This window comes from Trichosurus vulpecula, chromosome 1 (assembly GCF_011100635.1).
Source record: "Trichosurus vulpecula isolate mTriVul1 chromosome 1, mTriVul1.pri, whole genome shotgun sequence".
NCBI lineage: Eukaryota > Metazoa > Chordata > Mammalia > Diprotodontia > Phalangeridae > Trichosurus > Trichosurus vulpecula.
Genome location: NC_050573.1, coordinates 534,091,716 through 534,222,790, shown reverse-complemented (window position 1 = coordinate 534,222,790; position 131,075 = coordinate 534,091,716). Strand labels below are relative to the sequence as shown.

The 131,075-nt window shown below is 37.9% G+C and overlaps 2 protein-coding genes across 13 annotated transcripts; both read left to right on the top strand.

The window, feature by feature from the left end:
- Positions 1-28,282: 28,282 nt before the first annotated feature.
- SUN1 (Sad1 and UNC84 domain containing 1) lies at positions 28,283-93,857 on the top strand. 12 transcript variants are annotated; one of them, XM_036741346.1, is made up of 22 exons: positions 28,292-28,351; positions 48,709-48,805; positions 53,151-53,336; positions 54,827-55,020; positions 58,907-58,933; positions 59,035-59,220; positions 63,227-63,424; positions 63,990-64,073; positions 64,387-64,497; positions 65,897-65,995; positions 66,524-66,617; positions 68,263-68,321; positions 68,457-68,602; positions 69,549-69,635; positions 74,675-74,718; positions 75,577-75,712; positions 82,899-83,150; positions 83,757-83,841; positions 87,109-87,224; positions 89,089-89,256; positions 90,753-90,845; positions 92,107-93,857. In XM_036741346.1, the coding sequence occupies exons 2-22, from the start codon at positions 48,729-48,731 to the stop codon at positions 92,215-92,217; spliced, it is 2,553 nt and encodes an 850-aa protein (XP_036597241.1). In that variant the 5' UTR covers positions 28,292-28,351; positions 48,709-48,728; the 3' UTR covers positions 92,218-93,857. The 12 variants fall into 12 exon arrangements, with proteins under 12 accessions (XP_036597246.1, XP_036597241.1, XP_036597237.1 ...); XM_036741342.1 differs by having other exon boundaries at positions 28,295-28,351; positions 82,899-83,162; XM_036741343.1 differs by lacking the exon at positions 28,292-28,351 and adding an exon at positions 39,534-39,554 and having other exon boundaries at positions 82,899-83,162.
- Positions 93,858-96,039: 2,182 nt separating this feature from the next.
- GET4 (guided entry of tail-anchored proteins factor 4) lies at positions 96,040-118,309 on the top strand. Its single transcript, XM_036741339.1, has 9 exons — positions 96,040-96,509; positions 107,522-107,600; positions 108,453-108,534; positions 109,526-109,675; positions 112,601-112,739; positions 114,432-114,572; positions 114,657-114,732; positions 115,011-115,083; positions 115,572-118,309. Exons 1-9 carry the CDS (start codon positions 96,352-96,354, stop codon positions 115,658-115,660), a joined length of 987 nt encoding a protein of 328 aa, XP_036597234.1. The 5' UTR covers positions 96,040-96,351; the 3' UTR covers positions 115,661-118,309.
- The last annotated feature ends 12,766 nt before the right edge of the window (positions 118,310-131,075 follow it).

The window sequence follows — 131,075 nt, the reverse complement described above, 5'->3', positions numbered from 1 at the left end:
TCACACTCATCCACTGCTCAAATGGATCCATGATCCCAATGATTTGGGAGTTCCCCCCAAGAGCCACAACTTATCCATGCCTACCTGTCCAGTGTGTTCCTAATCCATGTTCTCCCCAAAGAAAACAGGAGGGGAAGGGATGATGGGGGAGAAGGTTTACTTGCTGTGTGCTAGGTAGGCTAAGTACCTATCTAGTGTGACCCCAACCCACATTTTCTCAAAAGAACATGGGGGGTGGGGAAGGGTGCTAAGGATGTTGGGAGGCGAGATTTACTTACTATGTGCCAGGCACTGGGCTAAGTGCTCGCCTATCCAGTGTGACCCTAATCCATGTTCTCCCCAAAGAACATGGTGGGGGGGGCAGTGCGGTGATGGTGAAGATGATGGGAGGGGAGTGTCCTGGAGGCTTTCCTTGCTTTCTCCCAACGTCGCAAAGGTTCCAGCCCTCTGATTGCCCCCCTGTCATCTCCTACTTTTGCCATGAAACCTGTCCATCTTCTCTCCTTTTTATACAATTTCTTAATGACACTCACCCTCCCCTAGTCTTTGGAGTTCATTATATATTGTAGCCTTCTCACATGCACTAGATGTTTCAAACACACAGTCCCCTCCAACACAGAATCAGATTTAAATGAAATATTATTAAGGGTGAAATAGTACTGATTGGGAAATATTTAACAAAATAAAGAAAAGTATAATAGAACATAGATACTGTTAATATGTGATTTTCTAAGTCAACCCATGGCTCACAAAGATCCTTCTGTTTCTATTTGAGTTTGACAGTACTCGTCTAAATCCGTTGATTCCTCATCCTCACATTACACTCACTTCTCAACCTCTTGTAATCAAGCTTTCAACCCTACAGCTCAACAAACTGCTCTCCCCAATGGATATTTGGGGGATATGTTCAACAAGCAGTGATAATCTGATAAATTATCCTTGCAGGACAGGTAGGTGGCACAGTGGATAGAGCCCTGGGCTGAGAGTCAGGAAGACCTGAGTTCAAGTTTGGCCTCAATCACTTACTAGATGTATGACCCTGGGCAAGTCACTTAACAGCTGTCTACCTCAGTTTCCTCACCTGTAAAATGAAGATGATAATAGCATCTCCCTCCCGGGATTGTAAGGATCAAATCAAATGAGATAATATTGTTAAACACTTAGCACAATGCCTGGCACAAAGTAGGTGCATAATAAATGCTTGCTCCCTTGCCTCTCCTATAGCAAGCTACCCTTCTAAAGAACCAAGTTATGTAGCCCTTTGATGGAGACTCTCACATGAGATAATGGGCCTTAGATTTCTCGGTTTTTAGCCCATTGCCACCACTTCCAGGATAAGCTAGGAAATTCATTCCCGGACATGACCCAGAGTGTTGTCATCAACTGTCTTTACAAGCAAGCACATATTCACGAGGCTCAAAGAATGAATAGGATTATTTACAGGTCAATGAAATTCATATAAGGAATCAAAGGACGTAATGACACCTGTTTATGAGTAAGTCTTTTTGAGAGGCCTCTGTTGTCTCAGTCACAGTCACTGCCCTGAGTAAGGTTTCCAGTGGATACTCCTTCTAGCGCAGAGGTTCTTAACCTAATTGTCCTAAGATCCCTTAGGTCTATGGACAGATTTCATTTTTGAAAAATATTTTGATCAGTTGTTTGCCTTCTCAGGGAGGAAGTAGGGAAAGGAGGGAAGGAGAGAATTTGGAATTAAAAATTAAAAAAATTAATGTTAAAAATTGTTTTCACATGTATTTGGAAAAAATAAAATATTTAAAAATATTTTGATAACTATTTCAATATAATTGGTTTTCTTTGTGATTCTATATATTTTATTTAATGCATTTTAAAATACTTATAACCCACAGTTCCCAGTTGCCAGTTCATCCACAGTGCAGGAATCATGAGCTGAGCCAGTCAGAGGGGAAGGACTTCCTTCCCCTGTTCTCCCTTTTATTCCGGCTTCAAGAAATCAGCTTGGGGATGTTTGTTCTGTTCTTATTGTTTGTCCTCCTCGGTATCAAATGCCAGAGGTGACCCCCATAGCAGTGGAAATTCAAGCCATGGCAACCTTGGAGCCAGGATTGTACCCAGGATGGTGTGGCTAGCCAGCCAGGCCTGAAGCCTTGAGCAGCCAGGGTGCCTGGGACTTGATCTCAAGAAGTATATGAACCTGGAGCCGAGATCTTCACCCTCTGGAGCAAGCAAGAAAGAGCAGCAGGAAAAAACACTAGCTAAAAGAACAGAAGGAAAAAGCGTGGCTAAAAGAAAGTGACCAGTCTTGCCGGTTTTAAAGATGCATGGAGCCAATAAAAAGAGGCTGCCCCTAGCCCCACAGGAGGGGATGAAGAGGCCTTAGTGTTATACAGTCTGGACACAGGCAGCCGATCAAAGGCAGTTTCCTGCACCTTTGTGGTGGGGGGTGTTGATTTGGGCATGCTCTAGTGCCCTCTCACAGGCCCTTCCATGTTAGGCAAACTGCGCCAGACCAGACAAGCCCTCATTGTCGTTCAGTCCTGTCCAACTCTTCATGACCCCATTTGGGGTTTTCTTGGCAAAGATACTAGAGTGGTTTGTCATTACCTTCTCCAACTCATTTTACAGATGAGGAAACTGAGGCAAGTAGGGTTAAGTGACTTTCCCAGGGTCACACAGCTAGAAATATCTGATTCGAACCAGACTTGAATTCAAGTCTTTCTGACGCAAGGCCCAGTGCTCTATCCACTGCACCACCTACCTGCCCTATTAATAATGTGTAATTGATGCAGCTAGGTGGCCCAGTGAGTAGAGAGCACCAGCCCTGGAGTTAGGAGGACCTCAGTTCAAATCCGGCCTTAGACACTTGACACACTTACCAGCTGTGTGACCTTGGGCAAGTCACTTAACCCCAATTGCCTTGCCCCGCCCCTCCTAAAAAATAAAAAAAAATAATGTGTAACCAACCCCTGGTTATACATTATTCTGAGAGGGGATCCACAGGCTTCACGGGATTACCAAAAGGGTCCATGCTTTAAGGGCTATGAACCTACTGTGCTTCCTAAGTACCATCATGAATGCTCATGAATGCTCCTCAGTGCTCCATGAGTCCTTTAAGCAACTTCATTCTATCTCCCTGTAGTTCTCCATAGCTCCCAGTCAATAGACCAGTGCCTCTTCCATCGTCCTTTTCTCTCATTATGACTGCAACTCACCACAGCTCCCAGCAGATGATGTCTGATCTTCCCTTTCTTTTTTGTTTGGGTTTTGTTTTATTTGTTTGTTTGTGTTTTTGGAGGAGGGAAGACAGGGCAATTGGGGTTAAGTGACTTGCCCAAGGTCACACAGCTACTCTACTCACTGCGCCACCTAGCTGTTCCCTGCTCTTCCCTTTCTCAAGGAGCTGGATCTCCATTCCAACACCGGTTTTGATCATGGTGACTCCACAGTCTTATGTCCTTTCCCCTCTAGCACCCACATAGAGTCTTCTCCATTTATGCCAGCCCTTCCTATAGGTCTAAGTGTTCAGCACAACTTTCAGTCCTCTCACCCTTCTCTCCTCTCCTTTTGGTTTCTTTGTCTCCACCTAATTTCAATTAATTTCACCTAGGTGGTTCAGTGGATGGAGTGCTGGGCCTGGAGTCAGGATAGACCTGAGTTCAAATTTGACCTCACATACTTACCAGCTGTGTGACTCTGGGCAAGTCATTTAACCTTGTTTATCTCAGTTTCTTGAAAAAGTTGTTGTAAAGTAAAAGATTTTAAATAATTTGAAAAACAAAATAAAAATTGCAGCATAATGCTTTATTATGTGGATACTTAGTCAATATAATTTGAGGCCTTTAAATGTCAAAGATGGTAGACCTGGAATCAAGAAGATCTGAGTTCAAATCCAGCCTCAGGCACTAACAAGCTGTGTGACCCTGTGTTGCTGTTGTTCATCCTTCATTCTTGAAGAGGACCAATGACATCAGGAGGGGAATGTCTAACTTGAAAGTAAATTGGATTTAAGTGAGGCAGGGCTATGCAAAGACACCAACCTCATTCTCTCCTCCAGAGTCATCAGAGTCTAGTGGTGGGGCAAAAGTCAAAACCACTGGAGACGGCCCAGAGTGTGATCCTAAGCAAGTTCCTGAACCACCACCTGCCTCAGTTTCCTTATCTGCAAAGTGGGGGCAATAACAGCACCTACCTACCATTATGAGAATAAAATGAGATGCTATTTGCAAAGCACTCGGCCAAGTTTAAGGGGGAGGCTGGGTGATGCAGTGGATAGAGCACAGGTCCTGAGGTCGGGAAGACCCATCTTCCTGAGTTCAAATTTGGCCTTAGATATTTACTTGCTCTGTGACCCTGGGCAAGTCACTCAACCCTGTTTACCTCAGTTTCTCATCTGTAAAATAAGCAGGAGAAGGAAATGGCAGACCCGTCCAGTATCTTTGCCAGGAAAATCCCAAACAGGGTCATAGAGAGTCAGATACAACTGAAACAACTGAAGAGCAGCAACAAACGTCAAAGCTTAAAGCTCTTATTTAATGATGGAACGAAGATGGATGCCTGCAGGTCAGAGGAAAAGTCCCAAGCTTGCCTTTACCAGGAAGATGAATGGGTTACACAGATGCTGTAATATCAGAAAAGCTAGTCTCTCTCTCATCCTAAGTGAGGCCGTAAGGGGGCAGGGGATGAGGCAGCCCCAAACTACCTCAGCAGCTTTGCTGTCACCATCACAAGTGTGCCGGCAGCAGAGAGGATGCCAAGATGCTAAGACAAAGGCTTCAGCAGAGCTATTCAGAAGCCACAGAGAACAGATGCAGAGTAGATGGAACTATTCCTGCTTCTGAGAACAGAATTGGCAATGCCCTCCTTTTCCAGTCCCTTGAATCACCCTGACTCCCATACTCTTCTGGGAGAATATAGAGCCTGGATCCCAAATCCTTGTTTCCTAGGAGTTGATTTTGTTTTCTGTTTTGCTATTTGCTTAAAAGAAATCATTTTCAAAAAAGAAAGAAATTTTCACTGGATAAAGTAGTAATTAATTGTATTACTGATTTGCGTATATCCTTGTGGGTACATTCAGCATAGGTGGTAAAGAATTTAGAGGAGAGAAGAGATTTTCATAACTGCTAGGTCTTCCCAGTAGGAGGTTTGAATTGAACAAAAGAATTACTCATTCATGTTTTTATAGCCTCCCCAAAGCAGGGAACAAGGAGAGCTGAATTCTCCTAGGCAAAGGAGTCAACAGTTCTGGTGGGGGAAGGTTTGTAAGTGAGATGGAGTTAAGCCTTTCCAGATGCAGTTGACATCAGTCACTTCCTATTCCTATCCTTGGGGTGTCGTTTTTCTAGCTTATTCATTTTTCAGTCATGTCTGACTCCTTGTGACCCCTTTTGGGGTTTTCTTGGCAGAGAGATATTGGAATGGTTTGCCATTTCCTTCTCCGGGTTATTTTGCAGATGAAGACATTGAGGCAAACAAGGTTAAGTGACTTGCTCAGGGTCACATGGCCCGTAAGTGTCTGAGGCCAGATCTGAACTCAGGAAGATGAGTCTTCCTCACTCTAGGCCAGGCACTATATAGCCACGCTCTAGCCACTGCAACACTTAGCTGCCCTCATTGTTGGGGTAGTGGGAGAGGTTAGTGGCAGAACCTCAGTTCTGCCTTAAGGGAAGAACTAGGAAAACATGGTGTCATCCAGGGAGCTGGTCAGCTAAGACAGAATAATTAGGTCATCATTCAATCACCAGCACTCCTTCCCTCTTCTCTCTTGAATCTGACACCCAAATGTATTAATTATTTAAAAAATGGAATCCTCCCTTTTTGTATCGAGACTCTTTTATGATGTAAAAATAACACTTAAAATCATGTACCAAATACACCACTTGGTTTGTTCTGCCTTAAGATACAAGCTCAGGCTGGAAAAGGTTAATTTTCCTTTGAAATACTTGATGACAAAGAAAAATGCAGAAGGATTCAGGTGGAAACTGCAGCTACAATCTACCAGAAATTAAAACATTACCCTATATAATTTACTTGATGACTTGTCAACTTCGCGTTTTTCCTATTAATAAAGTGAGGCCTTGGAGTCCTTATTTGCATTAGTTTCATAGTCCTTTCAGAAAGTACCTTTCCAGCAGCAGGTCATATTAAGATGGTGATCTCATTTACAAGAGTAGCATCAAAAACCCACCTCTCCGTTAGTTCTCCTTTCCTTTTGCCACAGTCTTAACGTATAGGTGGGGATCATTATTAATAATTACTCAGAATCCTTTAGAAATGGGGTTTTTGAGGTACTTTTCATATTTTATTATTTAATATTTTAGTTTTCAACATTGATTTCCACAAGATTTTGAGTTACAAATTTTCTCCCCATTTCTACCCTCCCCCCAACTCCAAGATGGCATATATTCTGATTTTCCCATTCCCCAGGCAGCCCTCCCCTCTGTCACCCCACTCCCCACCCCATTCCCTTTCCCCTTACTTTCTTGTAGGGCAAGATAAATTTCTACACCCCCTTGCCTGTGTATCTTATTTCCTAGTTGCATGCAAAAACTTTTTTTTTTTGTTTCTGAACATCTGTTTTTAAAACTTTGAGTTCCAAATTCTCTCCCCTCTTCCCTTCCCACCCACCCTCCCTAAGAAGTCAAGCAATTCAACACAGGCACACATGTATCACTATGCAAAACACTTCTACAATAATCATGTTGTGAAAGAATTCTCTCCATCCTATCCTGTCCCCCTTTATTCAATTTTCTCCCTTGACCCTGACCCTTTTCAAAAGTGTTTGCTTTTGATTACCTCCTCCCCCATCTGCCCTCCCTTCTATCATCCACCCTTTTTTATCCCCTTCCCCCTACTTTCCTGTGGGGTAAGATACCCAATTGAGTGTGTATGTTATTCCCTCCTCCAATGAAATCCAATGAGAGCAAGATTCATTCATTCCACCTCACCTGCCCCCTCTTCCATTCCAAGAGAACTGCTTTTTCTTGCTACTTTTATGTGAGATAATTTACCCCATTCTATCTCTCCCTTTCTCCCTCTCTCAATATATTCCTCTCTCATCCCTTAATTTGATTTTATTTTTTTAGATATCATCCCTTCATATTCAACTCATCCTGTGCCCTCTGTCTATATATATGTATATTCCCTTCAACTACTCTAATACTGAGAAAGGTCTCATGAATTACACACATCATCTTTCCATCTAGGAATGTAAACATAACAGTTCAACTTTAGTAAGTCCCTTATGAATTCTCTTTCTTGTTTACCTTTTCATGCTTCTCTTGATTCTTGTATTTGAAAGTCAAATTTTCTATTCAGCTCTGGTCTTTTCATTAAGAAAGCTTGAAAGTCCTCTAGTTTATTGAAAATCCATATTTTGCCTTGGAGCATTATACTCAGTTTTGCTGGGTAGGTGATTTTTGGTTTTAATCCTAACTCCTTTGACCTCTGGAATATCATATTCTAAGCCCTTCAATCCCTTAATAGAGAAGCTGCTAGATCTTGTATTATCCTCATTGTGTTTCCACAATACTCAAATTGTTTCTTTCTGGCTGCTTGCAGTATTTTCTCCTTGACCTGGGAACTCTGGAATTTGGCAACAATATTCCTGGGAGTTTTCCTTTGGGGATCTATTTGAAGAGGCGATCGGTGGATTCTTTCAATTTCTATTTTGCCCTGTGGCTCTAGAATATCAGGGCAGTTTTCCTTGATAATTTCTTGAAAGTTGATGTCAAGGCTCTTTTTTTGATCATGGCTTTCAGGTAGTCCAATAATTTTTAAATTATCTCTCCTGGATCTATTTTCCAGGTCAATGGTTTTTCCAGTGAGATATTTCACATTGTTTTCCATTTTTTCATTCCTTTGGTTCTGTTTTTATAATTTCTTGATTTCTCATAAAGTCACTAGCTTCCACTTGCTCCAATCTAATTTTTAAGGTGGTATTTTCTTGAGTGGTCTTTTAGACCTCCTTTTCCATTTGGTTAATTCTGCCTTTCAAGGCATTCTTCTCCTCATTGGCTTTTTGGAGCTTCTTTGACATTTGGGTTAGTCTATTTTTTGAGGTGTTATTTTCTTCAGTATTTTTTTGGGTCTCCTTTAGCAAGTCATTGACTTGTTTTTCATGGTTTTCTTGCCTCACTCTCACTTCTCTTCCCAATTTTTCCTCTACTTCTCTTACTTGCTTTTCCAAATTCTTTTTGAGCTCTTCCATGGCCTGAGACCAATTCATATTTTTCTTGGAGGCTTTTGATGTGGGCTCTTTGACTTTGTTGACTTCTTCTGGCTGTATGTTTTGATCTTCTTTGTCACCAAAAAAAGACTCTATAGTCTGAGTCTGCATCTGAGTCTGAATCTGAGTCCTTTTTTACTGCCTGTTCATGTTCCCAGCCAACTACTTGACCCATGAGCTTTTTGTCAGGGTATGACTGCTTGTAGAGTAGAGAGTACTTTGTCCCAAGCTTTAGGGGCTACACTGCAGTTTTCAGAGCTACTTTTACTCCACCGTCACCACAAGCTCTGCCACAGCAGCACTCCTGCTCCCCCAAGAACTGCCAACAAGGACCACAACCCAGATCCAAGCAGGGCAAAGCAAGGCTGCCTCTGCGCCAGCAAAGTGCTCCCTGCACTCCTGCTCTGATCCACAGCTTGATTCCTCCCATCGCGTGATCCAGGGACTGAGGAAGCAGCTGATTCTGGAGCTCTGGAAGCAGTTGCAGGAACTTCCTGCTACTGCTGCTGCCACCGCCACCACCACACCACCCCAGAGCTGGGGCTGGACCAATATCACTCCAATCTAGCAGTTTTCCCACTAATCTGCTCTGTGGTCTTTGGCATTTGTGGCTTGAGAAGTCTGGTAACTGCCACAGCTCAATGATTCATGGCCCTCAGGCCTGCTCAACTGGACTCCGTCTGGTTGGTCCTGGCACAGCCCATGCTGGGCTGTGCTCTCCTTCCAGCACCATGCGATAGACCCTTCCCAGCGACCATCCAGGCTGTCCTGGGCTGGATCCCTGCTTCCCTCTGCTATTTCGTGGGCTCCACAGCTCTAGAATTTGTTCTGAGCCATTTTTTACAGGTGTTGGAGGGATTTGGGGGAGAGCTTAAGCAAGTGCCTGCTTTCCAGCAGCCATCTTGACTCTGCCCCTAGAACCAGGGTTCTTAACCTGGGGTCTGTAAAACTTTAATACTATTTTGATGACTATTTCAGTATAATTGGTTTCCTTTGCAATCTAATAAATTTTATTTTCTGCCTTTAATGCATTTAAGACATTACCCTGAGAATGGGTCAGCAGACTTCACCAGACTGCCAAAGGGGTCCATGACACAAAAAAGATTAAGAATCCTTGATCTAATATGGTATCTGTGATGACTAACTTTGATAGACTTGGCTCTTCTCAGCAAAGCAAGGTTCTAAGACAACTCAGAAAGACTCATTTTGGAAAAAGTGATTCACATCCAGAGAAAGAATTAAGGAGTCGGAATGCAGATTGAAGCAAACTAATTTTTTGTTTTTGTTTTTGTTTCTTCTTTTTCATGGTTCATTCCATTGGTTATAGTTCTTCTTTACAATTTAACTGTTGTGAAAATATGTTTAGTATGAAGGTATGTGCCGAACCTATATTGGATTGTATGCCCTTTTGGGTGGGAAGGAAGGAGGAGAGGGAGGGGGAGAAAATTTGAAACTCAAAAACTTGAGGAACTGAATGTTGTAAACTTAAACTAAAAATTAATTAATTATTTATTTGAAAAAAAAAAAAAAGAATCCTTGGTGTAGGGGCAGCTAGGCGGTACAGTGGATAGAGCACTGACCCTGGAGTAAGAAGGACCTGAGTGCAAGTGTGGCCTCACATATTTACTAGCTGTGTCACCCTGGACAAGTCACTTAACCCCGATTGCCTAAAAAAAAAACAAAGAATCTTTGTTTTAGTATTTCAAGGTTTACAAAGCCTGAAAACAGCCCTGTGAGGTAGGTGGTAAAGGCATTATTCCTGCTTTATTGATGAGGAAACTGAGGCTCCATATTAAGTGAAGTTCACATTTGTGAATGCCAGAGCCAGGGTCCAAAATTCAGATGTCTGTTGACTTTCTTTCCACTAATACAACAACTTACTTACCTTTTAAAATTTTTTTTTTTACTTTTCCCCCAATTACATTTTTTTTTAACAATTACAATCTTTAACATACATTTTTTTTTTAAGTTTTGAGTTCTAAATTCTGTCCCTCCCTCCCTGAGGTGGTATGAAATCTGATACAGGGGCACACTCATGGAAGGAGCGTTGAGATTCTAGGTAAGCCGTCTCTGCCCCCCAGCTTTGCTAACCCAGACCAGTTGGTTCTTCTCTGGAACTTCTTGGTCCTGATTGGAAGAATTTTACAGCCATTCTTTTCACCCATGCAGAAAAACTAGAAGAAGTTTAACTCAGTGAGGAAGAATACTTACAGACTACCTCTCAGCCATTGTTAACTATACTGGACTCTGTTCAACAGAGATATATTTTTCAATACAATCAAAAAATCCCACTTAAAGAACAAAGAATAATAATTTTAAAAAGAATCATTTATCCAGCCTCAGACACTTATTAGCTGTGTGACCCTGAGCAAATCACTTAACCACTGTTTGCCTCAGTTTCCTTTTCTGTAAAACAAAAATAATAATGATAGCCACTTCACAGCATTGTTGTAAGGATCAAATGAAATAATTATAAAGGGCTTAGCACAGTGTCTGGCATAAAGTAAGTGCTGTATAAATGTTAGCGATTATTATTCTATTATTTTAAAGTTTAGAAAGTATTTTTTTCCACTATAACCCAAAGTGAAATATGGCTTTGGCCCCTTTTCCAAGCACTCTGGCTTCCTGACCCAAAGGTGATCAGTTTTTCTCTTTGGCTGATGCCTGGCTTAAACTTCTGACACTCCAGGGAACTCTCCTTTAAAAAGCTTAGGTTTCCCTAAATGTGGGCAGCAGGATCCCTGTCTCCCACATAGACATTCAATGTACGGCATAGCTATCAGATGTGGGAGAGCATTTATTTCATCAGCCACAGAAAATGCATAAGCTGCAAAGGATTCACTAGGAGAATCATAGAACACTCAAGAAGCCTATTGGACTCATTAGACAGATCCCTCCTCCAGGAAGTTAGACACTTTTCGGGGTTGCTGAACCAACATTTCCCATTCACCTTCTACCTGCACTGTCCAAGTAACTGGAAGTAATATTCCAGAGGGTCAGCCCCTTATGCCGCAGGATCTCCACTGAAGATCCTTCCTTCCTTCTCTAAGGATAACAGCTAGCATTTAAGGTTTGCAAAATGCTTTTCATATATTATCTCACTTGATAGATGCACCATTAAGGAAATCTACCTGTGGGAGTCTAGTGCCTGACTCTTCATCTACAGATTACTCATGAGTTAACTACCAAGGCTAGAGACATCCATTTTAAGGATCACTAGTCTCTGATCCAAGCTCAGAACAGGCAACATTGGCAGAGGATGGCAGCCAGATCCAGGAACTTTTCTCTCAGACATGCCTAAACAAGGGCAGGCTCACCATGGGCTTCTCTTGCAGGTCACTATTTTCTTTTTCTGGAATATTGTAGGGAATAAACTCTCTTTCCTCTCCGTTTCTTCCTTATTATGCTCTGGTTTGGAAGACCAAGAGAAATAGCATGAGGAAAAAAAAAACGTTGAGTCACAGAGGTGGCAAAGGGGATAGAGTCCTAGACTTGGAGTAGGAACATCTGAGTTGAAATCCTACCTATTTAATAGCTATGTGACTCCGACAAGTTAATTAATCTCTCAGCCTCAGTTTCCTCATCCATGAAATGAAAGGTATGGGACTCAATGTCCTCTATGATCCCTTCCAACTTTAAATCTTTGATTTTCTAGGATTCTAGATCACAACTCATTTTATTACCACCAAGTATTTATTACCTCTAGCGCTCTACACCCAAGCCCCTTAACCACTCTGAGCCCTCCATGGCTTCAAGGGTAAAATGAGGGAATGAGTTTGCTGATGATTTTAATAAGTTTTCCCCTCCTCCCAGTCAACTTGATGAGATTACAAGGTGCCAGTTTTGCCCTAGGCTTCTGAAGGGCACCTCCCTGATTGAGCTTAAGAGATTGGGCTTGACCCCTGATGATTGAGACTCCAGAGTTTGGACTCTGGTTAAAGGAGCTGTCTCCTACCTCCACCCTTATTTAACCCATGATCTCTATCAGAGTTAGGATTTAAGCTCAAACATCCTGAATCCAAGTACAGCTATCCTTCCACATCTTGGAGGTTAGGGGTGTGTTGTCCCCATAATAGGAAAATCTGTGTAAAAATTTTTGGCCCTCCCTTCATATCAGAGAAGAAGTTTGAATTATGATGGTACTAAGTACCATTAAGATGGTACTAAAAGATAAAATACGTTTATAGTGATATTACATAATACCATACATATATTTCATACATTTTATGCATTTCTGAGTTTCTAAACTTTTTCTGTGTTTTCTGTTAGTCTTCACATGTCTGTGGCTTCCAAAAAACTCCCCCAAAATTCCCATTTAATTTCTTATGCAAACCTACAATATGTTACAACTGTGAGGGGGAAAGTCAAGATGTTGAAGGGATAACTGTACAACACTTCCAAGATCTCAAAGGTCATCTCATCCAACCCCTTCTTTACATTTGTTCCAATACACCACTCTGCCCCAGGAAATATTGATTTGATTCTTCAGTTGTTTTATTCATTACATATTTAGGAGGACTAGCACCTCTCGTGTGAAGGCTGCTGAGCCATTTTTAGGGCTGCTCACCACATTGGTCTTCGTTTGATTCACTCAACTCTCACTTGTAGCTCCAAGAAACTGTACATGTGCAGTGGCCACATTTTGATAAGCCATCTTGGCAGACAGGCTAAACCAGGTTGTAGGTAACCAAACAGGCATCAAACCCATCAGTGAGTTAGGGGGATGTGCACCCTAAGCAAGTGAAGACTTCCCTTGGTGGAATGGGTGGATGAGAACAATTTGTTTCAATGGCCATGAGGGCAGCTGATGCAAGCACTACAGAGTGCTTAGAACTTGGCTAACCAACATGGTTAGATAACATGGAAGATGCCAAGGTCATCTATTACATCGTGAGCTATCACCAGTCACCCTGATTTTTGTCTGGCCTTTGGACTTCGATGACTCAGAAAGAGAGTGAGACTGATGACTTTGTGCAACTCTGCCTCATTTAAATCCAGTTCACACATGAGTTAAGACATCACCCCATGACGCCGTTGGTCCTCCTCTAAAACAAAGGACAAACACCAGCTTTACTCAATGTTCTCTTTAAGATGATTTAGGCACATTATTAAGTTTGATTTTTGTTGTTTGATTGGGGGGTAGAGGAGGTGGTTAGACTCAATCTATTAACTTTAATGGGATTTAAATTACTTTTAAAATCTTGAATCATAGCTGTTGTTACAGCACGTCCTATCATTTTTAGAGAAAGATGTCTTTTTAAAGATTACTAAGGCAGCTCTGCAGATTAAGTACAGTGGCTTTGTTGTGAGTTCTCTAACCTCAAATTATCTTGGATTTACTTATCTGTGTAAACCTTGTGGTCCCAACAACCCTACTCTGAGCCCTTAATACAATATAAGCTCCTATGAAGGAGAGACTGCTTATTATTTTGTCTTTCTATCCCTAACATCTAGTACAATGACCTGTACCTGCCATAATACATGCTTATTAAGTTTATTTACTTATCCAGCAGGCGGGATAAGATAAGAAAGGAGAGAGATATATCTCTTCTGGTTCAGCTCTTCTTCCTAGTGCCTGTCACAAAAGGAACAGCAAAGTGGATTTGTAAGGCCAAAGCCTGAATTCTCTTAATTTCTAGAACTCTATCATAGGAAATCATATACCAGGAAGTGTCATATGCAGGTTCAGAGAAGAATAGAAAATACCTTGTTTTATTTATTATTATTTATTTTTATTATTTTACTGTTATTATTATTTACTGTTATTATTATTATTATATATATAATATATATATATTATTATTATTATATAAAAGTTATTTACTGTTTATTATTATATTTATAAAGCACTCTCTTCTTTGATACTCAAAGTGTTTTGCACTTAATTAATTCATCCTTCCAACATTTCTGTGATCTGTGGAGCATCCACTGGCATCACTGCCATTCAACCTATAATGAAATGGAGGAAGAGACCATTTAAATGACATGCCCAGGTCACATAGCAACTTGACAGAAGCTGGGGAATGGAGAACCAGAGTAATAACCATATAAAAAACTGCTTGGAATCATTAATAATGTAGTTAGGAGTGTACCCCATGGAGCATACATGGGGAACCTGTAAGGGTCATCCCATGAAGTATTCATCACAGACTCTCTGACATCTTTCAAGGACATGTGGAGGTTAGTGCTAAAAGGGTTGAGTTCTGAAATGATTAAGTAACCCTCTTATAAGAAGGATGGGAAAAGCCACTGACCCAGTGAACCTTAAAAATGGAGTGACTGCCCGTCTCTCTCATCCTTTCATTTTCCAGGTAGCACTGTGTGACTCTGGAATTCCCTATGAGAGCCGGAGGGAGAGTAGCATTATGACTGCTCCCTAATGACAATGGGAGCAGCTTCTCAACTAGGTAAGATAAGCCTGGGGATTGGGGGTCCTGACTACCTTTTCTGCTTTGTGTTTTCTTCCCTGAGAATAGACAACCAAACTGCACCAACAGGAGGGATATGACAAGCCTTGGGATAACTTTGTGAGATTGAAAGGACTGGAGATCCCAGGGCCTTTAACAGAAGTTAATTGGTGGCAGAGGTAGTTTCTTCATAGCAGAAGATGACTGGAGAAAGAGCTCAACTCTTGAGTAGTTTAACAAAACACATGCCTGTAGGGGACTGTCTGGACGGTTCAGAGCCAAGGAGAAATGTCAAATGCCTATGCATCAGTCCTTGGACTGAAGTTTGTCTCAGCCTCCCGGGAGAATATAACTGTGTTTGTTAGGTGGTACTGCTGCTTCTTTGAGGTTTTTTTTAACCCTGACATGGATTTGTGAGTCTTCTGTGTTTTTAGCACTTCTTTTGTGTTGTGGAAATAAATTGCTGTCCTATGTCTGATCTAAACTGTACATTGAATGCCTTTCTACTCTCTGTTTTTGGGGAGACCCTGGACATGAACCAAAATCTAAGCTTTAAACACTTTTCCCCAAGGTTCTGGGGTGGGAATATAAAGAGTTAGAGTAGGAGAATGGAGAGCCTGCCCTCTCTCTTTCGAAGCCAGGATCTTCTAGGACTGAAGTTTGTCCAGTCTGGGTCCCGAGCTGAGAGAGATCTCTGAGAGAATGAGCAGCTCCTGGGTTCAGTAACAGTTATTATTATTATAAGAAGAGAAATGCAAATTAAAAGAATTCTAAGGTTTCACCTCATTTCCAGCAAATGGGCAAAGATGGTGTGAAGGGAGCTTCATATTAATCGATATGATATGTGTAATGAATATATTAATAATTTAGATTTCTTAAGAGCTGCCTCTCTGGCTCAGGAGTCAGACTTACAGTGTGCAGCTTGAAATAATCAATCAACCCCTTGACAACAATCTCACAATCACTGCATTCTTGTGCCTGTGTACCTTAAGTGAAGCGAATCAAAGATTGTGGAACCTGTTCCCATCACAGAGCTTTGGTCCTGTGATTCACAACTCCCAAGGACCTGAAACCACGCTGTTCCCACAGGACTTCAGAACACCTGTACCCTGGTGACTGTAGGACTTGCGGGCTTGCTGTGGGAAATCACTCAGGCCCTGGGAAAGAACTGTTTGTGATCCACCTTTCCCCTCCCTTCCCATTGTGATTTATGTATATAATCTCAGTTTACACTTCAGCAAGGAGAGTTCCTGATTTACAGATCTGTTCCTCATAATGAAACTAATTAATTAAACTGCTACCTGATTACCGGCACTTTGTCTCAGGACTGCTGTTTCATTATTCTCAGGTTAGAGACTGGCTCAGTAAAAAATCCTGTTAATAATGATAAAAGCTGGAAAAAGTCAATGTTGGAGGGGCTGTGGGAAGACAGACACACTAATAAATTCTCAGTAGAGCTACGTGTGAATTGTTCCATCCATTCTGGAAAGTGCTTTGGAATTATGCTTAAATAGAGCAACTCAAAATGACCATACCCTTTGACCCAAAGATCACATTGCCAGGTATGTACCCCAAGGAGGTTAAAGAGAGAAAGTCCCAATACTAAAATATTCATAGCTATACTTTTTTGACATAGGAAAGAGCAGGAAACAAAGCAAATGCCCATTGATTGGAGAATGGATAAAGAAATTGTGGGTTTCACAGATGTAATGGAACATTATTGTGCTGTAAGAAACACAGAAAAACATAGGAAGACATATGAACTGAGGCACAGTAAGCTCAGAAAAACAATATGTGTGATAATAACAGTGGTGTAAACAGAGAGAACAAAAAAGTCAATGTGGTCATTGGTTTTAATGAACTTTTTCCTTTAAAATCTCTGTTTTAATACCACTTACCTCCTGACAGAGAGGTTTTTTGTTGTGGTTCAGTTACTTTTCACTGACTCTTTGTGACCCCATTTGAGGTTTTCTTGGCAAACATACTGGAGTGGTTTATTTCCTATTCCAACTCATTTTATAGATGAGGAAACTGAGGCAAACAGATTAAGTGACTTGCCCAGGGTCACACAGCTAGGAAGTGTCTGAGGCTGGATTTGAACTCAGGTCTTCCTGACTCCAGGCCAGTCCCTCTATCCACTGTGCCCCCTAGCTGCCCTAAGAAAGAGAGGTGATGAATTTAAAATGTGGAAAGAAACAAATTTTGGGGATGTGGCTAATGTGAGAATTTGCTCCATGGAGGGAAGTGGCAGGGACAGATCAAAAATTTTAAAAGAAACACTTATTTGAAAAATGAAAATAAACTATTTTTAAAATCTCTGTCATAAAGGATTACTGACCGGGAAGTGGAGAGAGGGAGGAATATATTTGGAAAGGAAGGTGGTAGGAAAATGAAAGATGTCAATAAAAATAAGACTTTTTTTCAAAGGAAGCTAAGAATGGAATTCTAGTTAGTAGATGCTCAGATCCCTCTCCTCTTTACTGTGGGGAGCTCTGCCTTTTAGGTCAAGCTGGGCAGAATAAAGAAGAAAGAATATTTACCTCCTTCCAGGAGGTACTACTGTTTTCTTAGTCCACTCTTAACATTGGATAGCAGATTCCCTTTCTCAGTTGTAAACAGCTACCTGACTCCTGAGCAAGGAGTAGTAAGCCTAGCTAAGAAACAGAATACTCCATTCTTTGCGTATCAAGATTAGGAAAGCTGGATCAGGACCAGAAGGCTGAGGACTCTATAGTTTCAGGTTAACAAAAATGAACTGGACTCTGTTTGACTTAGGCCTAGAAACCACCTTTTCTCAATGAAACAATTTTGCAGTTCTAAATGATGAAAGCTCATTTAGTGCCTTATTCTGGCTCTGCTTTCTACCATATGAAATCGTGGTGTTTTGCTGCCAACTGTAGTAAATTGTGGTCAGTTGAGGATGTTTTTAAAAGGACGTCTGTGGTTTTGTGCAGAGTGAATGCTTCCTGAGAAATGCTTGGACAGCTGACACACCAAGGCAGCCAGTGGGAAGAGTCAGAAACACTTTTGGCCAAAACTTGCCAAGATTTTTTCTCAAGTTTTCCAAAATCTCAGACAGCACCAAAACGATTTACTTTATATATTTTTACATTTTTTAATTCTGACAAATGCCAAATGATATGAGCATTTCCATACGCAAAGCAGAACAGAAAATGAGGATTGTACATGAAACTGCAGATTACTACCACATGCGGCTCATGTAACTTTTTTTTTTCAAATATTTATTAAATGCCTACTATAGTATACCAGTTGGGCAGCTAGGTGGTGCAGTGGATAGAGTGCTGGGTCTGGAGTCAGAAAGATTCATCTTGCTGAATTCAAATCTGGCCTCAGACACCTATTACTAGCTGACTCTGGGCAAGTTACTTCATCCTGATTGCCTCAGTTTCCTCTTCTGTAAAATGAGCCGGAGAAGGAAATGGCAAACCACCCAGTATCTTTGCCAAGAAAACCCCAAATGGGGTCACAAAGAGTTGGACATAGCTGAAACCACTGAAAAACAACAACTCATACCAGTTATTGAAGATATGAAAACCAAACCAAAATGAAACAAAAACAAGAACCAACAGTTCTTCCCTTCAAGGGGTTTATGGTCTACTAGAAACTAGAAACTGTGGTTTATTAGAAAGAACATTGGATTTGGAGTCTGAGGATCTGGCCTCAGATGTAGGTTCTGCCACTTATTAATTACATTGTTTTGGAAAAAGTCACATTTTCTGGGCTTCAGGTCATATATATATAATATATAAAATGAGGAAGGTAGGACTAGACATCTCTAAACATCTCTCTCAGTTCTAAAATTTAGTATGCTATGGAAGCATAAAGGAACTTAATCACCAATGTCTCTTTCAGCTTTAAAATTTAGAATGCTGTGAAAGCATAAAGGAACTAAAATGATGTGGGTTGGGATTTTTTGGGGTAATATTTCAACATGTAACTTTCAAAGCTGTCTTGCCTATTTATATCCCCCTCTTGCCTTCCCTCTATTCTCCTCTATGCATTTTAAAAAATACTTCAACGACCCTTTCTTTCCTTTCATTCCTTCTTCCTCCCTCTCTTCTCTCTCTCTTTTTCTCCTTCCTTCCTTTCTTCCTTCCTTCCTTCCTTCCTTCTTTCCTTCCTCTCTTTTTCTCTCTCTTTTTCTTTCTTTCAAACCTTATATCTGTCCTACTTCTCTATCTCAACCCCCTTTGCCAATAAATTTTTTTTTATAAACAACAAAAAAAAATCAAACCTTTGCCACAAATATGCATGGTTAAGTAACACAAATTCCCACCCTGACAATGTTTAGAAACATATGCCAAATCTTGAGTCTATCACCTCTCTAACAGAAGTGTGTGTGTGGGGGGGGAGGCAATGCTTAAGTATCAGTCCTCTGGAATCTTGGTTGCTCCTTGCATTGATTAATTTCTTGAATTTTTCAAAATTGCAAAATGATTTACTTTCATTGCCACACCATTCCACCCTGAATTGTATTTCAGGAAATAGTAATTCAGTAAGATACAAAGTATTTAGGCCGACTCTATAACTATTATAGGAGATATAGCAGGAAGTGCACTGACTCTGGAATCAATAGTTCTAGGTACACCTTTGATGCACCCTACCTCTCTGACCTTAGGAAAGTGACTTAGTCACCCTGAGCTTCAGTTTCCTCTTCTGTCACATTAAAGGCTAGGCTCAATGGCCTTCAGGGTCCCTTCTAGGTCTAGATCTGTGAACCCGAATGGTCACTGCAGCCCAAGAGCACATGGTTTTATATCAGTTGTTTACCATATCAGAAAGCAGCAGTCATGACAGCAAATGACATGCCTAGCAAGGAGTTAACTGGATATTATAGTAAGCAAAGTATGTAATTATAGCCTTTCTAAGCACGTAATGATGCGCCCAAACATTGATGCAAAATCTGACAGCTGATATGTAGGAGATCTAAATGAAATATATTCTATAGGACAATGTTTTAAATGGTGTACTCCAGAGGTGTCAAACATAGGGCCAGTCCCCAGTGAGCAGAACAAGATTAAAATGCAATTGGGAAATATTTAACGAAACAAACAAAATTTAAGAAAGCATAGATAATATTAATATGTGGCTGTCTAAGTCATTATGAGGCCAGTAGGGATCCTTATGTATAGTTTAGTGACCTTTTTTCTATTTGAGTTTGATATCACTGGTGTCAAACTACTACTGGAGTAATCTAAAGTTGAAGAGAGTAGGTATGTTGTAGGTATGTTATTTAATACATCCTATTTAATTTCTTTCACTAAGAATCTCTAGTGGTTGAAATGGACATATAACAGTATATTTGTATTGATATTATTAATAACAAGAAGAATAAAATAAGTCCCAAAGTTCCAATGATCTATTCTGTCCTTATGTTGCCAATGCAATATCCACAGCAGCTGCTATGAACATGCAGGCATATTCCTAGGTTTGAATCTCAAGACATAACAGACTGTCTTCATTGAAGACAAAAACAAAACGTTTATTCAGACACCAGAAAGCCAAATCCATCATAGTAATAAAGAAGTCTATACACATTACCAATGCAGGGGGCACTGCCAGCCCCAAGGCTTCCCTCCTCCAAGCTTCCCCACAAACTCCCTTAAGCAAAATCTCTCACTCACTCTAGCTGCTCTGCCTGCTCTCTGTCTCCCAGCTCCAATTCTCTCACTTCCTGCTCCACCCGTTCAGCAAGTTCCTCCCAACAAAGGTTCCATGTGACTCTGGCTCCTGTGGCTCAGGCTCCCACGTGCCTCAGGGGCTCCAAGCAGGTCTCTATCCTGCTCAAACTTGTCCTGCGCTGAAGAGATCTACCTATCTGTGGCCTACCCAAAGGTCTAACTAAATTCTTACAAGAAACCTTTCCCATCTGTCTTAATTCTAGTGCCTTCTATGTGTTGATTATTTCCTCTTTATCCTGTACATAGCTTGTTTGTACACATTTGCTTGCATTTGCCTCCCTTATTAGATTGTGAGTTCCTTTGTATTCCTAACACTTGGCATAGTACCTGGCACATAGTAGGAGACTGACTGATTAATCTAGCTCTCAATCCCAATGCATTAAGTCTTGAGTAAGTGTACTCCTCTGTAAAATGAGCTAGAGAAGGACATGGTAAACCATTGTAGTATCTTTACTAAGAAAATCCCAAAATGGGGTCACAAAGAGGGGAACACAACTGTACTGATTGAACAACAAAAACAATCTGCTTCTCAGAAAATTGGGAGAAAATCTTTACAACCAGTATCTCTGATAAAGACCTCATCTCTAAAATATACAGGGAACTGAGCCAAATTCATAGGAATACAAGTCATTCCCCAATTGAGAAATGGTCAAAGGATATGAACAGGCAGTTTTCAGAGGAAGAAATTAAAGATATCTATAGGCATGTGAAAAAATGCTCTAAATCACTACTGATTAGAGAAATACAAATCAAAACAACTCTTAGGTACCACATCTCTCCTGTCAGATTGGGTAACATGACAAAACAGGAAAATGATAAATGCTGGAGAGATTGTGGGGAAATTGGAACATTGCCACATTATTGGTGGAATTGTAAAATGATCCAGCCATTCTGGAGAGCAATTTGGAACTATGCCCAAAGGGCTATAAAAATGTTCATACCCTTTGACCCAGCAATACCACTTCTAAGGGCTGTATCCCAAAGAGATCACACAAGTGGGAAAGGGACCCGCATATACAAAAATATTTATAGCAGCTCTTTTTGTAGTAGCTAAGAATTGGAAATCAAGGGGATGCCCATCAATAGGAGAATGGCTGAAAAAGTTGTGGTATATGAATGTAATGGAATACTATTGTGCTGTAAGAAATGGGGAAGATACGGACTTCATAATAACCTGGAAAAACCTACGTGATATAATGCTGAGTGAGTGGAGCAGAGCCAGGAGAACATTATACACAACCACAGATATATTGATTCTGTGATGACTAACCTTGATAGACTTTGCTCTTCTCAGCAATACAAGGTTCAATGACAACTCCAAAGGACTCATGACGGAGAGAGCTAGCTACATCCAGAGAAAGAACTGTGGAGATGGAATGCAGATTGAGACAAACTGTTTGCTCTTTTTTTCTTTGTCTTTTTTTTCTCTTTTGTTTTTTTTTTGTTTTGTTTTGTTTCTTCTTTCTCATGATTCATTCCATTGGTCATAATTCTTCTTTACAACTTGACTATTGTGTAAATAAGTTTAATGTGAAGTTATATGTAGAAGACATATCGGATTCCATGCCGTTGGGGGGAGGAGGGGGGATGGGGGGGGAAGAAAATCTGGAAGTCAAAACCATGCGGAACTGAGTGTTGTAAACGAAAGATAAAAAATCTTAATTTAATAAAAAAAATTAAAAAACAAAAACAAAACAATCTGCTTCTGTTAAAGGAGGCAGAATAGTTTGAGTCAAGAAGAGACCATTGTAATTAATAGATTAGGGGTGGAAGTGAGTCTAATCTAGTTAAAACTCTCACAGAACACCCACAGCATCTAGTTCTGCCCTCTGGGTCTAAGCAGAACAAGTCTAATCCCTTTTCCAAGTGACAACCATTAAAATATTTTAAAATAGCTAGTTTGGTCTGCGACACCTTCCCTGGCCCAGCACACGCGCACACGCGCGCCTGCGCACACGTCTAGGCAATGATATCTTAATTGATAAATCTGTTGCCTTTTTTCCACCCCATTCTTCCTGACCTCTCTGCACATTTTGACACTATCCTTCCGGATACTCTTTCCCCTGACACTGATTGTTTTTGGCTCTCCTTGTAAGTGTCTGAGATCAGGTCATGCCCACTATCCCTGCTTATCACTGAAGGCTCTAACCTGGGTCCTCTTCTCTTTTTCCTCTTTTCCATGTCACTTAGTCATCTCAACAGATCCACATATCCAGCTGTCTCCAGAGCTCTAGTCATGTAAAACTGCCTTTTGAACATCTTGAAATGAATATTACTTAGGGATCACAAACTTTAAAAAGTCTAAAACAGTGCTCATTAACTTGCCCCCAAAGTCTCCTGCCTTCCAAAGTCCCTTATTACTGTTGACAGCACTACCATCTTCCTAGTCACCCAGGTTTGCGACTTGTGTCATGCTTGACTCTTCACCAGCACTAACCCTACATGTCCAACCTGTTGTCAAATCTTATTGCTATCTTCACAGCATCCCCTTCTCTTCACCATTCTCATTAACTCTCACCTAGACTGTGGCAATAACCTTCTAATTGTTCTCCCCATTTCAAATCTCTCCCCATTCGATTCATCCTCCACTCAGCTGCTGGAATGATTTTCCTACTAAAGCAGAGGTCTGATGTCACTCCTATCCCGCACTTAATGATCTCCAATAGTTCCAATTACCTTCAAGATCAAGGGCATGTAAAGCCCTTCACAACCTAGACAAATCCTACTTTTCCAGTCTTCTTACAATTTACTCTTGCCCTCTTCCCACCCTCCCACCTCCCCCCCAACCTGGCCACCAATACAATCTATCTAGACTTACCTCCTTGTTACTTGAACAAGACACTCTTGACTGGGTATTTTCCCTGGTTGTCCCCCATGCCTGAAAAGTTCTTCCTCTTGACCTCTGCCTCCTCGTTTCCTATGCCTTGGATGGTGAGCCTTTAGCCCTCAGGGTCCTGAACAGGTATATGTATTGGAAGGTTAGCAGTTAACTTTTGGGGGCACACTCTGGGCAAGCCATTGAAATAGCCCACTGCCCAGGTTTTGATAACCCAGGTGTTGGTGTTTCTCTAGTAACTATGTATTGCTATGGATAGACTGGTTTGAGTTATTTGCTCTGTTTATAATGTATGCTTGTAATTTGTTTATATTTGCCCTGAAGTTCAAGGGGCTGATCTTTTCCCCCTGAACTAAGTGAATGGTATAATTAAACTGAGATTGTTAACCCCTTCAAGTTGCTTTCCTTAGAAAAGCAGATCAAAGAACCTTTGTTAGCAGCCCTTCTTTGTGCTGGTGTTATTGGTCTTACACAGCCACAGTAGCTGCTAGCAACATTGTTGTTACAACTTTCCTCCAAGATTACTTTCTTTTGAGCAGTATATAGCAGGTAGGTGTCCCAGTGGATAGAGCACTGGGTCTGGGATCAGGAAGACTCAACTTTCTGAGTTCAAATTTGGCCTCAGACATTTACTAACTGTGTGATTCTGAGCAAGTTACTTAACCTTGTTTTCCTCAGTTTCCTCATCTGTTAAAATGACAAACTACTCCAGTGTCTTTGCCAAGAAAACCCCAGATGGGATTACAGAGAGTCAGACACACTGTAAAACAACACTTAGTATATGTTGTCTAAGGTACATAGTTATTTGCATGCTGTCTCCAGTAGAATGTGAGCTCCTTGAGGGCAAAGATTATGTTTTTGTCTTTTCTTTGTAAATATTCTCAGGTTTAGCACAATACCTGGTACCTAATGAACACTTAATAAGAGAGCTTAGAAGGATCATGAAGATCCATTCCACTCTCCTTGGATTTTAATCAATCATGAAGTCCTTATAAAGCACTTACAATGTTAAATGCTTATTAAGGTTACTGTGTAACTCCTGGCACTAGGGAGAGAGAGAGGGGGGGGGGAGAGAGAGAGAGAGAGAGAGAGAGAGAGAGAGAGAGAGAGAGAGAGAGAGAGAGACAGAGAGACAGAGAGAGAGAGAGAGAGACAGAGACAGAGAGAAAGAGAGAAAGAAAGAGAGAGAGACTGTCTCTGCCACTGCTTTTAAGGACTTTTTTTCCCCTATCAATCTATGAAAGTTTATTAAGGGCTTACTATGTGCCAGACACTGTGTTGGAGAAATATTAAAAAAAGGCAAAAGACAATTCTGTCCCCAAGGAGCTCACAAACAAATGGGAGAAACAACATACAAACAAATATACAGGCTAAATGGGAAATAATTAACTGAAGGAAGATACTAGAATTAAGAGAAGTTGAGGAAGGCTTCCAGTAAAAGCTGGAATTTTAGTTGGGACTTAAAGAAAGCTATGGAGATTAGTGGTCAGAGCAGAGGAGGGAGAGTGTTTCAGGAATTTGAGATAGCCAGAGAAAATCCTCAGAACAGAGAGATGGAGTGTCTTGTACAGTTGAAAAGTATGTTGCAGGAAATAAGGTAGAAGATTGGAAAGGTAGGTCGGGGCTGTGTAATGAAGGGCTTTGAATGCCAAGCAGAGCTTTCCATATTTGATCCTGGAGTCAATAGGGAGCAACTGGAGTTTGAGTAGGGATATTTGTGCTTTAGGAAAATCATCTTAGTGGCTGAATGGATTGGAGTGGGGAGAGACTTGAGGCAAGCATACCCACCAGCTGGCTATTGCAATAGTTCAGGTATGAGGTGATGAGGTGTAGTCACTACTGTAAAATACAGGCTATATATAAAAATATTTTACAAGGGAAGAAATTGAGGCCCGGATTGTACCAGTGAATTAGTAAATGCATATATTAACTACTTCATCTTGTTTGAGCTCCCCAATTATCCAGATAACCAACAGGACTTATGAGGACTGGCTGTATTAAATAGGATACAGAGTGGCTTGACATACCAACAATTTTTTGCTGTGACCTAGAGTCAGCTGGAAGTGCAGAAAATCAGCAACTCCACAGCCAATTTACCTCACCTGCCTTGAAGCAGACCCTGAGCCATTTGATGGTTTAGGGACCTTCTCAAAACACCCTTATTTTCGGAGACTCCCCTAACTGTTGTTTATGGGGCTCTCAGACACATCTTGTTTTATGGTTTTTGGAGGCACACCTTTATCTTATTGTTTATGCTCAAACTTTGAACTGTCAGGATTACTTATCCCAAGAATTTTACTTCCCTGCTTAATAAAAAATCTTCTTTAATTTCATAGGCATCGTCTTCCTCTGGTTTTCTTCCCTTTAGGGAAAAAGGGATTTGGATCTAAAGTACTGGCCTCTTTGTCCTCTGGGTATCTTCCCTCTTTGGGGGAAAGGGGGACCCAAATTCCCAGAGAGTGTCTGCCTTGGTTTATAAGACAAAGGAAGTCACTTCCCTGAGGTCACATCCCTGTCTTGGAGCTGTAAACAACACAATAGTGGAACATAGTATAAAGTCACAAGGATTAAATGCAGAGTCAAGCATAGGTTAATTACAATTAATTACACTTCTCAGTTCAGTTAGTCCTGAGGAAGGAACCACATCAAAACACTACTGTATCTCTTCCACATCTGGCGGTTAGGAGTACAGTCCCTCTCCCTTTCCCCCCCCATCTGGAAAATCTGCTCAAAATTTTTGGGCCCTCCCACCATACCAGAGAAATCTGACTTTTTTTTAATCTCTTATGGGGTGTTTACAATTCCTTATGTAAAATTTGGTTGACATTATATAATACTATACACATATTTTATGCATTTCTGAGGTCCTAAACTTTTTCTGTATCATGCACTGGCCTTCAAGTCTGTGGCTCCCAAAAAATTCCCATGTAATTTCTTATGCTGGCATGAGGTATATTGAAACCGAGATGGAGAAGGGATTAATGTGGAAGGAATAATTGTACTCAGTGATACTTAGAACCTCCCTCCCTACCAAACCTCCATAGCTCCCAAAGCTCTTTATAGATATAATCACATTTGATTCTCACAGCAATCCCCTGAAGGAGGTGATATTATCGTTGTTCTCATCTTATTCATTCAATAAACATTTATTAAGCACCTATTTGCCAGGCACTGTGCTAAACATCAAAAAGAGATAAAAGACGTCTCCTGCCCTTAAGGCATTTACAATCAAATGGGGAGACAATATGCAAAGAAATATATGCAAAGCAAACTATATATAGGATAAATAGGAAATTTTTTTTCCCAATTTTTAAATATTTTTATTTCAAGTTTTGAGTTCCAAATTCTATCCCTCCCTTCCTCTTTCCCCTCCCTCTTACTTGAGATGGCAAGCAATCAGATATAGGCTATGAATGTGCAGCTATGTAAAATATTTCCATATTAGTCATTTTGTGCAAGAAGACTCAAAAGAAAAAAATGAAAGAAAGTGGAAATAGCATGCTTCATTCTGTATTCAATATCAGTTCTTTCTCTGGAGGTAGATAGTATGCTTCCTCATTAGTCCTCTGGGATTGTTTAAATTGTATTATTGAGAATAGCTATCATATATAAAATACATATATATAAATAGTCAGTCACAGTTCTTCATTGAACAATATTGCTGGTTCTGTTCACTTCACTGTGCATCAGTTCATGTAAGTCTTTCCAGGTTTTTCTAAACTTATTCTAAACTTATTCATTTCTTATAACACAATAATATTCCGTTGCAATCACATATCACATCTTGCTTAGCCATTCCTCAATTGATGGGCATCTCTTTGATCTCCAGTTCTTAGCCACCACAAAAAGAGCTGCTATAAACATTTTTTTTTTGGACAAATAGATCCTTTCTTTTTTTTTTTTGGATGTCTTTGGGATATAAACCTAGCAGTGGTATTGCTGGATCAGAGGGTATGCACAATTTTACAGCCCACTAAGCATAGTTCCAAATTGCTCTCCAGAAAGCACTCCAGAATCCACCAAGAGTGCATTAGCGTCAGTTTTCCCACATCCCCTCCAAATCCATCATTTTCATTTTTTGTCATATGAGCCACTCTGGTAGGTGTGAGATGGTCCCTCAGCGTTGCTTTAATTTGCGCTTCTCTGAACAACAGTGATTTAGAACATTTTATCAAATGACTAAGGGTAGCTTTGATTTCTTTGTCTGAAAACTGCCTGTTCATATCCTTTGACCATTGATCAATTGGGAAATTACTTGTATTTTTTATAAATTTGACTCAGTTCTCTATATATTTGAGAAATGAGGCCTATATCAGACATACTTGTTGCAAAATTCGTCCCTCCCCCCAGTTTTCAGCTTTCCTTATAATTTTGGTTGCATTGGTTTTGTTTGTGCAAAAACTTTTTAATTTTATATAATCAAAATGATCTATTTTGCATTTTGTAATGCTCTCTTTATCTTTTTTGGTCCTAAATTCTTTCCTTACCCATAAATCTGACAGAAACTATTTCATGCTCTGTCGATTCGCTTTATGGTATCACCCTTTTTGTAAATCACGTACCCATTCTGACCTTATCTTGGTATACGGTATGAGATGTTGGTCTTAAATAGGAAAAAATTAACAGGAAAGACACTGGAATTAAGAGGGGCTGGGAAGACTTCCTGCTGGAGGTGGAATTTTAGTTAGGATTTAGAAGGACAGGGAAAACGAGGGGGGCTGAGAGGAGGAGGATGCAAACTCCAGTCTTTGCCAGCCTCCGAGACCAGGACTCTAACCAGAGCACCAACCACCGAGCAGCCCCTGGGTTTGGGGCTGAAAGATCTCCCGGGACATGCTGCGGCAGCTTGTCTCCTGATTGGCCCCACCCAGGCCCCGCCCCCTCAGGTACGGCGACTTTAAATTGGCCAGGAGCGGTCCAGGTAGGATGCGCGGGGAATGGTCGCCGAGCCGGTTTCCCCAGAGCTACTCTCCCGCACCGCCCCCAAGCTTCGGGAGTGGCCTGAGCCCGGGGCTCGGCTTTCGGTCTCTTTGGGGTGAACTCGACCCGGCTGGGGGTGGGGGACGAAAGGAAGAGAAGGTGTCTGAGAGCGAGGAGGGGGCGGGGAGTGTAGGTGACGTTGCTAGGGGCGCGTGCTGGGCGTGACGGCATCTGCACGAGCCTCGGGGAGGCACAGACCGGGGCGGCGGCCGCGCGAGAGCAGGTGAGCGCTGGAGCGGGAGCGCGGGAGCGCCGGTCCCATCTCCCTTGGCTCCCCCCAGCCCTTCCGCCGCCGGTCCCCCTTGGGCAGGGAAGAGGCTGGGGCTTCACCGGGGCCCACTGCTTTCCTCGGATCCTGCCGGGAAGGGCGAGGCCCGGCGGCGGGCTCTTCCCCGGCTCCTCGGTCCCTCCCACGGCGGGGTGGGAAGCAGGTTTTTCCCCTCCCCCCTTATCCCGGGTGGGGAGGGACAAGAGCGGGCTGGCTCTGGGCGGAGCTGGGTCCGGGTACCGCCCCCCGCCGCTAACAGCCGCCGGCTTGGCGCCGCCGACGCGTCCCAGAGGAGGCGAGGAACTGAGCGGAGGAGCGCCCTTCGGGGCCTGGGCAGCTTCTCTCCTCCGTGCCCACCCGGAGCCCGAGACCGCCGGGAGGAGGGGGCGGGGAGGTGGGGGAGGAGGAGCCTGTCCCCCCGCCCTCATCAGCATGGAGGGGGAGGAGCTTGCTCCCTTCTCCCCTCCCCCCGCCCTCATTAGCCTCGCGGGTTACGCGGTGGCCGCCGCGGAGGCGGGGCTGCAACGGCATCCTGGGGGCACCGCCCTGCGGCTTTTTCCATTTCTTTTTTTTTTTTTTGGGAGGCTTCACTTTAACTCCGAGCCTCCCCGCTGGTCCCTCCCGCTGTTACTTTGCTACGTCACGCTGGGGGTGTTTCTGAAGCCTCGCTCAGACCTCCCCGTCCCTCCCCCTTCCCGGCCCCGCGCTCCCCGGAGCCCAGTAAATATTTTATGGTACTCAGCAGGAGACTGGAGAAGACGACGTGCCTCCAAGGGCGGCTGGTTGTGCTTTCTTGCCGAGTGGTCCCTCTCGGATCAGCTGCTTAGTGGTCCCTGCGGGCACTTCATAGACGGCGAGCTAGTCCAGCCCCAAAGCATTCCAAATGTGACATAACCCCGAAGCGGCCATTGGCCCCTGCTTGCATACCTCCGAGGACTGGGGACCCACCACCTTCCAAAACAGGACTTTTCTAGTTTGACTGTTCTCATTGTTAGGAATTTTCCCCTTAACCTCAAGCCTAACTTTTGCCTCTAATTTCTCCTTCCTTTACTCTTGGTCTGCCTCCTGGAGTCAAATGGGACAAGTCTAATGCGTTCCCCTGCATAAGTGAGCTTCAGGTACTTGCAGAGGGCTGTCTAGACCCTCCCCCCCTCCCCCAATCCCCTGTTTTCTGTATATATCCCAATACATCCACTTTATAAATTTGCTTTCAAAAAGTTGAGCATCATCCTAGTTCAACTCCTTGCTGCACGCGAATTGGTATTTTTAAAGACGACTCGTGGTTTTCAGAGGATAGGTTTTAGAAGGGTCCTTCAAATGGCAGAACGTTGACATCTAGTTGTAATATTACAAAGTTGATGTCATGTTTGTAATAGGACAGAGTTTGCAGAGTCGTAATGAAAAACTAACAAATCAAACATTGCCTCATTGACAGCTTATTGAAAGCACTGACATTCCATTTTTTTTTATAAGGACTTTTAAAAATGGTATCAAATTCTTTCGTAGATAGTTAACCTCCGAGTCAGGAAGATCAGTCTTGTCTTGCTTGACCCATACTGGCTATGTGACACCGGGAAAGTAACTTAGCCTCCCATTGCCCTGGGCAGCTCTAAAATAATTGCAGAGGTGATGCCACCTTGTATTGCTAGAAGGAGTTTAATCTTTGGGAGTTCTCTATACCAGTTAAATCACAGGTCAAATGCCCATTCATCAGCTTGACTAGCTTGTCCCAGAGGGCTTCTGTCCCACCCAGGTGGTTCAGAGGTTTTGGAGACCCTGCAGAGCTGGCCACTCTTAACACTTTACATTAACATCAAGGAAGAGTGATTTCCTGGAGGTACTTTAATATGATGAGGAAAGACTAGCTCAGTGAGACTGAAGAAGAATACCAATCCTAACTTTCCAAACTTCTGGGACCTCCAGGAAATTTGCTTTCTGTCTTTGACACTTCAATCTACCATGTGCATTTCAGTCATTCATTTAATTAGTACTATTATTATATTTAAGGACCTTCAGGGCAATCTAGCATACCTCTCAAGTTGCAATTCTATACCTCTACAATCTGATCTAATTTTACATTCTTCATACACTCTACCTTTCATCTAAACTGCACTACCAGCTGTTGTTCCCTGAACTTCATCATCTCTCTTTATCTATATGCATTTGCATAAGCCACTTCCTAGAACGTGTTCTCCTCTCGTTTTGACCCTCTTAAAATCCTCATATTTATCATTCTTCAAGCCATCCCTGATCCCTATCCTGTCCCCTTCTCTCCCTACCCCCCATGCTCTTTCTCTTCACATCACCTCAAAGTACAAAGTGCTCTGGGAGTTCAGAGGTAGAAGAGATTACTTCTGACTGGGTGGATCAAAAAAAAGCAAAACAAAACTTGGAAATAGAGGCATTTGGGCTAGCCCTTAAAGAACTGATAAGATTAATTCTGTCAGTTGGGTCAAAGGGAAGATTGTACAGCATTAACAAAGACAGGTTGTGTTAGGAGAGTTTCCAGGAGTTCAATTTGGCTGAAGTGTAGAGAGGATAATAGAGATGAGGCTTCTGTGTTATCACACTTTTGAAAATTTACTGGATTTCTTAGCATACTAAACTACTAGCATTACATATTCCTGTTCAGAATTTGATAGCAGCGAATGGGGGGCTGTGTAGGTGGTGAGATAGGGATTGTTGCAAAGTCTAAATGTCTATGTGTACAATATCAGGATGTTTGTATATTTTTGTGATCGATCATGTGGAGGTGGGACTGTGGACCTGAATTATAGCTGTTCTTCTGAGATCTTGAATTCACTTGGGCATGTGGTTAGTTTGTGACTTGGCAAAGTCATTGGATTCTTACTAGGTTAGCTTAGTAAAATTGAGTATAGTATGGTGTGCTAAAAGGGTTCATCTTATTTTTCTGTTGGGGGGGTGAGGAGGGGGGAGGGAGGAGGGAATGTGCTTCAAAATCTACACTCCTGAGTCCATGACCTTCTCTGTCTGGAGATGGATGGCATGTTTCATCAAGAGTCCTTTGGAATTGTGGTTGGTCATTGTGTGGATCAGCGTCCCTAAGTCTTTCAGAGTTGATTATCTTTTTTATTGACTTTAACAACAATATTGTTGTTAAAGAGATTCATTTAATACAGTGTACCTTTATGCCATTTACTTGCCTGTTGAAGCAGTGGGAATCAAAACTTGAGTAAAGTGACTTTTGGAACTGGAGTTTTGCCTCCTGTGACCCCGGATTAATCATTACAAAGAACTTTGCAGAGCTTAAAGTGCTACATAAATGTGAGCTGGTATCATTTTTATTGTTATCCTGATACTAAAGCAGTTAGCAGGTTCAAAAGTTGCCGTGAAGAACTATGCCCAGAGGGCTATAAAACTGTGTATACCCTTTGATCCAGCCATATTGCTACTAGAGCTGTATCCCAAAGAGATTTTTTTTTAAAGGCAGTGAGAAGGGCCGTTTGTACAAAAATATTCATAGTGACTTTTTGTAGTGGCAAAAAAATTGGAAACTGAAGGGATGCCCCTCAGGGAATGGCTGAACAAGTTGTATTATGATTGTAATAGTATATTACTATGCTATAAGAAATGGTGAGCAGGCTGGTTTCAGAAAAAACTGGAGATATTTATATCAACTGATACAACGTGAAATGAGCAGAACCAGGAGAACATTGTACACAGTAACAGCAATACAGTATGATGATCAACTGTGAATGACATAGATCTTCTCAACAATACAGTGATCTAAGACAGTTCCAAATGACTCATGATGAGAAATGCTATCCACCTTCAGAGAAAGAATTAGAGTCTGAATGAAGATAGTGTGCTATTTTTCACTTTCTGTATTTTTTTCATGTTTTTTTTCCCTTTGGGTCTGTGTCTTCTTTCACAACATGACTAGTATGGGAATGTGTTTTGTGTGATTGAACATGTATAACCTAAATCAAATTGCTTACTATCTCAGGGAGGGGGGAGGTGAAGAAGGGAGAGAGAAAATTTGGAACTCACAATGTTTTAAAAATGAATGTCAAAAATTGTCTTTACATGTAATTGGGGAAAAAAATAAAATATTTTTTAAAAAATTGCCATGAGGGCACCAGGTTATGGTAGTAACAGTGGTGACAAATTGAAGTCAATCTTTTATTTGCTCCTACCCTTGTCAGAGACTTGTGTACAGAAAATTGTGTAGAAAGAGCACTGGACTTGGAAATAGGAGGCCTCATTTTGAGTCGTGGCCTTCTGGTTCGTTGCTCTGTGGTAATGGTCAAGTCACTTAACATCTCTAAGCTGATCTTCATCTGTTAAGTGGAGTTGACAATACAATCGAGTCACGGGGTCACCATGGGAAAAACTCTTTTTAAGTTGTAAAGTACTAGAGAAGTGTGAGTTATTAATATGAGCTGGGTGATGAAAGTAGAGTGTTATTGCCTATGGTGTAATTATTTACATGTTATAATTGGTTAAGTAACAATTCATTAATTGGCTTTGCTATGTTTTTAATACCTGCAATTGTATCATACTTGTTGGATTTCTTTCCCTGATATTCACAGTCTTAGTGTATAGATTATTGAAAGGGAAGGGAAGAGTTGAGTTAAGTAGATAGGTTTTATATGGGAAATGCTTTTGAATTTTGTGCTAAGTAAAATGCGTGCACATTATTCAGTATCAACTCAGATAAGTAGTTCTTTTTTTCCCTTAATAGTATTTTATTTTTTTCCAGTTACATGTAAAGATAGTTTTCAATATTAATTTTTGAACAGTTTTGAAAATTTTCTCCCCCCTCCCTTCCCTTTTCTCTCCCCAAGACAGCAAGCAATCTGTATAGGTTATATATGTACAATCATGTTATACATATTTCCACATTAGTTAAGTTGTGAAAGAAGAATCAGAACAAAAGGGAAAAACCACAAGAAAGAAAAAAACAAACAAAAAACCCCCCTGAAAGTATTACACTTTGATCTGCATTCGGACTCCATAGTTCTTTCTCTGCGTGTGGTTAGTATTTTCCATCACAAGTCTTTTGGAATTGTCTTGGGTCTTTGTATTGCCGAGAAGAGCTAAGTCAATCAAAGTTGCCGTTGTTGTGTATAATGTTCTCCTGGTTTGGCTTACTTCACTCAGCATCAATTCATGTAAGTCTTTACAGGTTTTTTGAAATCTGCCTGCTCATCATATATAGAATAATAGTATTCCATTACATTCATATACCACAACTAGACAAGTAGTTCTTAAGATAAATTCAGAAAAGCTTTTTTAAAAATTCAAAATATTGTAAATGGATCACTCTTAATTCAACAAATATTTATTAAAGGCCTACACAAGAAACTGCTTGAAGACTAATGAAAGTACAAAAAGACAGACATTCCAACACAAACAGAAATAACTATAATATAAAGCATAGGTATTGGAGAGCTAGAAGTAAAGTGCTTTGAGAGTTCAGAGGACAAAGAGCTTTATTAGAGACCAAGACAACCGAGCTGTTGAAGTGTATTTGCTTCTTTAGGGGGGATGTGATAGCTTCAAACATAGGACAAGTGTCTGAGTCTGCAGGAGCTCTCCTGATCACTGAATAGTTCCCTTGGTGCTGACCTACTTGTACTGAAGTAACGGTCTTTGCCCAAGGCAGATGTGTTAAATGGCAGTTTTGTGACCTTTTTACTGGGAACATATCACACATGGTACAGTGGAAAGATCACTGGCTCTGAAATTAGAGGGCTGGGTTCAGATCTTGCCTGTGACCTTATCTGTGCGACCTTAGCAACTCACTTTAACATCTCCAATTTTCAGTTTTCTCAGCTTTAAAATGAGAGGGTTGGACTAGATGGCTAGAGGTGCTTTTCAGCTCTAAATCTATGATCCTACATACATAGACCATGGCTCTGGGAATCCTTTCCAGCCAAAGAGTCTTTGAGGAGACATAGATAATTTATACACAAAAATAGGGACAGACATCAAATCCCCAAGGTCAAACCACGTGTCTGCTCACTTGTCAGAGATAATAGTTATTTATATAATAATATATTTATATATCATATATAATTTATATTTTACAGTTTGCAAAGGGCTTTGTAAATATCAACTCATTTGAGTCTGATAACAACCTGTGAAGGAAGTACTACAGGTATTATTATCCCCCTTTAACTCAGGGTAAGTGACTTAACACAGGAAATGTCAGAGGACAGATGCGAACTTAGGTCTTCCTGATTCCAACTCTTATGCTCCTTGTTTCTGGGAAGAGATACAGTATTTGTCCGGGGAGAGGAGCAGTGCTTTGGAGTCAGAAGATCCACTTTGAGTTCTTGCTCTGCCACTTAACTAGCTGTGGGGACCATGGGTAAGTCACTTCACCCATGTAAAGTGACCTCTTCCATAAAGTAGGTATAATGTTCTTTTCTCACAGGATCGTTGTGAGGACACATGCTAGAATTTATGTACTGACTGTTGTCTTTCATCTCTCTTGTACTTGCCCAGCACTTTACTTTGCTACTGCAGGATGATTTGGGCCAGTTTAGTAACACTGATGGCTTAACTGGCATAGAAGCTAGTCTTCAGAAACTTACCAGATGTCCTGGGTGTAGAATTTCCAGATGACACTTCACAAAGGTAGTTCCTGTATGTGTAGTGCTTATGTCTTATTCCTAACTTCCCTGGGTGTATGTGTGCTCAAAAGTCCTACAACTAGCTGTTAGTGGCAGACCTTGGGCTAGAACTCTGGTCTCCTGAGTCCTAGTCAAGGGTTCGTAATGGAAACTAATGTAAGAGAAGACTGGAAGGGTAACTTGGAACCAGACTGTGAATGGACGTTTAGTATCAGGCTGAGGAGTTTGAGTAGAGTTGATAGGTGATGTGCAGTGAAAAGGCATGAGATCACTCAGGGGAGAGTAGAAAAAAAAAGCAATGAAGAACCATTGACTAGGAAGGTCAGAAAAGGCTTCATGTAGAAGGTGCTGCTGCAGCTGAGCCTTAAAGGAAACTAAGGATAATAAGAGGAGATGGAAAAATGGGAGTACATTCCAGGAATGGGGTGATAGGCATTGCCAGAGTAGAGGAGGAACGGTAAGAAGGTGAGTTTTCCTGGACCATAGTGTGTGTGAAGAGGAGTAATGTGTAATAAGGCTGGAAAAATAAGTTGAAAGAGTAGATAGAGTGCTGGACCTGGAGACAGAAGACCTGAGTTCAAATTTGACATCAGACACTGACTGGCTTGTGACCCTGGGCACGTCACTTAACCCTGTTTGCCTCACTTCCTCACCTGTAAAATGAGCTGGAGAAGGAAATGGTATACCACTCTTTGTCATGAAAACCCCAAGTGGGATCTTGAAGAGTTGGACATGACTGAAAATGACTGAATGACAACACCAACAACAAAGCCCATGGACATTAGATGGCAAGGGTGAACTTGTTCTTTATTTTACAGAGCTTGGTGCATGGGGATGTGAATCTTTGACTTCAGAGTGAGGAAGCCTTAGAACTCAGGTCTTGAAAGAACAGAATTGGCTTCTACTGTTCTTAGGGCAAGAGTTTCTGCTCTTTCTAAAAATCCTCAAATGCATCTGTGATCCCATAGAACCCATCTGGTGCCTATTTATCTGTGCCAACCCATCTGTCTCCACCCATCTTCTACAACTCTTATCCATGTTTTCATCTTATATAACTCTTGTCCACTTCCTCCTATAAGTTCACCACTGGATCCACTCAACATAGTGGCGATCTTCCTTAAAACAAGCAAGATTTTTGAGCAGTAAGATGGCAGTGGAATGGCAATACCTTTGTCATTCTATCAATAGTCAGTTCTATCAGTTTTTTCTCCTTTTATACTTCTTAACTGATTCCCTATCTCTCTCCCCACAGAATCTTTTCCAAACCTTCTTTCAACTCTCTCACATTCCCTGCTACTCCTTCCCTGCAGGAATCTTGCCTCTTGAATGAGAAAATTGAGGCAATTTAAAATGATATCTCTCATACTTTATTCTTCATTTCAGCCCCCCTTAATTTCATCTCCAGCTCTTTCCTTCTTTCTTCTTGCCAAGGCCAACCCCTCACCATGTGTCCTTGAGCCTGTCCCTCTAATGGATTATAGCTTCAGTCATTTCTTCTCTCCAATCTTCAACCTCTCCTTACCTTCCTTACTACCTTCAAACATGCCCAAATCTTCCTGATCCTTGGAAAAAAATTTTCATTAGGCTCTACCATTCCCTGTCATCCTATATTTATCTTCCCTTTCTCAACCAAACTCCGAAAAAAGGTATCTACACTCTACCTTCCTTTCTCCTATCACTCCTCAATCCTTTGCAATCTAGGTTTCAACCTTATCACTTGACTGAAGCAATTCCCTCCAAAGTTACTAGTGACCTTTTAATCACAAAATTGGTCTCTTTTCAGTCTTCATTCTTCTTGACTGATCTGCTACATTTGAGGCTGTTGACAGCCCTCTCCTCCCACCTGAGCTGTGCTCATTAGTCTTACATGACTTTACTCTTTCCTGTTTTTACTTTTACTTTTCTGACCATTCCTCCTCAGCCTCCTTTGTAGTTTCACTATCCAAATGATAACTACCTGTGAGTGTTCCCCATGGCTCTGTCCCTTTCTTTTCTCTGTCCATACTGTCTTGGTGACCTCATCAACTTTTGTGGGTTTAATTATCAGAAGGTAACATTTGAGTTGAACCTTGAAGCAAACAGTTTTAAGAAGCAGAATTGAAGACAAGGTGCATTCCAGGCATGGGGAACATTGAGTGCAAAGAGTGGGAGGGAGAAGGTGAAACATTGTGTGTGAGGAACCCAAGTAGACTGATATGGCTGGACTATAAATTTCATGAAAGAGCGATATTTAATAAGGCTAGAGAGTTAGAACAGGGCAAGGTTATGAAGAGCTTCAAATGTCAAGCAGAAGTTTATATTTGATTCTGGAGGTAATGGGGAGCTACAGGAGTTTACAGAATAAGGGGTGTGTGTGACATGGTCAGATGCTCACTTTTGAAAAGTCACTGTGAAGTGGAGGATAGTTTGGAGTGGGGAAAGGCCTTGGGGCAGGGAGATTTGTTAAAAAGTTCTTGAGTCCAGGTGAGGATAGATGAGGGCCTGAACTAGGATAATGGGTATGTGAGTGGAGAGAAAGTGACTTATAAGATAGATGTGGAGGTAGAGATGACGAGATTGGGCAACTGTTTGGGTAAAACCTATATGAATTGATAGCTGCTTATAAATAAATAAAATTCTATAACGATTCTGAATTATTTTCTTTTGGTAGAGTTCAGTCAAAAGGAGGGGGCGGGAAGAGAAGCATTCATATAGCACCTTTTATGTGCTAGGCATTGTGCTAAGCACTTTACAAATATTATCTCATTTGATCCTTACAACAACTGTATGAGGAAGTAGGTGCCGTTCTGTTGTTATCTCTATTTTACAGTTGAGGAAACTAAGGCAAACAGAGGTTAAGTGATCTGTCCTGGGTCACATAGCCAGTAAATATCTGAAACTGGATTGAAACTCAGAGCTCTATTCATGTGCCACCTCGCTGTCAACAAAATAAATAACCATTAATTTGAAGATTATTTTTATCTGTTAACAAGTTAAAATAATCTGCGATGTGTTTTTGAAACCCCTTGGAAAAAGAAGGAAGCAGTACAGTTTCACGTAGAGGTAGCTAGGTGCAGACCTGAGTTCACATGCTTCTTCAGATGCAAGCTGTGTGACTCTGTACAAGTCACTTAACTGTTCTCAGCCTCAGTTTCCAGATCTGTAAATGGGGATAATAGCTCTTTCTTCATTGAGTTGCTGTGAGGATCAAATGCCTTGGTGGCCTGCGGGCTGTGGGTGACTCTCTGGGTCACAGGTTGTGCAGGCCTGCTCCACAGTGTTCCAGTGCTCCTTGATGCAGTCAGCATAATGTCATCTGCAAACAGGGGCACCTGGAGGATCTCTCCATCCATAGGGAATCCCTCTTCAATTTGGGCTCTGTGCATTGTCTCCTCTATCACAGTGGCAATACAGCTCCATTGTGTTATGCCTCACCTAATTCCTAGGCATAATATCTCTTTTATTTCTTTTTTTTTAGATATAATATTTTTGTTGTTATATCTTTCAAGGAATCTTGAGACACCTTATGGAAGAGCCCATCTGGCTGGATTTTGGTCTATTGAATTAAATGCTTTTTTCATAATCAACAAGCAGCAGACACTGGGAGGTTCTATTCACTGCTTCTTTCAAGTAATTGTAAAATGACAAAGATGTGGCTTTTTTAAAATCTCATTTAGAAAAGTGCTTATTCTTTATCAGGGATAATAGCAATTATATAGTGCTTTAGGTTTGTCAAGTGGTTTTACAAATATCTTATTTACTGTCATGAACGTTGTTCCTGATTTGTTTTTGCTAGGATGGGCTTTTACCTGTTAACAGTTCTGAAGCAAATATAATGCAACACGATCTTTTTCGGTAGTATGTGATTTTCATTGAAGTTTTGTAGAGATAGGGTAATAGGCACATGGATCATTAGTTACTGACGTTCTCTCCTTAGCTTGCATTTTTTGGTATTAATAAGTCCCGGATTTTTTCTGCTTGTTTGGTATCTAACCTTTCCACATACCTGGCACATTGATCCCTCCATGCTCTCATAATTGTGTTGCTTCTGACACAGACCTTCTGTAGCTACACTTCGTCCAACACATGTGCTTTTCCTATTATTCTCTTTAGTGCCATTTCTGTCTTCTTTATAAGTCCTTCTAGGTCTGTGATGTTACAGACTGAATGGAGATTCCACTGTCCTTGATGGAAAAGCTGTTTGTTATACTGATTTTTATGAATTGTTTCTACTTTTCTTCTGTTTGTTGTCCTCCTTCCCCTTTCATCCGTAAATGCCATCAGACTGATTACTTCTTGGTTATCTTCAAACTCCACTCTCTTTTCTCTGCTTTACGAACTAATATTTAATATTGCTCACCATTGTCTATTATCGTCACAGAATTTTATGAACAAGTTTCTAGTTTATCCTGGTAATGCCTTTGGCAGCCATCTCTGTTTGGCAAATAAGTCAGTTGTTTGCTTACTGAAGGGTTTTTTTTGGGTCCTTTTAGCCTTGTTGTTGTAACTTCAGTGTATCAATGGAAAGTGAGGAAAGCTTCTAGCACTTTGAGTGGATTTCATGTGTTGAACTTAAGGTAAGACATCTACAAGAGTCAAACAGGATAGGCAGGCATGGATGGGTTGGGATCTGCATCTTTGGCCAGAACTTCTGAATCGATGAGATCTGAGTGTTCTGGGGAATATTTGGTGTAAAAGGTCATCTTAAAAAAATGAACCTTGTAGAGTTAGTTATAATTTTTTTTCATAACTGTTTACTATGCAAACAACATACCATTAGTTCATCCTTTGTATATAAGAGCCTAAGTAACCTTGGGCAGGCCAACCTGTAAAGCCTTTAAGTACTTGCTAGTTGAAAGAAGACAAGCCTAGCTGAGCCTGAGTTCCTAGAAATTGAGTAACATTCATTTCAGGTTTATAATTTTTTTCCCTTCAGAACTGAGTTATAGAAGAGTTGAGATATGTCTCCTTGGAGGGAGAACCTGATCTAGTATTCTAATGGTCTCTGACTTCATTGGAGTATCAAAATATGTATAAAATAATGTGCTAGGAAAAATGCAATTGGGTATTTTTTTCCAAAACAGAATGATTTGTCAAATGGCTAGGGACCATAGAAAATTATTGTACAGTTTTATTTATTGTAACCACATAAAGAAAGCAGTACTGCCATGGGCTTGGGCTATCTAGCAGGAGGTAAGAAATACTTTTTTTTATACAGAATATTCTTTTATAAAAGTTTTTGCTATGATAAGATTTTACCTCTATTAACAGTTTAGTTCTGAAGCATGTACAGTAAAGCTTTTAATACTCGATTTTCCGTAGCATTACACATTATAGCGTATATAGGATATCATTTGACCACTCTGATTTTACTGTGGTTAAATGATACTGCAGTAAGAGGAAGTGGGATTTTACTGAAAAGACCTTGGAGAAATTATCACTTGGGCATGTAAGGATATGATAATACAGCTTAGAATAAAAGCCTTATTTTTCCTTAGAACTGTTACTTGGAGCTTTTTATACATTGTAAATATGCCCTTACCTTTCCTTTTGTCTTGTTCCAGAAATTAAAGAAGTCTTGGTTTGCGTACTGTGTGCTCTGAACCTAAAAATTTCCAAATCATATGCTTCAAAAGGGAAATTTTTTTTTATAGAGAAAGTGTATAATTATAGATAAGGTTCTGATTTGCTATATTTAACTAATTGTGGGAAATCATCAATTTGTCTTTAAGGGTTATTTATATGTTACTTCTTTAAAATGTCTTCTACATGTAAATCAAATCCAGTTTAATTGGTCGTAGGAGCAATTATTTTGCAGCTCCCTCTGCTTTAAAGAAAGCTTTATTCTTTTTTCATTGATGACTTTCCATCTGTTATATAAAAAAATCATTCACCAAACTGTAAGATGGTCTGTATTTAACAGGGAAATAATTTTTAAATGGTTAATTCAGCCTTTAGTACTAACTTAAAATAGGGAAGAACATAATCTTAATTTAAAATATTAAAAAGTTATAATCACATGTGTAACCTATATAATAACTAGATTTTGCATTTTATATATGATAATAGTTGGAATGGAAATATAAAATGAAGCATATCTTATGGAAACTGCTATCTTTGTTTTGTAAATTATCTGGCTGCTCTTAAGATTGTATTCTAGTTTATCCATGTGAAACTTTGGGTAGTTTGAGAGGAAATTAACGGGTTAAATATCTGTGGGTTGGCTAAAGCTGCAGTGTCCAATAAATTTAAAGGCTCCCTCTGACTGACAGTTGATGCTTAGAGAGGCTGGATCAGATTAGTCCAGGCTTCAGGCTTTGTTGAGACTGGGAAGCCATTTTAGGATTCTTTGGTGTGGAAGCGAAAACACTGTGCTGTCAACTTGCGAACTTCCCTCTTCGAGAATCGGTTTGTGAGCTTGCGAAACTTTTGGAATATAATTATGAAAATATGTAGGAGTGCTCTGAGCAGGTGATCTGAAAGTGGACCCTGGAACTTTGGATAAAGAGGTTTGATACATTTATTACTGTCATATTGAATTGTAATAAAGAGACTAATCTTGGTGCTTTCTAGGCACGTTTTAAATAAGGCTGATTTTCTTTTTTGGTCATTTTATTTGCTTTTACATGTGCTGCAATAATATGCTATTAGAGCACTACTCTGTTACCCGAAGTGGCCAATTGAGATATATTTATGGGAAGTTCAGTTTCAATTTAACTCTAAAGGTTTCTTCAATGGGTGAAATTGTGGACCTGCTTTTATTCTTTCCCCAACTTAATAAGTGACTTGGTTTATCAGTGACTTATTTTAACTAGCCTTTTCATAATTATAAATGTTCTTTGACCTTCTGAATAGATTGTAACTTTTTACCTATTTTGATTTTGGAAATAATACCTGGTAAAGTTTTCCATCAATTTCTGGATACTGTTTGTTTACTGTGTTGAAAATTTGTTTTCTTTGTCATCTTTGAAATAAGTAGTTTATTGTCTTTTTCCAGTATATCTTCAAAACTGATTTCATGATCCTATAACCAAATTTTGTTGTGGTTCCATTTGATTGTCTTAGTTTATAATATTGGCTTGAAACGTGTGGCTGTATAACTTGTCATCTTGAGTATAGTTTGATGCATATCGTTTTCTAAACTGTTAAGTTCAACAGTTCTTAGACCAGTAAGGATGTATACTTGCTGAATAGAAAACATTCAGATTACATGTGATAGGTGTTAAAAAACCAAGCTTTCAGTCATATGCTTTACATACTACTTTGGTTTCATAACAAACTTTGAAATGTTTATATTTGCATCTTCAGCTATGAATTATCAAACTTTTTTATCATACCCTTTGAAGGAGAAAAACTCCTGATATGTTTGAGACACCTTAAAAGTCAAGAGGAAAGTTTTAAATCTATGCTATAAAATTCTTGAATAGTCTTTCAAAATACATGTTCTGTAAGTTTGAAACTGACATTTGTTTCCATAATGGAATAGCATACTGATTTATTGGTGTTGTGTTAATCTTTGGGCTGTTGACATTAACTGTACCAAGTATCTATAAAACAATTTAAATGAAATCAAATAGATTTTTTCCTTGTGACTTTTATGTTCATTATAATGGTAATGTTTTTTCCTGTATGAAAATGATACCACTGACGCACAATTAGTAAGACTATACACTTTCGAAATGGTTTTCCAGTTGTGGCAGAAGATGCAAATGTTACATTTTAATCTTGTTATGAAACCAAAATAATATAAAGTTCACTTCTTTCATTCACTTGCTCATCAGATGTGATTGTGTTGTGAAATATAGAACATGCTTTGGGGAGACTGGCTAGATTTAAGAATAGAACAGAGGGAGGCTGGCTTGTCCACATACAACTACAGATCCATCAAACTGTGTCATTATCACTGGTCTTTAATCAACTGAGCTAAGCAGCTACAGACAGCAATAGTAATCTGAAACTCTACTTAAAAATCAAGGACTACTAGCAAAAGACTTTAAATGCTGAGGCTAGAACTGCTTTGGGAATACTGCATGTGGAACTTGGATGTTCCTGCATCATGCTTAGGACAGATTTGTGCTATTAATTTTCATTGTAGGGCACATAATTCATTCTCAGGCTTAAAAACAGTATTGCTATACATTGGTACAAAACTCTTTTTCTAATAAGGAATGCAAAGTTCTTTGTAACAATGCAATTTATAACTTTTTTAAAACTATTACCAAAAATAAAAAAGTTGGATGAAATGGGCAATACGGTATGTCTCAAAGAAACAGAATCAAAACCAGAGAGTGGACTGCTCCTTGTATATCTTGATTTGGACGTAGCACCGTGCGACCGCTAGCTTGGGACAGCCCGCATGCTTTAAAACATTCAGAAGTTTTCCAGGATCTTTTTCTTTTAAGTCATCAATCATACTCAAGATGTGTGGTATTTTAACTTTGAAAACTAGATGTAAATATAATGCATATTCAGCGATCTTTATCATTTTAGGATATAGGTCATGGGTTATGGCTAGTATGGCTTCCTTCAGTGTGGGATGCAATTGGCAAAGATATAATATTACGTTATCTCCTTTAGTTAGCAGTGATATAAATGGAAACTGGGATCAGTATTTTTTTAAATGCTATTAACAATGGTTATATATTCCAAAAAGAACGGAATAATTATCAATAGATGATTCAAACTATATTTTTATTTTTAAATGTTCTAATGGATTGTAAAAAAAAAAGTTCAAATTTGCTACTTTAACATGTTGGCTAGCAATGCTTAAAAAAACAATCTGGGCCTATTACAGCTATGTTTTTTTGTTCATTTCAGTAATCCAGACAGGAAAAAAAAAATTAAGGGTCCCATTAAAGTAAGAAGAGGCTTAATTTTGGGAGGAGGGGATAGGGCAGATAAATAGTTAACTTCATTTCAAAATAATTATTAACACAGAATACAAAAGTTCAATAAAATGTCTTAGAACAGATCACTTCTATATTACGACCTCTTAAGGGAGAAGGGAAGGATGAAGTAATAAAGAAAGAACGAATTTGTGAGATACCAGAGGAAAAGGTGAAAGGCCAGAAAGAGACTTAGTAGCTTCTTTTGACAAGGTGACCTATTCTTGATCACTGAATGCCATTCCCTGAAATAGAGTTTTTGAGTAAGATCATGTCTTTATCTCTTGTCCTTTGAAAAGCTAATTGTGATTAATAGTTGGTCAACCTTGGGAAGCTCTGCTCCATTCTGGATGGAGTAGCCATGATGTCACTTCCTGGAGAGAAATTATTTTCTAGTCTTTAGTGGTGATAAGTAGGGGCAGCTAGGTGACACAGTGGATAGAGTGCCTGGCCTGGAGTAAGTGAGACTTGAGTTCAAATATGGCCTCAGATACTTCCTGAGTGACCTGTGCAGTCAATAAATTCTGCCTCAGTTTCCTCTGTAAAATGAGCTGGAGTGGGGCAGCTAGGTGGCACAGTGAGTAGAGCACTGACCCTGGAGTCAGGAGGACCTGAATTCAAATCCGGCCTCAGACACTTGACACACTTCCTAGCTGTGTGACCTTGGGCAAGTCACTTAACCCCAATTGCCCTGCCTTCTTCCCTCCAAAAAAAAAAAAGTGAGCTGGAGAAGCATATAGCAAACCACTCTAGTATCTTTGCCAAGAAAACTCCAAATGGGGTCACGAAGAGTTGGGCATGACTGAAACAGCTCAACAACAAAAGAGGAGATAACTAAAGCAGTATTATCTCCCTCCTGTACCCCCACCCCCTTCTCAGTTAAACTAGCTGTCTGATCAAGTGGTCTGAAGGTCCCAAAATTCAAATTTAGGGACCGTAGAAAATAGCTTTTTCTTATAGTCTTTGCTTAGATTCTGAATATTACGTGTAAAATAATCACAATTATTTAATTTTGTACTAATGAACTTTTGCATTGTAAGGAATGCACTGATTTTTAGCTTGTCGTCAAGTGAGCCATATAGAATTGGTAAAGTCTTTATCTCAGAGAAGGCAAAGGTTCCTAAATATACATCGAGCTTTACAATTAAACATAGGGAATGTTTATTTTTAAAATAGATTTTCTGCTGCTTTAAAACTAGCATTCTGTTACTTTCCTTGGGTTTTGATAGATCACATTTTATTTCTTAATTTTCTCTTTAATGAAACTATGCCCGCAGAACTTTACTTAGCAAACGAAGTGTCTTGTAACTCATGCAACAAGAAAGGGTTGTTGATAACAAAATAAACACAGATAATTATGAAAGCAAATTAAGAATAACAGGAAGAATATAGCAACTAATGTTTCATACAATTTAAAGAGTCGCTTGATCACCGATCACTCTAACTGCTGCAAACACACTTTAAGGATCTGGGAAATGTGTTGAATTTCATTGTGTTCTTCTCTCCTCCACCCCCAAATAAACAAACTCAGTTTGCTTTCACCATTTTTTCTCATCATTGCCTTTATGATTCCTGACCCTGGCACCTGTTAGAATTTAGTGCTTGCATATAGGAGACAAGAGCAACAACTTGTCTTTTATTTGTGCATTTTTTACTACATTCCGTATCCTTGGCTATTCTGCCAGCAAAGATTTGCTATCGGATCCAAGTTACACCAGCACATTAGATACACAACTGATACCCGTTTTTATCTTGTCTTAAAACTGGGCCGGATATAATTTACCTATAACTTGAAACTCAGTTTGCAGCTCAGTATTAGCTATGAGTCCTACCATTTGGAATTTATTTTAAACTTAGGCATTCTGGAATTTTTCAGAACCCACATAGCTGCCATCTTATTTCCTGCCCTACTTTTGCCTGTGCTATTGTAATAACCTCCTGACTGTTCTTGCCCCTCATTACTTCCTTCTCTAATCTATCCTCCCATCTTTTATAAAGCTGCCAAAATTATCCTCCTACGACACAGGTCAATTCATATCACTCCCCTGCCCCCAAACCTTCAGTGGTTTCCTATTTCCTCTAGTTTAAATACAGACTCTCAGCCTAACATTTCAAGACCCCTCGACGCTTGTTCCAGCCTACCTTTCGGGCTTTCTATTACATAACTGACTTTTCACACAGTGTACATTTTAGCCAAACTGTACAATTTGTTTTCCCATCTCAGTGGTAGTCTCCCGTCTATGTGTGTTTTCACAAGGTGTCTCATGTGCCTGTGATGGATTCCCTCTTTCAGAAATCTTATCTTCCTTTAAGCTCAGTTCATGTACTACCTTGTCTGTAAAATTCTTCCTGATTTCCTCTAATTCAGTTGTGTTCTCTCTGCCTTCATATTACCGTATATTAAACTTACCTGTTTATCCATTATATCTGTTTCTCCCTGTACTCCCACAATCCCAGCAAGGTCCTTCAGGGCAGGGAATCCCTATTTGTTCAGTTCCTTGCACATAGTAGGCCTTTGACAAATACTTACTTTGTATTGAGTTGTTACAATAGGAGCCCCCCCACCCCCACCCCATCCTCCTATTAAAGGTAATAGGCTGATATGGTAGCTTGTTAAGTACTCCTTTTCTTATACTGCCAGAAATTTCCAATGTTTTCCCTTTGAGGACCTTAGTATTAAAAATATATATATAAATAAAGCAATATATTAATATTACCTTTTAAGGAGAAAATTAGAAACAGGGCACAACTTTTTGTACCCTCAAGTTTTTTTCTCCATTATTTTAAATTCTTATTACTTGGGCCAGTCCTCTTAACTACCAAAGAAAAGTTGACTAATGGCATCTAGGAAATAGTCTTTGTATTGTGGCACCTATAGCAGATTTCAAAACTAACGATTAACCCAGTCTAGAAATACTCAATACTAAGTATTTATTGAGCAAAAGGTTAGTTCATTAAGTGCTTGAGTTAATCAGTGGGGATGTCTTTTAAGCACTTAGAGTCCTCTGTGACTATCCTTTTAATTTCCTATATTGCATAGTCCTGGCTATATATGAAACATTTCTAGAAATCTGTCACTAGTTTTGTAAGTAAGAATATAAAGTACCCTTACCAGAAGTTTTTATTAATGAAAAAAACTATGTCAGTAGGTACAGATAGTATGGTGGTGATGAGTGATGGATTTATTTCCTTTGAATGAATATACTTTAAATTAGGCAATAATTCGGGAATAGGAACGTTAGAAATGTTTTATTTTTCCATTATTTGAAAATATGAGGTGGTGAGCATTTATCACTTAGCAGTCGGTCTGCAAATGTTTATTAGATTGCTGCTCAATAAGAAGTCGAGAAGCAGTTTGGTGTGGTTCTAGCTCTCTAATAAGGAATAATGGCCTTTATAATTGGGCAAGTATGTGTTATTGAAGCTGCTTGTAGTTGGTATTGAAGCTAGAAAGTATGTAAAGTTTGGGGAAAGGTTTTTCTCCATTTTCTTTGGATTCTTTAGATTTGTTGCATCCAAATCTAAATCTTCATTGTTCTCATATAAAATCTTTTATTGTGTTCAGCTGTCAAAATCAATTTACGGTATGGACAGACAAAAAAGTAAACATGGGCAAATGAACAGACTAGTAAACGAGTATACTACATTACAAAGGTACTGTAGTACTCAATTACATAAGTAAAATAGTAATATTAAAGTACATGTTACTCAAGTTTACAGTTAGGAACAGGTACTTTTTTTTGAGAGTTTATATATCCCAGTTGGAGCCAGGGACTTCCTAGAAGGGAGCTGAAAAATTTGAAAGATATGAGTGGGAAAAGTATTTGCAATTACTTTGTTGACCAAGCTGATGTATTTTTAAAATTGACCAGCCCACTTAAATTTTTATAAGAAGATAAAAAAAAGGAGTAGTGGATTTATCCCTCAGCCCCTCCTAAAAGAGAAAGCAGTTTCAATTAAAGTAACTTAGAGTGGTCTTAAAAACTTACTGTTTTGTACACAGACATTGTGTACAAGGTGGTTCTTTGTTCCTTTTCTACCTTCATTAGATTTTTCAAATATGTGGTGACTCATCACTTTGCTGTTTATAGTTGTAGTAGTTTTTTTGGTGTGTAAAATATTTTTACCCAGAAGGGAATTTGGTTTAACAGTCTAACTGGTTACCCTGAAGGGAATTTGTTTTAACAGTCTAACTGGTTTAACAGTCTAAGAGACATAGCTGATGACTTGTTAAGTAAAATACTCTCTGCAAATGATTTTAAATTTTTTAAAAAATTTAGTTTTTACTGGAGAGAAGAAACAGCTTCGTTCCAATTTAAGCTTATTACAAGGTTTGTGCTTTGGTGAAAGCTCTTGCTGTCTAGTCAGTTACTGTGGATGCAAATTAAAAGTAGAAACTGATTTCAGCTTTCTTTGATTCTTATAAAAAAAAGTTGCGGTCAAATAATGTTTTGAAAGTTTCTTAAACTGTACAGTTTGAAAAGTGAGGGTGCAAAGTGTTTTGAGCATTCTTATGAGGTTACTTTCTGAAAAGTATTGTGTTAGCCTAGGAGCTCACATATAGGATTCAGCATCTTTTTGTGAATATAGTTTTTGAGAGAGAAATGGTGTAAAAACCTAAAGGAAACCACAAAAAGGAAGTATTCTAGGGTTTGCCACTATGAGGAATCTGCATTTTAATAGAGCCACTACTGTTAAATCTAGATGAATCATGTGGTTCAAGAGAACATTGATAGTGACATTTTAGCCCATCACTGTGATGTGCATATTGGGCAGGTTTCTTTATGATGCATTTTCATTTTCTAACACTTTTTAAAAGTCCATTTTTTTTCTTTACCTGTTATAGTATGATTTGAAATCTTGAACATGGATTTTTCACGTCTCCACACATACACTCCTCCTCAGAGTGTGCCAGAGAACACTGGATACACGTATGGACTCAGGTGAGAGAGTGTGTGTGTGTGTGTGTGTGTGTGTGTGTGTGTGTGTGTGTATGTGTGTGTGTGTAAGCGGTTTGGGTTTTTTGATTATGACGTACTTAGCTATCCATACTACTCCAAATGTATAATGTATATCAAGGTTCTTCTTTCTTTTTTTAAGTCTATATAAACACTGTACCATGGAAATTTAATTTACTAAGCTGACTTGGAAATTTTTTTTGCATTTATTTTGAAAACTCCATAAATTTTTGAGCCAACAAATTTCCAGTGACTCAATGATTACACATTACAAATGAAATCCTATCCCAAGACTCCACCCAAAATGACTTATGTTAACATAAAGAAAAATCTTTGTAGTGATAGGATCATCAGTTCCCTCATCTGTAAAATTTGAATATTTGATTAAATAGCCTCCTAGGGCCCTTCCAGTTCTATATCTGTAATCCTCTACTAATAAATTATTTGTATTAGTATATTAAGAATCTTAGAAAAATTGTTTTCCCTCCTTTGTTGTAGTTACATGAGATACAAAATAACCACATAAAGGACATATCAATTGAGGAAATTAGCCATTTTAGCAGAAGGGTAGGTTACAGGAACCTAGCTTTTTAAAATAAACTATCAATTTTCTGTTTTTTAGTGTATTATCATTTAAATCGTTCTATGCTAAAAAATCAAGAGGTGCTGCTCAGTGCATAGAGGTCTGGCCTCTGAGTCAGGAAGACCTCAGTACAGGTTCCGCCTTTGACACGTATTTGGCTGTATGGCCCTGCCTGTTTCCCCTAGCAACTTTCCACTACTCTGAGTTGCTTAGGAGTTGCCCATCTGCATCAGTTAGAGAAGGAAGTCTTAACCCTTTTTTGCATCATGAATTCCTTTAACAGCCTGGTGAAACCCATGGACCTCTTCCCAAAATAATGTTTTAAAGTGCATAAAATACTTAGGATTACAAAGGAAACCAATTGTATTCAAATATTTATCAAAATTCTTTAAAAAACAAGTTCATGAATCCCTGGGTTGGAGGAACACTGACACTGACTCTTTCTATACTCCAATGAAATCATAAGTCTGGTCCTCCCCAAGTGCTAAAATTGATAGGATTAAAAAAAGATTTTTTTTTTTAAATCTAAGATTGTGAATCAGAGAATTTTAGAAAAGCCAAGATTGACTTTGAAAATTAGGTTTTCTAACTTACTCATTTTATAGGTAAGAAAATTGAGGCTTATCCATCTAGGTTAAGTGATAATTGCCAAGATAATGGTGGATCTGGAATTAGAACTCATACCCCCTAACTCCCTACTAGTGTTTGTTCTACTATATCCCTTTCTGATAGAATGTTGAATTTTTTGTAAACTTAAGGAATGTGCTTAGTTTCAGGAGGAAATACAGGAAGATACTTTCCTGGACTGATTATATTTTCTAGAAAATGTTTTAGTTGAATTCAAGGGCCATATGTTTAAAGTATACATACATATGTACATAGATGTGTGTGTGTGTGTGTGTATATATAATATATATATATTATATATATATGTTCACAAAGAGGGCTTTCATTACAAGTTCTTATAAAACATGACTCTCTAAAGGATAAAGAGATTTAATCTTTACAGAAAACTTTGGAAGGCATTTTGGAAGAATTTTGTTTGAGAATTTAGAAAAACACTATCTTAAGTTCAGTTCTCTTCATTACTTTTTATCTGATTCATAATTCTGATTGATATCACATTTTCCATGGCAACATATTTTGTTTACATAAACAGAATTATAGTTTTCCATGGTGGAATGAACAGATTAACTGTACTAAACTCCAGTTTTTATTTTCTATACTAGAAACATAACTAAAGGTTGGTCTTCATAATGTATGTATATTTCTTAGTTCTGAAGAAATTCTTTTCAGAATTAAGTATTTTTCAAATTTTGTGATCAGGTCTATGTTAGGAGAGCAACATTGGTGTTTCATGGTTGCTTAAAAGATGAACATTGATGTTTCTGTAAACTTAACATCCCTCTTTCCTTCTGGCATAGTTGTAAGTAGATTTGGGACTTGTCTAGTTGCATATGCGGTAGGTAAAAGAGGATACCCTGAGAACTTGGGAGAGCCTAAGAATGTTGGGCTACTACTATTATCAAAGAATTACTATTGTATGTTTAAGTTTGTGTGCCTCACCAATCCATGTCTATGTGCTCACTTTAAAAAATAGATATATTCCTAAAAAGCCTTATAAATTTAATTTTTTTAAAAGCAAATCAAATCATATTTTACATGCTGTAAGGTAACTTACACTTCAAGAACTAATGAATCCTTTTGTAAAGCAGATGAAGCATTCCTCTGGTTTTTTTCGTGTGATAATATGAGCTACAGATCTGATTTGGTGTTAAAGTAAGATATATCCATAGGTCATGTTATGCCAAAATCTCTGTGTAAAAAAATAATTTTTTACAAGCTATACCTATTGCCTATTTATAGCAAGCAGTAGCCAATAAAACAAAATAATTTGGTTAGACCTTGAGAGTTCTGTCAGCATTTGACCTATGCTCTTATTTGAACTGCGCAGCTTACTTTACCTGCAGGCATTTTCTCATAAATATGAGGTTAGATCTAGCTAAAAATATGTGGAGAGTTTCATTTATATGTTGATTAGTGAGTTTGTCATTTGGCATGCAGTCGATCATAGTTATTGAATGATCCCTGCCGTTCCCTTCAGCTTATAAAATTGCATTTATTGGATAGAACAGTTATTTCAGTAGTTTTGTGTGCTTCTGGTTTTAGATGCTGGGAAAAATATTTTAGCATTTTTTATTTGATTTATATCTGAAAGCCAGGAAATAGAAATTTAATTAAAAATTAAATATTCTTCATGAAGATAATAGACCAAAATTAAAGTGTTTTACTCTATTTTTGGACCAGATTAGGCCTTTACTATTTGAGTCTTATTCTAGCTAACGTTCCTAATCTTTTATATTGTTTGCTAAACAAGTATGAATATACTCTCGCATCATTCTTCCCTCCTCATTCAGAGTTGGGACATCTCAATTGCTCTGTTCTGCATTTTCATCCCAGGTCATTTAATAGAGACTACAGGCAGTCTCCCTTTTAGAGTTTGCTGTGTTCTGAAAGCTTGTGCATTTCTTAGAACTCTGAATGTATTTTCCTGGGGAAATGATGTTATGTTATACTTGAATAATCACTGCTGCATTGCCCAAGTGTTATTTGGATTCTGTAACTTCTCAAGAGTCTTCTTATGATAAATCTATCAGAACCTGCGATGCTAGGTCTTGCACTGAAGCTAAGAAGACTGATACTGAAGATGGTGTGTATGTATACCTACAGGACATAGCTATGAATTAATTTTGTTTAAAACAGGTCACTCTCTACCAAACATTTGTGTGTTAAATTCCTCTTTTGGAAAAATGTCTATTAGGCTGTTTTGATGAATATTAATTAACATTAAGTTAATATTAGTATGGTTCGTCCTATTCTGCTCAAAGAAACCTGGCATTATTTTGGATTGTGTTTAGGATCATAGATTTAGAAGTAGAATGGTACTTCAGGTTGTTGAAATAGATTTTTTTCTTGTTTTATCAGTGAGGAAACTGAAGCCCAAAGAAGTTAAATGCTCTCACCCAGGGTTTTGATAAACATAGTAAGGAGGAGAGGCAGGATTTGAACCTGGTTCCTCTGACTCTAAATCCAGTGTTTTTTTTTTTTTTTTTTACCACATCATGCAAAGTATTCTGTTTTGTGGTATAAGCTCATTTAACCTAAACCTATGTATGAATGTATTAAATATATATTTCAGCATGAACATTTGAAAATATTTTGTTACCTTGTTGATTTGTGTCAATACTTTTTCCTAATACCTTAGATTTAGATTCCTAATGCCTCAGATTTAAATACCTAGATGTTCAAGAAACCTCTTGCTTTCACACTAGGAAATACGTTGTTTGTTTTTAAAATGTAAAGTAGTTAGAAGACATCTTTGGTCAAGAGCTGTGCTGTCCTTTTTTATGTTCCAAGTGATCTTGGTCTTAATTAAAAAACATTTTTATTAGGGTAATTATAGTTGCCTTTAATGATTAGAAGTTTAAAAGAATGTTTTGGCCAAATATGTTGGATAATCTATTTGTTCCAGTAAATCTTTTTTTCTTTTTTTTGGACGGGGGAAGGCAGGTCTATTGGAGTTAAGTGACTTGCCCAAGGTCACACAGCTAGTAAGTGTCAGATTTGAACTCAGCTCCTCTTGACTCCACTGTGCCACCTAGCTACCCCAGCAGTAGATCTTTTTAAGCTTTAAACCAAATGACATTAAGACTTGATAACTTTGTGATGAGTTTGTTTTCATTGTAGTTCAAGCTATTCTTCAGATGCCCTGGATTTTGAGACTGAACATAAATTGGATCCTGTGTTTGATTTTCCAAGACTGTCACGTCGAAGCTTGCATTCGGTCCCTACGACATACACCAGTGATGATGGTCAGATGGAAAACACTCACTCCTACACTAGAAATACTTCTCACAAAGACAAGATTTCAAAGTAAGCAACATTTTCCTTCTTTTCCTTTTTGGAAATTCTTTGTATTCTCAGAGAAAAACAAACAATAATTTTAAAAATTATGCACTATTCACAATCACATGTATTTATATCTTGTGTAAAACTTAACCATAACAAATTTCACATATTAAGCATTAATATTATGTTTCAAATTTTTGGTATGTTAGGAATATTTAGGTAACAACTTCTAGAATTTATAACGTTCTTGCCCTTCCACAGAGTTAAGCATTGACGTTTTGTTCAGTTGAAGTCCTATTCAGTGATATTCCAGAGTGCTAAAGAGACAGCTGCCGCCCAATAAAGTAGCTACAGTTCCAGATATAGTACTGATAGTCATGGTTTAGAGAGTTTTATTCATCCAGTGTAATGAGAATTGAACTTCAGCTGTCTGACCAAATGGCATGGAAGGCAAAACAAACATGCTACAGCTTGGCTCTGTAATATTAGCGATTAAGATAGATTTTATAAAGTGCATGTGTGCATTCATTGAAAGAGTGATGTGATAGATTAAGGTCTATGAATACATTGCTTAGGAATTCTCACATGTATTCAATTTATGGCCTTTCCAAGTTTCATTTCACTACTATATCAAAAAGTGAGTGATGATTTTCATGCTTTGGAGAAGAATTAAGATTTAACCTTATTCAAATCTGAATTATGGCCTATTAGCGCAGATATTCAGTAACAAAGGTGATGAAAGGGAAGAGAAAAAAGTGAGTGGCATTTGTAGGAGAACAGACTGAAAAGGGACAGCATTAAGGTTGCATATTGAATTGTTCTCCTGTGAATTAGGACGGGAGACCATACAAAATTTCTTCAAATTCCGATCAAGTTATAAATTGTCTTATTATTTATGCTTCCCATAGTTGATTTAGTAGAAAGAATATACACTTTCTAAATATTTAACCTTTAATTAAACATGTTTAATAAATGCTTTAAATAAAAATAGCCTAGTAGAAAAAGCAGTCTGACAATTTTCTGTGTTTTCTGGGAGGATCAGAGGACAGTGGGGAGGGGTATGTAGGGGAAATCTGGGCCTGTGATTTTGTTTGTATGGGAAACTCCTGGTATGGAAACTCTCAGTGCTACAGATCAGCAACTCTGGCATTTTTCTTATATGAGGTTGAATTTTCATAAAAACTTAGCTTTGAAGTCCTTTTTGTAGTAGATGGAGAACATAAATGCAAAAAGCTGTATTCCAGCTCTTCAACCTGTCCTTGGTTAACTAATCTAAACACAAATTTTGCTTGTTCTTGAGAAATAATTTGAAGTTTCTCTGTTGGTATTGATGAAGTATAAAAAATACATTGTATAAATTTATAAAAAGCACGTCACTTAAGTTATTTAAAATGTTAGAGTTACTTAATCTTGAATTTATGCTCACTTTGCATCATGATTAAGTTTGTCATTAAAGTCTAATCATTTTGTATTTATCAAAGAAAGTTTGCAGATTTGTTTTCTTTTTTGGATAGGACATCAAAACATCATAGAAATACAAACAAACAGTCTTTGGCTGTAAATCACACTGCAAGAAAAGCTGCTTCCAACTCCTCCTCCCTTCTCAGCCAGAATACCTTTGATAGCCATGCTAGCGAGACGTCTTTAAGATCTTCTGTCCTGGATGAGTCTTTAATTCGTAAACAGACCAAAGTTGTCCATTTCTGGGGTGAGTTAATGACAGATATTTTCTATTGTCTTTGGAATAAATTATGTAAGGTGTGTTTATGTATTTTAAATGTATCTCTTGTTTGTTCATAAGAAGCTCAGGTGATGTCATCTACATTTTAATAATTTTTTGGACTATCCCTAGGAAGTAAATAGGTCATATATCAATCACTCTTTCCGTTTTATAGGTAGGGAACTTTGTTGTTCTTTATTCTCGAGGACCAAAATGACATCACTGTGCTAGAGTGAAGTGTCAGTGTGTCTGACTGTGGCTGATCAGACCAATACGAGTTCGGGATGCTCTACTACAGGTCTCGCACAATTAGTCCATGTGAACATTTGGGGTGAATTCTCTAAATTTGCTCGTCCTGCATTTCTTGTGAGCTTTGCTCATAGAACACAGCACCTTCTCGGATGTGAGCACGCCATGCTGAGCGGTCCTGTGCCATTGTCTCCCTTGTCGCACAATCAGTTCTGAAGTTCTTAAGACAGACCTTGAGAGTGTCCTTGTATCACTTCCTCTGACCACTATGTGAGCGCTTACCCTATGTGAGTTCTCCATAAAATCGTTTTTTTGGCAAGTGTATGTTTTGCATTCGAACAGCGTGACCAGCCCAGCAGAGTTGCACTCTCTGAAGCAGAGTTTGAATGCTTGGTAGTTTAGTTCAAGGAAGGACCTCAGTGTCTGGTACCTTATCCTGCCAGGTGAACTTCAGGATCTTCCTAAGACAGTTCAGATGGAAGTGATTCAGCTTCCTGGCATCTGAAGTACCAAAAGTTTAAATGATTTGCTTATGGATATAAAGATACTTATTTGAATACTACTTGAGTCTTCCACTTTGCTCTGCTTAATTTCCCATGAGTTTTGGAATATTTGTTTTTGTTTTTATCTAGACAATTAAAGTAATATAATTAGATGTCATAACTAGGTCTGTTTTCTAAGTATGGTATCATGGAAATCATCTTTAAGCAAACTTGGCCCAAAAATATCAAACTAGCTAATATAGTGTGAGATACTAGAAAGCTTTGAAATTATTATATGAAACAGAAGAAAATTAAAGTGTAGGGATTTTTATTTTATATTCCTCAACCATTGGAAAGCACTGTGCTATATAGGTAACATAAGTATTCCTCGGGGATGATTTCTGATTTGACCCTCTGGGCTTAAGTGTGCAGTTTGGCAATTTGCCCCCTTTCTTTAGAAAAGTGGCATCATAGAGACTTAAATATAATAAAATGATAAATAACTTTTATATATACCATCCAGCAGATTGAGATTGTCTAGGAATTGTGATTTCAGGCTTGTTATACTACTTGTTTCTACTATTACTATAATGGCAGAATATTTAGTGTTATGACAGCAAAGCAATTTCCTTTATACCCAGGTTTTGTCTCACTTTAACCTCCAAAATTCTTTAGTGAGTGGAAGGAAGAATAGGTAAAATGAGACCATAACCACAAGTGCCTCAAGATTCTGTCCTGGACCCTTTTCTCTTTCCCTTCTATGCTACTTCATTTGCTGATCTTACCAACTCCCATGGTTTCAATTACCAGCTCTTTGCTGATGATTCTCAAATATGCTTCTCCTGCCTCAGTCCGTCTGTTGACCTTCAATCTTTTGTCTCCATTTCAGACATCTCAAACTAGATATCTAGTAGACATCTTAAACTAAACATGTCCAAAACAATTAATTTTCTTTCCCCCTAAACCCTCCTCCCCTTCTGTCTTGCATGTTACTGTATAGGGCAGCACCATCCCCCCAGTCCCTCAGGCTCACAACCTAGGAGTTAATTCTCAACTCTTCACCATCTTTTACTGCCCCACCCCATCCAAGCTATTGCCACAGCCTATCAATTTCACCTCTGCAACATCTTTTCTGTATGTCCCCTTCTCTCTTCTGATACTGCCTCTAGTCTAGCGCAAGCCCTCTAGTGGATCACCTCAAGCTTTGACTATTAGCAATAGCCTGCTGGTGGGTCTCCCCCTACTCCAGTCTGTTCTCTCCAGTCAGCCACCAAAATGATTTTCCTAAAGTGCAGGTCTGATCATGCCACCCTCCTAATCAATGAATTCTAATGGCTCTCTGTCACTTCCAGAATCAAATACAAAATACTCTGACTTGGCATTCAAAACCCTTTCCTACCTTTGCAGTCTTCTTATACCATATTCTCTACCTCATACTCTTAGATCCAATGACTCTGGCCTCCTGGCTGTTCCATAAACGTCACTCCATCTCTGGGCTCCAGACATTTTCTCTGGCTGTCCACTGTGCCTGTCTCCCTCCTTAACTCCACCTGCCGACTTTCCTGGCTTCCTTCAAATCTCAACTAAAACCTCATCTTTTATAATAAACCTTTTCCAACCCCTCTTAATTCTAGTGCCTTCCTTCAGTTAATTAGTTTCTCTTTATCCTATATATGGTTTACTTTGAATATATGTGTTTGCATGTTTTCTCCCCCATTAGAGTATAAGTTTCTTGAGAGCAGGAACTGTCTTTTGTCTCTTTTTTAATTTTCAACTCTTAGCAAGTATCTAGCCCATTGTAAATGCCTAAAAATTTTTATTGATTGAGATAATTTCTCATAGAACTAAGCATGGGAATCTGAATATCTTTAGTGTTCATTGCCAGAACATTTCTTGGACCACTTAAAGATTTTAGATTTTAAAATGATAACTATCTTATTTAGCAAGAGTTGATGCCCTTTTGACTTCGATAATTTTTTTTGCTGTCTTGGTTAGAGTTCAGAGAAATTGACTAGGTCCTTTCAGTTTTCCTTGTAAGCCAAATTTATCATTTCAGTTAAATAGTATAATTGTAAATATAAATAGTGTAATTGTAAGTTTTAATCTAGTGTGTGCTAGGTATCACAGTGGATTGGGCCTGGAGTCAGAAAGATCTGAGTTCAGATTTAGCCTCAGACATTTCCTAGCTGTGTGATCCTGTGCAGGGTCTGTTTGCTTCAGTTTCCTCATCTGTAAATTGAGCTGCAGAAGGAAATGGCGGACCACTCCAGTATCTTTGCCAAGAAAACCCCAAATGGGGTCACAAAGAGTTGGACATGAATGAAATGACTGAATAAGAAGTTCACATCTGATTTGTAAATATAAGAAATTGGACTTTTTAAATTAAGAATTTTAAAAGGTTTTTTAAAGGTTTTTGCTATATGTAGTAATACAAGTGGATAGGACATCTTATATTTTATAAAGGAATTGGTTACAGTAAATGTTTTTATCTTATGAGATAATATATGTTAAAGTGCTTTTCAAACCTTAAAGAGCTATATAGGTGTTGGCTATTATTGTTATTTTAGCTTTCTTTAAAAGTTGCTTGTCTCTCTATGACTTTCATACTGGTTCTTTTCTCGTATGCTGTGATGTGAAGGATTTGAATAAGTTTCCAAAATATTATGTGCTAATTTTGGCAAGAGTTGGTATTCTTGTTCACTGTGCTGTTTGTTCTGGCAGCAAAAGTGGTTACCAGGCAACAGAAGCAGCATATGCTACTAATTAATGTAGCTTTCCTCGGTAGTCACATGGAGGAAGCAGGAAGAGATACGATTTTGTTTCTTATTTCCTTATACTTCTTCCCATATCTTTGACAGATGACCATGCGTATTGTAAATGTTTTCTCATCAGTGTGAATTGTTTTCACATACATATATATATCTCACCAAAGTCGACTGTAATAAAAGATAGTGATTGCAAGTATGTAGCTGGAAGTATTTCTATTTTGAGAACTTCAGAAAATTGGAGAGAGGAAGCTTTAAATGCTGCTTAATATGATGCAATATAATTCTAATTTTTAACTATTGTAGGTTCTAAGCTCCTTTACATAGTTTAGTCTGTGTTGTTTTCAACAGTAAGAATGTGTTTTGTTTTATTTTTAGGTCTTGATGATGATGGTGATCTTAAAGGTAATTAGTCCATGCTCTTTTCTTTCTCCAAAATACATTTATTTGTTAGGTTAGTTCATATCAAAATAAACAATTTGGATCTTATTTTTTTAAAAATTTAGGTGGGACTAAAACTGTCCTCCAGGGAAATGGTGACCTAGCTACTGATGAAACAGACACAACCTTGAACAATGGTTACATATGCAGTGATTGCAGTATGCTTTCTGAGCGAAAGGATGTGCTCACAGCCTACTCTCCTTCCCACATGCCATCTTCAAGAATTTATTTTAGGGATGGGAGTCAAAAAAGTAAGTCTAGTTTTTTGAAGCAAAGTATTAGGATGATGGCCTTATAAAAATATTTCCTTCTGCAGAATGATGTGTGTTTATTCAAACCATTTCTGCTATAGATTTTTGAGCTATATGTGTTTTAAAAAACTAAGCATTGAAATAACTGGTGTGCTTGCAATTGGGTAGTATTTTTCTTAGAGAATATTTATTACCCATTAACATTACAGCATAACATTTTGGATATTTCAGTGAGCAAACAATGCTTTCCAGTTTTTTTAAGTATAATAGAGTTAAAAAAAATTTTAATACTACTTTCAAACTGCTCTTATTTAAAATAAATTAGACATTATGCCATTATTTCTTGCTTAGTGCCCCATATGTGCATCATCTGAATTCCTGAGACAAGGGAAATTTCCTTAATGACAAAAATAATGTTTGACAGTTAAGAAATGTTTTCTTTAATAAATAACTTTATGAAAATTGTGATAGGAATGGGAGGCAGAAATGTTACTGCTGAATCAAACCATGTAATCTGATAGGTCTACGGTTGTATTTCCGAGGAGGAGCAAGAGGAAAGTTTTGGTGTGGCAGGTGGAAAGATGGAGATATTTACAGAATTCCGGTGCTGGAGAGGCCCGTGTACTGATTTTGTATTTGTGATGACTGCTTTTGTTATAGGAAAAGCAACCCCATTAATTGCCCAAGTTAATATTAGTGTTCTAACATTATTTTCCTGGAACTGAATTCAAATTGAGAAGTCCAGTAATATCCCCACAGAATGGAGTATGAATCTAGGGACTTTTGCTACTGGCAGATCCATGAGGAAGTTTCCAAAGAAACCCTGCTGTGCATACTTTGAGAACCCCTTTCTGCCAACTAAACACAGTGTATTTGAAAGTCAGTGTTTTTTGTTTTCCTGGGCAGTGACTGTAGCCATCTCTCTTACAAGGTACTGAGAGTACTGTAGAGCCACATAACACAGGGTGGGTTCTGTTTGATTGCCACTTTGGTTAGGACTGAGAGGTTGCCCTTGGCCCTTCAGGTGGAGTAAGGAATATTTGGTAAAACCTGTTACCATTGAGAGTCACTACTACGACAATCACTTTTGCTGTGTCCCTTTAGCCTCTGTGTTCTTAAGAGCCTTTTGGGAGCTACTTGAACAGTAGCTTTAGCTCTTGTCAGGTCTTGTCAGCTCTTAAATGGTATTTAGCCATTTAAATTCAAAACATACATACTTCATATTTCTTGTAAATTTAGCATTATTTACAGAGGCGTTTTTGGAGAGGCTGAAAATGCTTGCTTGAAAAGGGTTGGAAAAGGTGGGGTGTACCTTTGAAAGACTTGTCCATTGCAGCATTCGTGTATCACAGTGAGCACAATTAGAGTATGTGCCCACTTTTGTTTTTTCTTGTAGTAAGGTTGCTCACTTTGTTAATATAACAAGAAAGAATGAGGAAAAAGTAGATGTGGAAGTAAAGTGTTATGTGAAACATCTGTTTTTTAATTTTTATTTTGTAAACAGACATAAACAATGTTTTGAGTTGAATCTGAATTTAAGATGTAAATACAACTGTATTCCTTGTTATCAGTCACCCTTTGAGTTTTCTTTTTGCTCAAAATGCAGTTTTTTTACACTCATCATATTATCAAGTATTTTCATCCCATACTAGATAAATTACCAGAATCTGTTTGCCATCATAGATGGGGATAGAAACAAAGTAGCATTCACTGTATAGAAAATTTAGTGAACCTACAGATTTACAGATAATTCAGCCCATTGGTCAGAAACCAAAGAGAATCAGAACTTTTGGGGGGTAAGGGAACAGGGGTAGGAAATACTGTTTTATAAGTGGAGAAGGATGTAGAAATATTTGAAAATATTATTATGTACTAAGCCTCAAGGTTAAGACTAACTCTCTGTTGGAGACATTAGAATGATTGTCCAGGGACTCTGAATTTAGTAAACATTTATTTAGCTTGCTGATGTGTAAGCTCTGCACGAGGCACTCAGAACATGTTGCTAAAACACAATTTTTGCATTCATGGAACTTACGTTTTGATAAGGGAATCTGACACAATATATAAATACATAACTAGGTAAGTACATTGAAGATGTACAACAAAGCCTACTTTGAGGTCTATTGGGAAAAAAAAAGATTTGTGAGTGGGTTGATGATGGACAGGTTGAACGTTTGAAAATGGTTAGGAATTCAGTAGGCAGGATGGGGAGAACAGGGTATAATAGGTAATGGAATATTAAAAACAAAAGTTGGCATTTTAGATAAGTTGGCATTACCACAGTTGCATTCCAGAAGACAGTTTTTCATTTTGGCTTAAGCATAGAGTACTTGCCAGAAGTTGTATGAGGGTCAGAAAGGTAGGATGATGCCAGAATTTGGTCAGCCTTAAGTGATAAATGAAGGAGCCAATGAAGATTTTTTTTTTGAGCAGATAAAAGGCGTTGAACAAAGCTATAAAATAAGATAGTTTGGCAGTGTCATAAAGGATGGATTGGAGCCAGGGATGGATGGGGATAATGGCACCAAAAAAACCTGTTATGAAGTTATTGGAATAATCCAGATAAGTGACAGTGGGAAGAGTAGAATATAAACTCCTTGAAGGCAGGAACCCTGAGGTTTGTCTCTGTCTTCAATGCCTAGAATAATCCTTGTTGAAAGGAAGTTATCTATGAGTACTGTTCTAATCTCGAGATTCTGTAATTCTTGTAAAGCAACACAGCCTACAAAATAATGATTTGACAGAATAAAACAAAATTTTTTTGTCGTGAAAATCACATAGCTCATGTGATTAGGTCCAGAGAGAAGAGGTGGTAAAATAGTAACTTGAAAGGTTCAAGGAAATGAAGGTTATTTCTAACTAGTGAAATGTGGATGAGATAGTACCTGAGCTGAGGATTGAAGACAGGAAAAAACGTTAATAGGCAAAGAGATCAAATCTTGGATTCATACATTTAGAGCTAGGTGGGAGTTATCAAGTCATGTGTGTAGTCCAGTCTCTACACTTTACAAATGAGAACTGATGAGAAAGTTCCTTCTGTCTGTGAAGTACATCATGGACAAAGACATGGAATCGGGAGAAGACTTGAAGAGGGCTGTACTTTTAGCAACCAAAAAACTGTAAAAAAAAAAGGGGGGGGGGGCGGATTTCTGACATTTGTTTTCTACAAATTCTGCTGAAGCTAATAAAAACAGAAACCAACATAGTGCTTTGCATATGGTTTATAGTAAGATTTCCTAGAAGGTTATTCTAATATTCTTTTTTTTGTTTTAACTTCACATTGAATTAATTTATACACTAGTCGAGTTGTGGAGAAGAATTATGACCAATGGAATGAATCATGAGAAAGTAGAAACAGAACCAAAAAAAAAAAAAAACAGCAACAACCCAAAAACAAAAACAAAAGAGTTTTGTTTTTTGTTATTCTAATATTCTTGAGGGAGGGTGGGGCAGGGAACTTATATCTTTAGAGCTTAGATTTTTACAAACTATGGTTTGTAAAGCCTTTGTTTTCTTTACCAGAGAGAGATCTAAGGGAAGAGGTAACTAGTCCTCAAGTGGCCTTCTGACTGAATCCAAACTTCACAAAACAAATCCCCTTAATAAAAAGATTTGTTCTGTAAACTTGGACTCAGTCAAAAGGCCGAACCTGAGGACCTTTAGAAGGCCACAAGCTCCCCACCCCTGTACCTGGATGATATTTTACAGTTGTTTGCTAGTATGAGATCCTTGGTGTTGACAAATCTGGCACATTATTTTTATTCATGCCAGGATATTGTAAGGATCCATATTCTTTTGCTGGAATGTAGCTTTAAGGAAAATTTCATTTTGATTTTTAGGGCCTTTTGTTTACATTTATATGAGTTTTTAAAAATTCTCTAACTAAAATAACCTTTCTCGTTTTATCTCATAAAGTAATTTGCAAGGTGATTTTTTTGATCAATGGGAGAGTAGTAAGTGTTAGTCTTTTGGTAGGAAATAACTTGTATTCACACTTTTTTAATAGGAGGTGCATCTCTCTACATGAATAGAATTTCACGTCTGGCCAAACACACGGCAGCATCGTTTTCATCACTCTTAGTTCAACTTTTTCAAGTTGTTTTAATGAAGTTGGGTTACGAATCAGAGAATTACAAATTGAAAAATTATGAATCTAAAGATTGCGAATCAAAAAGTTATAAGACGAAAAGCCATGAATCAAAAGGTATTTAACAAATTTTCTTCTTTTTTCCACCAAAAAGTGCTTTAGAGGTGGAGAAAACACTGTACTTTTTCTTATGGCTTTTCATCTATATTTTCTTCTCTTGCAGTCAGTGCTGTCTTCTTGTGCCTGTTTTTTCTGAGCTTACTGATACTAGTTTATCTTATTTTTAAAGTTGTTTAATTGGCTGTTGCTCAAACAGTTGTGTCAAAGTATACTGCTATAATCTCTCTTTTTCAATATTATTATTCCTTGATTCATTTTACCTTTTTAAAACAAAGGTAATTGATTAAATGGATTGATTTTTAGTTCAGGACCTCTGTGCTGTATTTCTAAACTTTTTAAACAAGGTTTTCTTTTATTTTCTGCTGGTTTCGGGAATTCAGTTTACCAGGCAGTGCTTTTTTTTTTTTCTTCACCTTTCAATTAAAACCTCACCAGCATTCACCTGTATTAGGTAGTGCTTCAGATATCCATTTTAAATTATTACACTGGCTTCATGTAAAGCTAGAAGAATTTGAACTTGAGAGAGATGAATTTTTCTAAGCCTGTTTTGCATATATTGCAGCTCATTCGAATTACTGTGGGTGTGTGAATGTAAAAGAGTTTCTCAGAGAGGATGGTCACCTCAGTGTAAATGGTGAATCACTGTGTAAGTATGGCTTTATCATATGTGTGAAAACTTAGTCTTTGGCTCAGTTCTGCACAGGATATAATTTTTTAGTGGCCTGATTAAATTACATGAGTGACACATGCCATATGTCAATATCCAGAATATCCATTATTAGGTTAAGTAAGGGACCTACTGTTTAAATAATTATAGAAACAACTGCCAGATTTCACTTAACTGATTGTTTTTGTTTTTATAAATTGTTATTTTGACATGACTGGACACAGGTCTATTGATTGACTTACTTGCCTATTAATTTGTTAAATTAATGCCTAATTGTTACCACAACCAACAGGTGATGACTGTAAGGGGAAGAAACATCTTGAAACATATACAACAACCCACTTGCAATCTTCAAGGTCAAAAAGGGTAGCAAGGACCATTTGGCACACCTTTTCTTACGCAGGTTGACTCTTACAACTTTTTTGTTTGTTTTTCTTTTTCATCACTATTTCACAAATGTTACTCATTTGTTGCTTTGTTTTTATAAAAACTTTTAAGGACTTTAAGTCACAGTAACTCACTTTTCAGTAGCTCTTTGAGGTTTGTAGGACAGTTTCAGTAATAAGTAGCTTCAGATCTACTCATAAAGCACAGTTAAAATAGAAATTTGAGCTAAAAATATAGACAAATTTGTAGGTTAACTATTTATGTAGTGCAGGCTTGATGGATAGAACTCAGCTTTGTAGGGAAGTTTAAGTAAAACCAAGTTAATTAATTATTCTTCTGAGATACAGTATTATTTTACAAATAGCCGCATATCTAAATTGCATAGTATAAAATATTTACATTAAACACATTTTGCCTTATATTTGCAAAAATTCAGTACCACTTTCAAGCTTAATTGACAATATTATAAAAGTCAACAAGGTGTTATTTAGTGAAAGTATGTGCTTTTCTCTTTATTTTTGATTAGTGTATTTCACGGAGAAAGTGATAGTAACTTTTTCTCTGTAAGGCTGCAAAAGTTAGTTAAAATGAAATTATTTTGTGAGTTACGAAATAAATGAACAATAGTTGAACAGATGACTTCTTTATGATTCAGTAAAAGCCAATTATTACTGGGATTTATACTTTGAGTGCACAGATTTCGGGCAGTTAAAATTAATGTGTATATAACATCAATGTCACTGCAAAAGAGAAGCAGTAATTAAGGCATCTCATAAGCAGCCACAGACTTTATATACATGTCATTTTAATGTAAAGTTATTTATGTTGTATTTTGCTGATTTTTTTTCCTTCCTAGGGGAGAGGCTATGGAAATTTAAAAAATATATATCAAGTTTAAAATTCTGTCTGTAAACATCATTTCCCCAGGAGTGTTATGCTGGGTTTTTTTATGGCTTAATTTACCTTAGAGTGTCGCATTCTCCCTATCATAATATTTGGTAGTACTATTCTCAAATATATAAAAGAATTCTCCAACAGAATTATGAAACTTGGATTTTAGGAAATACGTGTTAAGGTGACTGGTACATTGTAGGCATTTTAGTTGGATAAGATGTGAAAAAGTGTGGAATTGAAGAAAAATTATTCTGATTCATAACAAGTGCTTTTTCATATTGCTAGTTAATTTCAATGAATTTCTATCTTTCTTGATTTATAGATAATTTTATTTTATTGAAAGCAAGGGGAAATCCTTTGACTTGATAAAAATAGGGAATGGTAAAATTTAAAAATAGTATCCAAATTTATTAGTTTCATAGATTTGCCAAGTGGAAGCTGTTTTATTATGTATTTAGAGGACGGTGTTCTGGTTATATTCTCTGTGTGTGCACTCTGCATACACCTTTTATCTGTTGTAGGTTACTTTTTGATGCAAACACTACAAAGGATTGGAGCTACAGGATGGTTTGTGTCCAGGAAGGTGTTGTCGTTTCTTTGGTTGGCTATTGTTTCTCCAGGTGGTTATTTTTGGCTTTTTATGGTAGCATGATCTGAAAGGCTTTTGGCAAATTAAATATTTTTTCTATGTGATCTGATGACTTTCATTTTGGCTTCTTGAAATAACATTTTTCAGTCATTACTACGTAGAAATGCTAACATCCTAAATTTCTAGTTGCATAAGCATTTGGTGTATATGTGTGGGAAAGATTTGAGATGTCAAATTCATCGCTAGCAGCTTGATTTCAGTATAATTGAAATGCATGGATTTACCACTTTAAATAATTGTTTCTTCTTTTGCGCCTTGTCTTGTGCATCTATGACTTAACGTTGCTCTGTGGTTTTACTCTTAACCACTGCTATATGACTTAGTCCTATTGTGGTGCATGTAAAAATCCTGTTTACAGATTTTCTTTGATCATCTACTTTCAAAATAATCAAAGTGATTTTTTTGTTGTTGTTGCTTGTTGCTTGGTTGTCACCAAAGTATTCCATGTAGATGCTTTGATTTCCTCAGAACAGTTCTACTTTTTGTGTTTTATTTTTAGGGAAGGCAGCCTCTGGAGTATTTTGGTGGCTAGGAACTGGATGGTACCAATTTGTTACTTTGATTTCTTGGTTAAATGTGTTCCTACTTACAAGGTAAGGAAAACGTTCCTCTGACATCAGTTTTAAGTTTCAAAAGGGGGACATCATTTTGCTATTAGAATTCACTCACTTTGATTGTGGGTTAGGAATCGTGGTTTGGTAAAAAGTATTGGAGCCGTCAAAATCAGGTTACTTATATTGGAATCTCACAGAATAGGGGAAAAAGTCAGGTCATTTTGGACTTTATGCAAGAAAGTGTTAATCACTCGGGCACTTCTTTTCCAATACTCTTACAGCTGGGTGTGTAGTACATATAGTAAGGATCCTGTTGATTGATTGGTGTCTTGGACAGTCCAAGGCAACATTAGATGGTAATGTCAGAAATGCAGCAATTTGTTAACTACATGGAGGAGAAGGATTTAGAACAAATCACCAGCATACGCAGAATTTCAGTCATCAAAAATGGATGAAACTGAAGATTTGTGCAAGTTTGGTTCATTCACTCCTCTATGTCTTTTCTCATCTGTACAAAAATAGTTGATGTTAGCAATAGTTGATGAACTTATATAGATACTAGTCTATGATAATAATTACTACCACATTAGAAATTTTTATTTATCACTACTGCATTCCTAGATTATGTTTCTCAGTTTATGAAATTGAGCAAATGGATGAAATCATGTGTGTGTGGGAAACAGCAGTGTGTTTTAAGGGCAAAAGTGTTCTATATAAAATGCTTAGAAGGAAATTCAGTGTGGTGAATATTATTATTTTATTTCCCCCCAAATCCTATCTTCCTAACTTTTCCTCCCAATCATTGAGACTTGCAACTTCAGTGTTATCTTCCACTCTTCTCTCAAATCCCCCCATATTCATTCTGTTGCCAAATCCTTTCCATTTCACCTTTTTAATGTCTGTTGCGTGTTCCCCCTTCTCTCCTCTACCACCACCGACCTGGTGCAAGGGAGGGTATAGTCACCTCAGGCTTGGACTATAGCAATAGCCTTCTGGTTGATCTCCCTCCCTCAAAGTCTTCCCCCTACTCCAGTCTATCCTCCGCTCATCTATTGAAATGATCTTTGCAGGTCTAACCATGTCATTCCCTCATTCAGTAAGTTCTAGTGGTACCTACCTGTTGCATTCAGGGTTTAAATATAGAATCCTCTGGGTTTTATAACCTAGCACTTTCCTGTCTTTCTAGCCTTCTTGCTTCTCTGATCTACGTATTCTTCAGTTAGTGACATTGGCTTCCTTGCCGTGTGATGCTTCATATCTCAGCTCTGTGTGTTTTCCCTGTCTGTCCCTTGTGCCTGGAATCCCTTCCTTCCTCATTTCCTCCTACTGGCTTCCTTGGCTTCCTTCTAGTCTCAATTAAAATGCCACCTCCTCAAGAAGTCTTTCTTCACCTTATTTTTAGTGCTTTCCTTCTGAGATCATTTTCAGTTTATCTCTTACAGAAAGATACAGATGTAGATACACACACACACACACACAATGTCTTATTTGTTCATAATAGTTTACATGTTGTCTTTTCTCATTCACATGTGAACTCTTTGAGGGTAGGGGATGCTTTTACTTTTCTTCGTATCCTAAATACTTACACAGTGCCTGGCACATAGTAAGTACTTAATAAATGCTTGTTGATTTATTTTTCAACTTCTGTTTGTTGCAAGTTAAACATTTTCATTTTTATTTTCAGGTGCCTTCCAAAAATTTGCAAGTTGCTACTGTTACTTATCCCACTTTTACTTTTGCTAGGTATGTGAAGTTTGTTTTCATTTTAAATTGATTATTCATGTTTATTTTTAAAGATAATTTCCCTTAAATATAATCTCTTGTATACTTTCTTGAAATTAATTTTTTTTAACTTTTTTATTTTTGTTTTTATCTAAGGGATAGGCCTTTATTTATGGAACATGGAAAGTTTCCTTTCACTTTTGCCTATATTTAATTGGACAAGCATACACAGAACACAGAGGATAGATGAGTCCAGATACTTCTTGAAGCCTGATTCTTTTCACGTTAATCAGCCTACAGAGGTAAATTGTTTGAATACTTTCTTAGATGGCTGACTCAGTGTTTTACTTCTGTTAACCAATAATAAGGTTCAGACTTGGGGGAGCACTGTTCTTTGAATTTATTGATAAAATTTTCAAATAAAGAAGCTTTGTGCCTTTTTGCATGTCCTAAAAGAGTTCTAACAATGTTGACATTCCCACTCCTATCCCCATTATTTATCTCATGTTTGATGTAATTAGCAATTGATATTTTCATTTTATTGGAGGAAAGTTCCCACAATGTTTTGTAGACAGCCTTTTAAAAAACCTCTGTTTGCTAGGGTTTTAACAGTGGATTTTCTTGTTTGAATTATTTTCTAGTATTTTACCATGCCAGAGAAAGGACAGGTGAATAAGAATTCTTTGATTTTATCTAAGATCCTTTTTGGACTTTTTTTTTTAAGGAAGTTAGTTATTAGCCTGTAAAATGACTTCAACATTGTCTTTGAATTTGAAATCACTTGGAAATAATACTGTAAAAGTACCTACCGTTGTATCTTGCTAATATTTGTAGCAATAATCAGAATAGCCAAGTATTTTTAAGGAACAGACTGAGTTATGAAGTAGGAAACTTTTTTCCTTCCTTTTTCATTATGACAGATCTATTCATTTTATTTTTCCAGTTCTCTGTTCAACAGGCCAGAGTATGATTTATGGTATTTTCTGACACTGCAGCAGAGATTATAGGATTTTTTATTGCTATTATTTTAAAAAATATTAAAAGAGAAACTATTTGTGATCTTTAGCTTAGTGTAGATTGCTTTTACTTTTTCTCTAAAGTTATGCATGATTAATGTATATTAATGTATATTCTTCATGTTTGGTATGATAAATTGTGACCAAATGAAATTAGCAGTTGCAAAGTTTTGTGTGTTTTGAAATCACTTGCTTTAAATTTCCATTCAGTGTGTTTGTTTTTATCTTTAAGATGGATTTTATGGCTTTCCAACGAGAAAATGAATTCCGTATATTGAAGCTGGAAGATCTTCTTGAAAAACTGTCTGAAAAGGACAAGGTACTTAGTTTTTCTATTTTAACTTTAGCATAAGTTAAATGGCTACTTTTCACTTTTCAGAATGACAACCAATAATCAACTTCAGTTAAAATAATTTTTAAAAATTCCTTGGTAATTATTCAGAGAATTTTAAGGTTTTTTTGTTGTTGAACCTTTTATATTGTCCTTATGAAAGAATGTCAAAAAACCTTGAGAGTGACTTAGGGTTACTGGTTTTCATGCTTAGTAAACAGTTTTTCCTATTCCTGTTTCTGAATTCTCTTTGATTTCAGTTAACCAATAAGTATAATTTTTGAGTTCCCACTATACCTAGCCCTGTGCTAGATGCTGTGGGATACAAAAAGAAGTATCTGTCCGCATGGTTCCAGTGCCAGCACTAATAAATGAGACCTTTAGTACTCTGTAGTTAGTTTTTTCATTATAATACCAGAGGTCATCTGCATGAACTAGGTGTTTTGCCCTGTCATTGTTCAACAAACTATTCAACAAAGATTTATTAAGTACCTACTATATGTAGGGAACTATATATTAGAAATACATCTGTGCTACTCCAACTCTAAAACAAATTGAATTCCAAGTTTGGAAATGGGTGAGCATTGATAGTATATCACTAGCTTTGCTCATGCATTTTATAATGTTGGCTCTCATAAAACATGTATGAATATGAAAAAAAAATTTCCTATATTATCCATGTCCAAGAAAAAAAAGAAAAAGAAAAGATCTAAAGGAAAATCTTTTCACACTTGCACCTTGAGTCTGTCACTTGCTATCTGGGGTAGATGGCGCGTTTCACCATGAGTCCTTTGGAGTTACGACTGGTGATTTTGTTGATTAGAGTTTGTAAGTCTTTCGGAGTTGATTATCTTTAAAACGCTTAAGCTTTAAAGCTGTTACTGCGTAGATTACTCTCCTGGTTTTGCTCTTGCATCAGTTCAGACAATTCTTCCCAGGTTTTTCTGAAACTATCCCTGTCATCATTTCCTTTAAAAAAAATTCAGTTTTAAGTTTCAGATTCTCTCCCTCCCCCAACCTCTCTCCCACCCATTGAGCAGGCAAGAAATAAAAAACTCATTGCAATATGAAGCCATACAAAACAAATTTCTTTCTTAGTCATGTTCTGTAAAAAAAAGAAAAAGAAAAAAAATAACATGCTGAGTCTATCAGTAGCTCCGTCTGGAGGTAGATAACATTTTTCATCGTAAGTCCTTGGGAATTATGGTGGGTCATTGTGACCAGAGTGCTAAGTCTTTCATGGTCATCTTTGCAATATCGCTGTTACTGTGTAGGTGTTGTTGTTCTTTTGCTCACTTCATTTTGCGTTAGTTTATAAAGTCTTCCAGGTTTTTCTGAAACCATCCCTTTCATCATTGCTCACAGCACAATAGTATTCTGTTATATGCATATACCATCACTTGTTTATTCATCCCTCAATCGATGGGCATTTTCTCAGTTTCCAGTTCTTTGCTACCACAAAAAGAGTTGCTGTATATATTTTTGCATATATGATCCCTTATCTTCTTTGATCTCCTTGGTGTGTAAGCCTAAAAGTGGTTTTGTTGGATCAGAGAGTATGTCCAGTTTGATAGCTTTTGGGGCATAGTTCCGGTTTACTTTCCAGATCGATCAGAATAGTTCACAGCTCTACCAGAAGTGTATTATTGTACCTATTTTCCCCTTCCCCTCCAGGATTATCATTTTCTTTTTTTGTCATCTTAACCAATCCTGTTGGAGTGAGATGATACCTCAGTTGTCTTAATTTTCATTTCTCTGATTATTAGTGATTTAGAATGTTTTTCTCTCTATGGCTAGTGATAGCTTGGAGTTCTTCCTGAAAACTGCCTATTCATATTCTTTGACCTTTTATCAATTAGGAATGGCCATTCTTGTTGTTGTTTTCAATTTTAGCTGCAGTAATTTTATTTATACGAAAACTTAATTTTGTGTGATTAAAATTATCCATTTTGCTTCCTATGAACCTTTTTACTCTTGCTTGATCATGAACTCTTCCTCTCTCCGTAGATCTGGCAATTAACTTCTTCCACACTCCACTAATTTGCTTATGATGTCTAAATCATGGAGTATTTTGAGCTTATCTTGGTATATGGTAAATGGCATGAGATATTGGTCTATGCCTAGTTTCTGCCAGGCTACTTTCCAATTTTCCCAAAAAATTTTTGTCAATGAGTTCTTGCCCCAACTGCTAGGATCATTGGGTTTATCAAACATTAGGTTACTGTACTCATTTGCCTCAATATATTGTATATCTTATCTGTTCTACCTCTTTATTTCTTACTGCTAAATTGCTTTGATAATGATAGTTTGAGATCTGATATGCTAGGCGTCTGTCCTTCCATTTTTCCCATTGATTCTCTTATAGTTTTGACCTTTTGTTTCTCCAAATAAATTTTGTTATAATTTTTTTCTCACTCTACAGAGTAATTGATAATTAGATTAGTATGGCAATGAATAAGTAAATTAATTTAGGTAGTTTTGTCATTTTTTATTGTATTGACTTGGCCTACCCTTGAGCGTTTAGTATTTCTCCAATTATTTTGACCTTCATTTGTGTGCAGAGTGTTTTGTAATTGTGCTCATATGTTCCTGTGTGTTGTGGCAGGTAGACTTTCAAGTGTTTCATGCTGTCTTTGGTTATTGGTGTTTCTCTTTCTATCTCTTCCTGCTGTTTTTTTGTTTGCTTTTGTTTTGCAATATACCAAAATGCTGATAATCTGTGTAGGTTTATTTTATGTCCTGCAACTTTGTTGAAGTTTCTAATAATTTCAGTTAGTTTTTTAGTTGACACTCTAAGATTTTCTAGGTAAACCATCAGATTATCTGCAGAGAGTGATAGTTTTGTTTCCTCATTGCCTGTGCTTATTTCTTTAAAATCTTTTTCCTACCTTCTTGCTAGAGTTAGTATTTCTGGTACAGTATTGAATAGTAATGGTAATAATGGGCCTCCTTGCTTTCCACCCTACTCCCATCTTATTAGAAATAATTCTAGCGTTACAGATAATGCTCGCTTTTAATCTTAGATATTTATCATAAGAAAAACTCCATTTATTCCTGTTCTTTCTAGGGTTTTTTCTTTTAACGGAATGGATATTGTATTTTGTTAATTTTTATATCTGTTGAAAGAATAATAAGATTTTTGTTGTTAATACAGTCAGTTTTCCTTATAATTTTACTAATATTGAACCAGCCCTGCAGTCCTAGTGTGGTTTGGTCATATTGTATGATCTTTGTGATATATTGCTGTAATAAAGTTTTTGCGCCTATATTCATTAGGGAAATTGGCCTCTATAGTTTTCTTTTTCTGTTCTCCTGGTTTAGATATCAAGACCATATTTGTGTCCATAATAGAAGGAATTTGGTAGGATTCCTTTATTTTTTCAAATAGTTTGTGTGGTATTGAAATAAATCATTTTTTAAATGTTTGGTAGAATATGCTTGTAAATGCATCTGGTCCTAGGGAGTTTGTTCAATCTTTTCTTCTAAGATAGCATTATTTAAGTATTCTATTTCCTGTTCTATTAATCTTGGCAACTTAGGTTTTTGTAAACATCTATCCATTTTATTAAGATTGTCAGTTTTATTGGCATCCGTTTGGGTAAAATAGCTCCTAATAGCTGCTTTTATTTCATTTGGTTGTCAATTTAGCTTTTTCATTATTGATGCTGGTAATTTCATTTTCTTTTTTAAAATCAAATTAGCCAATGATTTATCAATTGTATTTTCCCCCCAAAATCCCAGCTCCTACTTTTGTTTCAATGGGTATTCAGGTTTTCCGCTATTAATTTTATTATTCTATAAATTTCGGGATTTCTATTTTGATGTTTAATTAAGAGTTTTTAACTTGCTGGCTTTCTAATTTTTTTTTTATTGCATGCCTAATTTCTTGATCTGTTCTTTCTCTCTTTTCTTGATATATGAATTTAGAAATATAAAATTTCCCCTAAGTCCTGCTTTGGCAATATCTTACATATTTGCGTATTCGGTGTCGTTGTTAATTGATATTTTTTAAATGTGGGAGGGAAATGAGAGGTATATCAATAAATTTCATTTTCTCCATTAAATTGGTACTTTTTATCTGCTGGGTTAAGTAGTTTTCTAGGTATTTTAAGTAACTAGTTAAATCCCTGCATATGTCTTTGCAAAATTGTCTAAAGAAGTGTCAACTGATATTTAAAATAAGTTTTTTGAGAGCAGTGACTGTTTCATTTTTGTCTTGGTATCCTCAGTGATTAGCACAGTGGCTGGCACATAAATGCTTAATAAATTTATGTTAATCTATTGATATGTTTTTCAAAAGGTATTACAGCTACAGTTTACCAACTCAGTTAATCCACTAACACTCTCTTATTGGCTACATTGTATTAGATTTTAGATGTATAAAGTGAAAAGACCAATGTCCTTAAGCCATGCACCGCAACATGATAATTTGTAATTAAAGGAGAGAGGCTTCTTCTAAAAGAGAAGGCATAAGGATTAATCATATCCTTAGATCTCAAGAATCAAGGAATTGGGAGAGATTCTTATTACACCTTCTGTTTATCCTCACAATCTCACTTTTTCAGTTATGATTGTAGATTTAATCTCAAGGTCAAGGTATTAAGCCTTATCGCAGTTTAAAGGAAAATTTCACCATGGTCTAAGATATCCAGCTATGTAAGGTGGACATGGTCCATTAAGGACCAAATTATTCACTAGTAATAATGCTGACTCTTTAAAGATAAAAGTATAATTCTTTTCTCTTTCCTACCCTTTGACTTATCCTAGTGGCTGCTTTTTAGTATTTTAAGATTGTGATAACAAATTCAATCAGATTATTTCCATCTTTGGTTGAAGGGGTTTTCTTTCTAGAATTGGGGAACACAGGCAAATGATTTTTCCATTATAAATTCACTGTGCATGAAACCTTACTAGAATTTATGCCTATCCTGGCATATGTATTTCCCTAAATTAGCTAATGCATATTTAAAATGTCGAAAGATAAATGTGTACATTCTACATTTGGTTATTGTTTTTATATTTTTCAGCTTATCCAGGAAGAATTAGATCAGACCAAGTCAAGAATAATTAGGTATGACTACTTTTAATATATTTTAATTCTTAGGTATTTTTTTCCTACTTGAGAACAACTGGTATTACAGAAGGATTCTTCATATTTGTGTCAGGCTTGATTTTAATTGAGGTCATGACGTGGTTTATGTGATCAGAGCACACTTCAATCCCACTTTGGATGACACTCAACAAGATACTGAGATTTGGGGCAATTTTATGCTTTGGTACTGCCTAAGACTTCTGTTGATGGAATGTCTTCAGAGTCTTTTAGACTACTGTGAACAAAAAGTAGGATTAATCACAAGTGCATTAGAGAATTATAAAATGAAGATTTTGATTCACTCTATAGCGACTTTGTAAATCTATTGGAACTGTTCTAATAAAGATGGAGAGGCATGTTCTGAAATCTTTTTCAAAACAGAAAAGATATGAGGTGAAGGGAGAAGAGGAGGGGAGAAGAGAGAGGGAAAGAAAGAAAAAGAGAGGCAGAGAGAAGGAGAGATAGAGTAAAAGAGAAAGATCCTCAGATCTTCAGACTGTAGGTTGAAGTATGAATTCCCAGAATATAGCTCTGTCCTTTACTGTGTAAATACTCAAAAACTATGTTTTTATTGTACCTTCCGTTTCTTTAATTTAACATTAATAATGGAGGTTTGTTTTTCTTTTAAGAGCATTATCATTACACATATTTACATTAGTTTTCATTTGTGGACAAGATGTTCAGTTTTCATAATGTGATTTTTTTTGTAAGATTACATTTTACATTTTCATAGTCTTAATTTTTAATAGCTTAATTTATATTTGCTATTTAATGTTTTATTGGAGTAAATTTAACTTCAGGTTGTATAACGTGTATTTTCTCCATTTGGTTTACTAGTGGAGTTGATGAACGACAACATCTTCTGTCCAGAGTTAAGCATCTAGAACTGGAACTGGGTCATTTGAAATCAGAATTATTAACTTGGCACGGCTTGAAGACTAGCTGTGAGAAAATAGAGACAATGCATGAAAAAGTAAGCATTTGGTTATTGACATATTTCATGATCTGAGATATTAAAAGCGTGTATAAACATTTTTTTTAATTTTTTTTTTGAGAGGGGAAGGCAGGGTAGTTGGGGTTAAGTGACTTGTCCAAGGTCACACAGCTAGTAAGTGTGTCAAGTGTCTGAGGCTGTATTTTAACTCAAGTTCTCCTGACTCCAGGGCCGGTGCTCTACTCACTGCACCTAAACATTTCTTAAATTCGTAAAATGAACTTCTTTGTTAATTATTATTGCATATATATTTTTCAGTATTATATTACTGAAAACTTCTAAATGGATTCATAGATTTAATGGTGGAAAGAACCTGAGAAATCATCCAATCCAACACTTATTTTTACAGATAAGGAAACTGAGGCCCAGAAAGGTGAAGTGATTTGCTTTAAAGTCACACACCTAATAAAAGGCAGAGTATTTGAAATGAAGTATTATGACTTCAAATCCGATTCTGTTTGTAAGTGCTGTATTTTATAATTGCAAGCTTTTTTTCTCTGTCAACCTCAATAGCATTAAGGCTAGGATATATGTCTTAGAAATGTAAATAGATGAAATTTTTTTTTCCCCAAGCTTTTGAGCATATTGACTTATTAAGTAATGAATGCCAATTACATAACATACTGGGAGCAGGCCTCCTCAGCTTAGCACTGGACCCAGAATACAGGGGGATATCAATTTTTATGCATCAAAAGAAAATAATTAAGATATAAAATAGCATAGAAGATTAGTTAATCTCATTTCTAATTGGAGGAAAGATTAGGGAATTTCCAGTTTGGGAGTGAGGGAACAAAGAGGGTTCAATTCCCTGATATCAGAAACAGAGGTGTCCCATCCCCCCCCCCCCCAAGTGTCTATATTCAATCAGAGGAACAAAGAAAGGGTAAATGACCAGTATGGGGCCAATTTTCAGATAAGACATATAGGTTACTTGTGATAGAATTGTGAGAAAACTCCTTGTATCAATCTTCAGATCTGACTGAGTTTCTTTTTGGTCAACATAACTTAGGTCCTTAGTTAAGGCTCTCTAAGCAGCAGGTAGCGGTGGTCCAGCTTCCCAGCCAGACAGGGCTAGGAATAAATAGTGCAATGAAGCTTACTCACAATTCCCATAATTGAAAAAAAGTTTTCTCAAAAGACAGAAATTGGACTAGACCCATAATTGAATAGAAAGGGAACTGAGCTAGATCCAGAACTGAGTCACAAGATGGAGTCGTCATGGTTCACACAATTCCCACAATTCTCTCAATGGTCTTTCTGTGTGTGTGTGTGTGTGTGTATGTGTGGACACCTATCCATATGTCCATGATTTCAAGCATTGGTCCCTGGTATAGTACTATGGGAGATTGCGTTGGTTTCAGGAAGGTCACCGAGAGTATCCCTACATCCCAGGTCTCCCTGCCCTTCTTTACTTGTTCTGTCTCCTTCAGGGAGTTCTCAACTTCTGGAATGACCCTTACTTCAAATTCTGTCTCCTATTTTCCTCAAAAAAGGATTTCCTGTACTAAGAAATATTGAGATGGTGAGATGCTCTGAAAATAATTAGTATCAAATTTTTGGCTGTGTCATTTCAGAAGTTAAAATTGATTCCCGAATGCCAGCTAATGATTATTCGAGCCGAATATCTGTCAGCCAATACATTTTAGATTTCATTAACCATTATAAGTTTGTTACAGTGGGGCAGAGCCAAGGTGGCGGCTGGAAAGCCGGGACTTGCATGAGGTCCCCGCCAAGTCCCTCCAAAAACCTATAAAAAGTGGCTCTGAACCTATTCTAGAACTGCAGAACCCACAAAATAGCAGAGGGAAGCAGGACTGCAGCCCAGGACAGCCTGAATGGTCTCTGGGTAAAGTCTATCACGCACGGAGCTGGGAGCGGAGGGGAGCGGAGCAGAGCCCAGCGTGGGCAGCGGCAGGACCAACTAGACCAGGAGCTGGGCAGAGCGGGCCCTAGCGCCCTGAATCAGTGAGCTGCGGCAGTTACCAGACTTCTCAACCCACAAACACCAAAGACAACAGAGAAGGTTAGTGGGAAAAGCTGCTGGGGATAGAGTGAAAGAAGGAGTTCGAGGTTTGGCCACCGCCCCAGGGGCAGCGGAGGAGGTGCAGCTACAGAATTACAGCTGCAGTTGCTTCCGGCCCCAGGCTCACCTGGTGGGAGGAATTAAGTGGCGGCTCAGATCAGGAGTGCAGAGCCTGCAACAGATCTGAGTCCAGTCCAGGTTGGGGGTTCTTGGGGAAGGAGGAGTGCTGGTGTGGCAGAGCTGGCTGTAATAGCTCTGAAAACAACAGCGCATCCCCTCAGGCTTGGAACAAAGTACTCTTCACTCTACAGGCAGTCATACCCCCAACAAAAAACTCAAGGGTCAAGTAAATTGGCTGGGAACATGGCCAGGCAGTGAAAATGCACTCAGATTCAGTCTCAAACTTTGGAATCTTTCTTTGGTGACAAAGAAGACCAAAACATACAGCCAGAAGAAGTCAACAAAGTCAAGGAGCCTATATCAAAAGCCTCCAAGAAAAACGTGAACTGGTCTCAGGCCATGGAAGAACTCAAAAAGGATTTGAAAAAGCCAGTTAGAGAAGTAGAGGAAAAATTGGGAAGAGAAATGACACTGGTGCGAGAGAACCATGAAAAACAAGTCAATGACTTGCTAAAGGAGACCCCCAAAAAATACAGAAAAAAATACTGAAGGAAACAACACTTTAAAAAATAGACTAACTCAAATGGCAAAAGAGCTCCAAAAAGCCAGTGAGGAGAAGAATGCCTTAAAAGGCAGAATTAGCCAAATGGAAAAGGAGGTCCAAAAGACCACTGAAGAAAATATTACCTTAAAAATTAGATTGGAGCAAGTGGAAGCTTAGTGGCTTTATGAGAAATCACGATATTATCAAACAGAACCAAAGGAATGAAAAAATGGAAGACAATGTGAAATATCTCATTGGAAAAACCACTTATCTGGAAAATAGATCCAGGGAGATAATTTAAAAATTATTGGACTACCTGAGAGCCATGATCAAAAAAAGAACCTAGACATCATCTTTTGAGAAATTATCAAGGAGAACTGCCCTGATATTTGAGAACCAGAGGGTAAAATAGAAATTGAAAGAATCTACCCATCACCTCCTGAAAAAGATCCCCAAAAGAAAACTCCTAAGAATATTGTCACCAAATTCCAGAGCTCCCAGATCAAGGAGAAAGTACTGCCAGCAGCCAGAAAGAAACAATTTGAGTATTATGGAAACACAGTAAGAATACCACAAGATTTAGCAGCTTCTACATTAAGAGATCAAAGGGCTTGGAATATGATATTCTGGAGGTCAGTGGAGCTAGGATTAAAACCAAGAATCACCTACCCAGCAAAACTGAGTTATCATGCTCCAAGGCAAAAATATGGATTTTCAATAAAGTAGAGGACTTTCAAGCTTTCTCAGTGGAAAGACCAGAACTGAATAGAAAATTTGACTTTTAAACACAAGATTCAAGAGAAGCATGAAAAGGTAATCAAGAAAAAGAACAAGAAAAAGAAATCGCAAGGGACTTACTAAAGTTGAACTGTTTTGTTTACATTCCTACATGGAAAGATGATGTGTATGATTCATGACACCTCAGTTTTAGGGAATATGCATATGTGTGTGTGTGTGTGTGTGTGTGTGTGTGTAGACAGAGAGCACAGGGTGAGTTGAATATGAAGGGATGATATCTAAAAGAAATAAAATCAAATAATTAAGGGATGAGAGAGGAATATATTGAGAGAGGGAGAAAGGGAGAGATAGAATGGGGTAAATTATCTCGCATAAAAGTGGCAAGAAAAAGCAGTTCTGTAGGAAGGGAAGAGGGAGCAGGTGAGGGGGAATGAGTGAATCTTGCTGTCATCATATTTGACCTGAGGATGGAATAACATACACACTCAATTGGGTATCTTACCTCACAGGAAAGAAGGGGGAAGAAGATAAAAAAGGGGGGATGATAGAAGGGAGGGCAGATGTGGGAGGAGGTAATCAAAAACAAACACTTTCAAAAAGGGACAGGGTCAAGGGAGAAAATTTAATAAAGGGGGATAGGTCAGGAAGGAGCAAAATATAGTTAGTCTTTCACAACATGAGTATTATGGAAGGGTTTTACATAATGATACGCATGTGGCCTATGTTGAACTGCTTGCCATCTTAGGGAGGGTGGGTGGGAAGGGAAGAGAGGAGAGAATTTGGAACTCAAAGTTTTTAAAAACAGATGTTCAAAAACAAAAAAAAAAGTTTTTGGATGCAACTAGTTAATAAGATACACAGGCAATGGGGCATAGAAATTTATCTTGCCCTACAAGAAAGGAAGGGAAAAGGGGATGGGAAGGGAGTGGGGTGACAGAAGGGAGGGCTGACTGGGGAACGGGGCAACCAGAATATACGCCATCTTGGAGTGGGGGGGGAGGGTAGAAATGGGGAGAAAATTTGTAATTCAAACTCTTGTGAAAATCAATGCTCAAAACTAAATATGTTAAATTTAAAAATATAAAAAAATAAGTTTGTTACAAATAGGTTTTGTGGTAAAAGTTGAAGACTTTGTGGAAACAGTATATTATCTTTGGATTTTTCTTTTCAATTTAACATATGTATTACTTGCTATAGTGAGTACACTAGAGATATGATCGTTAAGACACAATCCGATAATATAAATTGGTGTTGAAGTTAGGGAGTGTAGACATATGCGAAGTACAGATAAAAGAAATGGGATAGATTCAAACCGCAGGCAAAGTATTGTGAGTAAGTTCTGGTGGCAGAAATGCTTTTAGCTGGGGTTGGGGGTAGAGAGTTAGTGAACAAGCATTTATTAAGCTCTGCTATGCTCATATGTATATGCCCCCCCCACGTGACATATACATACTATACCACCTATGCATACAGTGTATGGTACAAATATGTACACACATGTGTACATCTACCATGCTGCCATATAGGCCACATATACTCATGTATGAGTATATATGGCATATAGTATATGCCACACTGTGTGCTAAGTACTGGTGATAAAAAGAAAGGCAAAAGGCAATCCTTATTCTGAAGGAACTCTGTCTAGGGAAGTGAAAGTATTGGAGGGAAAGGTGGCTCTCTAGAGCTTCAGAGAAGGGAAGACTTCAACATACAGGTGGGGAGAGTGGAATCTGTTCCAGGCGTGAAAGATGATAAAGGGTTTTTCTTTTTCAAATTAGAGATGATGGGAAGCAAGATGATGAGGGGATCGAGGAGTACTCTAGGCTGAAATAAAGTATCCTTCAGATACTCTATATGTTAGAATGAAATAAGACTAGAAAGGTACTTTGGAGCCAGATTTTCAAGGGCCTTGAATGCTAGGTAAAGAGTTTACCTTTAATTTCATAAACGTAGCACTGAAAGGTTTTTGAATGAAGGAACAACCTGATCAGAATAGTACATTGGTAACATTCTTTAGACAATATCGTGGAAGGATAAGAGAGAGTTAGACTAGAGACAAGAAATTAAAGGAAGCTATTATAATGAATTAAATAGGAAGAGAGAGGGCCTGAACTATTGTGAGCAAAGTAGGAGTGTAATGGACATAGAGTAAGAAAACAACAACAAAAAAATTAGCTATTACTTTAGAAGAAATAATGGCAATAAAACTATAAATGTTCAGAAAGGGAAAAAAGATTGAAAGGAACAAAACAAAAAAACATTAAAATTATCTTTTTGTTAAAATGAAAATGGAAATACATGGGATTTTGTGCTTTTACTTATAGTAATAATCCAACTCACATTTATTTTTTTTGTACCTGTTGGTAATGTTACCAATTTTTATAAGAATTTTTTCATGTTACAAAAAGGGAGGGAGATGGATATGAAGGAGAAATTTTGAATGTAGAATTTGATAGGACTTGGAAAATCATTTGATGTGGGGAATGGGGGTAGAAAAGAATCTTATGTTTGAGGTTTTGAGCCTGTATCACTAGGAAGATGGTAGTGTGTTCAAGAGATAAAAACAAATAAGTAAGAAGGAATAGACTGGTTTTTTTTGTGGGGGGGAAACCATTTGATTTGAACATACTGAATTTCAAGATGGGTGGGACATCTAAAGTGGAATATTTAGCATTAGTTTGGAAATATAGTATAGAGGTCTAGAGATAGGTTAAGGTAGAGCTATAGATTTGGCAGCTATTTTCATGGACATGATAGGTGATGTTAAGTTATAGCATCAGATAAAATCACCAAGTTTAAGAATGTAGAAAGAGGTAGGGAAGGTGAGGACCAAGGGCACAATCTTGGGGGATACCCACATTGAGGAAGAACTAGTAAAAGAGACATGAACAGTCACCAAAAAAGAAAGAAGAATAGAACATGTCTCTGGTTGTAAATACTGTATTTCCATCAACTTTAGATGCTTCTCTTTCAGGAAAACCAATAGTGTAAATTCATATTGACAACATATAAACTAACAGGTTGTTAATTGACTTACTTTTTAGAAAGGTTATCATACAGTTCCTTTAGTGAATTCCTAAAGCACATGTATAATATGAATTAAATTTATGTAAATAGAATTACACAGATGTTTCCAGAACTACACTTGTTGTATAAAGTATAATACTTTTTTTTTTTCTGAGAAACTCAAACATTTTATTTCTTAGTCTTTATTTATACCTGGAAGTAATTTCTTCTTTGGTAAATTTCCATACTGAACACTCCTCTTAGCTTTGGATTCTTTTAAAGAAATCTTTCAGATTCTTTTGCTGCATTTGTATTTAGGAAAACTAAAATGAGAGGCATTTTGACATTGTAGAAAAAGCACTGAATTTAGAATCAGAAAATCAGGCACCAAATCCTGGCTCTGCCACTGACCACATATGTGATCTTAGCAAAATTACTTATTTTCTGGACTTCAGTTTCCACATCTGCAAAATAAAGAGGCTGGATGCTATGATTCTAATATCTACACTAGGTTTTGATCATAAGGCTTGATATATTCCTCTGTATTCCCACCTACCCCAAATATTATTACATGGTTTTTTCCCTGTTTCTGTTTCCATTAAGATTTTTCTGCTTTCCCAGGAGGACTTTTAAGTGTAGGGGGAAAAACTGTTTTTCATTATTGTTTTTATGATTTTAAATGAACAGGTGAAAATTAAATTCACAAATCTCTTGCACTATTTTTTTTTAACTAGGTAGATACCCAAATCCGAGAAACTATCAAACTTATGTTTTCTGATGATCAGCAAGATAGTTCTCTTGAATGGCTGCTACAGTGGCTTTCTTCCAAATTTGTAAGCAAAGGTGACTTGCAGATCTTATTACGAGATTTAGAGCTGCAAATTCTAAACAATGTTACACTCCATATGTCCAAGACAGAAAAGATTCCAACTCCTGAAACATTGGTAAATGCTGACAGCGTGGGGATTTCTGGCATAACAGAAGCGGTAGGTAAAAAGGTAATTTTAAATGCTAAAAAGCTATATGCTGAAATGAATTGTCTTTGTCTTAAGAAAGTTCTTGGAGTATCAGCTATTCTTAAATCATTTGGTTTCTAAGTGTAGAGAGAGAATTTTGGAAAAGCTCATTTTTTGGTGAGTGAGGTACTGTTTTCCTATGTGGCCCCCACTTGTAATTTAGTTATGTGCACATCTCCCAATAGCATAGTACAGCTAACTATGTTTTCATGACAGTCACATTTTGAGGCTCTTTCTTGGTGCAGTTAAAGTCACCTAAAGAGCTATTTATAATATTTAACAATGAAGATACCAGTTCTTTGAAATATGCATTCTCTGAAATGTCCAGTCTGCTGATTTGTTTTATTTAGCTATATATATTTGATACAAGCAAGTACTTCTGCTCAAAGTGGGCAGGAAGTTGGGTTAATCTATAGTAATGGATGTTTTAAAAATAGGACCACTAAAACATTTTTAAATACACAAAAGTTAAGATAATTATTCTTTATTTGTGTCTTGTTTAAAGAAATTCCCAAACTAAAAAATGCAACGTTTCTTTCCTATTTCCCCTTTGTATTCATTCCCATGCACATCTAGCAAGCACTTGCTATTGTTAATAATGCTCTGAAGCTGTATTCCCAGGACAGAACGGGGATGGTAGACTTTGCTTTAGAATCTGGAGGTAAGTAAAATCATGTTCACATCAAAAATTGATATTTTATTCAGTGCTAACATCAAAATTGCTTTATTTGTCCTTGAAATGATGAAAACCTCATCTAATGTTTTAAGAAAAGTTACAGAATAATGAATTTTCATATAGCTTTAAATTCAGGAATCCATGTATCAGGTTTTCTTAAAGAATGGCAAATTGTAAGTTTTTTTGAAGTTAGAATTATAATTTTGCTGGTGCAATCAGAAAACCATTACCACAAAAATTCATTATGCAATAATAACGTCTAAGCTTTGGCTGATGTTGTATAGTTGACCTATTACATCTAAATCTATTAGATCACTAGTCTAATAAGTGGCCCAGGAACATTCAATTTGGTGCATAGTGCAGTAAACTATCTCTATGAAATTCAGTACCAAAAAACCCGGTGTTATTTGTTATAATGAGACTTGTTCTTGTTCTTTGATTACATGTTGATGTTGATAATGACTGACATTTATATAGCCCTTTAAGGTTTGCAAAAAATTTTATATATATTATTTCATCTGACCCTCACAACAAACCTGTGAGGTAGGCAGTACAAATATTATTACACATATATTCCTCAAATAATAAGCATCTACTATGTTCATGAAACCAGTGCCTAGCACAGTATCTGGCACATAGTATAGGTGTTTAATAAAAAAACTGAACATGTTAGAAACAAAGAAGGATGAAACACAATACATATCATTAAAAACTTAAAATTTCAGTGGCAAAATGAGACAAAATGTGGTAAAATACATGTTAAAAGGCAAATAACAGCAAAGTAAAATACAATTGGAAAATGAACTGTATGTTCATAGTAGGAATTCAGGTGAGAGAAAGCTGATTGTAGACTGGTATATTTATTATTGTAGGTTGTTGTTAGAAATCAGTTTAGATAGATGGAAGGACATCTATAAGGAGAACAGCATGATCAGAAGCAATGGGCAAGGTCTGTTTCGGAGACAGCAGGTTGATCAGCCTAGGTAGAGGGCAGCATTTGTGTGGACACATTGTGATGCTTTATATATACAAGTACATACGCTACACTGCACACACACACACACACACACACACACCAACACCATGATATTTTTATATTACTTCATAATTCCTGGCTTATTTTAACATAAAATATTTGACTTCAAGTAGTTAAAACTTAATGTTGTTGTGTTTCAGTCATGTCCAGCTCTTTGTGACCCCATTTGGGGTTTTCTTGGCAAAGATACTGGAATGGTTTGCCATTTTCTTCTCCAGCTCATTTTACAGATGAGGAACTGAGGCAAGCAGGGTTAAGTGACTTGCCCAGGATCACTCAGCTAGTTAGTGTTTGAGGATGGATTTGAAGTGACTCTGCCTGACTCCAGGCCCAGCACTCTATCTACTGCACTACCTTCCTTCAAATTGCCAAATGCATGAGTATAATTTTTTTCTGATCTTTGTTTTATTTTTAAATTTTTTTTTAAATTTTTTATTTTTTGGAGGGGGGATGGCAGGGAAATTGGGGTTAAGTGACTTGCCCAAGGTCACTCAACTAGTGAATGTGTCAAGTGTCTGAGGCTGGATTTGAATTAAGGTACTCCTGACTTCTTGGCTGGTGCTCTATTCACTGCACCACCTAGCTGCCCCTGCATAAGTATGATTTCCCCTTTTGACATCACATTAATGAGCCTGCATTGCTTAATTTGTTTTGAAGAAATGGATACTAACTCCATATGCAACAGAAGAAACCCAGCATTTTGAACCAGTTTAATTCTGTAGGTATATTTATATTGAGCCAAAGAGGACAGCAAAACAAACTCCCTTAGATCTATTGTTTAAAAGCCATAAAGTTGGTCCCAGATTTTATAAAAACCTCTTGTAAGATGCCAGCCAAAGTAATTATTTTTTTTGAGGCATTCAGGATTAAGTGACTTGCCCACGGTCACACTGTTAGTGTCTGAGGTCACATTTGAACTCAGGTCCTCCTGACTGCGCCTAGCTGCCTTTTAAAGTATTAATTTAATAATTCAAAAATTGGGACTTTATCAGTGTGGGTACCCTCTCCATCAAAACAGATCATAGTCCTTTTATAATGTCATAGACAGTCTTTAAGAATTTCCTGACTGAAAAAATTCTCACTTTTTATTTGTCTTAGTGATGATTATCTCTGACCTTGGGCTGCTCCTTGGATAATAGATATTATAGCTCTTGTCACTGATAACTGAAATTTATGTAGTGTTTAATGTTTGTAAAACTCTTTACGTAACTCAGGTTTTTTTTTTTGAGAATCAAATGAGATAATATTATAGATCATTTTATCCTTATTTTAGAGATGAAGGAACTGGGGCTTTGTGAGCTGTGACCATGAAACAAGTTACTTAACTGCTAAGTCAGAGGAGAGAGCCAATGCTCAGATCTCTCAACTCCCAAGTCAAGTACTAATTTCACTAAACTGCTTGCCTCTTTCCCCAAAGACTGCCTTGTAAATTAAATTACATGATATTATGAATGTGTTCCTTCAAAGACTTGATTTGTTGAAGCAAAAATGTGAGGTAGAAATTAGGAAGAAAGTAATAAAAACTTTATACAGCTCTTAAATGTATTGCAAATGATATAATAAATAAACATTTGTGATTACTCTTTTTCTCTATTTAACAGATTTATTTATGTATGCATTTATGTCTATACTCTGTAAATACACTGATAGTTGATTAAATTTGGTGTCTTTGATTATTTCTGTAAGAGGCTAAAGACCACAGTGTGTATCCGATTCACAGCTGGAAGATCAGGGACCTAAGAGATCAGATAGTTACAATTCTTCTCATTTTATTGACATGAAATTGGAGTAAAGGCCAGGATTTAATGCAAATCTTTTAAATCCAGTTCTCTGTTATTACACCATGTTACCATGCAATGGTCAGGAACTCACACTTGACCTAGGTCATTTAGGCAGGAACTCACACTTGACTGTCGTCATTTAGGCATATAGCATTCCTTAGACTAGCTTTTGGCCCAGTTAATTCAAAGTAATAAAATTTTTACTAAGTTAAAATCATTTTAAGATAAGTGCTTATTCTCATTCAAATCTTACAGTATTAATGTTGAACCTTTAAAATTACAGAATACAAAATACTTACAGAATTTGTGGTCTTAGATAAATTTTAAGAGATTTGAGAAAAGTTTACTTGAAAACAAGACCTCCCAAGACCAATACTTTATATTTCTTCTCAGTTGTCAAACATGATACTGAAACAAAATGATTTTGTTTTTAAGGTGGTAGCATTCTGAGCACTCGCTGTTCTGAAACATATGAAACCAAAACTGCATTAATTAGTGTGTTTGGAATTCCTCTGTGGTACCACTCACAGTCTCCCCGGATTGTCATTCAGGTGAGTGAATTTTGTCTAAAATAACGGCATGTCCTCTGTAGTCATGTTCCAGCTTAGACATCCAAATACAATTAAAGTAAAATGTCACACAAGGCACTTTTCACAGAGATGAACTGACACATTTTTCAAGAGTTAAACTAAACCTAATAAATAGGTGTGAGTTGGAGACATGTGCATTAGAACCAAACATAATGATCCTTTCCATAAGGTATTTTTTTGGTTTGTTCGATAGCACTGTCCAATAGAGTGGGTAATTTCCAATCCAGTTTTATGGAGGTAACTTTAAACAAAAAGTTTTTGTCCTTATTAGGATATGTCAGCTTTTCATACGTTATTTTAGAAGGTTGGTTATGTGAACTAATTTTGAAAAATCTGACAGAAGATGTTAACTTGTTAAATATATTCATTTTACTATAATACTGAATACATTACAGAATATAACTGAATAGCTTCCAGGGTGTGAGTCAATCCTATCTCCCTATAGTTTTCCTGGCCACTCCATGGCTCCCATATTTCCTCACTGGTTGGGAGCCTGCCGTACAAATACTGCTCCATCATGGCCCCCAAATAGAATGGCACTTTTGTATACCAGCATACTCCATAGCTGAATTGTGACTGGCCTATCTCTGTGCTCTGGCTCAAAATTCATCCCTCTATTCCATTGGCTTTCTATTGTCTCTGGGATAAAATATAAACTTCTTTGTCTTTTAAAGCCCTTCATAACTTGACTACTTCCTACTTTCCTAGCCTAATTATATACATTTGTTTCTTTTCCTGAACTATATGGGCCAGCAAAACTGGCCTTACCATTCCTCACATATGCAGTACCCCATCTCCCATCTTTAAGCCTTCTGCATAGGTGACATAGTTGATAGAGCACCATGCCTGGAGTCAGACCTGAGTTCAAAAACCTTGTTTGAATTCAGACTCTTACTAACTGTGTCACACTGGGCAAGTCACTTAACCCTGTTTGCCTCAGATTGCTGGTTTTTTAAAAGGAAATAGAGCAATATGTGAAACCAGGCAATGTAATAATTATAATATTGCCAGTTACTTTTTTCACCCATTTTAGACACATTATGAGGATATCAATAATACTATCAATCATTTGAGTATTACTTTGTTACTATGGCATGTTAAATTATTTGGAACATCGTATGATATTTTAAAATTTTTTTTAAATTATAAAAGCTACCAAAAATGTTATATTTATAAGAATCTCACAGTCCATCTAGTCCCATCCTCCTTTTGTAGATGAGGAAGAGGAGGCAAAGAGGGTCAGTGACCTGCATAGAGAGTTTGAGGTGGGATTTTTTTTACTCCTGTCCTCTGGCTCTAGAGCCCATGCTCTTTGCCCTGCTGCACTACTAATGACCACATTATTGATAGGTCACAGTTTTGAAGTTTTCAATACTATATTTGCATAAGAAAATCACAGTTTTTGCAATTTACTTTTAGTTTGCAGTTATTTACCAAAATTGAATGTCTTAAATGTTAGAAAACATTTCATTTTCACATTTGCTATTTTTTTGACCCTCCTTTAAATGTATGGTATTGACATTAACGTGGAATGTAAAAAAAAAATTAGCACAGATACCTTGAGGCAGCAAAGAAAGAAAATGTAATCAGTGGTTAAAAATAGCTTTTCAGTAAGTTAGCTGATTCTGTATTTTTTACTAGTTATAAAACTTGATAGTTTTGTAATGACTTTTTACCAAAATAATACAATCCTGTTGTATTAGCATTTATACTTATCCTTTTGAATAGATGAGAAAGAATCACACCTACATTTGATAGACTGCAATATTTTATGAATTGTAAAAATCTTTTTAAAGTTTTAAATTGTCAGTATTTTTTTTCATAGCCTGACATATATCCAGGGAACTGTTGGGCATTTAAAGGATCTCAAGGATACCTTGTTGTGAGATTATCAATGATGATCTATCCAACAGCTTTTACAATAGAACATGTACCAAAGACACTTTCACCAACAGGCAACATCACTAGTGCTCCTAAAGATTTCTCAGTATATGTAAGTATGTTTCTTTGTTAATGTTTGTAGATAAAATAGGAATTTCTGTGTAGAAAGTTTACACATAACAAAAGTTGGAGAGATTAAAAGTTAGTTAAGTAGCATCTAACTTAGAAATCGATGGTTTCTCGTTTGGAACTTAGAGGACATTTTCCTATGAAAACAATGTTTGAAAAACCAGTGTCACCCACAAAGACTATTAACCCAGAGTGGCAGATGTATACGTAGTAGTCTTTGTACTGTAGAACCTAGCCATTTCATTTAACAATACTTTCAAGGGAAAGTGAATTGGGAGTAGCAACTTGGGTTACCAGGAGCACTTCTATAATAGTCTTAAGGGGTTTTTTTTTTGTTTGTTTTTGTTAGTAATAGCCAAGTTTAAAAGCATGTGTCTTATGTTCCCTTAATTTTTTTTTGATAGATGTAGACAAAACTTGTAAGGAGGTACTAATGGGTACATATGGGACAAAACTAATATTCATCTATTTTTAGAGAAAAGGCAGGTTCAGGTGTTCTGGGCATACACCTGCAAACTTGGAGATAAAAGTGAGACTATAGCAGGGGTTCCTAGCCTTTTTTGTGTCATGGACACAGTCTAGTAAAGCCTGTGAGCCCCTTCTCAGAATGATGTTTTTAAATGCATAAAATAAAATACATAGGATGATAAAGGAAACCAGTTTTATTGAAAGCTTTCAAAATAGTTTAAAAAACAAGTTCATCGAACCCAGGTTAAGAACCCTGGGACTCTAGGAAGAAGAGAATGGAGGGGTTTGGGTAAGAGTCAGGAGTAGGGAAGTGTCCCCTTCCTAGGCCAGGCCTTACTGGAGGGAGAACCAGCTTCAGGGACTTTACCCTTCCCAGTTTCCTAAACCATCTCAGACTTTGCTCTGAACTGACCAGGGATGGGAGATGGAGGAAATGGCAAATCTGGTGGCCAAATGCACATTTAGTTGAATTCTTAGCCTTCCGCAACTTCTACTTCTTAACTCCTACTTGAGTAAAAGTAATAAAGTAATAAAGGTAAGAAACACTAGAATACTTTCACCAGAGGATAAACAATGTGTCAAAAACCAAAAGGTGTTTGCTTCTTCTCCATATGTGGTATGCTATAAAGATCAAGTTGTTGTGAGACTTTTATTACACTGATTTGATTAGGTTGCAAAGTACTTTAGAGATCGGTTATCTTCTCTAGATCCCTCATTTTACAGATAAGGAAACTTTGTCCTAGAGAAGTGAAATGACATGCCCGAAGTCACATGCAGTTCTAAAATCTGGGATTTGAATCCAGGTCATGAGATTCCTAATCCAGATATACCAATATTTCTGTCACTTGGATAAACATGGAAAAAGTATACCTATCAGCTTCTGACCACCTGAATAAGATACGGCTTATTGGCTAGTTATTTCTTGATTTCTTTTTTATATAAACTTAATGTTTGAAAAAATTCTAGCCAACAGAGTGTTCTCCTTTAACAACTCTTTCTTCTTGGTCATAGGGTTTAGACAGTGAATATCAAGAAGAAGGAATGCTTCTAGGACAGTTTGTGTATGATCAAGAAGGAGAGTCACTTCAGTTATTTCAAGCAATGGTAAGGGCCTCCATGTGCAGATGATGTAGATGTGTTACAGATAAGCTTCCTAAAGCTTAGAACTTTTTAAAGCTAAAGACTTTTAGTATACCCCATATATATGCCAACTGTAGCTGGATTTTAGTTTTTCAGATATATACACATTTTCATGAAATGAGGACATTTGACTATTTCTAAACACCAGCCACAGCGAGTAGCCTGATGTTTTGCCATTGAGAAATAAATGGAAATTTCCACTTTGAAAAGCCAGTATTTTCGTGCATGTTAGTGAGGTGCCCTGAATTGATTGGATCAATACTATAAGCAAGTCTATGACTAATATTACTAGTCTCTTTATTTTTGGTATCCTCACTGTTATGTCATTGGTATAAGGAGTATTCTACCAATGCATATTTTCATCTGCCCTGCAGCTTGTAGCTTTAGACATTTTCAAGAAGTCACTGAGAGGTTAGTTAAATGGTTCGCCCCCAGGGTCACACAGCCAAGATGTGTCAAGAAGTAACTTGGGTTTTTCTGGACACTGAAAACCAGCTCTCTGTCCTCTGGGCCAAAGGCTTAAAACAGAAGGCCTGCAACACTCCTCAGTGGGACCGACCAGATTTAAATGTAGCTGTGAAATATTTAATAAAATAAATAAAAGTACAATTAAACTGAAATATCATTATATTTTGAAACTAAGTCAGGATACATGTGACCCACAAGTATCCTTAGGTATGTATCAGTAGTTATGTCTACTGGAGTTTAATACCACAGAGGCCACACTGCCTCTTAGGGATTTTGTTCAGTATTTTATTTAGAGTATTAACTCAGTTGTGAGACAGTTCACTTTTTAAATGTAAAAAATAAATTCTGACTTGGCTGAAAGGAATGAATCTATGATTTTCCCCGGAGTCCCTCTAGGCAGACTTCTGAGCTTTGGAGTGAACTCCCCCTTTGTTTAACATTAAACATGTATCAGAGCCCACATGAGAACAGTGACACTGATGCTGCATATTTTGAAGGAACTAAGCAAAGAACAAAATGACAGTCTTTCATACATATATTATTTATTTGAGGACCCCTTGAAGTAGCTCAGGTTGAGAATCCTCTCTTCCCTTATCTTGGCTGATGAAGAAATTCAGGTTAAGAGAAGTTCTCAGCTTGTAAACTCAAGGTTTCAAGGACTCAAACCTCTGTATCCTGAATCTCAATATAAATGATTGATGAATTTTTGTTAAAAATATGAAATAATGCAAGTTTTTTATTTGTTTTCTTTTTTAAGAAGAGCCCTGGAAAAGCTTTCCAGATTGTGGAACTTCGGATTTTTTCTAATTGGGGCCATCCTGAGTACACATGTCTCTATCGATTCAGAGTACATGGAGAACTCAAGTGAAAATACTATCTACGTTATTTTTCTTGTACATTTTTGTATATACCGAACAACCTGAAACACTGGATGAGGGCATGTTTTACCACAGGACAAAATTATCCTCTATGATAAACATCACAAGACTGCCAGCAAGACAGTACATGAAAGTTCAACTGATAAAATGTTCCCCATGCTCAGCTTGCTATTGACAGCTTTTTTTTTTTAAACAAATGGTCATGCTGAGAAGCTGCATGCCGAATACTCTGATTCACAAAGGTCAGTTAGCAGAAAAGGTGATGTCTCTTGTACGAGGTTTGAATTGTATTGTTAACAAAACCATTTACTTTTGTTTTTCAACTTTAGAATCTATTTTAACATAAAGTTCATCTATACACTTGTATTTATTTGCCTGGCACCAGGGACAAGGCAAGTAAATATTAAAGGGTTCCTTAAGACTTTAGTCCCAGTACTTCGACTTTCTCATTAGATTTTGAGGACTTTTTGGTATATATATTTCATCTAATAAGCCTTATACATATTACTGTCAGGGAAAAATAATGCAACCAGAATGTCTTTAATTATTTATCAGCAGCTTAAACTCCTATTCTTCAGGATTAGTGAGTACTTGCCTTAACCCAGACACAGATGTTACTTTACTATATTTATGGGGTTGGGAGAGGGGAGTAGGATGGGATAAAGATTGGGTGTTTTCTGGTTTGCTCTGTAAATAGTGTCTCCTACTGTTGATTGAGCAAAATAACGAAATTTTATTTCATTTGGTACTTTTGAGAATGAACTGGATCTAAAAAGACAAGTCAGATCTCAGGTCTGAATGATGCTTATTCCAATTAAATTAATTGGTTTAGTCTGGGTTATTCACTAAGAAGATAAAATTACAATCTGAAAAAAGTGGAATATTTTGGTATTGAATTTTGTTGTAGAACCAACATTGATATGTTTTTAATAGTTGTATTTTTATTCCACTGGTCACATGATATTGAAAGTGTATTAGCTAAAGTAGCAAGTTCAGCTGCCATTATTATATTTTAAGGCCTTTGTTTTTCCCTACAAGAGCATTTTTACTGGATATAATTGGGATTTGTGTTACATTATACAACTGCATGTAGCATTCCTGCTTGATTGATCTTAGAGGCTTATTTGGTTGTGATTAACACTTGTGTTATCATATATATTGTATTTTCAGAAAAGGCTTAAAATGATGGTGCTGACTGGTTTTCTGAATAGAGTTTTATGTATATTGCACAACAGTCCTCAAATGTATTTAAAAACTCCACAAATTAGCATCTGTTCACTGTTTTTAGAAGTTGAACTAATGCCTATACAGAGAAGTTAGATAAAATATGTACAGGTATTTCATATATTATAGGTTAAATATATAAATCAAAATTATCCTGTGTAAATTAAATTTGGGGACTGGGATGGGAATATTTTGAATACTAATTTATTTTTAAAGATGCAAGATAGGACTTTGTGCAATGTATTTTTGTAAATGCTTTTCAAAATATTTGTCTTTGGTAGTGTTTCTTTTGCTGCCTCCAAATTCACAAGATGCTATTGAGATGTTTAAATAAAGAGTTTGTAATTTTTAAAAGTGCATGTAATATTTCGAATTAATAATAAAGAGTATATTTCTTTTCTCAGTTTATGTTGCTTCTGCCACAGAATGTGGGGGGTCTATTAATTAATTAATTAATAACTTTAAATTGATAAATCTTTTCTTGCAGCTTATATATCAGTACCACAAAGAACTGTCAACTCTGAAACAAATGACCAAAGAGTCACAGAGGTTATGTAACTGCTGTTAACTCTGAAAATACCAGAGAGCTCACACAGGTTATCACAACCACAGTTAACTGTGAAAAATAAAATATACCAAAGAGCTAACAGTGATCATAAGCAAAAAGCTTGCTTTATTTTCTTGGAGGCAGGAAACTAGACCTACTTTAGTGTGGGCAAATCTCAATACACATGCCAGTTGTTACACAGTGAACCATAGCCCTGACACTGAGCGGGTAACAGCAACAATGAGACAAGTTTGATTCATAGCATGGCTTCATGACCGGACACGGGGTCCTGCAGGTGTTTGTCCAAGCTCAGGGATCACCTGGATCTGCTGCACCTGAGTTCATCCAAAGGGTGGGTGCAAAGGATTGTTGTTATGCCAGGCTCAGGGCACAGCCTGCTTCCTGGGCCTTAAAAACCGGATGTCTCCTCATAATAAAAAGAGGGGGGTGGTCTTGGCATTGGGATCCTGACACAACAAATGATTACATAATGTAAACAAATAACTAAAATACAAGCATTCATCAGATTTAAGGTCATCCAGGTCAAACACAGAACACACGTTTTATATTAGAAACATAATCCCTTACCAAATCCTCCCCCTTCTCCTCAGAATTCCTCTTATTAACTCAAGGGAAAAGGTAAAAAGCTGTCTTGAACTGGCCCCCAAAGATGATAGTACTTTGACTTAGTTAATTAAATACTGAGCACTGTTCACAAAGGTACTTAGTATATGGCTTATACAGAAGTCTCAAGTATTGCAATGTAACCATAAATCCAAACTAGGGCTGTCTTGTACTATGTAATCTCTTACAATTACTTTTAATCCAGGATATAGAATATATCACCAACTATGAGAGCTGAAAAATGCAATCTTATTCTCCACTTTTTCAAAAGGAACTCAGGCCTGGTGATACTGACTTGTCCCAACAGGAAATTAGACTCCCAGGGCTTAGAACCTAGATATCTTCACTCTTCATACCACACTATGAAATGACATCTCATATAAAATGAGGAAGTTGAGATGTATTGCTTTGTGTGTACACAAAGTGGAAAGTACAGACAATAAAATACTTAACAAATGCTATTTGTTCTACTGGGTTAACCTGTATTGTCAATGGAATCTCTGCTTGTTCTTTGTACATACCTTTTTGGATACATGTTCTCACACAAATATGGCAATGATTTCCAAGGATTTGATTTTGAACTATGTAGTAAGTACTGAAAAAAACTGAGGAAATAAGTCTTATTTTGGAATTGAGAATGTATCAGCAACATGCATGAGGGAAAAATTGTAAGCCACAGAACTGCTTCTGAATTTATTTTTAATAGCACTACAAAATGGCAATTTAAGTGGCTAAAACCATTATTTATACCAGTTTTATTCTCTACCCATCTCCTTTTTGACTTTGTTGCTTGTTCTAACCAAAAGATTTTGCAAAGATTCCTTTTTCCATTAGAGAAATGACTAGAAATGTCTTTATCGTTAACTATTATTTTTAACTAGAGGAAAACATTTTTGTTTAATGATACTCGAGTTGTCTTCTAGCTGGGCATGATGGAAAAGGATGAACTGAATACCCAGTTTTACGGCTTACAAGGACGGGGTGACCGTATTCAAGCCCTAGCTGTGCTACACAAGTGCAGTATTAAATGGAAAGGTGGCATTTTCGTTATTTAATACTAAGTTACGGGGGCGAGGGGCGGAAGCAAGGAAGATTATAGTGAGGAAACTGATCAAGACTCGGGAGTCGCGGGGAAGGCCCCCTTCCAGAAGGGTCTCATTGATTCAGGAGGTGCGCCGCGACAGAAGGGACAATCGCCTCAACTCCCGCCCCCGGCAGCGGAGGTTCTAGGTGGGCCGCACCGGAACCCGGAGTAAAGCGTAAAGCAGGACCAGCACGTGGGTGGGGGAGGGGAGGGTGACTCCGGCCGAACGTGGGGAGCATCTTCAGAAGCGCACACCTCATGACTCCGCAGGCGCCGAATTCTCAGAACGTGGGCGCACGGTCCTTTTAAGCCCCGGCGCGCCGCCGCCTTCACACATGGAGATTGTGATGTCACTCGCCTTCCCCGTCCCCCGTCTTGGGGCGGGGCGGTTGTAGCTCCTCCTCCGTTGGGATGCGGCTCGCCCCAGTCGGCCTCCTCCCTCCGCCTGCCGCCGTCGCCGCATCCCCTCCCATGAGGTCACGTGGAATGGCACATCGCCGACACGCCCGCTGAAGCGCCTTCGACTGTTCCCTGCAAGCCACCGTAGAAGCCCTCGGGCCGCCGCCAGGACGGAAGCCGGGGAGGTTGGAGGGTGACTACAGGCTGCGGCAGCCTCAGCGCCTGCTCTCTGCGCGGGCCCCCGGGATGGCGGCAGCAGCTGCGGCGATGGCCGAGCAGGACAGCTCCCGGAACAGCGCCCGGAACCGGGGCGGGGTCCAGCGGGTGGAGGGCAAGCTCCGCGCTAGTGTCGAGAAGGGCGAGTACTATGAGGCACACCAAATGTACCGGACCCTGTTCTTCAGGTAGCCGGAACTCGCGGCCGGACGGAGGGTGGCCCGCCCGTCTCGGGCGCCGGCCTATGCTTTCCAGAGCTTTCCGCCTCGTCAACCTAACCTAGCACCGGCACCGCCCTCTTCTATTTCCCTATTGGCGGAATGGAGACTAGCCTGCCCTCTAATTGGCTCGCGCGAATGCTTATCTTGGGGTGGAGGGGGTGTAGAGGCCCAGGGTTAGTGTGATCAGGGCCGGAGAGAACCCTAAGGGGGAGTCCAGGGATGGGGAATAGGGCTTCCGAACCCCCCTTTCCAGGGCCGGTCAGGGAGGGGTGCCCCCGCCCAGCCGGGCACCGCCTTTGGAGCCTCAAAACCAGGGGTGGGTCCACCCCATCCGCCTCAGCCTCCCTCCTAGCCTTGACCTCTGCAGGTAGCAGGAGGGCCCCTCCCTCTCCCCGGGGCCCAGCCTGGTGACTAGCCCCCTGCCCTGTGCCTGCCCGGTGTCCACGGGCTGGGCTTGGGGTCGGGGGTGGGGGGCAGAGTTTCCGAGCCCTTTCGAGGGTCTGTATCCCTTTGCTTCTGGGATGTCGGGAGCAGGCATTTATTTTGTGGGTTTGGTCACTTACCCCTATGTCGGGACCATCGCTGCCCCTGGGGGCGGGCCACCTCCTCCCCGACATTGCCCCCATCTCTTACCATCTATGTCCCCGCCCCGGTCCAGGAGAGAGAAACGACTATCAGCCTCCCACGCTGAGAGCCCCTTCCATTTCCTCCCCAAGAAAATCCGTTTGTCTCTCTCCAGGGACTAATTAGTTTAAACAGGGTAGGAAGTTTGTTTACACGTGGACTGCCCCCTGCCCTTATTCCTGGTGGTTGTGCATAAAAAGTAGTCCATCTTTGACGAGCTTGTAAGGTTTATTGAGTAAGGCCTGCCCATCAGCCTTGCAGGATTTAATTGGCTAACTTCCTTAAGTCTAGGCATTAGTTGACTGTGATTAGGGTTTGTGAAATACTGTGGCCAGCATGGTTTAGGTCTTCTTTGTGAGACTTTGATTCTTTCTCAGTATTAGAAATTGTTTTTTCATTGTCCTCCCAATAAAGTAAAGAAAAGAGAGTGGTTATTTGAAATTATCGTGGTCCTTTTGGTCTTAGCATTATTTTTCAGTGAGGAAAATCTTAATCTTAGTTTTTTTCAAAAATAGTTAAAATGCAATTGCCCCCCAAAATAATCAGATTGAGGATTTTAAAATCCTTTCTTCTGTTATCCACTGCTATCTTTTATAGGTTTATCTGACCTATCAGCTAGGAAGAATGTGTATATATTTGTTGTGATTTGGCCATAGAAATTTTCTTTTAAGGGTAATACCGTGTAGTCAAAAGGGCTTTGGATTTGGCTTCAGAAGACCTGGGTTCAATTTCTTAGGTGGTTACTGGCCAGCATCATGAAGTTAGAGCAGGGAAGGTTCCTTAGCGGTCCAATCCACTCATTTAACTGATGAGGAACTTCATAAAGCCCAAAGAACTTCAAGGACTTGACCAAAGTCATCACTCTGGTATTAAGTAGCAGCTTTGTTTAGGACCGAGGTACCTTAACTCCAGACCCAGTTGTCTTTCCTCTATGCCAAGGGCTAATAACTTCTGTTTCTGTGTGCCCTTGTGCAAGTCAGGAAACTTCACTTTTCTAGGCCTCAAGCTTCCTCATCTGTAAAACTGGTAAAAAAAAAAAAAACAAAAAAACAAAAAACCAAGCACCAAACTAATAGGTTGGATGAGAGAAGATAATCTCTGAACTGTACAAGCTTAAAATCTCTTATTTTAGGGTCAGTTCAAGTATAGCCTCAATTTAGAGGGGATACATGAACTTGTTGGTTGTACTGGAATTTTCTTTGTAATATGAGTTAAAAGTAAGTTAAGTGGGCATTTATTAGAACTTGGAAATATTTTTTGGTGATTCGTACTCTCATAGAATTTTGCTTATGCTGTACATACACGTACATATATGGAAATTGCCGTTGCTAAAGCCTATAAATACAGATTTTAAAGATCATTTGTACCTATTTTTGTTACTTAGCCCAACTTACGTCAACATAATTGGAAAGTAGGAATAGCATTTTGAGTTTTTTCAAACACGTTTTCACTTAAATTATGTTATATTAATTTGAATTTAGTAATCAATGTTGTCTAGCATGCTCTCAGATTATGTTCCAGGGACATTTTGAGCTCGTTTCCTATTAGGATAAGTAATTAAGTGAACTTTACTAATACCTTTACTGAAATGATATTTAATCTGAACTAGATTACAAAAGCTGCCAGTTCGTGTGCCACCAAAAGCTTTGTAAGTGTAATTCTTTTTGTTTGTTCAAGGAAAATAAAAAGGAAGGTTGTCTAGATAAAGTGATCAGCCCCATATCTTCTTTTCTAAGAAGTTACTCTAATAACCTGCTTAATCCTATGGAATATCTGCAGCCTTGCCATAAAAAAAGGATGTTTGTTCTTTAATTGAAGGCAAATTTTTTTTAGACCATTGTAATACTTAATTTTTGAGTGGTAGCTTTGAAATTTCTACAATTAAGCTACATTTAGTGTTTTTATCATTCTACTACAAAACATTTTTTTACTCTTTAAAAATAAAGCTATTTTTAGTTTTACATGGGAATAGTGTTTCCCAGTAGTTTAAAACAACTTATTTAATTTGTTTCCTGGTAGAAACCACAAATTCTAATGCATCGTGTTTATAGTTGTTAACATTTGAAACTAAATATTAACTGACAAATGGGACGGGGTTGTGGTGTTAGTAAAGTCTATTCCCCCTCCTCCCCCCAAAAGTAAGCTAGATAGGTGTTTACACATTAAACTTAGTTGTGTTAGCTAGTCTGCTCGTTTCGAGGATGTTGGGATAGACTAGCCATCCATCCATTTTGGTAGTGTGTCCTTATGTACGTTTAAAATTGGCTTTAGTTCTGTGGCAGTCAAGCATCTTTAGTAAATGTTACAGTTGTAATCAGAGTAAGTAAACTTCAAAGTTTTAATTGAGATTGATTTCTACACAAGCGTTTTTCATATGTCTGTTGTTTTTCTGAAAAGCGGTTACATGGATTTCAGCTTGTTCTTTACTTTCAATTGAATCTGAAGTTACTAAGATTGGTTAATTGCAGTTATTAAATAGATACACTCAGTTAAGGGTAAACCAAACCTTATAGTAGTGGTGACATAGGTAAGAAAATAGTCATTTGTTGAGTTTGGATTCCAATTTTAGGACCTAGATCAGTGATCCCAATTGTCCAGCTGTGAAATTCTCAAAATAGATACATTTTAATTAACTTTATTTTTAAAATAAATTTTTATTGATTTTTTTTTTCTACATCATCAAAATTTCCTCCAGTATCTTTCCTCTCGGCCACCCAGAGAACCTTCTCACGTAACAAATAGTATTTTTAAAGACAACAGAAAAAAATCAGCAAAACTAATCTACATCAGAGAAGTCTGAAAATACATGCACTATATCACCACATTAGTGGGTCTCCCAAGGGTATCTTCTGGGGACTCTTTTGATGTTTCTCTTTTGGAGCCATGGTTATTCTTTGTGATTTTGTAACATTCATTTTTGAAATTTTTATTTTTGGTGGTTCTGTCCTTTTACATTGTTGTAGTTATTGTGTATATTGTTTTCCCAGCTTCGTTTACTTCATTCTGCATCAGTTCATATAGATTTTTCATGCTTCTGTTTGTTTATTTTATTTGTCATTTCTTACGGAATAGTAATGTTATGTTACATTCAGGTACCACAATTTGTTTAGCCATTCCCCAGTTGATGGACTTTGTTTCCAAGTCTTTACAACCACAAGAAGTCCTGCTATAGATTGTGTGGCATATTTGGGAACTTTCTTCTCATCAGTGGCCTCCTTGAGGTCTAAGACTAGGAGGTTTCTTGGTGAAATTGCTTTATCTCAAGCACATAATTCCTGTTTTGGAGGGGTTTGAGAGATTTAAAGGATCTGAGAAAGGTTCCCAGAAGTCCATTGTCATTGAACTTTATTTTTAATGAATAAGTCTGTATCATACGTATTTATTTGGGTTGTAATGAAATCAAGTGCATAGGATATATCAATTTACAAAAAGGATCAGAACCACTGGCTCGTACATCTGGGATCAGAGAGCATTTCTTAGTAGTCCGAAGCATTTTCTGTGGATTGGGTACGGTTCGAGTAACTATATAGAACTGTTAGCCATCCTGTGTTTAATTTGTGGTCCCTTTCCCTTATCCTCTCAATTCTAAGATGAATACTTGATTCATTCTTAACCTAGTGAAGGATCAGCACAAAAATTTCAGTTACTGTATTCATTATCTTCAAATAGAAAAATGACTGAAAGTACCAGTGGCCTCAAGGGCTCAGTCATTACCAGTTGAGTGAGAAAATGTTCCTAGTGATGAGTGACTGTACAGATTCCATACTTCAAGAGAAGGTTTTTATATTTTTTAGAGTAACGGAATCTTTCTTTTTGTCTTTTTCATATCTACCAGTGATTTTACTAACGTATCCTGTTAATTCACTGTAAGTAATTTAACTCTCACATTGACCATAGTGTCTTTAATATTAGAACTTCTAAGGATGGATATCTTGTGGAACTGTGTAGTTCTGGGGAGCACAAAATTAAGACATATCTTATATGGATTCCATTACAAATTACAAATGCTTCATGTTGACAGTTATCTATATAAATCGTTATGGTTTATATATTTGTACTTGATCCCAGATTTCTGATACATTGTTGCTTTTGTTTGTGCATATTGATCCATTTGTTTGAGAATTAGATCCGAAAGTTGGCCCAAATTACTAGGTTTTACTTTTTCTTAGTACAATTTTTCGCTGTGATATTTTTGAAAGAGTATCTCCCTCTGAAGCCAGATTTTTTGGAGATGATCTAAAAGTATGAAAGAGGTTTACATTTTTAGTTTAATCACTGTATGTGATTAAATGTTTTGAAAGGCCACCTGGCACCGAAAAATGAAAATAATCTTTCTAAAAATCACCTAAAAGAGGTGCTGAATAGTAGTTTTGTAAGTCTTCTAAGATCTTCTAGTGTTTGCTAAGTGATCCTTCAACATCTATAGCATGTTATATACAGTGTATTTTAAAATATCAGATGACCATATTAAATACATAATAAATCAATTGGGAGATCTGTTGACAGAAAAGAAATCGGCTTTATAGTAAAACCACTGTGTTATCTTATTTTTTTAAAATTTATTTATTTAACATATTTAGTTTTCAGCATTGATTTTCACAAGAGTTTGAATTACAAATTTTCTCCCCATTTCTACCCTCCCCCCCACTCCAAGATGACGTATATTCTGGTTGCCCTGTTCCCCAATCAGCCCTCCCTTCTGTCACCCCACTCCCCTCCCATCCCCTTTTCCCTTCCTTTCTTGAAGGGCAAGATAAATTTCTACGCCCCATTGCCTGTGTATCTTATTTTCTAGTTGCATGCAAAAACTTTTTTTTTTGTTGTTGTTGTTTTTGAACATCTGTTTTTAAAACTTTGAGTTCCAAATTCTCTCCCCTCTTCCCTTCCCACCCACCCTCCCTAAGAAGTCAAGCAATTCAACATAGGCCTTATGTGTATCATTATGTATAACCTTTCCACAATACTCATGTTGTGAAAGACTAACTATATTTTGCTTCTTCCCAACCCATCCCCCTTTATTGAATTTTCTCCCTTGACCCTGTCCCCTTTCGAAAGTGTTTGTTTTTGATTACCTCCACCCCATCTGCCCTCCCCTCCATCATCCCCCCCTTTTTTTTATCTTCTTCCCTCTTCTTTCCTGTGGGGTAAGATACCCAATTGAGTATGTATGGTATTCCCTCCTCAGGCCAAATTTGATGAGAGCAGGATTCACTCATTCCCTCCTCACCTGCCCTCTCCCCTCCTCCCACAGAACTGCTTCCTCTTGCCACCTTTATGCGAGATAATCCACCCCATTCTGTCTCTCCCTATCTCCCTCTCTCAATATATTCCTCTCTCATCCCTTAATTTGATTTTATTTCTTTTAGATATCTTCCCTTCATCTTCAACTCACCCTGTGTCCTCCCTCTCTCTCTCTCTATTTCTCTCTCTCTCTCTCCATATATGTATACACACACATACATACATACATGCACATTCACTTATATATATATATATGTGTGTGTGTATATATGCATAAACATATATATGCATATTCCTTTCAGCTACTATGATATTGAGGTCTCATGAATCATACACATCATCTTCCCATGTAGGAATGTAAACAAAACAGTTCAACTTTAGTAAGTCCCTTATGATTTCTCTTTCTTGTTTACCTTTTCATGCTTCTCTTGATTCTTGTGTTTGAAAGTCAGATTTTCTATTCATTTCTGGTCTTTTCACTGAGAAAGCTTGAAAGTCCTCTATTTTATTGAAAGTCAATATTTTGCCTTAGAGCATGATACTCTGTTTTGCTGGGTATGTGAGTCTAGGTTTTAATCCTAGCTCCATTGACCTCCGGAATATCATATTCCAAGCCCTTCGATCTCTTAATGTAGAAGCTGCCAGATCTTGGGTTATTCTGATTGGGTTTCCACAATACTCAAATTGTTTCTTTCTGGCTGCTTGCAGTATTTTCTCCTTGATCTGGGAGCTCTGGAATGTGGCGACAATATTCCTAGGAGATTTCTTTTTGGGATCTATTTGAGGAGGCGATCTGTGGATTTTTTCAACTTCTATTTTGCCCTGTGGCTCTAGAATATCAGGGCAGTTCTCCTTGATAATTTCTTGAAAGATGATATCTAGGCTCTTTTTTTGATCATGGCTTTCAGGTAGTCCAATAATTTTTAAATTATCTCTCCTGGATCTATTTTCCAGGTCAGTGGTTTTTCCAAGGAGATATTTCACATTATCTTCCATTTTTTCATTCCTTTGGTTCTGTTTGATAATATCATGATTTCTCATCAAGTCACTAGCTTCCACTTGCTCCAATCTAATTTTTAAGGTAGTATTTTCTTCAGTGGTCCATTGGACCTCCTTTTCCATTTGGCTATTCTGCCTTTCAAGGCATTCTTCTCCTCATTGGCTTTTTGGAGCTCTTTTGCCATTTAAAGTGTAGTTTTCTTCAGTGTATTTTTCAGTATTTTTTTTGGGTCTCCTTTAGCAAGTCATTGACTTGTTTTTCATGGTTTTCTTGCATCCTTCTCATTTCTCTTCCCAATTTTTCCTCTACTTCTCTAACTTTTCCAAATCCTTTTTGAGCTCTTCCATGGCCTGGGACCAGTTCATGTTTTTCTTGGAGGCTTTTGATGTAGGCTCTTGTACTTTGTTGACTTCTTTAGGCTGTATGTTTTGGTCTTTTTTGTCACCAAAGAAAGAATCCAAAATCTGAGACTGAATCTGGGTGTGTTTTCCCCGCCTGGCCATATTCCCAACCAACTAACGACCCTTGAGTTTTTCAGCGGGGGTATGACTGCTTATAGACTAAAGAGTTCTATGTTCCACGTTTTGGGGGGATGCGCCAGCTCTGCCACACCAGCACTTCTCCTTCCCCCAAGAACCCCCAACCCGAACTGGGCTTAGATCTTCAGCAGGCTGTGCACTCCTGCGCTGATCCCCCACTTAATTCCTCCCACCAGGTGGGCCTGGGGCCAGAAGCAACTGCAGCTGTAGCTGCCCCACCTCCGCTGCCCCTGGCCGTGGCCGAACACTGAACTCCTTCCGCTCTTGCAGCTTTTCCCTCTAACCTTCTCTGTTGTCTTTGGTGTTTGTGGTTTGAGAAGTCTGGTAACTGCCACAGCTCACTGATTCAGGGCGCTAGGGCCCGCTCCACCTGGCTCCTGGTCTGGTTGGTCTGAGCCGCCCACGCTGGGCTCTGCTCTGCTCCCAGCTCCGTGTGGGATAGACCTCACCCAGAGACCATCCAGGCTGTCCTGGGCTGGAGCCCTGCTTCCCTCTGCTGTTTTGTGGGTTCTGCAGTTCTAGAATTAGTTCAGAGCCATTTTTTACAGGTTTTTGGAGGGACTGGGGTAGGGGGAGCTCACGCTAGTCCCTGCTTTCCAGCCGCCATCTTGGCTCCGCCCCCAGGAAGTCACCGTATTATCTTATAAGCAGACTGTTAAATATAAAGACAGCCCCCCTGCTTTCACAGACACATTTCATTCTTCTTATTTGATCCTGTATTTACTGAACTTTCTGACGTTATTGAATCATTCATTGAGGGAATGGAGCCTGGTAGGTAAAGTAGACCTATACCCAAGTTTCTTGAATTCCTTCCTTAAATTCCTACATCACCAACAGTGTGGCAGCAAAACAACTAAAGGCATTTTGGATGTTTACCTGATTTAATGTTTTTCTTTTCTCACCACAGTTATGTAGATTTTCCCCGTAATATGCAGCAATATTTAGGTCCCAGATTAAATGGAAAGTTAAAAGACTTTGACTGGTTCCCATAGGTCAGTAACTAAGAGGATATGAATATATGGGTTTATGTTAAGTTAAAATGAGTATATGGGTTTATGTGTTATTGTTAATTGTGAAATGATTTTTGAAACTATCTTGATAAAGAACTGAAAGAGACAGTACTCATGGAAACAGTGGTCAAACTGATTTCTCTCTGTAGGTAAATCTGTTGTTGTAATTGTGTGGTGACAAAGTAACACATAGTAGGCAACCTACTCTATTCTCCTGTAAGCAGACTATTAAGTATGAAGACAGTCCCCTACTTTCACAGATAGAATGTCATTTTTACTTAATCCTGTATTTACTAGGTTTTCTTCTCCATCGAAGCCTTACTGTGATGCTTCATCTTGTTTTTGAGGTGATTTGGGTTTCAAAGGCTGTGCCAACGAAGAATGTTTACAGTTCTGACCTGTGCAGTTTCCAGAGAGGGGCCACAGATGAAACCCAGGACAGCCAAAAAGCTGCCTTCTATAGTTATGTGAATCATGCCCAGCCCTATGATGTAATGGATTCTATGGCTGCCCCCAGAGGAGCAGAGACTTGAAGTTGATCCCCAGATTTTACCACAGCTGTTAATGAAGACCATCTTCCTATGAGTTATTTACTAGCTTTGTGACTCTGAGCGAGTCACTTACCTTCTGTCTGCTGCCTAGCTTTCCTATAAAGTGAGAGTACTAAGAGCAGCCTACTTCCTAGGGCTGTTGTGAGGATAAAATAAGATAATATATAAAAGCACTTGTTGCAAACCTTAAAGTACCATATACATTTATTATCTTTAGAAGCCTGGAGGAGCTTTAGTCTATAGTAGAGAGATTCTTTAGAAGTGAAAAGCAGTTCATATTTATGGACACTGCATATGTCCTGGTAAAATGAGATAAATCAATATTACTAACTTTTTCCCATTCAGCTAATGGTTATTTATTGTGTTGACTCACTACCTCTGGTATTACTTGTCTGGCTCTGTCCCAGAACAAGAAACAAGATTAAGAATATCAGAAGATTTTGAAGGACATAAGGCTAAAGACATTCTTTTTCTTACACAGTCATCTTCCACAATAGGACTTTGAGTGGAAATTAAGTAGATAGGAGAATGTGTGTAGTACAATTTATTTTCAGCTTTCTGCCACTTCTAATGCTGTTGTCCTAGTGGGATTGGTTTCTTTGTCCCAACTCAGAACAAACCACTGTTCCTTATCTCCTACATTCTAATTTATTTCCAGTACTTTCCTTTGTATACTTGCTTGAATCTTCTTTCATCCAGAAATCTCACTTTAATATTATCCTGCCCCAAGGCAACTTTGTATCCTTAGAATATCATTTCTCCCAACCTGTTAAACTTTCAGGCTTCTCTCATTCAAATAGCTGAAAATTTGTGCATCTTTCCAGGACTAATGAAAAATGGAGATGGCTATTTTCTCTGCCTGTTTCCTTTCAGGGTTTGGACTCTTAGGTCTACCTTTCTCACCCTGGTCCCCAAGTGTATACTTTACATACATATATATATATATGTATGTATGTATATATTGGAACTGACTACTGATACTGTTTACATAATTGATGCTTTATTTCCATTGACTTTGTGTCATCTATGGTTTATCCAGATTTGTGGTGTCTGTCTAACTGTAAACCTGGAGAGGGTAGAGATCTTGTTTCATCTGAAATGCTTCATGTTCAAATAGATGCTGGGTAATAAATGTTTTTAAATTAATAAGAATGTGCTGCTTCCTTGCTATTGTCCTTCTCTTCCCCAAGCAAAGCCATTTGGCAGTGTGTGAGAAACTAAGACCTTTCCCCTTCAGATTTTTGGTAATAAGTGTGTGTCAGACACCATGGCCATTACAGTCCCTGAGGGCTGAACTATAGGTGATCTAAAAGTATTAAGTTAGGGAGAGAGCCCCTGTGGGACTAAAAGCCCCCTAGGATGGCACGTCACAAACGTCTGTGAATGTTAGCGGTAGAAGGGGCCTTAGACGTCTTGTAGTCTGACCCTTTCATTTTACAGATGAGCTCAGGACAGTTAGTTAACTTGGCTCAGTTACACAGTAAGTGGCATAGACAGGATTTGAACTTGAGTCTTTGGACATCCAATCGGTCCCTGATATAAAGCTTGTATATGCAATAACTTGATGCTAGATTTTTTGTTGTTTAGTCATTTCAGGCGTGTCTAACTCTTCATGAACCCACTTGGGGTTTTCTTGGTAAAGACACTGGAGTGATTTGCCATTTCGTTCTGCTCATTTTACAGATGAGGAAACTGAGGCAAACAGGGTTAAGTGACTTGCTCAGGGTCATCATACAGCTAGTAAGTGTCTGAGACCAGAAAATGAGTCTTCCTGACTCCAGGCCCAGTGCTGTATCCGCTGTGCCATCTAACTACCCAAGTTATAACCTCTTTGAAAACTTGTATATGTTTAACATTTCAATTCTAGATGTAGTTAAGCCTTTATAAAGTATTTGTTCAGTGGACTTGACTCTGTCAGTGCTGTTAGTAATGTAGTCCTCTTGTCCATTTGGAGCAGTTTGGATGCGCTGAGTAACTTGACTGTTTCAGTGTTGTTTTTTCTTCGTTATTATAGATACATGTCACAAGGCAAACACATAGAAGCAAGAGAACTAATGTACTCAGGGGCATTGTTGTTCTTCAGTCACAGTCAAGTAAGTGACTTTTCTTTCTATTTCTGTTCTAGAAAAAACTGAAATGTGAATGCTAAAGAAAAAGACTAATAGGCGGCACGCTGTGGGCTGGTGCTGTGCATTCTGTCCCATTTTGAATCAGTTTTGACAGCAGTAACCTGGTTGTTCCTATTGAATAGAAACCCACATCTGCAATAACAGCCACATGGAGCCTGCCTTATTTTGTGCTGCTTTCACAGCTTTGGCTCCAGCCTTTGTGGGTGCTTCATTGGCAGTGTTATAGCTAGAAATACCTCATAGGTGTTCACTGATATGATAACCAGTTACACTGGGGTAACCCTGAGGATCTTCCCCTCCCAGATCGATTCTCTGCCTCATTTCTTATTAAACCTTAATCAACTGAATGGGTGTTGCCTCAGTCAAACTGAGACCTGTTACAGACCTTAGCTGGAAAAAGCCAAGGTTCCCCACTCCATCTGGGCCATCTCCAGTTCTCCTGATCCATACCTTGCCACTAGACCCAGCTGTCTCCAGAGGAGAAAGTGAGGCTGGTGACTTTGCACAGCCCTGCCCCACTTAAAATTCAATTTACTTGCATGTCATGGCATCACCTCCATGATGTCATGGCCCTCTTGGAGAATGAAGGACAAACAATAACAACAGCCAGTTACAGTACATCCAGTAAATAATTATTGTGTCTAGAACAGCTTCATTTATCCATTCACAGGCTTTGAATCATTTGAAAAACTGGTTAGCCCTGCTTGTTTAGCATATGCCTCTGAAAACCAAAAGCATCCCTTTTTTGTTTCTAGAAACTAATCAGAGCTTTATGACTAACAATATGCTTCTTGTTTGTTTGTGTATGTTTTGTAGCAAAACAGTGCTGCCGATCTTTCCATGCTGGTTTTAGAGTCCTTGGAGATATCAGATGCGAAAGTAACTGATGAGCTATTGGGTGAGAATTTTACTGTGTTGAGCTTTACAGTGCTTAAAGTACATCTGCATTTTAGAGATTATTTTTAGCTGGTCAGTGATGTAATGATTCCTTAAGTCTTTTAACTCCCTTTTTGGTGCCTTGAGTTGTGATGTGGTGTGGCATTAATTTTGCTGTAGAAGCATCACAGCACGTTTCACAACTGAAGATCATAGTCTCTGATTGAGTTAGTGCTGAGCATACTGGCACACTTAGCAAACATACTATGTTTTATAGGTGGAGCATGATTTTTGGCACTGTCCTCTCCCCCAACACAGGAGCAACATGTAATGTCTGCACAGTAATTGACCTCTCCGCCGCTTTGATGGACAGCGGCTTCCCATCCAGTCAGCGAGGTGATGTGCGCATTGCCCGCGAGTCGGCCATTTTGTCAAAGAAACTTTGCTTGGCGGACTGTCTAATTCGGTAAGCGTGCAGTTCGTGAAGCCCTTTTTGTGAGCTTCCCAGCTGGAAAGAATATGGAGAAGCCTAGCCACCCCTTGCCTCCACTACTCTTCCGGAGGCCTGTCGACAAAATGGAGAATAAAATTGAGGAGTCTGTAATGTTTCTGTGGCTCCATCCTGGCGCATTTATTCCCCAGTCCCCTGATAGTGTTGCCCCATTCTAGGTTTCATTCTTCCACAGGGGCCAACCTCCCCACTGCAGCCTTCCCTTCCCCTCAACTTGATCACATCTGGGCTAAGCAGTGAGGCAGGAAATATTTTTTTTCCCTTCCTACTCACTAAGGGAGAGTGTGGCTTCTGGCACTGCAGCGGAGAGGTCAATTGGATATTAACAATTCACAGAATTAATATGAATTTAAATAGTGCATTTGGTACATATATGTATCTTTTTAAATGCTCTACAATTTTCTTTTAAAGTAAAAGAGTTGATTTTTAAGCTGTAGTATATCCACAGAACACTCAATATGTGTTTTCTTTGATTAAGGATCTATGTTTATGTTGCTTTTAGAAAATTTGGCTAAAGTGTTTAGTTTGATGGATCCAAATTCTCCAGAAAGAGTGGCATTTGTATCCAGAGCACTGAAATGGTCCAGTGGTGGATCAGGGAAATTGGGTCATCCAAAACTACACCAGTTATTGGCCATCACGCTCTGGAAAGGTAAGAATCTTTCCTTTGAGTCATTTTAAAATGGGAACGTACCTATGGAATGTCTCATGATAGGTCACAATTTCATAGGTGTGAAAGGAGAATCCTAACTGCTGCCTAGGGGGCACTAGATCTGAAGTCAAGAAGATTTAGGTTTAGATCCCAACTCTTCTGTTTGCTGCCTATGTGACTATATTTGAATCATTTAACTTCTCTGGGTCTTAGTTTCCCCTTCTGTAAGTTGAAAGGGCTAGACCAAATGGCCTTTAAAAGGATCCTTTTAGTTTGGATTAAACTACAGATTATATAAACTGAAACAATGTTTGTGGAAGTGCTTAGAAATGAAATGTTACATAAATGTAAAACAATGAGTTGATGAAGAATAGAGATTAATTGCATAAATATAACCTTTTATAAACTATTGATATGGGTGTGGCCATTTGACCTTTATTTTCATTTTTACTTTATAATTAAAATAGTCCATTACAGCTCTAGATTGGGAGATAGAAGGTGGGGTGTTCTTTAAAATGCTTCAGGAAGCATTTGTCCAAGTTCACATGTCTATACTTTCTACTTCTATATTTTACCTCTTGGCTTTCAGTAAACCTTTAAAAAACACTTTGGTTTGATACTTTAGCTAACTATGCTGAATTTAATTGTAATATAATGAAACTTCATTAATTGCCAGTCGTTTGAAATTCAGAGAGTTAGGCTGAAATTTATCTTTACATTGTAAACCCTACTTAATATAAATTAATTATGTAAACAAGTTGAGAGTATTTAAGAGAACAGATTTTTCTTGTACCTTCAAGTGATGAAAATGGTCATCACAAAGAATTTTTATATTCGTTATAATGGAAATAGAAATGGATCTGGTAGAGAGATGCTCTCTTACAACCTGGGAGGAGTTGGGAAACCTGTGACTGCTTAGCTTTTTCCATTCATTTTTCATATTTAAAGTAACTAATCTCTGAAGCAAAAATCGGGATACATGGTCTGGAGATATTTCCTTGGTAAAGCTTTATTAAAAGTGCCTTTCTTTTCTTTAAATCAGGACTGTTTCAGAAAATACAGGATATTGTCACCTCTACCTTTCCTCAGATTTTTCTTTCTCTTTTGGCAGAAACCTGTAAAAGACTATTTATTGTCCTTGAAAGTAACGAAACTGGAAGGAAAAAAACCCAATGAATTTGCATTTCTTTAATAAAAAAATTTAAGCTGGGTAATTGAGACTTTTTATTAATTTAGCTTTTTTGCCCTGCCCTTTTTTAGTACAGTTTAGTTATCAGTGCTTAGAGAGTCATAGATCTACAATTAGAAAAGACATGACAAGGCACATCTAAGGCCTTCCTCATTTTAGAAATGAGTAAACTGAAGCCTAGAGAAGTTGAGTGATTTGACCAAGTCCATACCAGGGTAGTCAATGGGAAAATTGGAATTTGAACCCAGGATCTCTCATTCCACTGGCCTCCACCCTGCCTTTCTTCTTTCGCTCCATATTCTTTATATAAAACAGTCTGTATCACCTGGTCTCTCTTTACCACATGCAGAGAGAGGTACTTGATCAATCTTTTTGATAGTTATATGACAGTCTTTTCTGCATTTTGTTAGAAAGAGGTTCAATAATGAAAATAATTAACCGTCTCTGAGCACAGTCCAAGTGTTTTTTCCTTTTCCTTTTTTATTTTTAAGTTAAAAGAGTACCTGGAGTCTCAGGACAAAAGACAAAATTTTTTTAGGGGAATTTTTCTTCCCTTTTTTGTACATTTCTGTGAATAAGTTCTGATTTTTTAAAAAATTGTATCTGTTTGCTCAGTCATTGTACTGCGCCCAGGGACAGAAGACATGGTATACATGAGAGTGGGGCAGTTACTGAGCTTTTAATCCTGACTTGGTAACCTTGGACAAGTTATTTCACCACTTTTGAGCCTTTATTTTTTTTATTTGTCAAATTAGATCTAATTATTATAGACCCCTTTGTAAATCTTAAAGCACTATATAAGGTCATCTGTTATCAAGGGGGTGGGGACTAGTCCTGTGATTTCCTTGGGACAGTGAAACTCTTGGAAGACAAAGCTCCCTTCTACCAATCTGCTCTGCAGCCCAGAGCCTCAAGGACCAACAGGACAGGGGACTAGTCCTCAGTAAATTGTATAATAAGAGAAATATGACATACAAATAATTGTAATTCAAATTTAAAAAGTGATGAAAGCAGAAGCATATAGTTTAGAAATGTGGGAAGCACACTTTATAGAAGAGACATTCGAGCTATGCCTTGAAAATAGGTAGAATTTCAAGAACTGAAGGTACAGTTAGGATGAGGATTGGTTGAAAAGGAGCTCCTTGACATCAGAGACTTTGCATTTTGTATTTTTGTGGGTCAATTTTATATATTGAACTAGAGTTCATAAAAAAAATGTTAACAGGAACCTAATGAGTGAATTTTCTCATCTGTTTTCACTGCTGTAGCTTTGAAATTAGTTCTTTAGTGAAAATATATAAGTCAAAGGTAGGTCATTTCTAACAGGGAAAGGGGTTAGCGAACAGTTGGGGTAGTGGCTCACGTTATTTCTTAGTGAATTTTTTCACATTCTTCCTTATTTCTTACTTAAAGTAAGGTACCAGTGTTGTTTGTTTTTAGTTCAAGAATATAACTCTCAGACTTTACTTTCAGCAGGCCTGTGAACTTCAAATAACTTATTTACATGGGTGGGAATGTTTTGTATTCAAGTAGACTGTTTTGTTTTCATTAATTTTTTTGGCTGTAAGACTTTTATTGATGATGAGGCTAATTTTTCTTCCCTGTTTCAGATGAAAGATCTTAATTTGATCTTGAGCTATGCCATAAAATAATTTTAGCGAAAGTGTTTGACAAAACAGTTCTATTTAAAAAACTATTAAAACAATACTAAATATTTTTCTTTTTCTCCCTTCTAGAACAGAATTATTGTGAGTCTCGGTATCATTTCCTGCACTCCACAGATGGAGAAGGATGTGCGAATATGTTAGTAGAATATTCTGCCTCTCGAGGATATCGCAGTGAGGTGGACATGTTTGTAGCACAGGCGGTCTTACAGTAGGTGTTCCTATTTTGTTCATTTCAAGTGTATTTACTTTGAAAAATATTTGGTTATATTAACTAACTTGTGTTCTGGAGCCTCTTAAAAAACTAGTTTGCAGCTTATCATTTGGTAAGAATAATTTGAAATTGAGGGTGTTTGTGCCTTTAATGAAAATCTTAAGATGTAGACTATAGGTTTAGTACTTTTTTTTTTATTTGTTAGTAACTTTTGAAGGTCAAAACTTTTTGCAAAGGCTTAATTTTTGTGATAACTTATTTAAACTTCTAAGTCACTTTTTATTTTAATTGAGCAGCACCAGAATTACTTGTAAGACATACAAGTTAGATTAGTCTCATTTCCAAAATGTATTTGAAAAGAACAAAATCATTATCTTTCTCTTCGAGGCCAATTTGTCTCTGAAAGGAAATACACATTTGATTAATTATAAGAAATGCCTAAAGGCTTTCTTTACTCTAAATAAGACCACACCGAAACTGAAATTTTCTTTCCTTATCAAGCATTTTTGCTTGTAAATAATGATTAAAATTCTGTGTAGCATTAATTTTTTATTAATATTTTTAAAGCGTGATGATGGATTTACAGAAGTTGAGACTCCCCTAAAAGACAAAGGAAGCAAAGGCAAGAGACTGACCTAAATGTGTTGTAGATTCTAAACAGGGTAGAGGTCATCTATCCTAGATGCTTGGGCGATGTGATTTTTTTCCAAATATTCTTTCTTCTTTATGCTTGATTTTCACATGTGTAATTTTTTTTTTCTATTCTACTAAAACCCAATTTAGTTTGGCATATGGATACATTTGAATAAGATTTGCTTTGTGTAAGTTCAAGTGCAGAACTTAATACTCTGGTTTGTACTTGCTTTGCTTAAGACTTTTAAGCTTTTCCAAGTAGTTTTTTGTGATAGATGGTTCATTGATAAAGGTAGATGTTGAACATCTAAGATGTGTTCTTGCCTTCAAGCATCTTACAGCATATTGGAATATATGAGCTATGCAACAATACCTTGAAATTCAATTGGTGAAAATATATAGCTTTTTTATTGGTCTAAATATTCTCTCTAGAACCAAACTTAATACTTTTAATGAATTCATTAATTGTAGGCAACCTATTTTTATACCCCCAAAATGATCTGAGATTATTATTTGTGGAGATCTTAAGATGAAAATTTTTAATGATGTACGTACAATTGTAGAACTACAGCATGGAAAATAAAAAAGTTCATATGATACTTTGATTATTAAACAGAAGCTATTTACACTCCTTATTTCCTGACCCAAAGGACTCCCAACATGATCTTTACACGTTACGATATGTATGGAATTTGCCTGTATTATAGTGGCATTGCCCTTATGTACTATGTGAGTATAATAGCCACATAATATTTTGAGTTTTTCAAAGAGATACATCTTTTCGTTATTGTATGCAGGAAGATGATATAAGAGGGAATTTTTCTTAGATCTTTGGATTAGATCAAATTGACGAATGTTTTGTCTAATTTGGGCCAGTTCTTTTAATTCCCTTTGATAGAGATAATTGCTTGTAAAAATTAATCAGAAAACAAGGAAATGAATTCCTTTTGGTAAGCCATATACTTTGACCTTTCTGTGAAATTTTAAAATATGAAATCATACTACTTTTTATGATCTTCCTAAAATAGAGCATTTTCTTAATTTTTTTTTCCTTAGGTTTCTCTGTTTAAAAAATAAAAGCAGTGCTTCAGTGGTATTCACAACATATACACAGAAACATCCTTCAATACAGAAGGGACCTCCATTTGTACAGCCCTTGCTCAACTTCATCTGGTTTCTGCTGCTGGCTGTTGAAGGGTAAATTTTCTTGTGTTTTTATTAGCAGCACCATTTTGGTTTCTGTCCTAAGGTTTCATCATTCTTTTCTGTTTGTTTTTTCAGAGGCAAACTAACCGTATTTACAGTATTATGTGAGCAGTATCAGCCCTCACTCAAAAGAGATCCCATGTACAATGAGGTTAGTAGCCAGCTGTATTTTATTTGAAAAGTTGGATTATTAGACAATACATACTATTTGAAATGAAAAGGACTTCACAAATCTACTTTTGCCCTCAGTAGGATAGAATGGCATTACCCTTGTTGATACAAATTTAACCAAAATTGACTGTCTGTTGAAAACACCTGGGCATAAGGAGTTAACTCATGAGAATGATAGATGTGTGTAAGCTATGTAGGTCAAGCTTCCTTTTTTCATTATTTGTAAATTGACAGTAGCATCTCTTTCCTGTTTTTCAGTATCTCGATAGAATAGGACAGCTCTTTTTTGGAGTACCACCCAAGCAGACGTCATCCTATGGAGGCTTATTAGGTAAAAAGCCTGAGAGAAATTTATTTGCAAATATTACTAATCTAACTACCCTTGCTGAACATTTAAATTTAAATCCATATTGTCATATATGTTTTGTTTTAGGTAGATGTTCTATCTCTTAAGCACATGATAGTAACTCCATGAGAAATCATTTATTTCAATTCCCAACTAAAAGGCATGCTTTTATCTCAGGTGATAGCAGAAATTGTGTTAAGGAGCTGTAATTTCTTTTGGCATGCTGTAGTAGCTCATGTGAAGAAGAACCATCATTCATCCCTAGGTATAGTTTTGGGGCCTCTGAGGCTGTCTAGGAGGCAGTGGCTTATAGTGTACCTCCTTGCTACCATTGGCTTTACCAGGAATAGCTAAACACTCTTTTAAAAGTTTTTTGTAGGTTCTTAGTTGAAAATGATAAATTCGGAACCTTTAAAAATGCACTTTGAGATGCTTATGACCTTTTGCGACATTAATTTCTCATTTCGTTGTAGGGAACCTTTTGAACAGTCTTATGGGATCAGGGGAGGAAGAGGATGCAGAAGATGGTCAAGAAGATAGCAGTCCTATTGAACTTGATTGAAAACTTTTCACTAGGAACTGCATGAATCAGACAACTTGATAACTCAAAAGACATTTTCAGAATATGAGCCCTGAAATTTCGTTTTTCACAACTAGGAGGGCTCTCCATTCTGTTAAAAGAAGGTTGCTGAGATGTTTATAATGTTTGGTCTATATTATTTATGTAAAAAGGGTAGCCAGAAGAAGTGATTGGAGTGATTGTTAGCAGCCTTTCAGTATGCTGACCAGTGACTTTTGATTGAGTTATATAGTCATTTATGGTTTCAAATGCAGTATTCCTTTTCAGATTAATACAAAATAAAGCACAGGCATTACTGTTACTTTACCCTTTCAAAATCATTTTGTTTCAGTTTCTTATGGGGGAAAAATAACACATTAACCTTTGCTGTCACAAAGGAATGTCTTGAAAGGCAGGGTAGTTTTTAGCTTTTTCTCCAAGCCTGGTGCCAAATGTGTTTCAAGGCATGCCAAAAGAAAGGGTACATTTCATTAGCTAGATAACATCAAGCTAAGTCCCTTTTGGAGTGCCGCAAATTTTTGGAAAACAAAAGAGTTGACTGTCTCAAATCACAATGTAACTTGTGCCCATCAAAACTCATTTTTTTTAACCTTTCAAATGTGTGTGTTCCGAGTTTTGCTTTCATTTGAATGGATCTTTGTAGTATGTAGATAAAAGGCTGAAGATACTGAAGTCCATCCTACTGGTTTTATACATAACACTCTCATGTTGTTGATCTCACTCCTTCATCCATGGGACTTTGCTGCCTTTGATGGACTTTGACAGTGTTAGTTGTGTATGTGTGTAAGGTGACAGTTGTGTTTAATAAAGCAAGCCAGCAACCCCTGCCTTTTTCTCTAAGTACAACCACTTTTGAAATGTCATTTAAAGAAAAGGGATACTGCAGAACTTTAATTTCTATCTTAATGCAATATTTATTTTTATTGGGTGAATGATCCTTTAACTTAACATTTTAGAGAAAAAAGACCTGAAATTACAGAAGTAACTGCAGACCGGGAATTAGCAAGTCTACATTTTATCACCTTACGATGCAGTGCAGTATGCCAGATATTACCAATATAATTACAAAAGGGGGTGGGGGGAAACACTTTATTTTTTCACAGTTAAAAGACGTAGATTAATACACAGTGATCATGCATGGGGAGGAGGGAAATACAATTTTATTTACTGTAAAAGCAAATGGAATTTAAAGGAAGGTTTTGTGTTAATGTTAAGTTTAAATAAATACTTTATACTGGGACTTGAATCACTGTTGATTTTTGAAATAGCTAAATGGGGAGGGGGGTGTATCATTTTAAGCCTTTTTCTCTCCAACATGAAAAGACTGAGTACTATATTCCATCAAATTTCTGATGGGTAGGAGCAGCAGCTAGCCGTATGCTGCTCTTTAAGTTGCCAGGCCTTGCTTCTTTTCCCAAGGCTGGGCTAGCTTATTTCAATAAGCTGTAAATGTACCCCATGTCTGTAACACAGATATACTTCTAGTGTAGGTCAGGTGGTGAGATGTTCTTTATTGAGCAATGATGGTACACAGAAAACATCAATTCACACACACACCCACACCCACACCCACACCAGGATCCTAGGATTTAGAGGAAGAGATTTTGGAGGCCATTTCATCCAAACTACCCATTTTACAGTTGAGACTGAGGTGAGGACTAGAAAAGGGAAGTGACATCACGTAGGTGGTGAAGTCTAGATTTGAATCCAGGATTTCCGATTCCAAATCCAGTATTCTTTTTAATATACTATACTGGCATAGGTGTTTTCTATCTGTCAGTGAAGCTTAAATTTATTATTTTTTTTTAGTTTCCCCATTCCTGGCATAGAGCATCTACACTTAGAAATCATCTAGAATGAGTATAATTAAAACTTTGGTGTGAGGAAATGCCGAGATACTTAAGACAATAGTGTAAGTACTTCCACTTAGTAAAGACCCTTTGAAAAATGTTGGTGGTTCTGTCTACTTGCTGTAAAAATTAACATTACTCCATCCAACTACTAAGAGACCTTCCAGCAGCTCTTAGGCTTATGGCTCATTAGTGTTGTCTACAAAGTAGCCGGAAATTTCCTTGTTGTGCTGCTATTAGGTACCCATCAGATTCTCCAGAGAATTAAAGGCTTTGATAATGACTTGATTACCAACCCTACCGCTTTTCTTTTTTCTTTTTTACTTTCATGTTTCACTTGATTTTTAACCAGAAAATGTTTGGAAATTAAACCCCCTTTGTAGCCTAGGTGTTCGTAAGATAATAGTGATGGGGCAGATTGGCCGTGTTACAATCACACAATCATGTACCTTGTACCGTTACTGTAATGTATTCAAGCATGTGCAGTAATAAGCCTGTCAATAAAACCTTTCCAGCCTATCAAGTGTGTGCAAGTTAGAGATATGACATCATCTGATTGGACTCTGTAGAGTGATTGTACTAAGTGTAATGTTAGCATTCTGTTTCTTGCCACTAATTCTACTTCTGTACAGATTTTTTTCTTAAATGTTTCCTCGTGTCCCCAAATAGATCACGTGTGGTTGTGGGAAGAATCCTGAGCTTTCTATAGTCAGAAAATTCTACTTCACAGCTCCAGATGCAGAGAGATGTAATAAACCAATAAATCAAAATTTGAAATGAATCACTTGGCTCCATCCATATGTCATTTCCTACCCTTATTTTCTAGCCTGTCCTTATCTGGTCTTTTTTGTTGGTATTTTTTAAACTATTTGTTGACACTTTGTTGTTTCTTTAACATCTGTGTTGCTGTGTACCTCCTCTTCATATAGAAACCACACTTGTAACAAAAATAGTTAAGGGAGACAGACATCAACCATCTGTGACATCATATGTGCTATTCTGCACTCACATTCAACCACCTCTATCGAGATATTTCAAAGTTGGTCACTACATTCGTCTCAATTCTGTTGTCTTTTACTCTCACTTTCCTTTATATAGTGGACATTGTGTATGTCTTGGTTCTGATTTGAAATCATTCTGCATCAGTTCAAAGAAGTCGTTTTTTAAAATAAATCTTTACTGATGTCTTTTGGTTTTCTTGCATCACAGTAATTTCCCCCTGTATCTTTCCCCCTTCCCAAGAACTATCCTACATAGCAAATAGTATTTTCTGAAGAGGGAAAGAAAACAGCACAACTGATGGATATGTTGAAAAAGTGTGAAAGCAAGTGCGTATGTAACACCTGTGGACCTCTTACCTCCACAAAGAAGGGGTAGGTTGGAAGTTTCATCTCTTCATTCAAGTTGTGCTTGATCTTTATAATTTTATACATTCACTTTTTTGTGTGTTTTGTTCTTAAAATTTGCATTGTAGTTACTGTGTATGTTGTTTTCTTAGTTCTGCTTACTGCATCAGTTCACGTAGGTGTAGATGTTTTTATGCTTCTCTGTAGTCATAAGTGATTTCTTAAGGCAGAGTAATGTTCCATTACGTTCATGTACCACACTTTGTTTAGCTCTTCGCCAGCCAATAAGCAAATGTTTCGTTTCCAATTTTTTGTTATCATAGAAAGTTCTGCTATAAGTATTTTGGAGTATGTGGGAATTTTGTTCATATCGATGGCTTCCTTGGGGTATAAGCCTGGTAATGGAGCCTGTAGTTCAAAGAATAAAGACATTTCAATAATTTTATTTGCCTAATTCCAAATTGCTTGCTAAAATACTCATACCATTTCATAGCTCCACCAACAGTGTATTAGTATGCCTATCCTTCCATATTTCTGCCAATATGTTGGCAAGGGCAGCTAGGTGGTGCAGTGAGCCCTGGACTCAGGAGGACCTGAGTTCAAATGTGACCACAGACACTTGACACACATAGTAGCTGTGTGACCTTCGGCGAGTCACTTAACCCCAATTGCCCTGCCTTCCCCCCTCCAAAAAAAAACCATTGACAATCATTTTTTGTCAATTTTGCCAACTTGCAGGGGTGTGAGGTGAAACATCAGGGTTGTTTTGATTTGCATTTCTCTTATCCGTGATTTGGAGCATTCTTTTGAGAATGTTCATAACCTTTGACCATTTATATAGTAGGGAATGGCTACTAGTCATATGTATTTAATAATTCCTTATATATCTTGGACACTAAACCATTATCAAGAGAAATTTGATACTTTGATAATTTTGTCTATAGAAGCTTTTCAAGTGTCAAGTAATCAGAGTTGTCAGTTTTATCCTTTGTAACTGCCTCTATCTCGTTTGGTTAAGAATACATCTTCTCATAGCCATGAGAGTACGGTATCTGTTTATCTCCTAGTTTTTTTATAGTATGATCATTAATATTAAGGTCCCATATCCATTGAGAATGTATTGTGGAATATAGTTTAAGGTGTTGATCTAAGCCTGTTTTCTGCCAGACTCCTTTCCGGTTTTCCCAGCATTTTTTTAAATCAAATAAGGATATTTTTCCAGGTAATTTGTTTTCCATTTTTGTCAGACAGTGGATCATTGAATTCCATTTTTTTCTGATTCCCCTTTATCGTGTCTGTTCCGTTGATCTCTCTGACTGCTGCTTTAAAGCATGATATACTTTGAGGGCTTGAAGTACTACTATTCCTTCTTCGTCCCTGCTTTGTTTCATCATTTGCCTTGCTAAGTCTATATTTGCTTTTCCAAGTGAATTTTGTTATTTTATCAAGTTCAGGAGAATGTCCCCTTGTTTATTTGGTTGGTTCCCATTTATGTTGCAGTCTGCTTCGGGCTGCACTTGGGAGTGTTGTGGTCTGTGTGTTTGACATTTGTGTTCTGGATCTTTTGTTTTTCCAAATGAATTTTGTTATCTTATCAAGTTCTATAAAGTATCCCCTTGGTAATTTGTTTAGTATAGCAATAAAAGTGTAAATTAACTCTGGTAGTATTGTCATTTTTATTATATCGGCACTGAGTATTCCTCCAGCTGTTGTTTTATTTCTTTAAGGACAACTTTATAGTTAAGTCTACACAAGTCTTTGATGTGCTTTGGTAGATTGATCCTTGGATATTTTACACATTTTGTTGTTAGTTGCCATGGGATACCCCTTTCTATTTTTGCTTCTTGGGTTTTGTTATATAGATTTTTGAGGGATTATTTTGTAACCTGCAACTTGGCTGAAGCTATTGTCTCAGTTAATATGTTTGCTGATTCCCTAGGATTTTCCAAGAATATCATTTTTTCAGCAAATGGGGGTAGTTTTATCTCCTCTCTACTGATCTTTGTGCTTTTAATTTCTTTTTCTTGCCTTATTGCTGTTGCTAGCATTTTTATAATTTTTATAGGGAGAGTTGGTAATCCTTGCTTCACCCCCAAACTTACTGGGAAAAGTTCTAGTTGTATACTCATTGCATATAATATTTGCTTTTGGTTTTTGATAGAAGCTTTTTCTTTATCATTTTTTAAAAGTCCCTCAGTGCCTATACTTTGTAGAGTTTACAGCATAAATATGTGTTATACTTTCTCAAAGGTTTTTTCCAGTGTCTATTGAGATAATTCTGTGGTTTTGGATGTTTTAGTTTTTAATATGATTATGTTGATTATTTTCCTAATGTCAAACCATCCTTGCATTTCAGTTGTTTTTCAGTTGTATCTGACTCTTTGGTACCACATTTGGGGTTCTCTTGGCAAAGATTCTGAAGTGGTTTGCCATTTCTTCATTTTACAGATGAGGATGTGAGGTAAACAGGGTTAAGTGACTTGCTTGGGGTCACACACTAATAAGCGTCTGAAGCTGGATTTTTTAAACTCAGATCTTCCTGACTCTGGGCCTAGCGCTCTACTGTGCCACTTAGCTGCCAGATCTTTGCAATCCCCAGTATAAATTCCACTTGGTCACAATGAATGACTTCTTGGAGAAATTGCAGTCTGATAAGAATTTGTTTAAAATTTTTGAATCAGTACAATGATATTAATCTTTAGTTTTCTTTCTGTGTTTTATTCTTTCTTGGATTAGATATCAGGACTATTATGTGTCTCATAAAGGGATTCTGATAGAGTAATAATTTTTGAGAATAATTTGTGAAGTATGAGTACTAATTGTTCTTTAAAAGTTTGATAGAATTCACGAGTGAATCATGACCAGGAGTTTTTTACTTTGGTAGATCCTTTATGATAGATCTATTTCCTTTCTGAGATTGGATTATTTAAAATCTCTCTCTGGTCTTCTAATAGTTTGGGTAGTTTATATTTTTGAAGTCATTCCTCTATTTCTTTTGTGTTCTCAGGTTTGTTAGTCTTTTCGAAGAACCAACTTTTATATATCATTTCTATCAGGTTTTTGTTTCTCATTGATCCATTTCTCTTTTTTAATATTTCCTCTTTTGTGCTTATTTTAGTTTTGTTTGTTTTTCCTCCTAATTTTTAAAATGTATATTCAGCTCATTAATCCTTTTTCCCCCTATTTTACTAATGTATATTTGCAAGGATATGATTTTTCCCCTGAGAACTGGTTTAGTTGAATCCAGAAATTTTGGTGTTTCAGAATTATTTTCTTTAACATACGATTATTTTTATGATTCATTCTTTGACCCATTCATTATTCAGGATTACATTATTAAATCTCCATTTGGGTCCATGTCTTTTCTTAATTGTTCCTGAACTAATGACATTTTATTGCATTATGGTATATAAGAGATGTATTTAACATTTCTGCCTTTTCACAGTTGTTTGCAAAATCTCTGTACCCTAATACATGGTGAGTTTTTGTAAAAGTTCCATATGGTGCTGATAAATCTGTACATGCTTTTGCAGTGTTTGTTTAGTTCTGCATTTTCCCTTTTGTTTGTCTTTCTGCTAGACTTCTCCAAAACTAAGAGAGGTATATTGAAGTCTCCTATCATCATTGTGTCTATGTCTTCTTGTAATGTTAATGTTTCCTTTATGAATCTGCAAATTTGTTAAGGCTAAAATGCTAAGGCATTTCGTAAGGCAATTTGCTCAGGAAAAATGCTAAAGTATTTAGAAGTTTAATATTTACTGTCTATGGTTCTCTATGGTTCTTTTAAGCATAAAATAGCTTCCTTATCCCTTTTTATTTTTTAATTGTTTATTTTTTGCTTTGTCAGCACTACTGCAATTTCTCTTTTGGATTTGCTTGATGCATAGTAAAAAAATTTCTATCCCCTCAGTTTTATTTTGTGTATTTTTTTTCATTGTTTTTTAGCAACAGATTATAGTGTTTTGTTTTCTTATTGAGTCTGTCACTCTTTTTCATTTTATTGGATTGTTTAATCCATTCACATTTGAAGTTATGAATAAGGTTTATTTTTCTTCCATTTGACTCCAATATTGTTTCTTAATTTCTCCACTTTTTCTGATGTAAACAGTCCTATGTTTCTTCAGTTACTTTAGCGTAACCTTTTTTTTTAATGGTGGCCCTATGCCCTCTGGCTCTTTTTCTCTCACCCAGATTCCCCTTTCTATTTGTTGCCCCTTTCCCTTTGGAGTTTTGCTCATTCATTTCTTTTTCTTTCCTTTTTTATCTATTTAATTCTTCCCCTTTCCCCCCCCTCAATTAAGTCGATTCCCCCTTCAATTAGTTGTGTTTATTTTTAAATTTTTTGTACCCCTTTACTGAGAGCATTTCTCTCACTTTCTTCATTATCCATCCTCTTTCTCAGTTTCATGACCCCTATAATTATCTAATCCCTCCGTTTTATCTGTATTTCTCATGGAATAAAAACTTCTGAAATTTCCATTCTGGGATACTGCCTTGTAGATCTTACCTCAAGGATTACCCTTTTCTGTTGTGCAGTGCTAGTTGCCCCTAGGAGTTCCAGCTCCTCCCTGTCCCATAAAGTAGTACGAATGGTCTTTTCAAGCACCAAATACTTGTGACAACACCGAACACCGAGTCCCCATCTCCTTTCGTAGAGCATCTCGCTTCTCCCAAAGGAGCATTCATCAGTAGAACCTTTTCCTACCATCAAGACCTCTCTCTTTTTTCCCTCTTTTTCAACCCTTTACCCTTCTTCACTCACTCCTCAGCAGACTCTTCTCTTCCTGAGATACCATAGAGGTCAGCTTCCTCTAAAACTCCTCAATTTGACCTGGGGCAGCTAGGTGGTATGGTGGATAGAATGCTAGGTCTGGAATCAGGAGAACCTGAGTTCGAATCTGGCCTCAGACACTAGCTGTGTGACCCTGGACAAGTCACTTAACCCTATTTGTCTCAGTTTCCTCACCTGTAAAATGAGCTGGAGAAGGAAATGGCAAACCCCTCCACAATATCTTTGCCAAGAAAACCCCAAATGAAATCATGAAGAGTTGGACAGGACTAAATGACTGAACAACAAACATTACATACTGCCCTCTATGCCTCTGATCCCTTCTCCCCTTTCATATATCCTCCCATTTTGGAATGTAGTCTCAATAAAAAATAAATTTAAAAAAAAACATTGATTCATCTCTGGGTTGCCAGGTTCTATCCGTGATGCCCCAGGACTGTCTCTTCACTGTTACGTCCACTCGACTCCTACTTTCACCCCCATCTCTTTGTTGCTATTGCTGCCCTTGGCTGATGTGTTCATTTACCTTTTCTGTATTTCTGTTGTCTGGGGTGTTCAAGAAGCAAGTCTCTTCAAGTCTAGTTTTCTTTCTAAGAATGTTTTAGACACCTCTTTGTTTAATGTCCAGTTCTTTTCATTTAAAACTCAGATTTGTAGCTATGGTAGGTCACCCTGGGCTTCATCTTGAATACCCCTGTGCTTTGGGACACATTATTCCCACTCCTATGCTTCCTGGTGGGTTCAGAATAGTGTTATGCTATTTGTATTTCCTTTACTTTGAAGGTCTTTTTCCTGATCATTTACAGAGCTTGTTTCTGAGTGGAATTGTTAAATTTAACTACTCTGTGGCTTGGAGTTTGCAGCCTTTTTTTTTTTCTCGAGGTGATCTATGAATTCTTTTGGTATTTCATTTTTTGTGTTCAGAAGTTCTGAGTATTGTTCTTGTAAACCAAGTGGGATTTATTGCATTATATTGTTCAGGTTTTTTGACTTGTCATGTTCTACGAGACTTACGATCCTTAGATTGTACACATCCTATATTTTGGTTTTTTTTTTTGTTTTGTTTTGGTTTTTTTTGCATACACATCCTATATTTGAGATCAGTATGCTTTGCTTGCTGTGACCTTATTTTCTTTTAATGTTACTGTTTTCTGTTTCTCTTCTTGTAGATCAGTGGTGAAACTCAAATTGAATAAGATCCCTCCATATAGACTTAGAAAACCACAAATTAACATCTGTGTGTTGCAACAATCCGGCTAGCAGCTGCTGTGGGGGTATAAAACCAACAACAACCAGCTCACAGAACACTGCAAGCCCAGGTTCTTTTGATCTGCTTTACTAAGGAAAGCAACGTTAAGGGGTTAACAATCTTATTTTAATCCAGTATACAAATATCATTCACTTAGTTCAAGGGAAAAATCCAGCACCCTGAACTTCAGAGCAAATACAAACAAATTATAAACATCGACAGACAGACCTTGTCTGATTCAAATCTCAATGCATAGTTACCAGAGTTTAACAAAGTCCTAACATCCAGGTTTACAAGCTGGATGGCTCTTAACTACAGCTGCCCAGAGTCCCCACATCAGCAGACCACCAAGAGTGAGAGCCCTAAGCAAATAGCTCTGTCTTCTCTTTCTATGCAGTCTTTAGCCGTCATCAAACATCATCTGAGCAATCAGAACTTAAGCTCTTACTATTGGCTCTGGTCTTAGCAACTCCCCTTAGGACCCGTGTGACCTAAAATCGTCACAAAAATGCGACTTAAACCCACGTGGTCTAAAAGCCTCTGCTGTCACAAACGTGTCACTCAAACCCATGTAAACTAGGCTTTCCCTTGAGGCAAGGAGGTCATCAAAGACTCCTAATTTAATCAAGGAAACAAAGGCCAAAATCTTCAAGGGCACTTGGTTGAATAAGTGCTAAGAGCCTATCTTGATTCCCAATGCACAGTGTTGTATTTTTATTTTGTTAAACATTTCCGAATTATATTTTAATCTAGTTTGGGCCATGCTCAGGAATTTTGCAGTGAGTTTGACCATTCTGTCCTAGATTGTCCATCTCTTCTGTGTATTTACCTTCCCAGTTCCTTTTTTTTTTTTTAAATGAGATTTGCCATTGTAGCTGTTTATGCTGTGCAGGCCATAAATTATGCTATCATAATTCTCATTTCTCTTTTTAAATTACCCAAGAACATTGTGTCATGTTTCTGTATTCTCACATTCCACAGGATCTTCTGTCTTACCAATGGTTAGGTTGTTTTCCTTTGTTTTGCGGTATTTATTCAGAGACTCCTGAACTCCTTTACTAGATCTGGAAGCCATATTTTCTTCTGCTGGTAATGTTTTCCCTGTTAATTTATCTGTTTATATTCAAGGTCTTTGAGTTTTCTCCTTGAGATATTTCTCAAGTCAAGATGAAAGAGGACTTTATTTGGATGCTTGGTAATGATTGAGAAGATTGTTCTTACTGTGACCTAGGGATGGGTGGTGTGGTACCCCTTTGTTATGGTAATTAGAGTGGGACTTTTTTGCTGTTCTTCTCTTTTGGAATGCTTATGCAATCAAGTGCTTTTAATGAGTCTTGCCTTTGTTTGAATGGGGCAGGTAAAGTGGGACCTTTTGTCTTTTGTTCTGGAGTGCTTCTCAGCACTAAGACAATCAGGCGTCAGGAAACAATGTGTATGATGTGGTGCTAGTTATTGAAGAACTTGCCCACACCCTAAATGCTAAGTAGGCACTGAGCCCTCAGGGCCCTGGCTGGAAGGTTAGCTTTTCACCTCTGTGGGCACACTCATTGGAAGAGTGTTGGTGATTTGGCCAGACGAGACTCTGGCTAGCTGTTGGAGGGCCACCCCCCCCACCCCGCCCCTTCCCCACCCCCAGCTTTGAAAAGCCAGATGTTGGTGCCTCTCTGGTAACTATGTAATGCTCTGGTGAGACAGCTTGTCTTCTCTCTGAAGTTTGGGATGCTGGCTTTCCCCCCTGAACTAAGCGAATGATATGTTTAATTAAAGTGAGATTGTTAACCCCTTAAAGTTGCTTTCCTTAGAAAAGCAGATCAAAGGACCTGTGCTAGCAGCCCTTCTGTGTGATGGTGTTATTGGTCTTACACAGCAGTAGCAGCAAGCAACATTGTTGTTACACCCTTAAGGATGTGTTGTGCTAGGGAAGACCCTGGCCTGGGATCCCCTGCTGTATGAACTAGTGTGTGTGTGTGTGTGTGTGTGTGTGTGTGTGTGTGTGTGTGTGTAGTATGCATGTATGTGTTAGATGATATATTTTGCTTAAGTTCGTTGCTATGAATGTTATGCTTTGGTTATTAAATAATACTTTAGTTTATTGCTGAGTAAATAGAGAGGTCATTATACTATGTGATTAAACCCTTGAAATTATTCACAGCAGCAGTTCTCAGGTGTGCTGCCATGGTTGGCATTACAGCCTTCTCCCATGCTGGGTAGTTCATGGTTCACTAGCCTAGATCTCTGCCCTAAGTGACAGGGGGATGGCATTGGCCTTAGGTAAATACTGGGCTCTTTCCCTCAGGCATAGTGGAGTTCTGCATAGCCCCGCTACGTGCATGCATGGCATCCTGGCCCACTCCCTCTGTTCCTCAGTTCTCTGGCCAGGCACCAGCAGTCCAGAATGCTTTTAGGTTGGGGCTACAGGGTTGATTTCTGTAGTTTGGGTTTCTGAGGCTCTGGGAGATAGTGGAGGTGGGACTGTTGTATTCTATTTGAAACCCAGATGTGTCCTGCCCCTTTCCCTCTGTTTCTTTACTTTCTTGCAGAGCTCTTTCATATATAGAGTACTGTCACCTTAGAACAGGCTGTTGTGGCCTCAGCAAACTTCACTTGTTTGGAGCGTGGGTCTCTATGGTCCTGGAAAGGAGGGGCACCTGAAATGTGAGGTTACGTTTTGTTGCAAGCCTGTGGTTAGTGTCCTTGCAGTTGGCTAGCATGGTGGGCGGTGTGGGACGGTATGCTGGGTGAGCTCAGGGTAGGCATCAGTTGATGTATTTTGCTTAACCTTTTGGGGACTTCCTGAGTGTCCTAGACCCTGAAAGTAGCTGAAGTTGCTTTATCTTTGGCTTATAACTTCTTGTTTGGAAAGATTTACGAAGTCATAGGGATCAGAGAAAATGCCTAGTTTGCCATCTCGTTGGTCATGTGAACCAGAAGTCTCTTTGTTAGTTTTTAAATTTGATTTTCTGTGTCTTTTTCTAAAAAGGATTTACCTCATTCTCTTCGTTATTTTTCTCATATCTCTCCTAGACTTCTATTCTTTAATTCATGGCCCTTACATTTATTCCTTCTTTAGTTTCTGTGTTCCTCAGGGAAGTAAAGCTTCTATTTCACATGCTCTTTTCCAAATAGTTTGTGTTATTGCCTTGTAGGCCTTGTTCCCAGGCTTCCTTTGTGCCTCACTTTGAGAAATACTGATTTCTGCCAATGATAGAGGAAAGAAATATTGCTCCATGGTAGACATTTTCCTATGCCCCTGATTGTGCTGTTCATTACTTCTCTTTACCCTCCCCCATGAACATCTTTTCCCTATGTGCCATGGTCTCTCTGGTTCCATGCCCTCCCAACTCTTTTGGTTTTCAATTCCCCCCAGAAACTCTAATTTCTCTTCTCCTGAGGCAAGATGGATGGTCACTCTAAGCACCAGATCCTTGCCGATTATGCCCATTGCAAGGTCTCCTTCTCCATTTATATAATATGTCTCATTTCCTATGGATGTGTTCTTCAGAGGAACCCCTTCCCACTGCTAAAACAAGATTTTCTCCTTTCTTCCCGTGTAAAGATGCAAACCGTCCAAAGGAACAGTCCCACCATTATAGGAAGATACTGAGATACTGAAGAAAGAAGCAGAAAGGTGTAGATTTATTAGGGTTTATTGGACTAATTGAGGGAGTTTGCTCACAAGACTGGTTGGCATCAGGACAGTGGTAGATCTCTGCACCACCTGTAGGCCATGCCAGATATATAGAAACAACAAAGAGGGCATTGGTGCCAGAGATGGCCCTGGGTCATGGGCAAGTTTTCCCATGGGAGCTTAAGTTTTCTCTGGGACAGCTGTATAACAGCTGTTTTGCTGTTTACAATAACCATGCATTCTCAGGCTCTGGTTTCCACCATATACTCCAGTCATCATGACCTGCTCATACACTCTTTCCTATGGTTTCTTCTCTAATGTTCCTTGAGTGGTACACAAGCGACCTTATTCTCATGGAGGAAGCAGAGCACCCTACCAATGAGCTACGTTAGAGGTACAGTTAACAACAGCAATGCAAGCACAAGCAGGAAACAATATAACCAAGAGAATTGCCACAATTGTTAGAATTCTCTTCCACCCAACTGCAAGGAGGCAATGGTTGAGCCAATGGTGTTTGGTGATTAGTGGGAGGACTGGATTTCTGAACTTGATTTATTACAGGCTAGCTAAATTTCTGAACTAAGTTTAGAGACAAGCATTGGCTTAGGCAATTTTACCATGGTTGGGGGCGGGGAGGGGGGAGATACAGAATAGAATCAATTACAAGATGGAATTAGAATAATTTGATTTTCTCAACTTCCCACTTTTTGTCAATGAGACACTTGAGACACAATGAGACACAATTTTCCCTAACCAGGTAACGTAGGAACAAGACTGATTAATCATAGCACAAGCCGTAGTAAGAATATCTAAGACCCAGACTAAATTATAGAGTAGAAATTTCCATGACATCAAGATAACTGAGAGACCTCAGTATACAGATAGTGAAATGAAAAGCCAAAGTAAGACAATGATGACCATCAGCATTAACTAACATTAAGTCTCCTTGCATTTTAGTAACCCACTCCCAATGCCCATTTAAGCAACACATTTCAACTTGGCTCTCAGATGTCCCATTTAGTTGTTTGATCTCTGGAAACATCCTCTCTTGAACATTCCAGAAGAGGTCTTGTTCTCAGGGTAGCACTGCAGGAGACTCCTCTTCAATAGATTTGCTTTTCTGGTTCAACTTACTTGTAGAGATTCCTCAGATGTTCTTAATAAAACCTTTTACAAAACAGATCTCAACAAGATAGCTTTTCAAGTTTTACTTCTTCAAATACTTGTTCATGTGGTAAAAACCAGCTCAAACCTTGTGGTTCTGATCTCATTAGTAATAGAACTATAAGAAGAACATCAACTTAGGGACTCATAGTTCATTTGAAATTTCTGAGAGAGGAATGGAATACATGCCCCATTAGAACAATTTACATTTGACATATATGATCATCTGATCTTGTTGCTTTCTCAAAATTTTTCTACTCCAATTAGTTCCAATTCCTTTAGGAAGATCAGATACTATTAAGGATCTAATCCTATATCTGAAAATATAGGTAACAACACTTTTTGGTAGATAGAGGCTTTCCACTCCTAGGTTCAATGGTTACACAAATGAATTTACTTAAAAGAGGCTGACTTTATTCCAATTGCAACAAGACCTGAGATGGGCTGTGTAGATACACTAAGCAATTAATTCCCAGTTGCATACAGAGAATAGCATATATCAAATGAGATGTCTATAGAAAAATATGTACAGTTGTTAACCATGGATTCAAATGGAATAGATATAACACAAACATTACTCTCCACTAAGATGACTGATTGCAATGAAATTCTATTCCTTAAAACCAAACAGAAGAGACTTCTGACTTTAACCTCACAAATTAATAGATTCAATATCTTTGTTTCACAAGCCTTTTTTTATCTTTGTCCAATCATCCCCATGGCATTCTGAAAGAATCAGATATTTCAAGGACTTAATCTTATACATAGCTATGTAACTATTAACAGGCAAATGACAAGTCCAAGCACACATTTACTTAGTTGGGATATGGAATCACTACACATTCAGATTGAAAACAGTAAGATCTTACATAATTGTGCTCATATCTTCTGACCACCTGTCCTGATTGTAGAAATTTGGTGTAAAAGAAAAAAGGAAAGGAAAAAAAAAGACATGTCTATACATGATTTCCAGTGCCAAGATGGCAGAATGAAAAAGGAACCTTCTGAAACCATCCCAGATTCCCCTCCAAACAACTTGAAAACCACCTTAGAACTGATCTAGGGAGCAGGGAAGCGACTTACCAGCATAGCAGGAAAGGTCTGTCTCACTGGGGTAGTAGGGGATCTAGATAGAGAGCAGCAGCAGCCAGCTTCACAGCAAGGGGCCTGCAGCAGAGTTCCAAGCCTGAGGCATTCTATTATTGAGGCTACTCAGCTCAGCAAGGCTGCCCACCCCAGCGGCCTCACCCCCAGCACCAGCCACCAGGGTGGCTTTGACCCCATTAATGACTATTATTAGTAAGGCCCTGTCCTGGCACTGGCCAACAGCAACACTCCATCCCTGGGACCTGCCCACAGAGAGTCCCTGTT

Coding starts and splice junctions, on each gene's coding strand:
- SUN1 (XM_036741342.1), top strand. CDS start 48,729: ATGGATTTTTCACGTCTCCACACATACACTCCTCCTCAGAGTGTGCCA. Junction 48,806..53,150: donor GGATACACGTATGGACTCAG/GTGAGAGAGTGT, acceptor TTTTCATTGTAG/TTCAAGCTATTCTTCAGATG. Junction 63,425..63,989: donor GAAAAGCCATGAATCAAAAG/GTATTTAACAAA, acceptor CATATATTGCAG/CTCATTCGAATTACTGTGGG.
- GET4 (XM_036741339.1), top strand. CDS start 96,352: ATGGCGGCAGCAGCTGCGGCGATGGCCGAGCAGGACAGCTCCCGGAAC. Junction 109,676..112,600: donor GGCCATCACGCTCTGGAAAG/GTAAGAATCTTT, acceptor TCTCCCTTCTAG/AACAGAATTATTGTGAGTCT. Junction 114,573..114,656: donor CTGCTGCTGGCTGTTGAAGG/GTAAATTTTCTT, acceptor TTGTTTTTTCAG/AGGCAAACTAACCGTATTTA.